At 45.7% G+C, this 113,512-nt stretch overlaps 8 protein-coding genes and 1 long non-coding RNA gene across 14 annotated transcripts in view; 6 read left to right on the plus strand and 3 right to left on the minus strand.

The window, feature by feature from the left end:
- LOC121180199 (heterogeneous nuclear ribonucleoprotein L-like) overlaps positions 1–8,563 on the plus strand; it is a 15,572-nt gene extending 7,009 nt beyond the window's left edge. The window contains exons 2-13 of the mRNA XM_041035408.1: positions 954–1,072; positions 2,221–2,458; positions 2,827–2,912; positions 3,276–3,372; positions 3,489–3,561; positions 4,037–4,096; positions 4,199–4,446; positions 4,865–4,986; positions 5,528–5,726; positions 6,195–6,252; positions 6,369–6,467; positions 6,816–8,563. Of these exons, the coding sequence (XP_040891342.1) occupies positions 954–1,072; positions 2,221–2,458; positions 2,827–2,912; positions 3,276–3,372; positions 3,489–3,561; positions 4,037–4,096; positions 4,199–4,446; positions 4,865–4,986; positions 5,528–5,726; positions 6,195–6,252; positions 6,369–6,467; positions 6,816–6,871 (1,455 nt within the window). The 3' untranslated portion in view covers positions 6,872–8,563. The remainder of the gene's footprint in view (positions 1–953; positions 1,073–2,220; positions 2,459–2,826; positions 2,913–3,275; positions 3,373–3,488; positions 3,562–4,036; positions 4,097–4,198; positions 4,447–4,864; positions 4,987–5,527; positions 5,727–6,194; positions 6,253–6,368; positions 6,468–6,815) is intronic.
- A 1,977-nt stretch (positions 8,564–10,540) lies between these two features.
- LOC121180197 (atlastin-2-like) lies at positions 10,541–24,655 on the plus strand. 3 transcript variants are annotated; one of them, XM_041035405.1, is made up of 12 exons: positions 10,541–10,648; positions 15,696–15,979; positions 17,821–17,952; positions 18,068–18,223; positions 18,585–18,641; positions 18,853–18,945; positions 19,112–19,250; positions 19,812–19,939; positions 20,105–20,161; positions 20,462–20,533; positions 20,622–21,053; positions 21,826–24,655. In XM_041035405.1, exons 2-12 carry the CDS (start codon positions 15,728–15,730, stop codon positions 21,934–21,936), a joined length of 1,629 nt encoding a protein of 542 aa, XP_040891339.1. In that variant the 5' UTR covers positions 10,541–10,648; positions 15,696–15,727; the 3' UTR covers positions 21,937–24,655. The 3 variants fall into 3 exon arrangements, with proteins under 3 accessions (XP_040891339.1, XP_040891338.1, XP_040891340.1); XM_041035404.1 differs by lacking the exon at positions 10,541–10,648 and adding an exon at positions 11,065–11,184; XM_041035406.1 differs by lacking the exons at positions 10,541–10,648; positions 15,696–15,979 and adding an exon at positions 11,122–11,184.
- Positions 24,656–26,014: 1,359 nt separating this feature from the next.
- On the plus strand, positions 26,015–37,632 carry mark1 (MAP/microtubule affinity-regulating kinase 1). Its single transcript, XM_041035398.1, has 18 exons — positions 26,015–26,425; positions 30,582–30,785; positions 31,965–32,018; positions 32,283–32,331; positions 32,408–32,473; positions 32,674–32,744; positions 33,667–33,723; positions 33,940–34,074; positions 34,519–34,620; positions 34,750–34,869; positions 35,118–35,217; positions 35,377–35,489; positions 35,638–35,779; positions 36,036–36,169; positions 36,283–36,368; positions 36,445–36,594; positions 36,680–36,946; positions 37,052–37,632. The coding sequence occupies exons 1-18, from the start codon at positions 26,375–26,377 to the stop codon at positions 37,392–37,394; spliced, it is 2,244 nt and encodes a 747-aa protein (XP_040891332.1). The 5' UTR covers positions 26,015–26,374; the 3' UTR covers positions 37,395–37,632.
- Positions 37,633–40,256: 2,624 nt separating this feature from the next.
- On the minus strand, positions 40,257–44,369 carry zgc:172076. The gene is made up of 9 exons (XM_041035439.1): positions 44,312–44,369; positions 43,711–43,757; positions 42,566–42,764; positions 42,308–42,465; positions 42,023–42,155; positions 41,773–41,929; positions 41,388–41,511; positions 40,843–41,032; positions 40,257–40,489 (listed from the first exon to the last, which is right to left on the minus strand). Exons 1-9 carry the CDS (start codon positions 44,325–44,327, stop codon positions 40,329–40,331), a joined length of 1,185 nt encoding a protein of 394 aa, XP_040891373.1. The 5' UTR covers positions 44,328–44,369; the 3' UTR covers positions 40,257–40,328.
- A 5,664-nt stretch (positions 44,370–50,033) lies between these two features.
- Positions 50,034–58,880, plus strand: LOC121180184 (NACHT, LRR and PYD domains-containing protein 12-like). 3 transcript variants are annotated; one of them, XM_041035379.1, is made up of 12 exons: positions 50,045–50,228; positions 51,634–51,774; positions 52,096–52,218; positions 52,331–52,375; positions 52,510–54,271; positions 54,385–54,579; positions 54,920–55,093; positions 55,776–55,949; positions 56,386–56,559; positions 56,972–57,145; positions 57,581–57,627; positions 57,821–58,869. In XM_041035379.1, the coding sequence occupies exons 1-12, from the start codon at positions 50,174–50,176 to the stop codon at positions 58,342–58,344; spliced, it is 3,588 nt and encodes a 1,195-aa protein (XP_040891313.1). In that variant the 5' UTR covers positions 50,045–50,173; the 3' UTR covers positions 58,345–58,869. The 3 variants fall into 3 exon arrangements, with proteins under 3 accessions (XP_040891315.1, XP_040891314.1, XP_040891313.1); XM_041035380.1 differs by lacking the exon at positions 55,776–55,949 and having other exon boundaries at positions 50,039–50,228; positions 57,821–58,874; XM_041035381.1 differs by lacking the exons at positions 55,776–55,949; positions 56,386–56,559 and having other exon boundaries at positions 50,034–50,228; positions 57,821–58,880.
- A 274-nt stretch (positions 58,881–59,154) lies between these two features.
- On the minus strand, positions 59,155–67,205 carry traf5 (Tnf receptor-associated factor 5). Its single transcript, XM_041035403.1, has 11 exons — positions 67,068–67,205; positions 64,397–64,711; positions 63,823–63,886; positions 63,139–63,240; positions 62,715–62,879; positions 62,339–62,416; positions 62,041–62,115; positions 61,846–61,938; positions 61,523–61,663; positions 60,951–61,113; positions 59,155–60,638 (listed from the first exon to the last, which is right to left on the minus strand). Exons 2-11 carry the CDS (start codon positions 64,705–64,707, stop codon positions 60,052–60,054), a joined length of 1,779 nt encoding a protein of 592 aa, XP_040891337.1. The 5' UTR covers positions 64,708–64,711; positions 67,068–67,205; the 3' UTR covers positions 59,155–60,051.
- A 997-nt stretch (positions 67,206–68,202) lies between these two features.
- Positions 68,203–77,006, minus strand: rcor3 (REST corepressor 3). The gene is made up of 12 exons (XM_041035407.1): positions 76,798–77,006; positions 76,637–76,693; positions 75,480–75,557; positions 75,335–75,387; positions 74,670–74,831; positions 74,277–74,401; positions 73,907–73,985; positions 73,054–73,269; positions 71,983–72,060; positions 71,684–71,741; positions 70,875–71,119; positions 68,203–70,573 (listed from the first exon to the last, which is right to left on the minus strand). Exons 1-12 carry the CDS (start codon positions 76,919–76,921, stop codon positions 70,190–70,192), a joined length of 1,659 nt encoding a protein of 552 aa, XP_040891341.1. The 5' UTR covers positions 76,922–77,006; the 3' UTR covers positions 68,203–70,189.
- Positions 71,684–74,798, plus strand: LOC121180236. Of its 2 annotated transcripts, none has more exons than XR_005893936.1 (5): positions 71,684–72,067; positions 72,204–72,406; positions 72,722–73,275; positions 73,938–74,480; positions 74,662–74,798. It is a non-coding gene; the product is annotated as an uncharacterized LOC121180236 (long non-coding RNA). The 2 variants fall into 2 exon arrangements; XR_005893937.1 differs by having other exon boundaries at positions 73,027–73,275.
- A 2,608-nt stretch (positions 77,007–79,614) lies between the features above and the next one.
- On the plus strand, positions 79,615–111,472 carry kcnh1b (potassium voltage-gated channel, subfamily H (eag-related), member 1b). The gene is made up of 11 exons (XM_041036569.1): positions 79,615–79,721; positions 84,398–84,521; positions 84,618–84,724; positions 85,331–85,459; positions 85,882–86,000; positions 89,122–89,514; positions 94,500–94,929; positions 100,649–100,848; positions 101,085–101,337; positions 102,986–103,182; positions 107,457–111,472. The coding sequence occupies exons 1-11, from the start codon at positions 79,649–79,651 to the stop codon at positions 108,300–108,302; spliced, it is 2,871 nt and encodes a 956-aa protein (XP_040892503.1). The 5' UTR covers positions 79,615–79,648; the 3' UTR covers positions 108,303–111,472.
- Positions 111,473–113,512: the final 2,040 nt, after the last annotated feature.

A 113,512-nucleotide genomic window follows, 5' to 3' on the forward strand; every position in this document is an offset into this window, starting at 1 on the left:
TAATGTGGTGCAGTTGTACTTCAGTCCAGTTCTTGTGTTGGATTCAGTTGCAGTAACTCACCATTTGCATGAGTCAGTAAAGAGAGTGCGTGTGCGTGCGTGCGTGCGTGCGTGTGTGTGTGTGTGTGTGTGTGTGTGTGCTGCAGAGCTGCAGTCCTAACGCAGCCAGTGATCCTTCCTCATTTTATTGCTTTTACTCTTCTTCTGCTGCAGCTATTGTCTTTATAACGTTAGTTCTGTGCAGCACTGTGTGTTACCTTTGTGTATGAAGTGTTCTTTATAAATAAATCTTCTTTGTCACACTTACACACAGCTGTGGCTGTTTATAGTGCAGGTTCTGTCATCACACGTTAACCACGGTGTCACTGTGCTCTGATGGAAACTGAATTATCAAAGGTGAGTTAGTGAAAATGAGGAAAGTCGTGAATCAGAATGAAGCTGATGAAGTGTCTTTGATATGTGGACGAAAAGAATCACACAAAACAACTGAATTTACTTAAAACTTAATAAATATGAAATCGTCAGAGTGAAGTCACTAAAGCGGGAAAACTAAAGAGGAAGTGCAAACACAGTGGGTTTTGTGGGAAACACAATGTCTGGATGAATAATGAGAGGAACTAATTAAACTGCATTTATTAACAGCAGCAGAGGCAGCAGGAGGTGGGTCGGTTGGACGGTGGACGGTTTGGTTAAGGTTCAGGAAAAGTGGTGGTTCAGGTTAAATGTAAGTAAACATCAGCTGCCTCCATCTTGGCTCCAGGTCCACGCTGTCAGGACATTTTGTGGTTTTTGAGCAGATCCATCTCTTCATCTGGCCCCTGGACCCCTGGCCGCTGGACCCCTGGCCCCTGGCCCCCACTCACGCTGCTGCGTTCCTCTGGTGTTTACAGTCCAAGCAGCTGGTCCGGTTCTTTCCAGACCAGCTCCTGAGATCAGTTCTTGTCTCTCTGCAGGACGGCGTGGAGGACAGTCATCGCATCCCCCCGTCCCCAGTTGTCCACGTCCGAGGGCTCTGCGACGCCGTGGTGGAGGCTGATCTGGTGGAGGCACTCGACAAGTTTGGCAACATCTGGTACATTTAGACACCACCTGCACGTTCCTTTACCTTTAAAGTTCCCGAACATGTTTAAGATAATCTAAAAATAAGTTTTAATTAAAAATTTAATTTAATTTAAAAAGTTTAATGACCTCATTTTAAAGGTTTTAAAATAACAAAACATCCAGGGTCAAACATCTGGGTCAGATCTAAACACGTTCCTTTAACCTCTCTTCATGTTTTCTCACACACAGCACAGAAATGACTGACATGGCAGATTAAGATGAAATAACAGACACTGTCTGTCTGTCTGTCTGTCTGTCTGCCTGTCTGTCTGTCTGTCTGCCTGTCTGTCTGTCTGTCTGTCTGTCTGTCTGTCTGTCTGTCTGTCTGTCTCTGTCTGTGGCTTTAATAATTCAAACTAAAGGCTGATTTCTGCTCTAACTGCAGCTGGTTATTTGGGTGTATCCTGTGGGTGCAGCCTGGTGCTCATTCACCACAACAAGCTTCCCATCAGCCACTGCTGCTGTGCCTGCGGCTAATTTCAGCACAGATTCAGCTGAGCTGTCCACAGGTCAAACTTTCATCAGTCAATGACACAAAACATTCACTTTCAAACTGTTTCTGTGGCTTCGTTTGTTGCTTTAATCCTGTCTGTCCGTTCAGCGAGTTCAGTTCAGCATTCACATCAAAATCAGTGTGTGTCAGTATCACTGCATCATTATCCTTTATTAGGTGTAATTAACAGGCTGTAGGTCAGCTGATATGTCAGTGCTGAGCTGTAGTGCAGGACTACACACGAACTAGCTGCATTTATTTTGAAAGGGCAGCAGTTTCCTGTGAGCTGTGAGAAAACATTGATGGATGAAAACGTGTGACAGAAGAAATGAGACTAGTTTTTCTCATATTTTCCACTGATAAACACAGAATCAGTTCTGTTCGTGTTTCTGATTGACATTGTTGTCATTCAGCCTTTGATTGATTGATGAATTAGTACAAACCCTGGTGTTTCTGATGACTCCAGAAACCTTCAGAACATTCCAGAACATTCACTGTCATTGTGAAAGAGGCTGAGCGGCGTCTCTGTCACCCAGACTCCTCTGGAGCTGATCAGAAAACCGAGACTTCTCTCTGAGAAGTGACTGACTAACATCCACACCTGTCTCCCTGTCACCTGTCGGCAGCTACGTGATGATGATGCCCTTTAAGCGTCAGGCGCTGGTGGAGTTCGACAGCGTGGAGAGCGCTGAGCGCTGCGTGTCGTGCGGAACCCGTGAGGTCGTCCACATCGCCGAGCAGCAGGCCTTCTTCAACTTCTCCACCAGCCAGAGGATCACCAGACCCACCAACGCAGACGACCCCAGCAGCGGAAACAAGGTCCTGCTGCTGTCCATCCAGAACCCACTGTACCCCATCACCACCGTGAGTCCGGCAGAACCTCCTCCATCAACTCTTCTCTAACACACTGAGCCATCTTTGTCTGTTTTACCTCTGCGGGAACAGAAGCGTCCTTTCACCCAAGCACTTGAGTTCCCTCTGTCCCACCATGGAACTCCCAGAACAACATCCACCCCATCTGCAGAGACCTGTGTCTCACCCAAACCTCCTCCAGCTTCAACCACCCAGAGCTTTTCTCTCCTTCCTGCCACCATTATCTGAACATTTCAGGTGTGATCACTGCTGTAGTGTGACATTCTGCCAGTCATCACTGTGCTCTCTCTCTCCCTCTCTCTCTCTCTCTCTCTCTCTCTCTCTCTCTCTCTCTCTCTCTCTCCCTCTCTCTCTCTCAGGATGTGTTGTACAGCGTCTGTAACCCTGTTGCTAACGTCCTGCGCATCGTCATCTTCAAACGCAACGGCATCCAGGCCATGGTGGAATATCCTGCCTGTGTGTGTGTGTGTGTGTGTGTGTGTGTGTGTGTGTGTGTGTGTGTGTGTGTGTGTGTGTGTGTGTAGTATTTCACAGATCAGTGGAGACTTGTTTCAGTTTACTTCCATTAAAGCTTAAGGTTGGCGCTTAATAGACTCTTTAACATCAGTTGTACCTCAGTAGATGCTGATGATGATGAGGATGAGCACAGGAGGATTAAAGCTAATTGGACGTGTTATGTTGAGACCAGATCTAGATTCACTAAAGCAGACAGTGAAGGCCCTTCAGGTGCCATGGTGGTGTTGTTCTGCTCCTGTGATTGGCTGGTTGCTTGTCATCCTGATGAGTCATCCTTAACGAGCTCGTTAACATTTGAGTCAGTGGAGGACGCTCAGAAGGCCAAACTGGCTCTGAACGGAGCCGACATCTACGCTGGCTGCTGCACGCTCAAGATCGAATACGCTCGGGTAAACACACACACACACACACACACACACACGCACGCACACACACACACGCATGCACACGCATGCACACACACACACACCCACCCAGAGGTGCTGTGCTCTGTCGCCCCCTGCAGCCCAACAGACTGAACGTCGTCCGCAATGACAACAGCAGCTGGGATTACACCAAACCTTTCCTCCTGCACCGAGGTAGGACGCCACCTTTAAGATCTTCTCACACACACGTCTCATGATCACAGACTAATGTAGATATAATTGTGGTTAAATGTGCTTTTGTGAGTAGAAAATGTAAAAGAATCCCTGGTCTACAAATACAAGAACAAGTCTAAGAACCACCCAGTCCTCTGTTCCTCAGACCCTCTGTTCATCAGCTGTTTCAGTAAATTCTGACATTTGTTTACATTCAAGTGACAAACTCTTCTACAGTTGGAGGAATTATGGCTCTGCACCGTTCTGGCTCTGACCAAGGTCCTCAGGTCACCTTCACCTTCATCTGCTCTGCCCTTATTTGGGTCAGACTCTGCTAACCCTGGCCATTACTCAAAGACTGCCACACTTGACTTGAGAGCGTGTGTGTGCGTGTGTGCGTGCGTGCATGGGTGTGTGTGTGTGACCTTCCTGTCAGCTCTTATTTGGCTAAAAATTCAGTTTGTGTGTGTTGCAGAGCGGGGGAAGGGGAGGCAGCGTCAGGCCATCCTGGGAGAGCATCCATCCAATGGCTACGGTACCGTCTGCCTGTCTGTCTGTCTGTCTCACTCTCTTCCTGTCTGTCTGTCTGTCTGTCTGTCTGTGTTTTGAATCCTGTATCCTGTCTCTGTCTCTGCAGGCCCACACTGCCCCCTGCTGCCTCTGCCTGCTAACAGCAGGTACAGGAGAAGCACAGAGGAGGTTCAGGACATGATCTCCTACCCGCTGCTCCTCCCTAAGACCGCCTCTTCCTCCTCCTCCTGCTCCTCCTCCTTCCTGGGTCATGCTGCCTCTAGCTCTGTCGCCATGGTGAGCGGCCTCCACCCTGCCAAGATGAACTGCAGCCGCATCTTCAACCTCTTCTGTCTCTATGGCAACGTGGAGAAGGTGTGTGTGCCCTCCCTCGTGACCTTCAGGTCGTATGTTGCAGTAAACAGGAGACTCTTGATGTTTAGTCCTGAAATTTCTGAGTGTGTTTGAATAAATGATGTGTGTGTGTGTTGGGTCACGGTCTGCCAGTCGTGTGGACATCCATGTTTCAGTAGCTGGTAACAGATCAGATGATATGAACTGGTATACACATGTCATTTATAGGACCAGTCATCAAATAAAGAGTGAAAAGTAACTCTATTATACCAGCTTCAAGTTCACACAGTAAAGAAATTATACTGGCTGCTCCTTTAAGTTAACATACTTCCAATAGATACTTCGGACATCAAGCCAACGTTTTATTTTTGTACTACAACAGAAGCAACATGAAGAACGTCCTCAGTAACAAAGCGTCTGTGGTTGGATGTGTTTGCAGGTGAAGTTCATGAAGAGCGTTCCCGGCACGGCACTGGTGGAGATGGGCGATGAGTATGCTGTGGACCGAGCCGTGTCTCACCTCAACAACATCAAGGTGTTCGGCAAAAAGCTCAATGTCTGGTGAGGACTGATGCTCCCTTTAACTTTGAGACAACATTCAGGAGACAGAGCATGACATCAGATGAGTGTGGAGCGATGAGGGGACCGGAACCTTCCTCACTTTAACACATGAACAACAACAGAAATGTCAGATCATCACCTGAGCTTTGACTGCATCTCTTTGAGTCACCTCATCTTCTTCTGCAGTGGTTTAATGGCAGCGACTGAGAATCAGCTCAGTAACAACAGTAGTGAATGGAAAAACACAGTAATTCTGATCTTCTTTAGCCAATTTTATGGAAATTTGGTTGAAATTTGCACTTCATTTAAAGAGAAACTCACTGAAAGTCACTGCCTCAGGCCACTCGGTTAATAGATTGCTCTATTTTATAACGTTTTATTTCAAAAGGCTGAACTTTGCCTCATGTAAAACTCGCGCAGCTTCACCGTTTTGTCCCACATAGATCACAGCCCCTCACCGGCCGCCTTCTTCCATCTGTTTGTTTGGTTTACGTGGCTTCGTTCATCATCCGTCCCCCTCCCCCCCTCCCTCCCCCCTCAGCGTGTCCAAGCAGCAGGCGGTGATTCCCAGTCAGGTGTTTGAGCTGGCCGACGGCAGCAGCAGCTACCAAGACTTCAGTCTGACCAGAAACAACCGCTTCAGCAGCGCACACAGCGGCAGGAATATCATCCAGCCGCCCGCCACTGTCCTGCACTTCTACAACGCCCCGCCCACACTCAGCCAACACCAGCTGCACAAGGTGAGGCCACACCTGCATGAGACTTTTTAATGCACAAACATTAGAATTAGTTTTAGCTGGGTTGGAAGGTGTTTGGTGATTTAAAGAGCTTTTGAAACAGGGGGCCAAATATGGAGCCCTGTGGGACACCGTGAGGGATAAGATGTGATTTTATTTCACACTTTTCCACATTATGTTGTAACTTTAAATCAAATCTTTGCCAAATGTTGATCAGCATTTTGCTTCAGCTAAATTTTCTTAATTCTTGATTCATTCTCTTGTGAATATGCAATTTGTAAAGATACAACACACCAGAAAAGATGATTCTAAGCTTGTTCAGGCAGATTTCACGTCTGCACTGGTCCCTGGTCTCTGGTTGTACTCTGTATGGCTCCTGGGTGGCGTGAAAAGGGCCCTGTAAAGGCTAAGTGCCTATTTTAGTTGATTTTTTTTAGTCCGACCTCTCTCCTCTCTCCTTCTCATCTAAAGCTTTGTACTGAACACAACGTTCCCACCTTCACCAAGTTCAAGGTCTTTGATGCCAAACGTGAGTTTAACCATTCACACACAAATCAGAAGCTGGTGCTTGGATGTGTCCTCTCTCTTCTTCATCATAATTTCCTTCTCTCCTCCTCCTCCTCCTCCTCCTCTTCCTCCCTGCAGCCACCTCAAAGACTCTGTCAGGTCTGTTGGAGTTTGACAGTAGAACTGAAGCTGTGGAAGCTCTGATCGTCCTCAACCACCATCAGATCAGAATACCCAGTAAGTACTCAACTGAACCTGACAAACTGAAAGTACAGTGTGAACTGTTTGCAATCAAGAAGCAGTCAGGTGGCGTGCAGGCGTGGCGATCAATCAATCAATAGACAGGTCCCTGCCTCCATTCACCACTAGGTGTCAGGCTTCACACAGACGTGGTATTAAAAACAAACAACAACAACATCAACAGACAGAGGCCGGAGCTTTTCACTGGCTGCTGATGTGAAGGTTCAGGGCAGGATTCTGTATTTTGATGATTGTGTTGATTATATTGGACAGAGATCCGTCACACAGACTGTCAGCGGTTTGTTTCAGTATTAACCGATCTTGTTCTCCTGCTCTGGCCTGCAGACAGCTCCAACCCCTTCACCCTGAAACTCTGTTTCTCCACCTCCTCCCATCTGTGACCCACAAACAAGATGGCTGCCACAGTATCTTCCTCCTCCAGGACGAAGCAGAGAGGAAATACGTTCGTTACAAAAAGAGAAAACAGTGAAGAGAAGATTGAAGTTTTTCTGATGGAGTCGTGACGAGGCAGTCTGAAGACGAAAAGCACCTTAATGACTTCACTGGTGACAGTTTGATGAGCAATGAGCCTGAATGATGTCAGTGGCCTGAGAGGAAACTTCTCCTCTTCCCTCCATGAGAACACGAGCCTTCTTCCAACTGAATTCATATCCTAATGATATCTACAAAGATGGAACTGTAATTATAAAAACCACCAGTAACGATCAAGCAGAGTTTCTGAGGGTGAAATATTCGTTGTTGTAACAAAACTCAGGGAGGAATCACTAAAAACTGTGAAGCAGTCAGAAATCAGCCAGATAGAGAGAGAGACAAGTAGACTAAAATATTTTTTATTGTTTTAAAATGCAATTTTATTTTATTTGTTTGGTTTGGCATGGTTTTGGTTTTACATTGTATTTTGTTTTTTTTTACAATTAGTCAAGTGTAGATGATCCTGAACAGGGAAGGACACCAACAGTATCATCAATGAAAAACTACTGAGGATCATTGCACAATATCAAACTTAAGACATGAAACAACCAGCTTTATGGGCCATCTCATAGTTTCCTAACTCTGTGTGTCTCTTCTAACAGTAAAGTAGCTTTAAACAGTTTCCACCTACATCCAAAACTGAGACCTAAGGCTAAAACCAGGCGACGGCTACAGACAACATCTCTGTAGAATCCCTCAACAACAGGTGCATGGAAGACAGTCTCAGCTGCCGCTCACAACAAAACCGGTTCCACAGTGAGTGTTTTTTTTTGTCTGATTTATAGATTGATTTTAAATTTTACTTTTAGTTAAAAGAGAAGTCAAAGGGACAGAAGGCAAAAAAGACATTTGTTCAGCTCGTGTATCTTTCAGCTGTTTGAAACAAGCGTTTGTGTTTACAGCTGTACATCTCCTGAATTACTTTTCTAAGGAGAGCAGGCTAAGTGTTGGTTTATTGAAGCAATGATCACAAATATTAACAGAGTTCACTGTTTTCTTTAGTCAGTCTGTACGTGAATGGACATAAAAGCACAACATTATCAAAGGCCAGATTTTGAGCCATGTTTACAGAATATTTCCGTTTTGAGGATTAAATCCTTTTTTTTGTTCTTGTTGTTTAAACTGTTACATTTTCAGCAGCAATACCTTTGTGTGGTTCTTTAGCTTTTTGTAGTTACACAGTGTGTTTGATTCTGAAACTGAGAGAACGATAGTCCACTGAGTGTCACTGCATCATAGTCAGCAGGTATCTGTAAATGAAAAACCACATTTGGCTGCAGCACAAACACACTGTAAACACAACACTGACATTTCATTACCCTTTCAATATATATCCTGAGCTTGGTAGCAGTTTCCTACTGTTACTTACTTCCACAACCGCTGCACACAAACAACACTCCACTGGGATGATCATGTTGCTCTGTGACTACTGAATGTTGAAGTAGGCAGTTAGTTGATGACATGTCAGGCACGACATGGTAAGGCAATAGTGTGTCAGATGTCGGCTTGTTCTGCTGCCAAGTGCAAAAAAATCAAGAAAAAAAAATCAACAAATGCAGCTTTAAATCAACCTGCAGGTCTTTGCCATGAAATCAGTGCATGTTACATGTATTGGTGAAAATCTTGGCCTTCACATGACTAACAATAATTACAACAGAGAAATATTTGCATAACTACTCGTGTCTTTGTAAAAAGCCCTTTGCTAATTTTAACATGTAAGCAGGCTAAATTTAGCAGCTTGGCAGGATAATCAACAGAGCACATTATCAACAGGTTTCAAAGGGACTATTTGTTCTGCACTTATTCAAAGTAACTGGGACATTGTTTGTAGAAAGTGTGTTGCTGCCGAAATTTTTTAAAAGTCATTTTTCAAAGCAACACAAAGTAAACTACGTTCATCTCCATTAGATTGTTGTGGAGGCATAAATCTGAGAGACAGGTGTATCCAGATCAAACTAAAACTATCTGCATGGACTGATGCCACCAGAGAGACGAGAGAAATGACTTAAAATACCTTGATTTTTTTTCAATTGTGGATAAACTGTGAAACCAGACACCTGACAGCCAATCACAAACCAATTTTCTGTACCAGTGGATGTTGTAACGTTGAGTCAGATGGACAGATGGACAGCAGTGATTGTCCTCTCTGTCTCTGTCTGTAGAGACCCAGCCTGTTATATTGCAGTGTTCACTGTCTGTCCATTAAAACGTTTGACAGTTTTTACTGGTTATTTGTCTGTGACATTCTCTGGCTCAGATGTCCTCAGTTCAAACTTTCAGCTGTCCCACCGGTGTGTCCAGGTGTACAATAATAATAATTCATAATTATTTTAAATTAATTTTTGTATGATAGTATCACATTGATTGATAATTCAAACAAGCCATAGTTTGACATTGAAAGACATCCACTGCTGCTACTCACATCTTCTAAACTCTCTGTTTCACAGCTTTCATTGTGGTTTAACTGTCAAACTGTTTACTTTAGTACGGTTTGTGGTAAAATGTGGGTCTGTACTTTGAACCAAATGCTAACATGCTGACAATGACAGTAATAACATTACAGTCTGGATTAGAATGTATAATATTTTGGCCTGAAATGTCAGACTTTGTCCTTCTCTTGTCTTGGTTTTTAGCAGTTGACAGTGCTGGATGTTGGGCTGTAGTAAGGTCCTGCTGTGGAGCAGGAAGCTCCAGGCTCCGACCCCTGACCTCTCTGTACAGTTTTAGGTTAGATACCACAACCACATTAAAGTGGTGAGCGTTCTCAGAGCTGAAAGCTGCTGCACAGTTTCAGAAAAGCAGTCAGGAACGTGATGTGCTACAAGTTTTCATCACTGATCGTCCAAGACTCTGCAGCTGGTTTAGTGTTTTCATCAATAATTCAGAGACTAAATGATTTCAGATCTGAATCCTCTGTGAGGACTCGAGCCTCTATCCTGCTGCACTCTGCAGCACAGCATCTGACCGTACACTGCAGGATACAGCCTCAACTATCACTGACTTATGTGAAATTTAATTTTTCTGCTTTGTGGCTGGAAAATAGAAGATAATTTCTGTTGTGGTGATGCTGTCAGCCAATCACAGGCCAGGCTGAGTCTGGTTTATGAATACACGAGGAGGAAAATGACAGTTGAAGGCTTTGTGGTCTGTTTCAGCTGCAAACATCGGCCTGTACGATAACTGCAGCTCATGTTATCAACCTGCTTCCACTTTTTTCCTGAAAGCAGAATACAGACAGCAGAGAGCCAGTCTGACTGGACTGCCATCAGATAACACTCAACCACACTCAACATCCAGGTGTGAAGACACATCGCAATCTGATCAAAGCAGCTGACACACAACACGGAGCAAACAAGGTCGAAGCTGAAGCCTGTAGCCTCCTCTGCAGAGTGTCTGAGGGAAGTGCTTCTCCTCTGTTTTAAAAAGTAAGAAAATGTGCTGAAATAACGTCATGCGCTGAGTGAGGATGGATTAATGATGGCACAGCCTTTTCTCTCTGACAGATAACATCCAGTGTGAGATAGGAGGCTGACATCAGCTGACTGTCTCTATTCAAATCCATTTTCAACATTAAAGTCACAAGGGTTCAAAAACAAGTTCTGACATTCAAGCTGAATTAGGTCTCGTTTGGAATTTGCAACCATTCACAGAACTGCAGAACTTGACTGAGCTCCTCTCAGAGACAGGTAAGAAAATTATAAAACCGTACTGTTCAGAGTTAACAACTAACCAGAAAGTCATCTAACTTTCCATTAACAGGTCTAGAGTATGTAATATACCACAATATTTTGTAATATAGGCGTGAGAAGTTTAATCTGCTTAAATGAGTCAGCATTTCTTATATTTGCCGTGAAGCTAAGTTAACACACGCGTTAACACACATACAAAAGGCAGGAAAAAACATTAAAGACGTTTGTAAATGAAACTTCAGACTTTTTAAACACCCTCTGAGTCTTTTTGTTTAGGGAAGTGAAGTCAGCGTTTTCTAAAAGCAGCAGCTGAACAGTGTAATTGTTCATAGCACAGCTTCCAGTTAGCTAAAGATGCTAGCAGCTAGCTAGGCAGGAGGCGGGGCTTCGCCTTCGTATTTAGGACCTCGCGGATACCGCCGCGGCTACTGTGACGTCAGAGCGGACTGCTGCTACGAGCAGGTCAGGAAAGATGGCGGCGGAGGAGAGCAGGTTGAAGCAACGGAATCACAAGAACAGCATCTTCAAAGAAGGTAATTAAACACGTATCGAGAGCTGAATGGTGTTATCGACGCGGCAGACGGCAGCGGAGAGGGTCTCCACCGCCTTGTGTTAGCGTGTGTTTCACAGAGGATAATCGTTATGAAATGACACTGCGGGCAGCTCTGCTCCGTCGAATAATCGCATCTTGTGTCGTTTCGCATCCCGCTGCCAGTCGGAGTGTCCCGCTGTGTCCGAGCGGTAAAACATCACCGAAAACATGGCACTTTATTTCTGGTAACAGTGACCGTGGGCAGTGTTTCGTCCGACATCGACTTATTCCCGCTGTGCGTGGTGTATTGTCCGGGAGCAGCCAGTGTTAGGCGTGTTGTTAAGCTCCTCACCTGCAGACGAATGTGTATTTGTTGTTAGCGGTCTGCTGACAACCGCTAGCCTCTTCGAGCTAGTTCTTCATTGTTCTGTTGTGCTTAACACCTGTAAAACTGTCAACAGCTTGCTAGTAGCCGCCCGATATCATAATTAACAGTTGGCAGCTAGCTAACTTCGGTTGCTGAATAATTTCAGCTCGGCTAGCGCACCTTGCAGAGGATAGTAGGATGTTTAAACAGAACCGGACACCGGCTTTTAACGTTACACATATTAGCCACCTTATATTGTACGAAACAAATAAAGTGTTATCTTCATAACAGAGCGAACCAATAAATTCTGTCCAGAAAGTGAGCCGGTTAAGCTAACTTTCCCGTCTTGTACCCCAGAAACCGTAAATCGAATCGATTTTTGAGTTACAGTTACAAGCCTTCATCTCGCTGCCCATGGTAACTAAAACGCTAAAACTACCAAACTAAGCATAACCGAGCTTTTCTGTTTTTTTGTTTGTTCTTTTGTGGTTCCTATTACGCTCTGTGGCCTTTTCGGTGGTACGAGAAGCGGTCCAGTCGGTTCTGATTCTTAATGGATTTTGTCATGCACTAATACATGTACATGTGTTTGTATGCAGAGTCAAAGATTGCCTTGAGAACCCGGGGGTGCAGTACAGTGTTTTGGGACAGACAGACTCCCTCTGTGGGCTGCCAACTAACTCCACATTATTCTGTTCCAGTTTCACTTACTCACCCTGCCCACAGATATCTGTTTGGTGACTATCTGAAACTGTTATCAAATTATAATCACGGCCAAGAGACTGGTGATCTTCACAAGGCTGCTAGGCTACTTGCAGTGGGTTGGTTTCTCTCAGCTACCTACTAACTGGATACCTGATTTGAAGTTATTTTACAAGCTGGCTGATGATGAAACATCCACCTTACTGTGCTTTGTCAACGTGACAACATGAAGTGTAATGTTGAAAAATGTTTGATGGGGTTTCAGCAGCAGTGTTGACGTGTTAAAGCTTAGCACAGGCTAATGAAGTTTTCCTGGATGAATTGTAAATGTGAATGTTTGGGCCACAAGAAGCTGGTGCTGCTTGTGTTGTTGCAGCTGCAGGGAGCTTCCCGTGACTTTGTGTGTGGAGGACTGCACACTGTGCTAAAGTGGGGCAATACCAGAGGCACTGGTGGTCATGTGACATATATGTAATTGCCCTGGTGTAGTTTTCCTCCTATTCCACATTCACATCTTGAAATCCTCAGCTCTCCAAACTACATATTCCTTCTACAGAATAAGGAAGACTTGCCAGTAGACATACACTGATGGTTATGGGTGTGGGTTTGTGAGTGAAATCAAAAAGGGAATTTGCAAGGCTTGAGAACTGTATTTGTCGTTCTCCGATAAGACAAGGGCTTTTCCAGAGAAGCACATCAACATTAAACTATTAGGTTTTGTAATGGATTTGTCTTCAGTATCTTTTCTTACACAAGAGCATTTTAAGACTGGCCATTAGACACTTTGGGCGGCAAGAAAGCTTTTCCTCAGAGTTATGAATACGTGTACTGTGAACATTGTTAGGAGAAATGTTGCTCACACTTGAACTGGTGTTTTAATCATGTCATTCATAGCCCTCATCATACTCATGAGTATCTCCTGAGTTCTGACACACATGACCCCAGGCCATGTAGGTCAGCAGTTCTGTGAGCACGTCTGTCTGTTGTGAGAGCAGCCAGACCACACACTGTTGTTAAAGTGTCTCAGCACTGAACAGGACTGTCCACAGAACTCGCAGCAGATTCCTGTGCTCTGCTGACGAGTGTAATGACAGAGTGACTGATGGAAGGGGGTGATTTGAGAGGAGAGCTCTGCTATGAGGAAGTTACAGCTTAAAATGAGAATACAGAAATCCACCGGCCAGCATGACCTGTTAGATAAGCAGGGAAATATGCTTATTCACCGCTGTTTTATCAGTGAACTAATAACGTAAGAAACTCACTGAGGTGTCACTGTGATAGGAAGGAATACAAGGCAACAGACAGGACCGGATGATCCACTGATCTGTCCAGTTTTTTATTTATAACTGCTGCTGAAGTTGCAGTGGGGAAGTTGCTCTGTGTTCAGGTTATTTTTGCCTAAGGTCTCCTTCCACAATAAAATACCTGAACAACAGGAGAACAGCTAACTCTCTCCTTCTTCCTGCTTTTTTTGGTCAGCAAACCACAAAACTGTTTATCACAGCCAACATGTGTTTAGCAGTGGGACAGACAGTCTGGTTACTTAGCTGCTCTGTCCCCTCCTGCTCTCTTTTATAAGCTGTGCTGTAATGGAGTTGTCAGACAACTGGGTGAGGATGAAATAGTTATTTGTTTGCAGCTCCTGAATATCAAATCACTGTTTTATGACCTGAAATCATCTGACAAAATAACACAAATGCAGCTTTATGTCAGCAGCTCTATGGTTTGGTCAGCTGCGTTAAATGGGTGATCACAGAGGCAGGTGTTGTTAGAAGAAACTTTTAGAGTGCAAAATTTAAGGGTGTATGGATCCAAAATATAAATACCCAATAATTATATTTAACTCTTTAAAGCATTTAACTGAAAGGCTGTTTTTGAAGTGACATCTGTGATATTATAAAAACAAAACACAGAGACTGATCTGGTCCCTAACTGTGGTCAAGTGACAACTCACCTGACGTCATCATGTCTCTTAAATCTACAAAGGTGTCCCCTCTGTGTTCCAACAGTGAAAGTACTATCTGATAGATAAAACTGGCAACAGTCGAGTGTTTAAGAGACTATAGTGTGTAATGTGTGTTTAAACAGTATAATGTCTGAAAATACTGAAAAATGCCCGTTGTTAAAAGTTCCCAGAGTTCACTGTGATGTATTCAAATTTTTTTATTTACCTTGATCAACTGTCCAAAACCCAAATTCACCGAGGGAAATGGATAAAATCCTCCCACTGGAGAAGCTTGAACAAGATCAGCTTTTCATGTTTTTGCTTGATTGAATAACTTAAAAGTTCAAGTGCTTTTCAGAGTCGACGGTTTTCTGTTGATTGACTGTTTCAGCTCTAAACTTCTGCTTTGTGCTGGAGAAGTATTTTCCCTCTGGCAGCTCATGTGCAGAACAGAGAGAACACTGGGACACTGAATTAACCGCATCACTGGTCTTCTCAGTTAAAGCTCTCATCGCGGTCCCAGAACAGTTTTTATGTCACACTGTACATTATTTACATCTTCATCTGGATGATGTGACTGTGATAGTTTATACGTTGATCTGTGAATGTTGTGATGAATGTGATGGCGGCAGATCGGTGTTGTGTTAGTGTTGTGTTGCCGCCTGCAGAGCTCTCACGTGGCCCGACCAGCTTTAACACCGACCTGAATGAAGACGCTGTGCATCTTCCCCTGAGACCGCAGGCTGCTCAGGCCTGTTCACTTAGCTGTGGCACCACGTGACGGCATCTGGGTGAGGGCCGTCACGTAACCGTAAGGTCACAGGTTCAGTCCCTGAAACTGATGCACAGTGGCTTCATCATTCTCCACAAATCTTTGTAGGTCATTTACAACCTCACGCTGACCTATGAGACGGAGAAGCACCCGAACACAGTCAGATATGTCTTTGTGAAACAGCCTGGTGCCGTGTACCCAGAGCTGTGGATCAGTGAAGTGTAACCGCTGCCATAAAAGGAGAGCTGAACGCTTTATTAGTTCACAGGTTAAAGCTGACTCTGGAGAACAACACTGAAGGCTCTGTCTATTTACTGTAAACCTCCAGCCAGCACTGCCATCCCATAATAACAGTGATTCCCCTTAGCTTTCCTCTTGGCTGAGCTCCTGTGAAGCTTCACTAACTGGAGGAGGTCAGGAAACTTTTTCCGTCCAGCAGCCGCTGTCACTTTTCAGCACGAGGGTTTATTGATCCCTGTGGACAAACTCGGCCTTCATGACTGCAGTCAGGCTGTAGATAAGAAGGAAGACCACATCCACACTAAAGAACCCTGGAGATTTTTCGAGATGGATTCATTTGAATATTCCAGTGTCATAATGCAGAGGTTTTCTTGCGTGTTTTTTTTTGGACAAATGTTTTCACTCACATGAAACATTTCGCCCCCTTGTGTTCTGAGCCTTCTGGTCAGATTTCAGTCGGACTTTAACCACACCCTTCCCTCTCAGGTGGCCACAGGTTTAAGTCGGACACATCCCAGATGAGGCGTGAGGAAGAGGAGGATGACCTGCTGGAGGAGGAGGAAGAGGAGGTGGGTGTGGCCAGGCCGGTGCAGATCGTGATGGCAGACGAGGAGGAGCACTCGTTCACACTGCACGAGGAGGCGCTGGAGAGGCTGCTGCTGCAGGAGGAGGTGCAGGACCTCCACGTGGTCGTCGTCTCTGTGGCCGGAGCTTTTCGCAAGGGCAAGTCCTTCCTGCTGGACTTCATGCTGCGCTACATGTACAAACAGGTACGCTGTCAGCTGAAGTCATGTGAAACCGTAGAATACTCAGGACTCATGTTGTGTTGGTGTTGTAATCATCTCCCCTGTCCATACTGACTCTGAGGTGACCCATTCCTGACATGACTGCATCTGTAAGACATAGAGGACAAAAGTTGACAGTTCAGCTGATGCTAACATGAGGCTAGCTGGGTATCTTCCAGAGTTAGCCTATTCTGTTCCCATACAGTGCTCCCCTGCTGAGCTTCAGTGGAGGCATAGCAACACAAACAGAGTTTATACTTTAAGCTGTGAACTGGTGGCCTCGAGGTTAAAGGCCTGACTATGAACCGCAGTGTCCCGGGTTCTGTCCACATCTCAGAAAATCCTCAGTTAATTCGTCTCACCCAGCAGGTTGAATATTAACTTCAGCTGAACTTTAGAAGTCGTTTCTCTGCAGAGTGAGGACTCTGGATTTTGTCCTCGTTCTCTTACCATGTAGTTAGCTTGAGGAGGGGACCACTCTGATGCCCACTGTGGACAGGAGGAATAATTACAACCAACAATAATGTGTTTGGACACATATTTGGGAAAGTGAGTGTTGTATTCAAACTCTCTTTAAACATTGTGAACCTGTTCTTCTAAAGTAGAAGTTCAATCCTCTGAAATTTGACAAAACAGAGTCTTTAAAGTTCTGTGGAAGAAATCGTCCGTCACTGAAATGGCACATCAGTCTCCATCTGCTGATGAGGACGCAGCTTTTAAAGACACCTGAGATGTTTTTTTTTTTTCTTTTTTTCTTAAACTTTCCTGACAGCCATGTATTTGGTACATGTTATGTGTCCACTTGGTTTCATTTGCACAGGAGTGGAGGTTTTTCTTTCTACACTACATGGAATCCTCCTCCTCCTCCTCCTCTCATTCATTCTCTTTTATGGTTTAATTCTGGAACTCTTTTACCTGGGAAACTGTGTGTGTGTGTGTGTGTGTGTGTGTGTGTGTGTGTGTGTGTGTGTGTGTGTGTGTGTGTGTGTGTGTGTGTGTGTGTGTGTGTGTGTGTGTGTGTGTGTGTGTGTGTGTGTGTGTGTGTGTGTGTGTGTGTGTGTGTGTGTGGATCTGTGACCTTTGGCCGTGTTAATCTACAGTATGTGCCGATGAACATTCTGGAGGGTTGTACGCTGTAAAGAGGATTTTAGGCCGACACAAAGTCTGCTCTGTGGCCGGGCCTCCTGCAGAACTCTCTGCTGCTTATTCCACACATAAAGGCCATCTTTATGCATAGAATAAGCCCCGCCCACGCCGGTCAGGCCATGGAGCATGTTCACGTTTTAGCTGATTAACTTCATGCATTACTAACTATAAGAGGTGGGCGACACTGATGGTTTGTACTGTGAAGCTGTTCCTTGTAAGCAGTGTTCCACGTTCTGCATCAGTGTGATAAAGTTGTTTGGTTGTAAACGTTCCTGCTGTCTCTGTACTGACTGTGAAATGATCCCATTCTAACCAGACTACACTGTCAGAGAAGGACCAGATCCTACCAGTAACAAACCAGTAAATAATAAACCAACTTTCTGCAACATGATTTTCACCAGGTATTAAAATAGAAGGGACACAGAGTATCTGGATGGACATTATACCATAACCTGTGGATCTGCTGTTCCTCTGTCTTTATACAGTAGTTCAGCTTCATTAGACCAAACACTGACCAGTGAAAACACTAAAACAGCCTTTTTTATTTTCCAGGTTCTTGTGTTTGTTAAAGAACCTTTCATTTCCCCAGTTTGAGGCATAATAAAAGTAATAAACTTAACTTAATAAATTGGAAGAAAAACCCAGTGTTATAAGCTCTCCACCCTCTTGTCTTCCTCCAGTCCGATTCCTGGGTTGGAGGTGAGGACGAGCCTTTGACGGGCTTCACCTGGCGGGGCGGCTGTGAGAGGGAGACCACGGGCATCTTGGCCTGGAGCGAGGTGTTTGTGGTGGAGAAACCAGACGGCTGCAAGGTCGGTCTCCACGGCTGCATTCACAGCCATCATGTTCGACACTTTATCTCCTCGTTTATGGGGAAAAAACTGTTGAGAGCTGTTGGAACGAAATTGTGTGCTGTTGTTTTTGCAGGTTGCAGTTCTACTAATTGACACACAGGGGGCGTTTGACAGCCAGTCTACCATCAAAGACTGTGCCACGCTGTTCGCCCTGAGCACCATGACCAGCTCTGTCCAGGTGTACAACCTGTCCCAGAACGTCCAGGAAGACGACCTTCAGCACCTTCAGGTCAGTATCTGCCTGCAGGACGGTTTTACTTAATACTAACAGCTTACCAGGGCATTGGTGGACCCTGTTACCCTGAGTCAAACATGCTCAGGGTAACAACGAGCATCAGTCAGGTCCAGTTCAACCCCGTTTTCTTCTGTTTTTATGTCAAACAAAAATGAGTCTTATCTCCTGCGTCTGAAGCAAAGAGCTTCTAGACGGCGAGCGCTCAGAGCAGCTAATGGAAAAGCTTTCTTGGACCGGATAATGCTGAATCACTGTAACAATCTGATATGCACATATTAGTTCCCATAGCAGTTGAGCTTTTATGACTGTTGTGTTTGATTGGATTTTAAACGGAGTGGCTGTGTCCTCTCCTCAGCTCTTCACAGAGTATGGACGACTGGCCATGGAGGAAGTCTATGAGAAACCTTTTCAGGTATGGTCTGCTTCAGAACAGAATGGCTGGATGAGACATCAGAAGCTGAGCAGTCAGGACAACTTTTGTCATGTCCCTTTTTTAGTTTGTTTATTAGATTTATATTTCAGAAACATCATACAAAGAGATGTGTGAGATTTAGTCACTGACTGCAGTTTCTGGAGTCTCAGACCATTTCTCTTCCTCACGCTGGACGTGTCCCTCGTTTCAGACTCTGATGTTCCTGATCAGAGACTGGAGTTACCCGTACGAACACCAGTATGGGCTGGAGGGCGGACGGAGCTTCCTGGAGAAACGACTGCAGGTGAGTTTCACCTGTCAGACTCTTCTCTGATTGGATCAGCCCTGGATTGGATCAGGGGGACCTCTGTTAGCCTGATGTATTCAAGTACTCACACCTTTCAGAGACATGGAGGAGGCCTCACATGCACAAAGCTGAATGATACTAATGTGTTAATGTCTGTGTCCAGGTGAAGCAGAACCAACATGAGGAGCTGCAGAACGTCAGGAAACACATCCACTCCTGTTTCTCCAACATCAGCTGCTTCCTGCTGCCTCACCCCGGCCTCAGGGTGGCCACTAACCCTCAGTTCGATGGCCGGCTCAGAGGTACAGCACTGACGGGTTTTTGTGGGTGACCTGGTGCAGGAGCCTGCAACCAGACAGAACAGCAGCTGGTCCAGCAGTGAAAACAACCAGTTCACTAAACACAACAGCAGCTCGTGTCACGACTGAAATGAAATCAACACCAATCAGTGAAACCAGACTTTGAAACCAGACTGTAAACGTAGATTAAACATCATAACATAACAGCAGGCTCATAAATTCAGGGTTAAAGGTTGGTTTCGTTATTATTCCAGATGTAATTAAATGTTGATTCATGTCACTTTTATCAAACATGACTCTGCAGTTTGAACAAATTAACCTCTGGAGCTTCTCGCTGGTTTAATTCACAGAAAACTGGACATCCTCAGGATATCAGTGTAAAATACTGAGCTGTATTTGGCTGATTGATAATAAGCTGCTCAGACTTACTCCTCACGCAGGCAGGTCGGAGCCGTTCACTGTTACCATGGTGAAACAGGAAGATGTGTGAGCTCAATACCTTCATATGAAGTCATTAGTGATTAAGCTCGTGTTGAAGCAGTCTGTGTTCGACTTGTGTCTCAGATATCGATGAGGAGTTTAAGAAGGAGCTGGTGAACCTGGTCCCGGTGCTGCTGTCCCCGGAGAACCTGGTGGAGAAAGAGATCGGAGGAGTCAAAATCACCTGCAGAGACCTGCTGCACTACTTCAAGGTGAGTTTATGTATCTGTGTCGCTTCAGCGGCTTCCAGTAAGACTGAAGTACGGAAGCCCGGAAGACAAGTGTGTGTGAGTTAGTTTCTTTCCATTGTTGTTGTTTGTTTGTTTTATGTCTTGTTGTCCTCCACATTAGTCGCCTGTTTGTTGTTGTGTTCTCAGGCCTACATGAAGATCTACCAGGGAGAGGAGCTTCCTCACCCCAAGTCAATGCTGCAGGTCAGTTCAGCTCACACACAGTCTCCTTCAGAAGATCTGTGGAACGGCTCCACAGCGTTCATCATGGTATCTAACACAGATAACATTCTCTTTAAGACGAGTTTAAAATGAGTGAGTGTGTTTCTCACGTTAAACGCTGATGAACGTCGCCTTTACACGTGTCGTGTTTCCTGTGTCTGCGGTAAATGTACAGTAACATGTATCGCATCCATCAGATCGGAAAAGACTCCATGTTTGTCTGTGATGATGTTACTGGATTATTCTCTACATTAAAGTTATGATCTGTCATCTGTTACCCAGGCAACAGCTGAAGCCAATAACCTTGCAGCTGTAGCAGGAGCCAAAGACGTGTACAACAAAAGCATGGAGCAGGTGACGCCTCCCTGTTCACTGGATATCGCAGGTTTTTCAGTCAGTTTATTTGTGCGCTGTTTTAACTTGTCGTGCGTCCTGGTCTCAGATCTGTGGCGGAGATAAACCCTACATTTCCCCGGCGGAGCTGGAGCGCCGTCACATGGAGCTGCGGCAGGTGTCGGTGCGGCACTTCCGCTCCGTGAAGAAGATGGGCGGCGAAGACTTCTGCCGACGCTACCAGGAGCAGCTGGAGGCGGAGCTCGATGAGGCCTACGCCAACTTCAGCAAGCACAACGACGGCAAGAACATCTTCTACGCCGCGCGGACGCCCGCCACCCTGTTCGCCGTCATGTTCGTCATGTACATGGTGTCGCTGGTCACCGGCTTCGTGGGCATCAACTCTGTGGCCACGCTGTGTAACCTTGTGATGGGCGTGGCTCTGACGGCGCTCTGTGTCTGGGCTTACGTCAAATACTCTGGAGAGTTTCGCGAGGTTGGAGGAGTCATCGACCAGGTGGCTGAAACCCTCTGGGAACAGGTGAGAGGACGAGCTGGTGCTCGTGGAGTGTTTTTGGTTGTTGTTGTCGTCTGTAGTGTTAACGCCTGCTGCAGTTACACAGCTGAGGTGCATCAGTCCGCGTCTTCATCACGTTAAACCGAGAGGCGGAACGATGCCGACTCCACTGTAACACAAACTTTTCTATCAGGAGTGGCCGTTCAGTGTTAGCAGAAAGTTTCTCTGCACGTATTTTATTCTTTACACAGTTTCTCAGTCGTTTCACGACGTGAAATGTTGCTTTATCAGCGTCACGATATGAAATGAGACGTACTGTGAGGATTTAATCCATACTGACCCCGGACATCACTGATGTCCTCCGATAGAAACATCTCTCTGACCGTAGATTCAGACTGAGCTCAGGCTCTAAAGCCACCATCCTCCTCCTCCTCCTCCTCCTCCTCCTCTAATCCATCCTCTTCATTTTCTCCCTCTATGCTTCCAGAGGACTCCACGAAAGGTGAGCACTTTACAGAGCCAATCAGATCAGGAGCACCTGTACAGGTTTATTTTGTTTGAAACAGGTGTGAGAGTAACAGCAGTGAGAACACACATGACAGAAAACCTGTAGCACATGTCATGAAACCATCAATCACAGGTTTAAAAAAACAACCTAAACCCTTGCACATGTGCCTCGTTCACTTCAGAGTTTGTTGAACTTTTTTTTTTTTAAATCAGTTTTTGTGTTTGTCTTATTTAGCTCCTCTTCCTCACCTCCTCCTCTTCCTCACCTCCTCCTCTTGTCTTCTTCTAGGTTTTCTCCAAACTCTTCGAGGTGGCTCGGAGTCGAATCCCGTTGGGAAGCCTGATCCCGGCGCCGAGGCCCCGGCTCGCCTCAAACAACAACGTCAAGAAGAAAAACTAGCGGCACGCCCTTTTCGGCCCTGCTGCGTTTATTTCCTCCCCCCTCCCTCACCCTCTGCTCGGTTGTGAAACGACGTTTTTAGGCCGGTTTGAGACGTTTAAATCCGTTTTTGTTCTCTGACTGTAGGTGACGGCTCCTCGCTGTGCCAGCTGTAGGTTTCAGGACTCGCTGTAGACCGGGACGAAGCAGTTCCATGTATTTTATCTGTCAGTGGGCGGGGTTAAGGTATTTATTGGCGGGAGGGGCCATTATTCCATCACTGAGTGTCATCCCAGGTGTGTGTTCACCTGTCGCACGATGACTCGACATTAATGATTCCCATTTATGTGAATGTATGAAGAGCATGACCACAGACCCTCGTCACGGTTTCCCTCCTCTCCTCTCCTCCCTCCTCCCCTCCTCTCCCCTCCCTCCTCTCCTCCTCTCCTCTCCTCCCTCCTCTCCTCCTCTCCTCTCCTCCCTCCTCTCCCCTCCTCTCCTCCCTCCTGTTGGTTCTGTCGCTGGGCGGCATCACGAGGAGGAGCCACAACCAAAGTTTACAGCTTTACTCGCAGACGCTCTCAGACTGAGCAGACTGACAAACGTGTTGGTCCTCGGGACTTCAGGGACAGTTTGACTTCTTATTTACCCAGAATCAGAAACTCGTGGACCGGTTTCTACTTGTCTGTGCAGTTTGGAGGTACGCTGATGGAACCGGAGCAGTCGCCGCCGCTCATTTAAACGTAGACCAACACGCCTGAGACTGAATGTCAGTCAAATGCTCTGACACGGGTCCTGAGACGTCTCCGTCTGTTGAATTGACCATGAATCTCTCAGGAGGTGGAAACACAGAGAGAAGCCTGAGTGAGAAGCTTCCTTTCCTGAAGCTTTCCGCAGCATCACACTCATGACTTCCTGTCATCACGGCATAGTTTCGTGACGCTGGCGCTCTGAGCGTCACTCTGTGATTCAGTAATGTGGCGTTCTCTATGCAAACATTATTTTGGTGCCTGTTATCCAGCAGGTTGGGTCTCAGATTTCTGCTGTGAGTCCAGAATGGGACAGAAACAACACGTAAGACCAGATTTCTGTCTCGCTCTGCTACAGTTAGTCAGATTACAGCTGCAGCTAACAGTTAATGCCACTATGGATTCATCTGCAGATCGTTTTCTCCACTGATCGATTAGTTCAGTCCATAAAATGTCCAGAGTAATGAAAAACTGTCAGGTTCCAGTGATGCATGATAAAGAAAAATCTTAAATCTGCACATTTACAGTAGTTTTAGCTTTTTAACAGAAACAGCAACATAAGACTCTGACTCTGGGTCCAGGCGACGTTCAGCGAACATCATCATCAGTTTGATTTCTCTCTGACAGACGGAGACTTGTCAGGTTTCAGTCTCCGTCCTCCTGCAGACAGTTACTGCTTCAGACCAGCGTCCGTCAGTTTCTGACTCTGGGAAAGTAGAAAGACTAAGTACGTGAAGCTCAGTTTCCCAGAAGCCCCTGGAAGTGTCCGGCTGAGTGGACGGACTGACTGACTGACTGATGAGCTGACAGATGAGCTGACCGTCAGAGGAGTCTTCAGACCAGTTCATCATGATTACAGCTCAGTGATTGTCTCAGTTTCAGATGATCTGCTTTGATCATGATTTTCAGTATTTACCTCCTTTTTTTTTCCTTTTACTTTAAAGGTTCAGCATCGAGTGAGAGCCACGCTGAGTCAGATGTTCAGGCGGATCATCAGGCTCTCGTCTGGCATCGAGCACAGAGCTGGAGTCCCAGGCCGTTGGGAACTACTTCTTGGCGAGTACAGGTTCATCCTTCCGCCACGGCTCCAGCTCCAAACAGACCTGAGACTGATCCTGATCCTCTGAGCTCTAAAAAAAAAAACGCTAAGATGCCAATTTACCAAAAATGTCTTTAGTTATGGTGTGAGATGTTTCTGGGACGTCAGGCTTCATCAACACTTCCACAGTCTGACTGCCCGTGTTTCAGAGCAGAAGCTTTTTACGTTCACCTGTAGATAATATTTAATGATTGAGCGTGAGTGTTGTTCCCTCTCTGTCGTTCCTGCTCTTCGTCCTGATGAAGGACTGAACCACCTTCCTCCTGTTTTTAAAGCACCGAGAAGCCGTTTAGTAAAACACTAAGAACAGAGCCAACACTCGTCTTCACTCATCGCCCTCGTCACCTGACGGCGTCAGTGTTTCAGTTTTTAAAGCCAAAGTCCGTCAGTAGGACGAACGAGAGGTTCATTCCCAACCCTGACCCCGGGCTGAGGGTCAGAGGTCACCGCGTTGTTTCACTGAATCATGTTTTCTTTATTTAATCATCATTCCATCCACCGCATCACCACTGTGTGCTTTTTGTTTTTGTACAGTTGAGTTTTTTACAGCCTCATCCACACATAGGGCATGTGTATGAAATATTATACATATATAAATATAAATTTTCTAGACCTTTTTGTAGCTGGAAGAACAACGGCTGGGCGGCAGACCAGGTTCAGCTCACTGGATGTAAAGGAATGCTTTCGTGATTTGTGGATATGTCTAATAAATTCCTTTTTTATAAATATATTTGTAAATTTAATCTTAGAGGAGCACTGCGATCCCACCCCCTGCTGGCAAAGAATGTTTATAATCTGGATTTTTTTTTTTTTTTTTTGTCTTCTGTTGCATTTTAAAGTTATTTTCGTTAATTTATTTTTCAATACAATATTAAACCAAACTCCTACAACACACAGAGCGGTGTCGGCCTCTTCTTACAGAGTTCACGCATTAACCTCCCTCTGACGCTTTCAACCACATCTCACAGGTGACGTCATGATCACGTGACGACTGAGCTTCGACAGGTGAAAGTGATGGAAAAAGTTTGTTTCTTTCCTGATCAGCTGAGTCTCTCGAAGAAAAGCATGCAGGTCAGTATAACCCTCCATCAGAACACTCTGGGTTTGTTGGTTTTTCACACACACACACACACTGTGTTGTGTGTGTGTGTGTGTGTATGTGTTGTGTGTGTGTGTGTGTGTGTGTGTGTGTGTGTGTGTGTGGTGTCTTTAACATCAGGTCTTTGTGTGTAGAGTTCAGTCCCTGTGGATTTAAACTGCTCGTGTTAATGTGCAGCTGGTTTCATTTTGTTGTAGAATATATGAATTTTTATGTGATGAATATGTGATTTTGTGTCACAGCCTGAGTGTCGGTGCTTCCTGCTGCAGGACACAGGGTTAAAACACCGTAACCTTCTCATGCTTTAAGAGTTACAGCTAAAACTCTTCTGCACATCAAAGTTAAAGTTGCAGACACAGACTGAGCCGAATCCAACAGAGCGGCGGAGCCACCAGATGGAAGCAAAACACAAACTGACAGCACAGAAAACTCCTGTCTCCTGTCTCCTGGGTCCTGTCTCCTGTCTCTGAATCCGTCCCCCACACTGTCACTGAAAGATCTGCGTTTGTACGTCCGTTTGCACTGAGCCTGTAGTTACCGTGTTCGGCCTCTGGGGGGCAGTGTGGTCTGTCATGATAACATGAGCTCAGAGTAATAACCTGAACCTGTGTTAACAGAAACCAGAGGCAACAGACTGACTGAGGTTTATGGACGGAAGGACAGACTCAGGGACAGAAGCTGTAAATTATTAATAGTTATGAAATATGGAATATCTGCTATCAGTCGCCTGTCCCACGGCCGTGGACAGACTCTGGGACAGAGGCCCTCCCCTCCACTGGTTTGGGGTTGTGGTCAGGACCTGTCCCACCTCTGGTCCCGTCCCTGTCACACAGCTCCACGGGAACAGGTGAGTCCAGGTGTCAGTGAGACTCAGAGCGGACTGAGCCACAGGTAAAGGTGACAGAGGGAGCACGTGTCTGTGACGGAGGAGAATAACTCTCACCTGTACCTGTTAACAGGTAAAAACAAACAACCTCCCATAAAGCGCTGTTAAAATCTTCCAAAATAAAAGACTTCCGTGGGGAGAACGGAATAACCCAGAGCGCGGTGACTCTGAGGAGGGCGTGTGTGTGAGTGGAGGCAGCTGAGGATCCTGGGATATTTTAGGATGATGACGATGATGAAGATGATGATGATGATGGTGGAGGAGGAGCTCTGACATTTGTTCGGCTCCGCAGTGCTGCTGTTTGACCTGATAAACCGCTGGAAGCTGAGGGAAGGATCGTTACTGTAACTCTTCTCCTCCTCCTCCTCCTCCTCCTCTTCCTCCTCTTCGTCCTCCTTTCTGTCTCTCTTTGTCTCCATGCGGGTCTCTGTCCCGCACAGACACAAACACCGGGCCTTCCTGTAGCCACCGCCCCGGCCTCCCTGTCCCTTCGGCCGGCGGAGCCTCCCAGCTGAGCCCCGCTGAGGTGGCCCGGTTCCCGGGGAGAGATGCTGTAGAGCAGCCGGCGGAGGAGATGCTTGTTCCGGACTGAAGAGAGCAGAAAGCAGCGGAGGGAAAGCAGGAAGATGTCCGGCAGGACGCCTCTGACACCGGTGAGCGAGTCCGAACAGGCACCGGTAAGTCTGCTCCAGTTCCTCCTCTGGTTCGATTATTGGTTATTGATGATGGAGTTTATTGAATTATGAGTGTATTTGTTTTTATTGTTATTTATTATTGATATAGTTCATTATTTAAGAAGTTTAATATTTTAATTTCTGATTAAGTTAAATAATATTTTATTGAAGTTTATTATCATTGTTTTATTAATGAAGGTTAATGACTTTATTATTGATGAGCTCATTGCTTTTATTATTGATCTTTTATTAGTTTTTTTTTAAATTAATGGAGTTTAAATATTTCATTATTGATGACGTTTATTTTATCAATGGATTTATTTGTTTTGTTATTGATAACGTTAAACTAATGTTATCACTACTAAAATATTATTTTTATCATTGAAACGTTTAACATTTTTTGTTGGAGATTTCTTGTTTTACAGTTGCAGATAGTTTCATAGTTTTGTTACTGATAAAGTTGTATTATTTATTTGATTATTGATTATTACTGAACACTGACAGTTTCCACAGGGACGAGCAGTTTGATTGATCCTTCAGCAGGTCAGGGCGTTGCTCAGTAGCAGTTTTTAAATGTCCAACTTTATTCTCATGTTTGCTCAGGACTGACAGTAAAGATGTTAAAAGGTCAGTTCACCCTGAAACTCACTGGTATAATCCAGCTCAGGAACTAAAACAAAACTTTAAAACAAAAAGAATGAAAATCGATGCAGCAGAACCACAGATGTCATCTTTTTTATTCCACACATTCCTCTTCACACCTGGACCTGGACCACCTGAGCCCTGGACCTGGACCCGAGCCCAGGGGAGAAAGGGCAGATTTCTGAGTATTTGAAAAAATAAAAAAAACGTCTTTCAGGAGCAGAGTCCCTGTAAAAACGGACTGGAGACTGTTTCCTGTGAGGAAATAGTCCCAGCTGAAAAGTGTTGACGGTGGATTTGATGGATTTAAAGATGTGGCAGAGTGTCTCTGATCAGTCCTCCTTTCCACGCGGGCAGTGCTGACTCAGAGTTCTCTGATCTCCCAGTCGCCCTGAACTACCCACTCAGGTGTGTTTGTGCACACCTGGGAGGACGTGTGTGCAGAATTCAAACGACTGACTCTGGACCAGCTTCAGAGCTGATGTGGAGCTGGTGTTGGACAGTTGGACAGGTTGACACCATTAGCCACGTAAACGAGCTGATGTCCGTCCTGTAGCGGAGGTGAAACTTCCTGGACATGGACCTGGACATGGACATAGAGGTTTTGCTCACCTGCAGCTCTGTCAGAAGTTCAGAGTTGTGTTTCTCGTGGTCGTCTATCAAACCCGTGGAATAACGTTGTGTTCATGTGCGTGTGAACAGGTGAACTGACTCAGGGTTGTGGGTGTTGGGATGCTGGCGAGGCTGATGGACCTTGAAGGAATGCTGGGTAAACACAGCCTCCATATTGTCATGCTAATGCAGGAATGCTAGCAGTGTGTTCTCAGGCTCCTCTGAGTTCCTCCTACAGGTCCCCACCGTGTCTCATTCATGTCTCATTCATGTCTCATTCACTAAAGTTTCTGAAGAAAACCAAGAACATCCAGTTTAAGTTCAAATCAATTTTTATTTTATTTCTGATTTCAGCTCCAGTTCAGAAGGTTTGAAGTGACAAACCTGAGGAGAGACGTTTGGACGGGTGCTTTGGTCTCGCCGTCCTGCAGCAAATTCAAACTGGCCTGTTAAAAAGATTCTTCATAGTATAACTGAACACAGTCTTTCTGCCCAGTCATGTCCTTGTCTCCTGCGTCTCAGCAGAGTTTAGATCTTTTCTCCTTCACTTCAGTCTGACGTTCAGCAGCTGCCTCTGGCTCCTACTGTCTGTTTACTATTGATTTTTCCCAAAATACACAGCAGGATGTGATATCAGGAGCCCAGCGATGCTCGTTCATCTCAGTCGTCTGGAAGTCAAACGATCAACGTCGATGTCACGACGGCTTTTTAAGATTCAGCTGTTCAGTTCTTCATCGAATCAGTCTGAGAACTCACGAACACAATCCGACCCTCGGGTGTGTTTCCATTCTCTGCACTGAACTGAAACGTTTTCCTGTCTGAGCTGAGACTGAAGCTCATCACAGCAGGAAACACGAATGACGAAGCCTCAGGGAGCCCAGTGTGTGTTTCAGCGTGTCTCCTGAGGACGGGGGGGTGTGTCGGGGGTCGGGGGGGTTGGGGCACAGTGACCCCGGTCACCGGGTCATGTGCCGTCCTCCACAGTGAGAGGATGAAACAGTCATTCTCCTCAGTGATGAATCACTCTGCTGTGTTTTTGGCTCAGCTGTGAAATCAGCTGCTGGAGGCTTTCTGTGTCACCATGGCAACGCATAGGTTTACTATGGGATTCCACCACTGGGGGAGGAACCGTCCTCCACCCCCCACACCCACCCGCCCCCGGTAATGAGACATGAAGTCACACAGGGACTGAAATCCTGACCTCTGACCTCCCTGTGGTTTGGTCCTCCTGACTCATCCTGGTTAGCACAGCGGCTAACTGATGCTAGCAGTAACCCGTCAGACATCAGAGCCCATGTTCAGGCCGCGTCTCCTGGGGGACGTTCGTCGTGTTGCACTCGGTCGTTTTCGTGATTAAAGCAGTTGTGTAACATAAGAAGAGCAGAGCGAGCGGTTCACACCCGTCTACTTTCACGCCTCCGCAGCTGACGAATCGCTGAGTAAAGCTGCTGTGAAGGTCACATCCTCTGTTCTCGAGCGTCGGCTCAGGGGGGTGAGGATCAGGAGGGTCAGGACTCCGGAACAGAACCTGGAAGTTCTGCTTTCACTTCAGCTCTCTGTTGCCGGGTCTCTTCCTTTCTTCTTCAGATCAGTTGTGTAACAGCCAAGAAAGGAAAAGACGCTATTTTTGTATTTTTCTTTCAATAACAAACCGTCTCTGTGGTTACATCAGACTCTGACTCCTCAACCACAAATAAAAAGCACTTCCTGTTTGAAGCTGCTGCTCGTCACCAGGACAAACTGGTCAAACTGAGACGGGACTGTGGCGGTGGTGGAAGCAGCTCTCTGATGCTTTTCTGTAACACCACAGCGAGCAAGTCAAGGGTGGAGAGTTATAAAAAAATATATATATATAGAATAGTTTATTCAATATTTATAATTTTTGTGGCCTCAAACAAACACCATTTCCCACAAACCCTAGATGTTCAGGTCAAAGGTCGACAGAAGAAGCGAGTCCACGAGTGAGTTGATCATCTGTGATTAGTTTTTATTCATCAGAGCAGAAGATTGAAAGAGTGAGACTCTGACTCTGACTCTGACTCTGACTGTAAGTGACCGTCCTCTGCAGCGGTGCACAGTGACTCATGGTGCTGTGGTGTAACAGTAGAGGTATTTGCCTGCTCACTGTCGACTCCTCCAGCTGCTTCAGACGCTGTCAGACTGGTTTCTGTCAGCTCCAGTTCCTCTGACAGCCGTCGGCCAGCAGCAGATAATACAGTTCACTCTGTTATTATTGTCCTGGACTGAAACCACAGGCAGTATAGACCTGCTTGTACACTCAGGTTTATGATGGGACGCTCTGAGCCTGGAGCTGGGGGTGGGGGGTGCGTTCATGTCAGTGGTGTGGTTGTGTGGTCTCTAAAGAGCCGTGCAGCTTTGCTGGTCTTTCGCTGGTGCACTTCCGTAGCGCTGGGGTTCAGACTGTGGAGGAGGACTCTTCTGTTTCCAAACTCCTCTGATCTACTTATCGCACCCAAAGCAGCGATAAATATTTTGATGATCTAATGCAGCTTCCACTGTGGGTAAGGATCCGGTATCACACCTAAGGACGTAAACAGGAAGACCTGCTCACAGATATTTACCCCATCACTGACTGCTCAGGAGTTTCTGGACAGTTTAACTCTAAACTACAAAACTCTTTCCTCTGTTTCCTCTGTTAGAGCGTGCTGACGTTCCTCTGTTATTTCCGCTGAGCAGTAAAGAAGTGTATCGTCTGCGTACAGGTGGATTATTCACTTTGTCAGCTTTGTTGAAAAGTCAGTTACATATTTGAAGAACACGCCACAGGGGGCGTGGCAGGATCATTACTCACAGATGATTCAAAGCCTTTCATTGGTACTGAGTCAAACCCAGTTCAGGATAAGTGAAAATGTGTGTAATAAACATGTTTGTGTGTCTCTCTTAGCCAAAGCGTTCAGACGGGCTCCCCGAACCGCCGACTCCACCCACCAAATCATCGAGCCGCCACAGTCTGCCGCCATGTCGCAGCTCTGTGGCGTCCCTCACAGACGAGCAGCCGCACGTTGGTAACTACCGTCTGCTGAAGACCATCGGCAAGGGCAACTTCGCCAAGGTGAAACTGGCCCGACACACGCTGACCGGCCGAGAGGTGAGAACACAACGCACTGGTTTCACTGGTCCATGAGATTACACTGTTTATTCTCTGCAGCAGAGGTTTCCAGCTGTTCACAGGCTCTGACAGTGCTGCTGAAGTTATTAAGCTGTGCATGAAACCGTGATGGAGACTGACACAAGAACGTGAGGAGCAGGTGCTAAACACCTTCTCCACTTCCATTATAATTAGCACCAAACCCTGTGTAACTAATTAACCGGGAGCAGCAGTGCCTCTGAACGTCAGGGAGTCAAAGGGTTAAATCGGTTTGACGCTGTGACATCATCAGCTGGAGGCGGCGGCTGCAGGATGAATTACTGATGCTGCAGACGTCGGCAGCTCGGAGCCGATTGGTCGGAACATGAAACAGAGCGTGTGACGCTTTCTGCTTATTTTAAGATCCATTTTCTGAGAGAGGTCAGAGTCGTCCAATCAGCTGCTGTGTTTCCGTCTCAGGAGACTGAGCTAACGTGAGCGGAGGACGTTTCCAGCTCTGACTTCATGATGGCTGTTGACTATTTTTGGCTCTGATGGTGAAAGTGAGGCCACGCCCCCTGAATCAGCTGATTCCCTGCGTTTTAACGTCTCCCTGCTGCAGTCGATTTTAATCCCATTGATTCACGTGTTAAGTGGTTTTTGGACTCGAGCCTGAATAAAACTCGGAGCTTTTATCCTGTTGGAGCTTCCTGCTGACTCAGCGTTTTCCTGTGTTTAACAGCTGTGACACACAACATCACACAGCGCTTTTCAGGACAGTCCAGTTCAGTGTTTCACTTAGATCTGTTTGTTTCCTGTTGTGAGGAGGAAAAAGGCAAAAACAGAACAGGAAACAGGAAACTGATACAGCTTCACAGGATTGATTGAAACATTTAGGTTTAATAGAAGATGAAGTTTATTTTGCACTTTATGTAAACAACATAAAGGCACAGGTGAAAGATGAGACAGGAGGAGTCACGAAGCTGGAAAATTCAAGAATCAAACAAAAAGAAAAAGCAGGAGTCAGCAGCGTTTCCGAGTGTAGTTATTAATTATTAAAGACCTGTGTCAGACCGTCTCACAGGAACTGGAGTGAACGGATCTTATGATGTCAAACTTCTGTTTCTAATGAAAAGAATGAAGATCGTTTGTTTCCTAAATGTTGAGTTAAACATACTAACATGTCTCTGTGGACCGCAGGTCGCCATCAAGATCATCGACAAAACTCAGCTGAACCCCACCAGCCTGCAGAAGGTACGCTCTCACCTCTCACCTGTAAAAACACCTGAAGTCTGTCGATGCAGCTCTGTCTGAGCCAATCAGGGCTACACGTCAAGGTCCAGGGGATCATGGGAGGAGACTGTTTATCCTCTGTCAGATGGATACCAGTTTCAGGACGTGGTTAGCCTAGCTTAGCACAAAGACTGGAAGCAGGGGGAAACTGCTAGCCTCTCAGAGTGGCTCTGATTTCTCACCGTGTTAAAGGTTCAGCTTCACTGATTCACATTATGTCTTCAGCTCTTCAGGGAAGTGAGCGTGATGAAGATCCTCAACCACCCAAACATCGGTGAGTCTGCTCCCCCACATCACAAACAAAAAGTCAGGATCAGCAGCAGTTTCATGCTGCGTCTGTTGTTTTTCAGTGAAACTGTTTGAGGTGATTGAGACGGAGAAGACTCTGTACCTGGTCATGGAGTACGCCAGCGGAGGTAAGACCAGCTCGTGACCAGGAAACGCCACGATAAAGTCATCCAGAGGTTTCTGTTTCCAGAAGGTAGAGATGGATCACAGCACACCTGTCTGACTGTCTGTCTGTCTGTCTGTCCGTCTCTGTCTGTCCGTCCGTCCGTCCGTCCGTCTGTCTGTCTGTCTGTCTGTCTGTCTGTCCGTCTGTCTGTCTGTGTTGTAGGTGAGGTCTTTGACTACCTGGTTGCTCATGGACGAATGAAGGAGAAGGAGGCCAGAGCCAAGTTCCGCCAGGTGAGCTCATAACAGCTGTGCCCTGGTCAGCGGATGAGTGTTGCATTCAGGGGAAGCTCAGCCACCCACAGGCCACTGTGATCACACACAGGTGAAATCACGCAGTCATGTGACCTACCAGGTGGTTCACCTGTCAGCTGGACTCCTGCCGTCAGATTTAATCACCTCTAACAAACACGCATTTATTATTTTGAAGACATGATATAAAGCGATAGTGGAGACGAAATGAGTGAGAGATGCGACGAGGGTTTCCTGTGCAGGGTCGGGGTCTTAACTCCGCCCCTTCACTCAGCAGGTGTGTTTCCATCCACCTGTTTTTACATCTTCAGTTTGCACATGAACAGACAGAAACGTCACGTTAGCATTAGATTACATGTTATTTTCCTGTCAGAGGCCGTGTCACGTCCCTGTGACCCACAGTCTGTGAGCTGCGTGAGTTTTTCATGTTTTCCCATGATGCTTTGAACAGTGTCCTCTGGTGTTCTGTCTTTATACACACACACACACACACACACACACACACACACACACACACACAGGATAACTCAGAGTACAGTAACCACTAATAAAATGAATCAGTCTCATTATTGGTCCATTAGCGCAGCAGCTCACGGAGCTGTGGTCAAACACAAACACTGCTGCTGGAGAAACAGAGCAGATGTTTGCTGCAGATGTTCGCTGCAGATGTTCGCTGCTCTCTGAGCTGTTCATAGAGCTCAAAGTCCAGTTGGACGGTGAAGATCTGAGCCTGACAATCTGCCTCTGAGATGTCCTCAGAAGGCCACCATAGCGAGGGTAAAACCCTTTGGTTGAGGGAGCAGTGTGTGCTTCCCTATGCTGCCACCCTCTGGACAAACTGTGAATGACACTGTGATGGGTCGTTAACGTCTCTTCCTCCTCCTGAATCACTTGTTTCTGTCAGATCGTGTCAGCAGTGCAGTACTGTCACCAGAAGAGGATCGTACACCGAGACCTCAAGGTACACACGCACACACACACATACACACTCACACACACATACACACAATAAAACCGGTGGTTCTGATCATTAATCTTTGAACGTCATCAGATTATTTTTCCGTCACACTGATCCTGTTTTCTGAAATGAATCGTCTCTTGTCTCTCACTCGAACAAACATTGAAAATCCTGAGTGTCTTTATTTTATGGTTAAATAAAGTTTTTTTTCGTCTTCAGGCAGAAAACCTCCTGCTGGACGCCGACATGAACATTAAGATCGCAGACTTTGGCTTCAGTAACGAGTTCACCGTGGGCAGCAAGTTGGACACGTTCTGCGGCTCTCCTCCGTATGCTGCACCCGAACTCTTCCAGGTGAACGCTCAGCCCCGCCCACCACACCTGGGGCCAGGTGTACAAAACTGTGTATGATAACTGTTGTGTTTGTGTGAGGAGGCACAGTTTTTAATAATCACACTGATTCTGTTTTCATTTTTCAACAGAAACCTTAACACATGTTACTCTACACTGAATTTCAACCCTAACACAAGTTCTTTTTAAAAAGCAACAGAAAAAACTTTAGAGACAATGAGACCAAACTTTGAAAACTTGTCCTGCAGGACTGTGTTTAATGAAAGTGTGTCCTGACGTATTGAGTCAGGAGATAAAACTGGACTGATTCAGTTGGAAATGAAACTTTATGAATTTAAAATGGCAGAATAATTGAATCAAAGGGTGAAAATTCAGCACCTGAAGACGGTGAACTGTGTGTTGTGAGAGCAGTGGGCTGCTGGGTAATGTAGTTCTGTAATCCTGCAGGGGAAGAAGTACGACGGGCCGGAGGTGGACGTCTGGAGCATGGGAGTGATTCTCTACACGCTGGTCAGCGGCTCGCTGCCCTTCGACGGACAGAACCTGAAGGTAGATTGAACAAATGATTTAAACAAGCCGCTGATTGTCAGAGTAGCTGCTGCTTCAGTTTCTGTTGATGGACGAAGCGACAGGATGCTAACACACAGTGTGTGTGTCTGTGTGTGTCTGGGTGTGTAGGAGCTGAGGGAGCGTGTTCTCAGAGGAAAGTACCGGATTCCCTTCTACATGTCGACTGACTGTGAAAATCTACTGAAGAAGCTGCTGGTCCTAAACCCCGGGAAACGAGGCAGCCTTCAGGTAAAACACAGGCTCAGGGAGTAGAACCAGCAACCTGCAACCAGCAACCTGCAACCAGCAACCAGCAATCAGAAACCTGCAATCAGAAACCTGCAATCAGAAACCCTTAAAAAGCATCTGTCAGCCACAAATACACAGATATGTCTGTTTCTTCAGAATTCAATAGAAATGCAGTGCACAGGACTTTGAGCTGGGAGTCAGTCTGTGAAGTTTAAAAGCTGCAGTGATTCCTGTCGTTTGTTTCTCAGCAAATCATGAAAGATCGATGGATGAACGTCGGACATGAGAACGAGGGGCTGAAACCTTACACCGAACCTGAGCAAGACTTCAGCGACCGGGAACGCATCGGTCTGACACACACACACACACACACACACCGTTCACACACTGAGCAGCTGATCAGGCACGACTTCTTCTTCTCGATTAATCGTTGAACTTTTTCCGTCTCAGCCAAGCTCCAAACTTTTTTTGTTACATTTTGAGATAATTTGTTCTCTGACCAATCAGAGCTGATGGCGACGATGGGCTTCCCTCAGGAGGAAGTGGTGAAGGCGCTGGACGGTCAGAAATACAACGAGGTGATGGCAACGTACCTGCTGCTGGGGAGGAAACCTGCTGAGGTGTGTTGCATTCACTGTTAGCCTAGCTTCGCTCAGCGCCACGGGGAAACTGTTAGCCTCGCTCCGCTAGAACAGGAAAAGCTGTCTCATCTGCTCAGTCTGAAAATGAGCCAGTTTTCTACCCAGAATCCTCTGTCCTCTCCACCAGTGTGAAGGCACAGAGTCTTTGTCCAGCAGTAACCTGGTTCAAAGGTCACGCCCCTGCAGCGACATCAACGGCTCCAGTCATTCCCCCGCCCACTCTCGCAACGCTCCGACCAGTCAGAAGCAGCGGCGCTTCAGCGACCACGGTGAGTTCACGTCCAATCAGAATCTGTCTGCTCCGTTGACGGATCAGCTGTTCACGGTTCAGCCGTTCACGGATCAGCCGTTCACGGTTCAGCCGTTCACGGATCAGCCGTTCATGGTTCAGCCGTTCACGGATCAGCCGTTCACAGATCAGAACCACAGGGTCTGTTCAGCTTTTCCGGGACCTTGTACTTACATTAGATTAAATTAACCACAGTTGTGCATCAGTGTTTGCGTTCTCTGTGTTTTGTGTCCCAGTGGCGCCCTCTATCCCTCCGCCCGTCTCCTACACCAAGCGTAGCCACGCCAACAGCGTAGAGAGCGACAGGAGGGAAGAGCCCGCCTCACCCATGGGAGCCCCAGACCGCAGGAAGTCAGCCACAGCTTCAGGGGTGAGAGGAAACAGACTCTGGTTTTAACCAACGAATACAAATACCAAGTTTAAAACAAGGTCAAAGGTCAGACAGGACGTTAAAGTAACCCCCCCACTGTCTTTGTGTTGTAGAGCATGACTCGGAGGAACACGTATGTTTATGAGAGGACGAGCGCTGAGCGTCACTCGGCGGCTGTTCCCAACGGGAAGGACAGCAGGTGAGATGGAATCTGTGGGTTGAGACTGATCACATGCTGATTTTCCAAATCAATAACTCATCTGTCTCTGTTTCAGTCTACCTGAGGTACCTGCAGCTTCCCCCTCCCCATCACCGGGGGCAGCCGTCTCTTCCACACGCCCCCGTCATGTCAAGTCCATGTCAGCGTCGGGGCATCCCATGAAGTCCTGCCTCCCTCCCATCGACGACAACGCAGAGTATCAGAGGTGAAAACACTTTTCGTGTCTCGTCACAGCGGTGAAACGTTTCAGTGAACTTGTCGTTTTTACATCGCTCTGCTCCCGCCCCCAGCTCCGCCCACCAGCCCCCGGCCTCGCCCTCAGCCTTCAGCGTCACCAGTAGCAGCAGCACCACGCCGGACCGGAGCCGCTTCCCCCGCGGCTCCTCCAGCCGCTCCACCTTCCACGGCGCTCAGCTCCGAGACCGACGACCCGCCACGTACAACGGTCCCCCGGCCTCACCCAGCCTGTCACAGCACGCCGCCGCATCGCTGGCCACGCCCCGCCGCGGCACCTCCTCCTCCCTCATCGGAAAGATCACCTCCAAGTTTGTCCGCAGGTCAGTGAGAGCGAGCGATCTGACTTTGTCTGCTCAGGGATGAAAATCCTGTGTCTTCGTGTCCTTTGGTCCGTTCATGCTGTCTGTTCGGTTTCCTTCCTTCAGGAGTTTCTCAGGCGAACCTAAAGAGGAAGCGCGGGACTCCAAGCCTCGTTCCCTGCGGTTCACCTGGAGCATGAAGACCACGTCTTCCATGGAGCCAGGGGACATGATGAAGGAGATCCGGAGGGTTCTGGACGCCAATAACTGTGACTACGAGCAGCGCGAGCGTTACTTGCTGTTCTGCGTCCACGGCGATGCTCGGCAGGACACTCTGGTCCAATGGGAGATGGAGGTGTGCAAACTGCCCCGCCTCTCGCTCAACGGCGTGCGGTTTAAAAGGATCTCCGGCACGTCCATCGCCTTCAAAAACATCGCCTCCAAAGTGGCCAACGAGCTCAGGCTGTGAACGACGCCCACTTTATCCTTCAACACTTCGAGGAGAATACCTCTGCTCCTCTTCTTCAAAGAGCGACGGCCCTCCAAGTGACGGCGGCCATCTTGTGATCAGCACTATTCCAGGCTAACTGCTGTATGACTCCCAGAGAATATACCTTATTATACTCAACACACTTGTTGTTTGATGTTATCACTAAATGTTGATGCCAGTGAAACCAAATATTAAAAGGAATGGCGGCTCAGACGTTCGGCAGGTTGTGGTTCGTCCCTCAGTGTTCCAGCCCGTTGATTGATCACTGTGTTTACATGCACTTAAGAAACCTGGTTTTTCCAAAAGCTGAAACTAAAATGAAACTCAGTCAGGTCAAAGGGATTAAAGCTGATTAACACCGGCAGATTTCTGCAGGAGAAACCTGACGAGTTTCCTGTGAGCGAGCAGTTTGCATGTCAGAGCCGGGACAGGAAACATCTGAGTTACAGTAATGTTGCAGCGCATGTCAACACATTATGCAGTTTCCAACCCGACTGCTCACAGTAATCTGGTGTCTGGAGTGCAGGTAAACCGTCAGGTGAAACATTACCTCTGCTCCACCTGTGCAGCTTCCCGTCATGTGACGTGTACAAAAGCAGAACAGTGGCTAAACATGGAGCAACAGTCTAAAGACGATTACCTGTCACCAGGTGCTCATTCTGAAGTCTTTTCATTTGTGGCCTCAGCCACGCTATGCTATGCTACGCATGCTAGAAGTTGCACAGTTGGCAGCAAAGGTAATGAGTCACGGGACGTGATGAACAATCAGGCTGTTGTATCACTGAGGAAATGTGACGTCCGTGACCTCTGACCTCCTGAAGCAGCACGCCCTTTTGCTCCCCTTCTGGATGATGTTCATACTATTGCAATAATATTGGAGCGTTGGACATGATCTCAGAGCTCAGCAGCGTTTCCTGGCGGTTCAGACACAAACTGTAAAGCTCCGTGAATCTTTTCCCACGTTGACCGAACAGAATGTGTTTTATTTTTTTGCTGAGTTATTGTTATGATGATAAATCGGTTTGTGTACATTCTGTTTTTACTCGGCCGACGCTGTCGTCTTCTTCTTCTATTTGTTTTCCACCTCTGAAAATGTTCCTTTAATCTTATTTTTCAGGGCTTTTATCCGTGAGATAAAACTGGCGGTCGAGTTTATGTTGCTGTTGAACGGGAGCATAAACCGGAAACTACGCCTCTGAGACGTTCAGTGCTCGTCAGGTTCAGCAAAGCAAATCCTGTTTTCCATTTACGTGTTCCCTGTTCAGACGCAGAGGATCAGTCTGGTGCTCTGTGTTTTTCTGTCATCAACAAATCTCGTGCAGAATCCAACCATCAACACGTGAGTCCGTCGGTTCCACCTGAACATTCAGATCTAACGGGCTTGTGTTTTACTGAGACTGTGACACACACACACAGTGAATGTTAACAGGAGACGGGCAGTGTTGCATTGTGGGTCTGCACGTGGAGTTTGTTGATGAGGAGGAAACACAGAATCGCACCAAAGCTGTATCTGTTCCACCACTTACTGCCTTCTGATTGTACAGCTTTGAGTTCCTGATGCATTCAGTTGTACTCGAGCGTCAGAGCAGTTTGTTTTTGTTTGTTTTTGTTTTGTATATCTTTAATTATTTTCCCGCTGATCGTTGGCTGTAAATCAACAGAGCCACTGATTCGCTGCGCTCTTCTCTCCTGAGGGTTCTCTGTCAATGGTTCTCCGTCGTCACTGAAGCTGGAGAACACTTCGTACTGTATGATGTAGCACTTAAACCCAGGAAGGGAACAAACAATGCAAATCTAAGGTCCCAGCCTGACGGGGACGAGAGAGGTTAAGATGTGCAGCGTCTGTATGTGATGTTTTTTTCATGTCGTGGGAAAAATCTGAGCCTCTTACTTGAAAATCGCCTTCACCTCAGCTGTCAGATAGTAGCGTGTACCTGGCGACTGCCTCTGATTGGTCAGGCTTGTCGCCGACAGGACAGTAGCGGAGTCCAGTGTAGCCATGATAGATTCATTTGAAATAAAAAGCACCTGAATGAAACGTTTTCACCGTGATTCATTTTGGGATCACAGCTGTTAAAATGCTGCTGAACGATGTTTATTCTGCAAGAAGACCTGACTGAGGACATGAGCCAGGGTTTGTACACTCTGTATTCATACTCACTGTACACAGTGACTTACATGTGTAATGTGACCTGTTCACGTACTAACCTCTCTCAGCTTTCAGCCTTACCCTCCAGCAGGAGACTCCAGACCGGGTTTTTCTGGTGGATCTCTGGACCAGTCACCGAACTCTCAGCAGAATCAGTCTGAAGTCCAGGAAGCAAAAACCTTTCGAAGCCACCAGGTGTGAAAATTCCTTAAAGTGTAGTTAAGGTTGTTCAGCTGAAGCTTTGTGGTCGAGCTCAGTCTGTGGTCAGTGTTTACAGGAGGTGGGAAAAGGCTGGAACACCACTCACCCACACCGCTGCTGAATCTTTGCCCCATTCATGTCGTGTTTTTCTGTTTTTCAGCTTCGGTCTGATCTGGATCGAAACATCAGAGGAGTGGAGGGCGGCAAAATGGCTGCACAGCTGAGAGTTACGTCTAAATAAAATCCAGACTCACACTAATACAATGAGGACACACTCTCTTTGTCTCACCTGTGAGACGGGGATGTCAGAGCTCCAGACAGGTTTCTTAAAAAATGTTTACTGGTTAAAGGACAGTTCAGATAATGTTGAAGTATTGTATTTCCTGTTTTATTTTGAAGTAAACGATGTTAAAAGAAGTCAGAGTGTAACCTCAGGTCTGAGCTCTGGTTATTTTAGCAACAGAAACATGAATAACATGATATGATCCTATAGTAACTCCAGTTACACACTTCCATCCTATTGGTCAACCAGCCATCTCATTCCAGCCAATCATCATCCAGATCTACTTCTGTGTAGGAACAAGCTCATCGATATCTCCGTTGGTCTCCAGCCTCTTCTCCATGGCGATGAGCAGCTTGACCCCGTCCACCACCAGCTGGGTCAGTGCCACCTCGCTCGGGCCGAAGGTCACCGCGTTGCTCACAAGATACAGCACAGAGGATTCTGGGAAAATAGGTAAGTTTGAGCTGTTGAGAGTTTGATCTCAACGAAAGCAAAGAGGATTCTGGGAAAATAGATAGGTAAAAGAGGCAAAGAGGGTCAGAGGAAATCAGAGAAATCAGACATCAAACTAAAATCTCTCTTTCATTTTCCCTAAAGATAAAAGATGAGATTGATTTCCTCTGACAGCAGTGGATGTATTCTTTAATTCACCCGAGGTGCCTCCGCCACCAAACCCTGTGTGAAACCCTGGATCTGTAACTTAGCAGCTATAGATTTTCAGCGCCTAACCCAGAACCGAACACGGATCACATACTGCCACCAAATCTCGAGCGACCTGGGCCTTCCCTCTGTACCTGTTTTGTCCATGCGGATCCTCAGTCTCCTCAGGATGTCCTGGAGGCGTCTGTGCTTGGGAAGGTGTTGCAGTTTGAGGCGGACGCTGATCCTCAGACCCGTCCCCACGTCGGCCGGAGAGCTCGTCACCCATCCCAGCTGCTGCTTCCAGATGAACGGGTGTCTGAGCCGTCTGTAGTACGCCTCCAGCTGGAGACACGGGACGAGGGAAGCAAACCATCAGAGACTGAAGGTCAAAGGTCAAGAGCTCAGAAACTCCTTTTCCCTCTGAAGGAACATCAAGGATTTTTTTTTTAGAACTAACTACAGGGAACGTTTCTGACGGGTTAAACTCTTCCAACAATCACAAACATTTTTTAAATTATACGTTACCTTCACAGATACAAGATTTCAAGGCGGAGAACTGAGACAATATTTTGACTGATGGTAACTTTTTAAACAGAAATAATCTTAGACACGGTTCAACTTGTATTGATGTTTACATTTAAAAACTTCAGTCTCAGTGAGATGTTGGCCCTTCCTGAGCACCAGACCCGCCGCTGACCTTCTGCAGGTGGATGCAGATGTGTTTAAACGCCTCTGCGATGTTGGCATCGTCTCGTGTAGACACCAGTCTGAGGTGGTCTTCCATGTTGACCCAGACCACAAGGCTGCCGTCTTTACTGACCCTGCAAAAATCAGGGAACAACACATGATATTTGGCATCTTGCACCAGGCTTTGAATCCCCGGTCTCTCAGGTTCAGGTCTGAGTGGATGGTGGTTTTGCTTTACTTTAATGCAGGGGTTAGGTTTTCCCCCACGTACACACACACACACACATCTGAAGCAATTTCCATCCTTTCATAAGAACAGTTTGATCCGTGGAGCTGGCTGACCTGCTCTACCACCTGAGCTATAGCGTTTCTCACACAGACTGTAGCAGACTGACCAGACAGCCCTGGCATCAGGCCAGTCGCGGGCCACGCCAGTCCGGAGCTGGGAGGATGACGGAGGGTTCAGGTTCAGCTCCCTCTGCTGCTCCTGGTTCAGCTCCTCCAATAAAAGGAGTCGACCCGGCAGCTCCTCCTCCTCCAGCTGCTGCAGAGCTGAGAAAGAGAGGAAACTCTGGTCGGCTGGTTCACGGCAGCTGAACCTGCTGGTGTAGGATCAGTTTGCAGAGGGTCACACGCTCGCAGTACCTCTCCTGGCCAGTGTGAGGAGCTGTCTGCGCTCTCCCCGGCTGCAGTGTGTCGGGAAGCAGAAGTCTTCAACGCCTCGAACAACGCTCACCTCACAGTGTTCAGCATACGACCTGTCCAAGTCATCACCCCCCTGCACACACACACACACACACACACACACTGTCAGTTACACTCTGCAGGTACAGTGGCGGCTTACAGCTGAAGCACTGTGAGCATCAGCCGTCACTTTCTGCCATTTCCTGTCAGACCTCTGTGACCTGACGAGTTCAAACCTGCTCAAACCTTCAGGTTATCGTGGTTGAAGTCGCTCTCTGGCGTCTGGCTGGTGATCTTGTGTTCGTGATACGCCTCGATGACTCGATCGAAGAAGTCACAGAACAGGATGTAGGACTGGGCGTCGCCCGCGACACACCCCACAGACACAGGACCTGACCACTCACCTTCACACACACGAACGTTACAGATTGATGGACAGATCAGCTGATTAACACTGACTGTCCTTCCAAATCCTCCTAAACCAAACAGAGACAGTGAAATCACCTGGATCCTCCAGGCCCGGGCGGATGACGTCGTCGAAGATGACTCCGCTGTGGGTGCAGCGGTTGAACTGTCGGCGGTACATGGCCGGGGTGAGGATCCGTCCCATCCAGGTGCAGTTTCTACACAGGTCAGGAAACTCCTCCTCGGGGGAACCCCTCTTCAGGTGGAACTGGGACATGGGATCAGGGGGAACCAAACTCTGAAGGCACAGAGCTGTTAATCAGGACGGTGCCACCGGGTTTCAGCAGTGTTTAACATCTTAGTTTATCCATGCGTCATGCAGAGTTAGATCTCACTGAGCTCTGGAAAAATAAGGAAGACAGGAGACACTTTGGGCTGTTGCTGCTTCGAATGATTCAAAGATGTGGGTTCTACCAAAAAGTACACTGAGGCAGAGGGTAAAAGCAGGTGGTAGGATTGAGATGGAAAGTTTCTTGGAAGCTGCCGTCTCTCCACAAAGCTCTATTCCTCTGGGTTTTGAAGGACTTCTCATCGATGTTGGCTTTAAAGTTCCGGTTGAAAGTTCTTTCTCAGCTTTGGAAACGACAGGAGATGAAACAATCTCACCGCTGGGTCCTTTCAGCAGCTGTTCTTCCACAGGGCCATCCGTGGAGAGCTCCATCACACTGGGACCCTGGGTCAGAGTCAGGGCCTTCAAGTGCTAAGAGGAATGGAAATGTGATCACCATCATCTGCTGCAGGGGATCGTGTCCCGGAGGAGAGACCAGATGGACCTTCAGGTGAGACTGTTTCACCTGGTGGTCAAGTTTTTAAATGCAGGTGTCACAAGCACAGAGTTTCCTTTCTTCCATTTCTTCAGCTAAATTATTCTGATGACATAAGATTTTATTTGTGGAAAAATAACAGTCCCGGTGAAAATGAGTTAAATCTGTTTTTGCTTTCTGCTCATTCATTCTGTTTCAGTGATCTCTGTTTATTTAACGATGAGAAAATTCAGAGGCGGTGAACAGGGAAGAAGGAGAACCCACCACGACCGGATTAATCAGTTAGTCAGAACCTCTCAGAGAACGGGAGCACTGTAATCCACACAGCTCTCAGTCATGTTGATTATAATCAGTTAATACACAGTTTAGCTTCAGGTTTCCGTTGTTATTGAAGGTGTTTCACACTCTCGCTATCATTACCTCTAAAATCGGCCGGTACCTCGTCTCCATAGGAAAAACAGCTGGAGCTGGAACAAAAGCAAAATGTTAAACACTGATGCTTTTTTTAAATGGGGCTCAGGGATTATCACTCTTCATCTCTTTGTTTTACAGATATAATCTATAATATGACAGATTCTTTAATTATACTTTTTTATTTTGGATGAATCAGTGAGTGAATCTCGTCTGATTTTGAAATAAACTGGAAAATTGTGATGTGAGCGAAGATAAAACCAATTATCACTTAAAACCAGTTAACTGAGCATGTGGTCAGAGAATCAGAGAAAATGAGGAGCTTATTCAACCTACACATCCTCCCAGTGTTTTCTAACCACACGTTTGTCGGTGGTGGTTAATCAGATTAAAGGCTCCACACTGAAACTGAACACGTGTGAAGAACATGAAGTTTATCTTGTATAAAGTCAAAAAGAGACATTCAGGAACCACAGGACAGAGTCCAGCACTTCACCTCTGTGTGGGTGGGACAAACCTTTCAACACTCAGGTATAAGAACCTGTAACAGCCAGTTAGTGCTGCGAGTGAAAAACTCAGAGGCATGCAGTGAAAACGATGGGACACTCACGTTTGACCTTCCACATGTCGTCAGTGCGATGGCAGACACACACACACACACACGGTCGTCAGCACAACAAAGGCTCTAAGAATAGTGGTGCTGGTCCAGAGCAGCTCGTCCTGCAGGGCTCCAGTTACAGTCCAAACAATGTCAGCCTGTATATTTATAACTGCACTGCTGCTGTGTGTGTGTCTGTGTGAGAGAGTGAGCGTTCATGCTCTCATCCATCAGTGCAATGTGTGACATCATGTTCTCCTCTGAAATTTAAAGCTGGCTAAGCATTTAAACATTCGTTCATTTGATCATGATGTGGGACACATTACTGCACGTGTGTTATTTCAGAGAGAGAGAACAAAAACTTTATCTGTGATTTCACTGAGGCGAGGGCAGTTTGTGAGTCAGGCCTCTTTAAACACAAATCAAACTTAGAAAAAGACTGAGATACATTTGTTATATGTTTCGTTCAGTGTAAACCTAAAAAGCACAATAGAGTAGGAAGGCTGCAGGAAGGTGAAACAAATACTAGTAAATATATGGGAAAGGTTTGGTTTGGTTTGGTTTAGGAATAAAAAGAACTTGGTTAGGGTTAGCATTAGTTAGGGTTAGCATTGGTTAGAGTTAGCATTGGTTAGAGTTAGCATTGGTTAGAGTTAGCACTGGTTAGAGTTAGCATTGGTTAGGGTAGGATCACCGGTTGAGTTAAAATTAGCACTTTGCTAAAGTAAGAGGAGCCTCATCATCCATAAAAAACTCGTGGCTCAGAGCGATCGTGGTCAAACAAACGGTGGCCTCCTGCATTTAAGTCCAGTGTTTTGTCACCTGACATCTTCCTCTGCTCCAGTCATGATGATAGCGGCTGATAGAGGGCGCTGTCACTCAACCATAAACACGTCGCTTTGGGACATTTTGCTGAAAAGACTGATGCTGTCTCATTTCTATGCTTCTGAACTTAAAACGGTGTCAGTGGAACTCACACTGCACTGATCGCGTCTGTCACTTCTCCTCGTCTGTTTCTTTTTTGCATGAATGGCTCTGAATGTTCTTGTATTATATAAAGATAAAGGCGCCGTGCCACAGAGTGTTTGGCTTATCACCCAAAATTCAAACTGCACAAGTTCAGATATGTCCAAAGCTACTTTACATTTTCAGCCTGTTCAGATTATCGCCACGTTATGGCTCCACACACAGTGTCCACCTCTAGAAGTTATACTAGTTACATAAAACCGAAACTCTGGGGCTTCCCCCAGACACAGACCTGAAAAATCCACCATGAACTACGTCATGAAAGGCTCATTTTTTAGTGTCTGTTTGCTGCAGGAGGTGGATCAAACCGAGAGAATATGTTCTCCAGGAACTCACCTGGTTAAAATAAACTTATCGAATGAACGACTGAAGTGTAAATTTGTCGTTGTTAAGTTCAGTGGATATTTTTGGCTTAAACTTTAAACACAGTTTTGAAAGTATCTGTATTTCTCTGATCACAAACACCTACAGAAATTAAACTCTGCTGATGTGTCGGTCTAAACTTTCAAACTCAGGCTTCACTGATAACATCTTTATCTTCTCTCACTCTTTATCTTCAGTTTTTGAATAAACTCAACAGAAAGAATTTGAATGTCCAAATAAGGGTATGGTGCCACTCAGTCTCTCCTTCTTCTCTATAAAAGTGTGTCTTCTGTCTGACTGTGCTCACTGCAGCAGCATCTTCCCCCTGAACGCTCAGAATAAAACCAGAGACGTGGACAGCTTCAGAGCCTCCATCTGACAACTCTCTCTGCAGGTAAGACACACTTTGAAGAACGGATGGATTTTGGTAGAAAAACGACAGAGGAAAGGTTCAAACTGTTTAATTACAGGATGAATAACCAGGAAACAGGAAAATGATTTTTATTCTGGGGTCAGAAGGAAAAACATGTTCTCTATAACATGAGAATGAATAGAAATACACAGTGATGCAGCGTCGCAACACAACAACTTCAGACTGTTGAAAACATCACAGGTGTGAATGTTTGTTTTTCAGGGCATTTTGTGTAAAGACTTTTCAAAGACCTTGTAAGAGTTTAGCTTTGTTTCAGAGATCCAGCTGTGTTCTGCTATTTATTAGGCGTTTATGTGTTGTTAAACTTTTTTAAAAAGCTGTTATCAATGTATTTTATATGTATTTTGTAGTTTTATGTGTATTTTCACTTTGTGCCCTCTGCTCTCAGTTCTTGTTATTTGTCATTTACTATTTTGCTATTGCACTTTTTCTCTTCCTCTTTTTTACTTTCTGCAGTAACTTACATAGGGAACCACTTTACTCATCATTTTGTGTGTGTGTGTTTTCTGTTCTAGTGTTCTGGGACAAACAGACTTTGGAGGAAACAACGATGAAGGTGAGATCTCACATTGTGAGCATTTCGAACATGTTTGGAGTGTGTTCAGTTCATCAGTGTTTTCCTTAAAGTGAACAAAGCTAATGTAACAGACTCATAAAGCTTCTCTCTGTTTGGCTAAATATGTAGATTTATTTGTTTTCGTCCCCTATGACCCTGTTTACCCTGTCATCTGATGGTGTGCTCTGATATTTAACTTTGTACAGACAGCACACCTGTGGTGGATCACTGGGACGCTGGCCTTCCTTCTGCCTGCTCCAAGTTTGGCTGACGTGGACCAGAACAAGTTGGCAAAACTTGTACAAGACATACTGGGAATCCAACGAGAGTGAGTCAGCGTCCTCCACAGAGTCTGAAAAATAATGTTGTGACAGTTTCTGGTTTTAATAAGTTTTTATGTTGTGTACAGCCAGAAGAGCAGGAGGTGAGCTATGTGAAGGCTTTACACGGCCTGACACATGATTATAGGGGGAGTCAGTGAATGGTGCCTCACCTTTTACATTCAGCTGGGACGTTGTTTTAACTGATGTTATCACTGCGACAGTGATCCGTTGTGTTAACAACTGTATTTAGCTTTTTGGCTGAGGATGATCATCAACTCTTATTTTTATATGTTATCAATGTATTTTGTATGTATTTTGTAGTTTTATGTGTATTTTCACTTTGTGCCCTCTGCTCTCAGTTCTTGTTATTTTCAAGAAATTTTTGTCATTTACTATTTTGCTATTGCACTTTTTCTCTTCCTCTTTTTTACTTTTTGCAGTAACGTACACAGGGAACCACTTTACTCATCATTTTGTGTGTGTGTGTGTGTGTGTTTTGACAGGCACGACATACATGGTATGTACAGTGTGGCTGTAAGTATTCCAAAGGACTCGTACGACCTGAAGAACGTGGAGAAACCGACAAAAGAACAAGGAAAAGATATTAACAATGGGGTCGTGTTCCGCAGCAAGAGACTAGTTATTGCCACAAAAATAAAAGATGAACCTGAACATGCAGAGTTGAGAGTTCTGAACGGTTTAAAACTTGAAAGCGGTGAAGGTGATTTGTTGGTCATCTTCTCTTACGCCTCTGCATGTCCCGAAAATTGTGCAAACCCAAAAAGTAAGTTCAATATCATTGACAAGATTAAAGATGTCATTAAAAACGGGAAATGGGGGGATCGTGTGTTCGTGTTTGAAAAAGTATTTCGGCCTGGTGGAGAAGAAATTAAGGAAGATGAATTAAAAACAGCTCTCAGAAATCTTTCGAGAGACATTGGTCTGAAAAACATATTTCGCTGTTACCATTCACAAGTTAAAAAGAATTTCCTTTGCACCAGCTGCTCCAGTGGTGGAGATGTTACAAAAGAATGTGTTGATTACGATGCATAAACTTCTTCCTCTCACAACAAAGAGCTGAGGTCAATGAGGATTATGTAAACTATTCAATGCAAGCTGAACTCTCCTGTGTGTCTCTCCACTGATCCACTTCCTGCCTTTGAGTACTTGTTAAATCTAACTAATGAGTAATGATGCAGAAGCTCAGAAGCATATGAAAAGACTTCAGACATCTTGAAAATGTCCACTGCTCCAAAACATGGTCTAACATCAGAGATCCCCACGTAAACACGGTGCCATGTGATGGTTTGTGCTGAGGTTCTGCTTCTTATGAAACAGACACGTCTGAGTGAAGATGAATTATTATTTTGAAATTTGTGAGAACTGGGTCTCAGAACAACAACCTCACAGTGGTGCACACAGTTTGCTCTGTGCCATCGACCGTCGCCTCCTGTTTTCATTTGCAGTTCTGAATTTAAAACAAACTCTCTGAATAGAAAATGTGTGTAATTTGATGACACCATTGATTTTTTTCTGTTCTTTAACAACGATGATTCATCATAACCAATATACAATAAAAGAAACATGGAGTGAATATGGTGAGTGAATATGTAACTGGATCAGTTCAAACTCGACAGCAGTGGAAATATTTGTTGGTCATCTGCTCCGAAGCTTCTTTGTCATTAATAAACAAAAAGGTAAAAGAAAACTAATTTAACTTTCTGTCTTTAATAACTGTTTTCATTGTGACGTGACTTTTCCATGCCATGTTAAAATAAACACGGAGCACAGGAAGTAAACTGAAGAGGCGTGGCAGAGCCCAGAAATGCATTATGTCAGTGAGTGTCCTCATAACTATAGCAAGTCAAGAATGTGTATGAGCACGATAATAAACTCCAGGTCTGGGAGGAGAAGAAGAAGAAGTGAAACTTATCTACAAAGGAAAAACCTCGACTCCGTGACTGACGGTCCACAGCGGCACCTGCAGCGACAGGTACCTGAACCTGTCAGTACCTGTCATGTTTAGTTGTTCTTTAAACAGATATTTGAGATCAAAGTCACAGTCATGTTAACTTTATGTTAACTTTAATTCATATGTTAACTTTAGACTCATGTGTTCATATGTTTGGGTCATTCATCAGCACTGAGGGAAGAATTAAGGTTTTTAACCAACTAACTTTTTTAGGAGCTTTGCTGGAACTTTTTTGTTGAACTCTGATTTGGATTTATGTGGTGAACTGGACTGAGTTTGACTTGTGATCAGCTCTGCGTAACTTTTGAGCTCTTTCTGGTTTGGTTAAACTCCTTTGGTTCCTTCTTTGGCTGGTTCTGTAATTCCTGGGTTTGTAATCATGTTACTGTTGTTTTTGGATCTTGAGTTTTTTTATATTTCTGGTTTTAGATGGAAATCCTGCTCTTGGTTTTTGTTAGTTGTTCCTGCCTTTTTGACTGTCTGCCTGCTGTAATGTGATTCACCTGTTGTCCGTTACCTCTGTCTACCTCTGTCTGTGTCCCCGCCCCCATGTCCTGTGGTCTCTGTTCCTGTCCTGGAGTCTGTGTTAGACAGTTGTCCAACCCGTTTCTCTGCCTGTTACCTCCTGGATTTGTCTTCTGTTTCCCTTTGGATTTCCTCTGTTGCTTTGTTCACCCACAGGTATTCTCAGGTTCTGCTTTTTAGTTGTTTTAGTTTTGTTTCCTGGCCTCAGACTCTGTGCCAGTGACTTTGAGTTTAATTATCACATTATCAGTATCCGTCCATCTTGTATGTGTGCACTTGTGTCCTCTCCCTCGTGTCTAGCTTACAGCAGTTACAACACAACACTGAGGCTTTTGTGAAGGTTGGCAAAGTGCTGTATGCGTTTGTGGTCGACTTCATGTACCTGAACTAAATCCTTTATAGTCAAAGTTTACTGGTTGTCTCAGATTCAAGTTTAGTCATTTTTGTTAAAGTGGAGCACCCCGGTGGTTTGAGGTGACTGTGCTGGCACTTCCTGCGGTGTGAGTCTTGGCAGCTCCTGCAGCTCAAACAGACGAGTAGCAACGCGTCAGGTTTACTTTCATTTCAGTTCCATTGAAAGTGGGAAAGCAGGGAAATGCAGGAGGAAGCTCTGTGATATAAATGTGCAGTGTTTATTCTTTCCTCTGAAGTCAGGAGCTGGGTGAAGGAGTGCAGAATGGGAAACCTTATTGGGACCAACCGGGCTGTGGATCCAGCTTCAGGACAGTCTGGTAAGACCGTGGCTTTTCCTTCTTCATGAAGTAGAAGTGTTTATGGGAACTCCGACTTCAAAACAACCAGTAACAAAAAAAAAAAAAGCTGTTTCTGCTGCTGAAGCCAAGATTGTTCAGACTATGACTGTGAGCTGTAAGACAGCTGAGTCGACGGGTGAAGGGAAGTGACCAAAACTCAGCCTCTAAATATTCTGTCCTCAGACTCTGACATGGAATAAAATGCTCTGTTTGGAATAACGTTTTTCTTCTGTTAATGTTAAACACAGTGTTTGTGTCGTCACACATCACAGTGTAAATGGTGTTAAACTGAGTTTTAAGGTGAACTCAGAGACACAGCAGATGAATGTGAACTCAGACCCTGCACCTACATCACTCTGCACCACGACCACACCAGACTTACAGTTTCTACACTGTCTCTGACAACAACATTTGATCGGCCGAATAAGAATTTACTGTAATTTACTGTAGTATAAACAAATATTTATCAGATCATCATTGGGTTTGTTATTAGCAGCCTTCTCATTCAGGGCTGACTCAGCAGTGAGTTTCCTGTCTGTGGTTTACCTAAAGCCTCTTCTTCAACAGCATCAACGCCCAGTTCGTCAGTCATTAACACAGATGCATCGTTAGATTAAAAAGCATTGACGAGCACTCGTGAGAAACTTCTGAACATAACAACAAACACATTGAGTTTAACAAACGTATTTATTATGTCACTGTTAAACTTTTACTGAGCTTTATTGTTGCACTATTAAGATTATTATATATTTTATTATGCATTTATTAGCACTTATTAACAGTTAACTATGCACCTCCATCTGGAGTGAGCACTTCACATTGTCAAGGTTGTCAGGTAAAATGTGAATTTAAAAAAAACAACATATAAATACGATATTTCAGGAGTGAAGCACAAAGACACTTCTTTTAAAACCACAAAGAGAAAGTTCTACAAAACACAGCCTCAAACAGGCCTTTGGAAAAAAAGCATGACAGAATTACTTCAACAAGAAGAAACAGCTATTTCTTCACAGCTGATTCATTCTTGATCAGTGTGATCAGTGATGTTTGACGGGCAGTCTGATAAATAATATGTGTGTTAGCACACAGCATAACCACTTCCTGCTGGGAGAGTCTTGGCAGCTTGCAGCTCGAAACGACGAAACAAAACGTCAGTTATAAAATGAATATAATATGGAGATAAACTGTGTTTTATAAAAGACATTTATTCTGAAAATGCTCAAACATCACTGATCACATCAGCAATGAGGAAACAGTGCAGTGACAGCTGTTTGTTTTTTTTGTTGTTGAAATAATTCTGTCACTTTAAGGTCAGCTTATCGCTCCGGACACTCTGCCTGTGTTGTGTGATTACAGAACGCCTTGTTTTTTTTCATGTTAACAGGCCACAGCATCTGTGAGACACACGTCACAGTCATATCACCATCATATCAGCAGCATCACATAAAACTGGTACCTTTCGCTATAGTTTCAGTATCTAGCCTGGGCCCGGCTGGCAGTGCACCCAACCCTTACATCCTGTCCTGTGAGTGCTGGGCCCACGAGGCACCTCATGTAAGCCCCTCAGGCTGAGTCTACACAACACAACCCCCTTCCAGCCCTAGTTCCAGGGCTCTAGCCTCCCATTTATTGGCCTTAGGTGACCCCAGCAGGAGCCACTGTCCCCAACAACGCGGCTACCAGGGATATGGGGGTCACCTTCTTAGTTCTGTAGGTCAAGAAATGTCCAACCAATGTCAGGTCCATCTAAACAGAATCTCTGAACTGCTTGTACACAGGTCAGTTGTTGACAAAAGGAAACTGAGCTTTGGTTCCTGATCGTTATGTATCATATCTTCTCATTCAGTTATAACGCAGAGGGAAACTGGAAACATTACGGCCACCGCTCAGGATGGGAGTGTTGTCAGCATGCCTCAGTTTACTGGTGTTCGTGCAAAGAAGATAACTTTCAATATCAACAACACAAATGGTAAATGTTTCCTGTTGAATTAAAAAATCAAATTATACTGTTTAATTGTGTAACTGCCTAAAATTGAACTAAATGCATCTGATCAACTGTGTTTCTTATCTTTGTCATTCAGGCCTACGGACAGATGAGACTGTTGCTGTTCCTCCCAGAACCAAAGGTATCAAGCTTTTCACAATCAAATGAAAAGAAAAAACATTGAGACAAGACTTATAACAATTTAAATGACAGATGGAAAAACTGAGCTGCTGTAAAACTTTTAACTGGTAGTGTTTACTTTTATTCACCTTTCAGAAAGAATCCAGAGGTGCCAAGCTGAACTAAAATCTTACCTTCAAAATACAACAAAGAATCTGTGTCAAGGAACAATGGAGGATGGATCGACTCCCTTAAACAAGATCTACACGGAGCTTTACATCACAGAGGGAGGCAGTGGGGAGGTTAATAATGAACACGAAGTGATCGAATCAGAATGTGACAGGGGCACAGGTGAGGAGAAGAAAATTCTCCTCAAAGACACTTTTGAACCTTTTTCAAACGAAGAGCAGCGTCCTCAGAGGGTCCTGACGAAGGGAATCGCTGGAATTGGAAAAACAGTCGCTGTGCAGAAATTCATTTATGACTGGGCACAAGAAAAAACCAACCAAACCATCCAGTTCATAGTTCCATTCACATTCAGAGACTTGAATTTGATCAAAGACAAGCGTTTCAGTCTCATGGACTTAATAGGTTACTATTTTAAGGAAATGAAGGATTTGGAAACATCAGACATCAGTTCCAGCATTTTGTTCATCTTTGACGGCCTGGACGAAAGCAGATTCCCTCTGGACTTCAAGAACAATGAGCTATGCCGCAGTGTCAGTCAGGCTGCAACAGTCGACACACTACTAACCAATTTAATCGAAGGGAAACTGCTGCACCAAGCCTTGGTCTGGATCACAAGTAGACCAGCCGCAGCCAATAAGATTCCCCCCGAGTTCATCGACAGAGTGACTGAGGTACGAGGCTTTAATGATGAGCACAAGAAGGAGTACTTTCAGAAGACAATTGGTGACGAGGAGATGGCTCAGAAGATCTTCAGTCATCTTCAGTCAAAGCCTTTGAGAAGCCTGTACATCATGTGCCACATGCCCTTGTTCTGTTGGATTTCAGCCACAGCTCTCCAGAGCCTCCTCACAGATACTCAGGAAAATGAGCTGCCCAAGACGCTGACTGAAATGTACACACACTTCCTGATCATCCAGACAAAGCGGAAACAGCAGAAGGATTATCAGGAAGGTGAAACAGACAAAGAAGCGATCATGAAATTGGGAAAGCTGGCATTTGAACAGCTACAGAAGGGCAACATGATCTTCCACGAAGATGAACTGAACGAACGTCAGATTGATCTGAAACAAGCTGCAGTTTATTCAGGGGTTTGTACGCAGATCATCAGAAAAGAATGTGGCCTTCACAGACGGGAGAGTTACTCTTTTGTACATTTAAGTGTTCAGGAGTATCTTGCAGCTCTGTATGTGTTGGAGACCTTCATCAATAGAGGAGAGAGTCTGCTTCCCAGCCAGCGAAGCAAGAAAGCGGCGTCAGTGAAAGGAGAAATCGCCATCACTGTCCTCCACACAGATGTGATAAAGAAGGCTTTGGACAGTGATTATGGACAATGGGACTTGTTTCTGCGCTTCCTGCTCGGTCTGTCACAGGAAAAAAATCAGAAACTTCTTCAGCGGCGGTTCGGATTTGAAGGAAAACGTCTGGAGGACAGCCAGAAGACAATTCAGTTCATTCACAACAAGATCAAGAGGCTGTCTTACACCGACCAGAGTATCAATCTGTTCCACTGCTTAAATGAGTTGGGTGACCAGTCTCTGGTAGACCAAGTCCAAAAGTACTATAGCTCAGGAGATGTTGGAAAAATTTCTCCTGCACATTGGTCAGCTTTGGCCTATGTGCTGCTCATCTCTAATGAAGACCTGACCGTCTTTGACCTGAAGAAATACTACAGGTCAGATGAAGTTCTGGAGAGGCTGGTACCAGTGCTCAATGCATCAACGACAGCTTTGTAAGTGGTTTGCTATAAGAAATCCAACCACTCTGATGCTCTCAGGTTGTGTTTAAGTATTGAAGGATTAGAGGAAAATGTTTCCAAAAATGTCATTTTGTTTTTCTCTTTAGGTTAAGTGACTGTAACCTCACTGGCAGATGCTGCAATTATATTTCATCAGTCCTCAGCGTGAAGTCTTCTGGTCTTGAAGAGTTAGACCTGAGCAGAAATGACCTGCAGGATTCTGGAATGGACCTGCAGGACTCTGGAATGGACCTGCTCTCTGCCGGCCTAAAAAGTCCCAACTGCAAACTCCAAAGACTCAGGTAAGAAGACTGGTACGCTTCCTGGCAAAGTTCTAATACATGTAACTGTCTCTCACATGTAGTGATCATGTAAGCCTCCTGTCTTCCAAACACACTTAAGATGAATCCATTGTTTAGTGAAATCTCTGGTAGTCGTCTTCTGCAGAGTCAGTTTCATCTCTGTACGTCCGGTAAAGAGAGAGATTCGGCATGTTTAGCTTACCTTAGCATAAAAGACAGACAGACAGACAGACAGACAGACAGACCATCATTCAGTCACTTTACCAAAATGTACTTATAACTTACTCCCATTAAATATAGACCAGTGTTTTCACCCATGTTATATTCATCTTTTTTTAAGGCTGAATTACTGCAACCTGTCAGAGAGAAGCTGTGAAGCTCTGGCCTCAGTCCTCAGCTCTCAGTCCTGTTCTCTGAGAGAGCTGGATCTGAGAAACAATGACCTGAAGGATTCAGGGGTGAAGTTGCTGTCTGCTGGACTGCAGAGTCTGCACTGTGCACTGGAAACTCTCAGGTCAGGAGAGATTTGTTCTGTTAGTTACTATTTAAATGCTGCTTTACAGAAGACGGAACATCTGAGTAGATATGAAAATCTGTAGGATTTCACCCTTAAGATTACTCTTGAATGCGTGTTGCCAATGTAGTCCCATCATTGTTGATAGTACTTGAACTTGCCACTTTTCGTTTTTCATTTTCCATGATTCTTAATTGATTCTCAGATTCCAGAGATAGATTTCATTATTAAAATTAACAAAAACAAAAAACGTTGACAACAAAAAAAGACAGAACCCAACCATGAGGGCACAGTCCAGGATACCGACAGTGCAGAACACACAGAGTTATCTTCTATAAAATATGTAGGCCTTTGGGTGGACTTTGGATTTATAAACTTGAAAACAAGCTTTGTAAGATGGTACTTTATTAATATCTTACTGTCACCCAAAGCAGAGTACCAAATTTGCATCACGACTGAATCACGAAACTAAACTTCAGCCAACTCTGTTCAGGTGAAGAAAATAAGTCACTTCACAATATGTTTTATTTCAAAAGACCTGCATCTATATATCATTGTTAATAGTTTCTCTTTTATTAATATTAAGTGGAGAGAGTGTTTTCCCCTGCTGGAGACACTGATGATGTTAGTAGTACAACACTGTGTTTGTACGGCTACAGTGTGTGTCTGTGTGTGTCTCCAGGTTGTCGGGCTGTCAGGTCACAGAGGCAGGTTGTGCTTCTCTGGCCTCAGCTTTGAGCTCCAACCCCTCTCATCTGAGAGAGCTGGACCTGGGCTACAACCATCCAGGAGACTCAGGGGTGAAGCTGCTGTCTGCTGGACTGAAGGATACACACTGCGGACTGGACACTCTCAGGTATGAACAGAATCACATCTTTTTCTCTGTCTCGCTGACAACCTGGGGACTGTCCACAGTCTGTGCCAGCAGCACTGCTGTTTTCCTCACAGGCTCAAACCCGTAACTGCTGCCAATATTCAGTACTGAATTAAAGGTGCAGTGTGTGGATCCCTTTGTATGTAGTTGCTTTGTGAGTGTATTGTGTACTTCATGGAGGTAATTTTGAATTTTATCAGTATGAATTTGTCAACTTATGAAGAGTGAGCTATAGTTGCCACGTTTGTCATTTAGAAGCATTTTCTTATGTCATTCTGTCACTTCTGTTTTCAGACATATATATATATAAAAGTCGTAAGAAATTAATGTTGTCATATATGTACCACAGAGATTAATATTCACATATGTAATAAAGATATTAATGTTTTACAAAGCTGCTGTGCATGTTTTTTTAAAGACTGAATGGCTGCAACCTGTCAGAGAGAAGCTGTGAAGCCCTGGCCTCAGTCCTCAGCTCTCAGTCCTGTTCTCTGAGAGAGCTGGATCTGAGAAACAATGACCTGAAAGATTCAGGGGTGAAGCTGCTGTCTGCTGGACTGCAGAGTCCACACTGTGAACTGCAAACTCTCAGGTCAGGAGAGATTCGTTCTGTTGATGTTAACATCTGTATTTGCATCATTGTAGATTACGAGATTTAGTCCCAGAGAACTGGCTTTACTTTACCAAAGGAAAAGGATTTTCTTTCATTCTGCCTTCATTTTTGGGTATGGGAGTAATGGAACATTAGAATTCAGTTCAAATGCATAGTGTTAGAGTAGAACTCATCACTGCCCCTGTGGATCCAGTGAAGTCTCCTGGTTTATTATTCCACTTCAAGCACAAAAACCAAAAAGCAGATCATTAAATGACAATTACACTTTCTGTTGGTATGGCAGTATTATTTTTTAATAATTAAATCATTTCTTAAAACACTTGTTAACTTGCAATAATTTGTGTGTGTGTGTGTCCGTCTGTCCATTCGTCTGTCCCACTCCCCGCTCCAGGTTGTCGGGTTGTCAGGTCACAGAGGCAGGTTGGGCTTTTCTGGCTTCAGCTCTGAGATCCAACCCCTCCCATCTGAGAGAGCTGGACCTGAGCTACAACCATCCAGGAGACTCAGGGGTGATGCTGCTGTCCACTGGACTGGAGGATCCGCACTTCGGACTGGACACTCTCAGGTATGAACAGACTGCAAGAGCTCACACATCTTTTTCTCTGTCTCACTGACAACCTGGGGACTGTCCACAGTCTGTGCCAGCAGCACTGCTGTTTTCCTCACAGGCTTAAACCTGTAACTGCTGCCAACATTCAATACTCCAACTCAAGGATCCACGCTGCAAACTCTGCAGCCTGGCTTCATTTGAGGATGCAGCGTAACTGGTCAATAGAGGGGGTGATTTGAATCCAGGCAGTGTGTGAGCAATGCCACAAATACTACATGCCCATGTTCAGAGTTGTCCCCAACAGCCGTGCTCAAAGGTGGGATGAAAAAACCTGCTTTCACAGAGATTTGAGAGATGATTATTCCCTAGGGTTAATCCATGCAGTGTTTTACAAAGATCAGTGATGATGAAGCTTCTGAAGGTTCATTCTGATTTTGTTTCTTCCTCCAGGGTGGAACATGGTGGAGAGCAGAGGCTGAGACCTGGTCTGAGGAAGTGTAAGTGTGTGTTCCCTCCTCTCCTCCAGTGGAGCTTCTGAAGGAGTGCTGAAGGGAGGGGTGTATTTGCTGTTGAGTTCGAACAGCAACAATCTTTCTCCAGAATCACTTATTCCACCTCTAATAACCAACAAACAAACCCAGCGGTTGTGTTAGATGATAAACTGCTGCTGTGTCTTCTTCTCTCCATCAGATGCCTGTGAACTCACGCTGGATAGAAACTCAGCTCACAGAAACCTCATGTTGTCTGTCGACAACAGAAAGGTGGCGCCAGTGAGACAGAAGCAGCCATGTCTTTATCACCCACAGAGGTTTGAGCACTGGCATCAGCTGCTGTGTGTGTGTAATGGTCTGACTGGTCACGGTTACTGGGAGGTCGAGTGGGAAGGTAAAGTTAACATAGCAGTGACTTACGGAGGAATCAAAAGGAAAGGGCGCCGTTTTGACAGCAAGTTTGGCGAGACGGATCAGTCCTGGATTCTGAGCTGCTCAGATAAGGATTGCTTCGTCTTGCACAATAAGAAAACAAGAGTCCTCCCTCCCTCCTCTGTCTCTCACAGAGTAGCAGTGTCTGTGGACTGTCCTGCCGGCACTCTGTCCTTCTACAGTGTCTCCTCTGACTCACTGACCCACCTCCACACCTTCCACACCGAATTCACTGAACCTCTTTACCCCGGGTTCTGGCTTGGACCTGACTCCTCAGTGTCTCTGTGCTAAAGTCCTATTGCAGATTTTATTTAGATTTAATAGATTGTGATATTGGCTGCTGAGCCACCTTTGCTTTGGACTCAATCTGTAATCCGGATACTGCACTATATTGTTTTATTTCCTCCATCACTGGCTCTGCCCAGCAGTCTGCCTCCACCCTGGCCAAGCACACTCTGCAACACCACCCTGACTGATAACTAGTGGTAGGGTAAAGCTTTCTGAAGCACTGAAATGCTACGAGGCAATCCGTCAAAATGGTGACATCTGCTGTCAGATCTGTGGTACTGCATTTGTATGGATGAAACGGATTTTTGCTTTTGTTATTTTTACTTTGTTCAGTAAAACTTGAATTGTGAAAATAACACCTGTCTGATACGAGTGCCATGTAACTTCTGCTTTGAAAGGTCGATGCTGCATCAGGTGGTCTGCTTCGAACGTTTACCCCCACCCCCCCAACTTTTCAGACAAGCTCAGATCAGAGACGGTGCAGCTGGACGTGATGGATGCCTCTGAACATGACACTTCTTTTTAAATGTACCACCCTCTAAGAAAGTAGAGAGCTTCTGTGAGGAACCAGTAATAATATTTACAAAAATAATTAACTAGACTATGTATAATAATCTAAATTTATTCTGGGTGGACAGGTGAAGTGAACCCTGTCGTGGGTCTGAAACACATTTCTGTTCACATTCTTCTTGAGTTTGTCAGAACAGTAAGTCTGATGCTGTCGGCACAAAACTTAAGGACCAAAGAGGACAAGAAAAGAACTCCTCCACAGAGTCGGACAGACATTAGTTAAACAGATGTAAGGAAAAAGAATGAAGGGACCGCTTTTATCACACTTTATTTAATAAAAGAAAACTTTATTCTAATCATTTCTTCCTGCTCAGGGGCCTGATAAAACCCTGAACTGTCTCTTTCACAGAAAGGTTAAGTACCTCGTTGTTGATGGTGTCTACAGTGCATCCTTTTCTTTAGAGCAACAATTAAATGACAAACACGTGTAGAAAGACACGAACTGTAGAATGTGGTCATTTATCTTATTCTGCCTCAAACCTGAGGGAAGATCACTCTGTGAAACCCTGCTTACCTGGAACTCTATGAGGTCCGACCCGGACCTGTATGAGTTCTGACCCGGACCTGTTTGAGATCTGAAACTATCTGAAATCCATCAACTTTTTAGTGATTAGCAGCCTTTCCAACTTTACCAACTCACACAACTTTGTTGTTACTGGGTATTTTGGAGTGAGGCAGGATCATAATCACAGACTGAAGTGATGGTGGCCTATGTAGCCTTTACAAGCTATAGAATTAAGACACCTTGAACAATAAAGAAGTCTGGGATCAGTAGTACGGTACAGTGTTACAGTAGCTGCCACTTTAACATGTAGAAATAACTTCCTGCGAGTTCCCTGAAGAACTGACTGTGTTTCAGCCCTCGATGTTTTCAACCTGTCTGTCTTATGATCACAGCTTCAGCTCCTCAGTTATTTGAGGTAAGAAACTGTTTCCTTTTTGGTGCAAATACGTTTTCCTGTCTCCAACAACAATGACTTCATAATGTTCACATAACAAAATTGTGATCTTGAGACATTAAATCCTGCTGGTATTTTGTGATGAAAAACAACACAATCACGTTGAATGCAGTGTTGCATTGTCTACCACTGTGTCATTCCTCCATCGACCGCCAGGTGACACCAAAGGCTCCAAGAAGTGTCACAGGTGCTCTAACCCTGACATGTCCACCTTCGCTTTGACAAACAGTGTGTCGTCTTTGACATACACAGCGTTCTGTGGAGTTTCCAGCTTGTCAAGAGGAATGAAGCACGAAAATCCAACGGCGACGTTGCTCACGGGCTCGGCGGCAGGTTGCTGGAAGCTTTTGGACGCCGGGTCGGGTCTGAAGCCGAGACTCCGGTGGTTACCGGCACCGCTTTGATCCAGAACAGACAGAGACACGGTCTGTCTGAAAGGCCACGGCAGCAGAGCGTCGAAGTCTCCCGGCATCAAGACCACATAGAGGGACAGGTGAGTCCCTCTTCCCTCGCCGTCCCCGTTCAGGTAGACTTTGACGGCCATTTTGTAGCCGCAGCGTCCGGTGTGGAATGGTACGCTGCTCAGGCACGGCGGCTGACCTTTGACCTCGGCGTCCCTCCTTTTCCTGAAGTCTTGGATCTTCCAGATCAGTTTGCCGTCGTAGGACGTGGCCTCAAGCTCCTGCAGGTGCTGCTTGTTGCGACTGAGCTGAGCAGCGTGGAGGTCCAGGAGACCCGAGTGACGCTGCAGGTTCTGCTCCAAAGTTCCTGGAAGAAGAAAATACAAAGAGTTCTTCCTCAGATGTTGTACCAGTCTCCTCAGCAGGTGTTCAATAGGCAAATAAAGGTTCACATACTGGTCTCATTTTCAGTTTCAGGTTAGAAAAATGATTCAGCTTCAGTGATGGGGTTAAAGCTCTAAGCCTCAAAACATACTGGACTGTAAATGACATCTTCTTGTAACAGGAAACACCAGCGTTGGAGTGTGTGGACATAAAGTCCTGCAGGAAACCAGGTTTAATCGACCTGCTCCTTACTGTCAGCGCTGGTTTCTAAAGGTAGATCTTGTGTTTTTGTTACCCAGGTGTTCTCTGAGGGCCTCTGCTGCCGACACCTCCTGCATCACAGCATCCAGAGACTTTCTGAGCTGCTCCAGCTCCTCCAGGCCAGGGAGTCCACGAGAGACCTGCTGGATGTCCAGCTGGACGGTGGACAGGACGTCCTCCTGCCTGCTCAGACTCCTCTGATCACACACAGACAGAGGTAACACGGTTTAATGCTGCTGCTCTGACCCTGACGACTGCAGGATCCCAGTCCGTCCTGATTGTGTGGACATGTGATTACATTTCCCTCCTGAGATGCAGTGAAGTAAAAGTACAGCGTAAAGTACAACTACCTCAAACTGCACATAAATACAGAACATGAGTAAATGGACTGAGTTTCTTTCTACCTTTCTCTTTATCTTCATGGTTAATGAGACTTAGCTTAACATAATTATCTAAATGACATTAATGTAACAGAAACTTGTTCTTTGCAAACCAACTGTAAGAGTTCAGATCCACTGGTGCAGATAAATTTAACCACATGATCGTGACACAGATCGTAGAAAGACAGGAGGAGCAGAGACGAGCAGAGGGGGGACAGCGATTAACCTGAGCTGTAGACACAAAGTGTTCAAGCTGGCTGCTCTGCTGCAGTAATGGACTGATTTTCTTCTGCAGACCAGCGAGCTCGAAACCGTCAGTCTGGACCTGCTGCTGCCTCAGAAGAGCCTCCTCCTGGAGAACCCCCACCTGATGGAGGAGACGGGTCTCAGGTTAATGCTTTGTTTTCAGAACATTAACACAGTTTAGAGCTGTGCTACACTTCAGGTTCAATCTAACACACTCTGCTGTCATTAGGTAAATAACTAAACCTAATGTAGTCCGATGAAACAGTCCTGCTGTAAACCTTTAGAGGTGCTGATGTGACGGACCTGTTGCTCCAGGCTGGTGTTGCTCCTCAGGACCAGCAGCATGTGATGATTGACAGCAGCAGCTTCATGCAGTTTCACGTTGCCTCTTTTATCCTGCGGGACATGAAACTTGTTGTCAGGTGACAGAAAAACGCAGAACTGACTTCATCAGAAGTGTTGATGTCGGCTCTCAGGTGCGTCGTCAGGTGAACACACCTGCACAGAGCAGCCAAACTTCTTATAGGAGCAGTCGACGTGAACCTCGGGACACGCCTCTCTGTGCTCCGTCAGCTGAAAGAGAAACACACACACAACATGTGTATAATATATAATGTATAATACTCGACTCTGATTGGTCAGTTATGACTTTCTCAGGTCACAGACGTTCACAGTAACGTCGTCCTGTGATGATGCTGATGGTTTCTGCAACCTTAAATAAAATAAAGCTGCTTAGAAACCACAGAACTGGCTGGTCACTGTATCTGCAGGCTCATGGGGTGAAGGACAAGCTCACCTTGTGTCTGGGAACCTTCTGAGAGCAGCTGTCGGGACAGTCCACCTCCACATCTGGACACAAGCTCTGCACGTGATCCTACACAACACAGAGTCACCACAAACGCATCATGGATTCATGGCGGTCACGCGTGTTTTATTTGTAGTGGAAAGTCTCAGTTAAAGTCTTGTCAAAGAGCAACATCGCTGCAGTTTCACTTCATTTCCCGCATTAACTCTGGTTCAGAGCTGCAAGGTGGAAATCCTCTCCTGAAAGAAAGTCCTCGAACCTGCCGTGAGAAAGCTGGACCAAGACGGGAACGCACTGGAACACCGGCTGGGTTCTATCAGAACAGACCAAACCCACCTGGTTCCACACTGTTTGGACATGACTTTACCTGGAGGAGGCTGAGTTGTTGTGGTAGCCTGCAGTGTGGGCAGGGCTCCGTGCGGTGAGGACAGGCGTTGGTCAGGTGTTTCTGCAGGTGTCTCCTCTGTAGCACCTCCCTGCAGCCTGGGTTGGTGCACTGCAGCTGCTCATACTGACACGACCTCAGATGGTCCTGCAGAAGACGAAATGATTTAAGAAAAAAAGACTGTGTGTGTTCATCAGGTGAACGGCTGAGTTTAGATTTATCCATCTGTTAGGATGTCGTGTGTTCTGTGTGTGTTCCAGCCGCCTGCTGGTGCTGCTGCTGTGACACGTTGTGTCCACCCGAGTTGCAGTTTGTGTGTCATTTGTGTTTGGAAGGTGTGCCTCATTACACCTGCGTTTAAGGGCGGATCATGCAAATACTGGTCAGCTCTGTACATGAAGTCTACCTGCAGGTGGTGTAACGTGATGACGGAGGCGCATGCCGGGGAGTTGGTGCAGAACACTTCCAAGCTGGAGATTTCTCGTTTGCAGCAGTTGTCCTGGAAAACCTGCAGGGACAAAAGTCTTAGTCAGCGTCTTTTTAAAGGTCAACAAATCCCCTGAGCGGAGTTGGACCAACGCTGGACTTCTCCAGCTAAGAAGTACTGTGTCCGTGTCCACAGCCTGATGTCTCTGATCCCTCTGAGCCACAGACCTCCGTTAAAACACATCAGTAAACCACACTGTTACACCGGGTCACATGTTCCTTCATCACCATCAAAACACACACACACACACACTAGTTTATTCTGACTCAGTCACACACACACACACACCATCCTGGATTAATCCGCTGCTGTAAATAGTCCCCAGATGAATTATTTCCTCCTGTTTGTCTGTTTTAGGAAAAATCACTGAGCCTTTTTAAAAATGAGACTAAATATCTGTGAGGTGTTTTTAAAGACATACGTTAGTGGTTTGGGTCTGAACATTTGTTGTCAATAAGAAAATAATTCAGTTTTATTTATACAGCTGCTTCCACAATCAGAATGGTATCAAAGCGCTTTACAGAGACCCAGAGTCTGACCCCAGATCAGCACTTATGCCGGTGGTGATGATGTGTTGCTGTATGTTGTGTGAGCGGTTCTGACCTCAGCTGGTGTGATCACAGCTCCATCCACTGGACAAACTGGGCTGGACGGTGATGAAGTCTCCCTGAAACACAAAGCAGACTGGAGTTCCTACCACGAACCCACAGAGCACGTTGGTTGTCACTAACAACACAACTGTGACACTGGACACGTGTCCAAACCACTCTGGAGACGAACCCAGTCGGCTGCTGTGCTGTTCTACTACGTTTCGTCTTCTTCATCAAGAAGAACAGATGGTTAATATTACATTACATACAACACCTGGACAGGTGTGGAGCAGTACACTGTGGTGAATTGTGGGATACACTCTGATTACCGCGGTGCAGCAGGTTTGGGTTAAGTGACATGGGACACACCTGCTGTCAACCGGTCTATGACTACCTGTCTGCTCATGAACATGCATTGGACTGTGTCACTGTGCAGTGTGTTTAAGGTGGACTGTGTCACTGTGAGGTGTGTTTAAGGTGGACTGTGTCAGTAAAGGTGTGTTTTATGGTGGTCTGTTTGAGTATGAATGTGTTTTTAAGGTGGACTGAGTTAGTGTGAGTGTGTTTTAAGGTGGCATGGCTCTTACAGCAGTCCTTGGAGGCAGTGGAAGCAGTAGATGTGTCCACAGGAGTTCTGCTGGGGGTTGAGCACGACTCCTTTGCAGATGGGACAAACAAACTCCTCCTTCAGCTTCACCACAAACTTCAGGGAATGCTGGATGGAGGTCAGCTCCGACTCCCAGGAGCCCACGGGGCCCGTCGACCTCATCCTGGACTCCTCTGACCCTAGCCTGGACTCCTCTGACCGCAGCCTCGACTCCTCGGACCCCCTCACCGACTCGTCAGACTGCAAACTGGACTCATCAGATGCTCCCAGCTTTGTGTCTGCTGTGGCCATCAGTCTGCAGGAGGACAGGTCAGACAGGATTTAACAAACTTCATTCTGGTTCTGTTTTTTGTTGTTGTTGTTGTTTGTGTGAGTGTTGGTTAAATTGGTTTGTTGTGTTCCTTCGTGTTCTCCTGTTCCCTTTAGGAACATATCATGATACATATTGGGACCTATAATCACTTATGGTGCTTTCTAAGGATCTGAGCCATAACTCTGCTTTAAGTGCGTCCTGTCCAGGTTTGTCCAGCACTTGACAGGCTCCACCAATCAAATGGTTTCGTTAGGTTTCCTCATTGGTTGACATTTAACTCAGTGGCGCAGAACTCAGGGCCTAAGATCTGATTATAAACCATAATAGTTTAAGGATTATCCACATTGCCTTGTGATGTTCGGCCAAAACCAGTAGTTTCATTTAGGTCTTTCGTCTCTAAAGTCAGTGTCCTCTGACAGTCCAGCTGCTTAAACCAGGACAACGGGTGAAGGACCTGATCCACATTTTGCTTCTCAGACTATGAAGAGGCTTCAGCCCCACCCTCTGATTGGAGGTTGTACCTGTAGCTGGAGAGCACAGGCCAGACCAACCGTGAGGGGGCGCCACTGAGGCCGCACACACCTGTGTGCTGTGCCCAAGGGGGGAGTTGTTGGTTTCAGCAGTGAGGATCACTTCCGCGTTCAAAAAGCTGCAGTTCTTCGGCTGCCTCCAGAAGCGAGCAATTCTCCACTGACCCCCATGTTAAAATAGCCAACTTTACAGCCTAAAAAACGTATTTACAGCCTGGTACATATTTTGTTTTTGGTTTGTTGTAGTGTAGACTGTACTAACCGACCGTCGAAGGAGTCTGTGCTGCAGTTTTTCGGTAAGTAAATTTCTCGCTATTTTACCTGGATGTTTGCACTAATTAGCATGTATTAGCATATTTTGCCGCTAGCTTATGACTTAATTGCCGATTTCTGGTCGCTGCTGATACAGATAGAGGACCGGAGCAGCTAATGGTAGGAACGCTGTTTATTGCGGGAATACTAGGCTACAATTTTATTTCGTCTCATTTTTCTGCTTAAAAAGTCCGACACTGCATAGACAGAGCAGCTCCGTCACCTGAAACCTCTCTATCTGAAACAGTCATGTTTAAAACACAGCAGCATTATGATCTCTGTTGTATGCTGTGTGTCGCGGTTACACGGGGTCACGTTAGTCGGGTCGGACTCGGGGATGTGGTGTGGTGGATGTAGCTGCGTGTAGCTGCCGCTTAGCTTGTTAGCCTAGCTGATTAGCTGATTAGCCTTAGGCTAGCTCGGTTGCTCCGAGCTAAGTGGCCGGGTTCTCGGCCGGCTGACCCGTAGAGTAAAACCGCATCTTCGCCAAATATGGAAAGTACACTCCCACTAAAATCCAAGATGGCGCAGGTCTAATGTCCATGGTTTGGTCATAAAACCGAGTCCCCGAAACCAATGGGTGACGTCACAGGTGCAACGTCCATGTTTTCAGTGGCTGTGCCTCGAGCTGTCAAATGTACTGTGGTAATAAATAAAATCCCTCTGAAATGTTGTGGAGACAAATTTTAAAGTACCTCATATGTATTATTATCTTAAAATCTTGACATCACCTGTCACTCAACAGTCATCCTTACCTGTGTGACGTCATCCCCGTGGGAGTGGCTGAAAGTGAAACGGAGACTGTGTGCTGTGTGTATGGTAACTCAGTGTCCCCGCTAAACCCAGAGACCCTGGACGAAGACAGAGCGGGTCCCGGTGGGTCTGAGGCTCTGCCGGGCTCAGACGGGCTCAGGCGGGCGGATTGTGCCTGAGTGTTCCTGGGTCAGCTTTCCCTGATGCACCGTCCTCCGCTCAGCAGGCTCCTCTGAGACGCTCATCCTGAAACCAAAACCGCGAATAACTCCGAGTAAAACCTAATCTAACCGATGAAAACCCGCGTGAGCTGACACCGGACGTTACGGCTGTGCGCGCCGCCGCACGTGCTGATGATCGGCGCCGGCACACGTGCGCAAACACACACGGCGACGTTTCTCTCCGGTGATAATAATGAGCATCGTTTATTAACATCGTGCCGCGAACAGATCCGGTAAAACGGGTCTAAAAGAGACGGAGGTCCGTTAGGTGATCTGTGAGGAGGAGAGGCTGCGGGGAATCCCCGCTGCCGGTGTCGCTGGGCTCGGTCTCAGCAAACCGAAGCCTCTGATGGAGGTTTCACCGAATTTAAATCAATTAAAACAACATCTGAAACACTCGGACTTTCTCTGATCAGGTTTCAGCTCCTCATGCTCCCGCGGAGCACCGGAGCTCCTTTACTTTCAGTTTGCGCGGACAGTCGGTGCATCGGTCAGAGTTCAGCTTTCAGGGGATATTCTTACCTCAGTCAGAGAAATCCCGGCGAAATCCCCGAAAACAGCTCCACCCTGCTGCAGCCAGCTGTCCCAGCTGATCGGTGTTATTGATCAGGATCGATTATCTGTGTTCGGCAGAGCAGCCGCAGCAGCAGAGGAGGAAATTCTAACTGCAGGAAGTGACTTAACATCAACAACCTGCCGCTGCCGCTGTTATAAACGCTGCGTGGAAACAGGTCAGTGAAACAGGAATAAAGAAAATAAGCAGCTGGAAGATCAGATCCGTTCAAAGCATCAGAGTTTTATTATAAACCATCAAAATGTTATTCAAAGTACTTATGCAGAAAGTAGGATTAAATTATTAGGGTGTAATTATTGATGCATCAGTGTTTTCATCACTGAATGTTGCAGGGGATCAGTACAGTCTCATCTTAACCTATAATAATTAAATCATAATTACTAATAATAATGATGAAAATCATGACGAAGCAAAAAAAAAGTACCTCAATATTGTACTTCAGTACAGTACTACTTTACAGAGTAAATGTACTTAGTTACTTTCCAACACCAGACTGTCCTGGACCATCGTCTGGTTTGTCTTTCAGAGGAAAACTGACCGTGAGCAGAGGTGGAGGACGTCCTCTACATGATCAGACTGTGAATCCATCTCAAACTGAAAAGTAACTAGAAGCTAGTTTACACGTTTTCAAATATTCAGCTTTTTACTCCAGACAGCACATGGAGTTATTTCACACATTAAGGTGAAACAAACACAACCAGTGGTGGAACGTAACGACGCGCATTTTCTCATGTCGGCTGCTGCACTGTACTTTCACTCCACTACATCTGAAAACTTTAGTTACTTTTAAGATTCAGATGAATTCAGAATATAATCATCAAATAAATGACGGCGTGTTATTGTAGCTTAAGATCGGACAAAACTTTATTGAGGGAAACTCACAAGCAACAAGTGATTTGAAAGAGCCCAGCTGTACCAACTGCAGCGTTACAGTGATGGACACCTCAGTCTTTACTGTTACTTCAGTAGTTTCTTTACACCGTGGTACTTTGTGGTGCTTTTACCTAAGAAGAGGTTATGAGTTCCTCTGCCACCACAACATATGATGCATTTATAAAATGTGAGAACAGACTGAAACAGTCAGATGGTACAAATGTAGTTTTTAATGAGAACGACCAACAACCTCAGAGTGAGACATCTCAGCAGCTTCATCGAAAAACATCAATATTTTACAAGTTCTACGGAAACTCAAAGGACTCTATGTATGACTCTATGATTCCAGTTACATTTAATGCCGTGATACATGTTTGTCCAAAAAGCATTAAGAGCACTTTCACAATGACTTTTTCACATCAAGTCCAAACTGGTAGCACCAGGTATAAGAAGAATAAATAATAAAAAGACAGACTGACAGACAGCATATCTGAAGCTCGGAGTCCAGGGGACGGTGAAACGGTTTTCAGTTTTCACATGAATCTTCAACATGTAGAAAAAAACAACAGCTACTCTGAGAACATTTACCCCAACAACAAAACAATGACAAGAAAAGTGAGGGACATTTTTCATTTAGCTGACAGAGACGTTTCCACAGATCCTGAAGGACATCTGAGTGAAACTTTAGTGTTTTAAAAAGCATCAAATCAACTATAAAACCAAATGTACAGCAGCTGTTCGTCAGTTACCAAACAATTTATGGACCGTGGGTTAAAAACGATTCAAATAAACACCAAACTGTACAAACTGATGTCTGATGCTACTGTACACAACACTGAGGCCTTCAGTTTAATCTCCATCTGTCACCATCTGTACAACACTGCTGACAGTCTTTTCTTCTTGTCAACAAATCCCACGTGCAGAACCAAAGACACTGAAACGCTCCTACAAACAGGAAGTGTGTCAAAGCCCGATCAGCCTCATTCCTCTGAGCCAGAGATCACATTAAAAATATGTCACATGTGCAATGTCCAGCCCACCACAACCACAATTCTCACTTGAGCACAAAATGTGGATTAATCCACAGCTGAAAATAGTCCTCGGAAAATGAACCATTCCTCCCACAGAAAGCAGCTGTTTTAGGAAACTCATCAAACTTTAAAAAAAAAAAAGAAACTTTATATTTGTGAGATGTTTTTAAGGATTTACGTCTGCACATGGGATTAGCTGACAATAAAAAAGATAATGTCACCAAACTGATCCTTTAAACACTACGCTAACAGTTTACAGTCTTGCTTGCGTTTCCAAGAGGCTGCAGAGTTCACTACAGTCGCTAAATAAACGAGCAACATCCTGATGATTAATTGTTTCTTAGAGTCTCACCACAAAATGTTCTAAAAATGTTAAGTGGACAAACTTAACATTAAACTGTCATTCTCACAGCAGGGATGTGACGTCACTGGTTCAAGTTCCAGTACTGTTTTTGTGCTGATTAGCAAATGCTGCCATGCTACCATGTTAAACTACGATAGTGAACATGGTAAACATTACACCTGCTAAACAACAGAAGTTAGAACCAGTCATTGTGTACATTAGCATGCTGACATTAGCATTCAGCTTGAAGCACAGCTGTGCCTAAGTAAGGCTGCTAGCACGGCTGTAGACTCTTAGTCTTGTAGTCAAAAGGCAGTTTATGAAACTGACTAAATCACTGGCTTAGAAAGGTTTTACAGGTACACCTGTTTTACAGGTTTTAAAGGTTTTACAGGTACAGCTGTGTCGTCTTAGTTTGTGTGAACCCTGTGGGATGCCACATGTCTGTTGAGGATTAGTTGATGACTGGAAGGACATCATTTAATAATCTGTTTAAAGACTGAATGAGGTCAAAACAAAGATTTTGGAATCAGTTTCCCATCAGCCAGCAGGTATGCTACATATAAGACCTGTAGGAAAGACAAACTTCAACCTCTAATACATTGTTCAGCGAATTAAAAACTCAGATTAGAATTTTTGTTTTGTGTAAATGTGTCGAGCTTATGTTAACGTGTGGTGAGGATGGAAAAGCTGATCACAAGCAGTGAAGATCTCTGTCGCTTTTCTGAAGCAGAAAGTCCTGATTTTCACACAGGACCTGAACGCAGCAGCTTCAGACTGACACTGAACTTTTTCTTTCTCAAGTCTCTTCAACAGAAGTTCGTTAATGGAGGGAGGAAGATGAAGCCGTCTCTGATTGGTGGATGACCAGGCCCGAGGACTGCTGGGTGGAGCTCGGACCTGACCCCCCAGGGTTACCGCCGAGGGTCATGGGAGTGGGAGGGCGGGGGTTGAGACGGGGGGGCAGGGGGTTGGAGGGGCGAATGAGAGGTGGGGGCTGCTGCAGGGTGGGGCGGGGCTGCAGGAAGCGGGCCTGCTGTTGGAGGGGTGGGGGCTGGCGGTGCAGGGAGGGCGTGGCCGGGAGGGACGGCCGCAGGAGGGGAGGGGGCTGGTGGAGGGAAGAGGAGGAGGTGCTGGACGTCACCAGAGTCTGAGCTGCAGAAGAAGAGGAGGCAGCAGGAGATGCACCTGAGGAGGTCACCTGACCCTGCAGAGAGGAGAGGGCGGGGCCCAGAGTTACCTCAGTGCAAGTCTGTCTGAACATTTAATTCATCAATTAGAACTTAGTGTGACCTTTAACGTGGTTTAAGAGTCAGTCACGGGATGATTAAACAAACCTTATGAATAATAACCAAACACTGCTACACAAATTAATTACTAACATTTTTCTGACGCTCACAGCTCACAGACGTTTAACTACGGGGCAGTTTCCACACGACGTGGAAGATGAGCAGCAGCGAAGGCTTAGAAACATTCACACAGCACAGAATATAAATCAGATCTCTGACCTCTTCATCTTCCTCGTCGGTGCTCTTCCCTGATGGAGTGGTGGAGCTGTTCTTTCCCTCCTCTCCAGAGGTGGCGCTGTCCCCGTTGGGAGCTCGTGTTCCCTGCTCCGCCTCCCACTCCTGCAGCACCTCCTCCAGGTTGAACCGCCGCCGGTAGTTCACAAAGAAGTTCTTCACCTGGCCCACCGTCTTGTTACCGATGACGTCTGCGATGGCCTGGAAGTCTTTTCCGTATTTCCTGACACCTGGAGAGCAGATGTGTTATAGTGATGTAATCAAATCTCAAGCTACCACTAAAATGAACAGCAGAAGAACTGAAGCCATGGAGAGACAGATTTTTGGCTTGGTGTTTCTGTGGAGCAGCTGAGGGAAGTTACAGTCACAGGTTTCACTACAGCAGCTGCTCTGAGTCTGTCTGCAGTTTGCTGCCGAGCAGGTAGAGGACAGAGGCTTTTTACAGCTGTTCCTCTGAAAACATCTGCTGCTGCGGCCGAAAACGCCGCAATGAGAGCGGAGAGAGTAAACAACGAGCTGAAACTCGGTGCAAAGCTCTGTACAGCCGAGGCTGAGCTACAGATTGAACCGATAATGCTCTGTAGGCTCATCACTACCTGAGACACCTTTCTCACTGTCATTTGATGTTATTGTAAAAATATTAACAACTGACAGAGCGTTCACCTACATGAGAAGCTCTCATAACATCTGTGAAGGTCTTCGTTATGTATGTGGTTGCTGGATTTCACATCCCTGCACCTTTCAAACTTTTCACCAGGCCACCTGCTGGTTTTACAAACAGCAGTGAGACTCACCTTGAACGGCCAGCAGCTGCTCGTCTGTGGTCCAACGAGCATTCACCTTCTGGTTACACTGCAAGATTCAACATCAGAGCCTCAGTGACGGACCAGTAAAAACTCTCAGTTTGTCTGAAGAACTAAAACGTATGAGAGTCACATTTCATTTGCACACACAGGTGCTGATTTAACCTTTCTTTGACTTACAGACAATCCATTACCACGAAGGAGAAAACTTTCCTACCACTGTCCAAAATGGTTTACACTGAAGAACAGAGCTTGTGATGAACTTCGTGTGAGTTTCAGTGCGTCTGTACCTCAGGCAGCCTGAATTCTTCGATCCCAGACTCCAGCATGTGTTTCAGCCCACTGTTCATCTGTTTGGCGTTTTGGACCTGAAGGGTAAGACAGAAACACTCAGGTGACCTTCAACAAAACTTTCACTGCAGTAAAATGTAACTAGCATCCTCCTGCCTCTGAATAAACACTGTATTTATTCAGCAGCAAACCTGCTTGAAACAGTGTTGAACCCCTGCAGGTCTCACCACCAGGTGTCAGCAGAGCCCTGGCAGATCAGACAGGCATCCGACTGGACGACTCAGGACACTGGTTGGGGTCTTTTACCTGTGCTCAAACATTTTTCCCACCTGTGCTCAAACATATCGAGCTAGCCAGTCAGAACGCAGCTGATAAGTTTTCTGTTCAAGAGCCATGTTTCCTGCGGTGTCCTCTGAGAGGCTGGTGAGTCACTTTGTTTAATATACACAAACAAACACAACTGTCTTTGCACTTATGCCAACATGCTAACGTTAGCATGCTAATGATAAGCCCAGCTAATGAGATGGTTTCTCGGTTTTCTTGCATTGAGTCGTGTTCGTAACTACGTCACATTTCATCTTAGCGTTTTCTTTGTCTCCAATCTGAGTCCTTTAACCCTGAATATCAGATTGTATTTCTGTAAGCTTTTAATAGAATTAGCGAAGCAGTATGAATATTTCTGAGCTCTGTAGTGAGGAAACAGCCAAAGTCACAACTTTCCTTTGCTGATTTCCTCAGATATTCTCTGTGCTGGTGTATCGCAGGGGTTTTTAAAGTCAGACACTGTGGCAGTTCCCGATGGCCATCAGGGACAAACCAGTGACCAGACCACAGCATGCAGCTGTCCTTTTCTAGTGTTTCGTATAACCTCTGTAAAGATGAGAGTCAGTGTGGATCTGCTGTGGCAGGAAGGTTTCACCTGACTCTTCATCTCCAGCATGAATAAAATCTGTCATTTGGCTCTGGAACCTGTGAGGTGTGGACATGCTGCTGAAACAGATGCTAAAGGATCTTTTATTAATTTTTTTTTAATCCCTGAGCAGGACAAAGGTTACTGTCGCGTCTCCAACCTGTCTCTTGAGGGACACTAGCTCCATGTCCAGCTGACGAAGCAGGGTGTTGGCGGCAGAGGCGCTGCAGGACACGGCCACCACGTCTTCCTGGGTCAGGTACATGCCTTTGGGGGGGCGGCAGCGGGAGCGCTGGTGGTGTCGGTGCTGCAGGGTCTGGTGCTCCCGTCGACCCAGAGCCACCTTAGAGCCTGGTACCGTCACCTCCACCTGGTTCTGAAGGTGAGAGAATGTAGAGACAGGTGTGAGCTGAGTAATGGAGAATGATTTATTTGGATTTAATGTTTTCATAATGTTTTCACTATTTTTACTTTCCATGTACAGATAGATTGATTTAAAGCCATGCAAAAACGTATGTATGAACCCTGAATTAATCAGTTAGCTTAATGACAATGAATTCTGGCAGTTTTGTTAAATTATTTGTGATTCACATTGTTAGAAGGTAGAAATGATTCCAAACAATATCAGGATCCAGATCTGATTTAGTTCATGTTCACTCCTTATAAACTAAAAACTAAAATTTTCCAGTTGTTCAGAAAAAATATGCAGCTCTGCGTCACTCTGAGCTTTGGAAATGTTGTGCTTTTTTTCTTGATATTTTGTTCATTAAGAAGTTGAATGAAAAAATATTCATTTGTCAGTGGTGGAAAAAAAAAAAAAAACCTAAAATAAAACTAAACATCGGATGAATCCCCACTGACAGGAAGTTCTACAGAAATGATTCTGTCCATTCTGGTTTAAGAAGAATGATTCATAAATCTTAGATTTCAGAGATTTTTGACAGGAACCATGTGTAAGGAGGCCTCAGGTGACTGATCGCCATGGCAACAGCAGCTCAGGTGTGTCCACTTACCTCTTTCTTGGCTTCTTTGTTGGGGTCATAGTCGCTGTCGTTGGCTTCGATGGGATTGGCATCCTCCATCTCTTCATCACTACGGCAACAATAAGCCAAAATTCAGTTGCTACATGTCGTCACACAACCACCGCCACCGCACAGAAACCAAAGCCACACGGTGTCAAAGCCACAGGAAGTATCTGATGATCAAGTCTCGATCGTTTTTCAAGCTAAAAGGACAAAAACTCTCAGGTGTCTGCTTCTGCAGTGTGAAGACCTGTTGGCTTTCTCTGTTTTATCTCCTTATGAACATGGTGTGTTTGAGTTTGCTGCCGCCTCTGCGTGACAGTGTGTGTGTCAGGGGTCGGCGCCGATCCGTGAGCCGTACCTGTCGTCCTGGTTGCTCCTGTTGGCCAGTTTGCGAGCCTGTCGGTCCATGAGACTGGTTCTGGAGCGAGTCTTCTTCCACGAGTAGTAGTACTTCACCAGACTGGAGATGGACTTGTCCGGTAACTGAACGAAACACCGTAAAATTCAACTGTTACAACCAACAAGTTCTGAGCCACATGGAGTCTTCTGGATGAAAACACAGGTGAGTGTGAGTCACTGTGAGTGTTATTCAATGATGCTCTGGGGCTTTAAAAGGTTCAATAAGCAAACCTGATGTAGTGGAGTAGAAGTTTATGTCAGAAGTCTCTGACACTGATGTACTAACACTGTACATAAGCGACTGTCCTGGACTGACACACTAACGCTGTTGTTGTTTTGTGTAGGTGTTTACCATCTGCTGGATGCGGTGGAAGCTCTTCCCGTGGAAGCTGAAGGCCTGTTCAAACAGCACCTTGTCCTCCACCGTCCACTCGTCCGGAAACGGAGTGAAGTTCGGCAGGTCAGCCAGAGACTTCTCTATGTTGTGTTTGTGCCAGAAAAGCATGCCGAGAGCCTGGAAACACACACACACACTGTTAATCCAGATGCTCCCCTACAACACCAACAGTGTGTAACACTATCTTACGTTAGCTTAGCAATGGAATCAGCTAACATCAACCCGTCTCACCCGGTCTAACACTGCTCGTCCTGCTCCGGCCATCTGATTACGACTGACGTTAGTTTAGATTTATCACCTGAACCCACAGCCTGACCTGCTCAGTGCAGCAGCGTCACCTGACAGTAAGAAAGATCCGTTCTGCTATGCTGAAACACTAACGCAGCAATTTAGCAAAAGACGACTTTAGATGGAAACTATCACTGAAACGTGGCAGCAGGTTTTTTCTGTTTTTCGCTGTGGATTGCTGCCTGTGTGATGAACGACGGAGAGAAAAACAAGAAAAGAAAAACACTTTTAGCTCTGACAGAGAACTGGAGCCGAGAGAAAAAGAAAACTTTAACAGTCTGTTTGATGAGGACACGCTGAGTCTGCAGCACTGGGGACATGAAGGGACCCACCTGCTCCACGTTGTATCCATGCTTCTCTTTGGCTATAGCGATGTATTCATCCACTGAGGAGGGAAACACAGCGTTAGCTCAGTCTGCTCTGAGATGCTGAAAGACGACTGAAGCAGGAAATATAAACTCAGATGGTTTCACTCACGTTTGGAGTCTACGATGGTGTGATACGGGGACCAGACCAGCATCCCTCCGCTGTCTTTATCCGTGTACTTGGTGGAACCTGGACGAGGACAAACGAACAACGTCAGCTGCAGCTGGATTATAATTAAAATTAGAACGAACACCTCCACGTCTGTCTCTCACCAGTCCAGCTGCTTTGTGTATGTGAAATACTAAATCCCTGGATTTGTGAACACAAACACATTTAATGTTATTACAGTTGTTTCATGATATTACCATTTAATATCTGTTTCAGTCAAAGTAAATTACCAGTTCATTTAAATTAGTAGTGTTTATTATCAATGGTTAATCAGTGATTGTGCCTTTTTAAAAAGTTGCGTCTTGAATCACACACACACACACACACACACACACACACACACACTAGTTTATTAACTGGTTATCGTCTAACGCTTGTTAAACTGATAAGGCATCAGATTTCATCCGGTATCAGCTGACTGATCAGACACAGGACACTTCAGTGCAGAAATGTCAAACTAATCTTTAAACAGAGTCTCTGTTACTGAGTTTGTAAAAGGCTCCACTCAGTGAGAACTCTGGTCAGTTTATCTAAAAAAAAACAACTTTTTCATACATTTTACCAATTTTACGACATTTTAAAGACAAAAGTAAAATTACCCATAGCATTGATGTTATCTAAGCAACAGTCCACGTAATATATGGTAAATGTATATCAGATAAATCAATGATAGCTGATCATATTTACTGGTCTAAAAGTTGTTTTTGACAGTTTATCGTTCATGTTCTCTCCTCTCAGTGTTACACACGGTTTCTGCAGAGGAAGCATGGAAGGGAGCGCTGACAACAAACTCCATTAATCTGCATTAGATAAAAATTCATTCATGTCACAAGTTGTCAGTGAGAAGTTGAGGTAGCCTCGGCTCGTGCGCCTCCCTGCAGCTCTGCTCCTCGGTTCGTGACAGCGAAGCTCCTGATTTCCAGCAGCCTCTGAGAGAAACCCTGCGGTAAACGGTTCCCTAACAGCGCACTTTTAATCGCGGGTTTAATCCACAGACACATTCACACGAAGCTCCGAGCGCAGTTACAGTCCGCGGTGCTGTACGTGCGCCGAGGCTACCACCGTCCGTCACTCAGGCAGAAAGCAGTGTAAAACCTCACCGGGCTCGAACTCGGGAATGCTGGCCTGGTAATCCGCTCCGACCCGCATCCCGACATCTGGAAAACACGAGCAGAGGACACGGGACCCGTTTGGCTTCATGTGTTCACGTTCAAAACGCGGACATGGGGAGCGATAAGACGCTGTTCGAGGCTATACTCACCGTGCTCGTCGTCGCTGCCGCTTTCGTCAGAAAAATGTCCGTTGGAGGCGTTGGACGGACTCTTGGTGCCGTTCGAGCGACCTTTCCCCAAATACTCCGAGCCTTTGTCCATCATGCCCGGCATCTCAGCGCTCAGATTCACCGTTTTTAATCCGCTGTGTCGGAATATAAAATGTCAGCAGGAGCGGGAGCTTCTTCTGCTGCTGTTCGCTCAGCCGCCGCAGCTCCGTCCGTGTCGCTGTGCCGCTCCTCTCCTCTGTCCCGCCACGTTTTACACGGTCACTTCAGGCTATAGACCAGCACCGGTAACAACACCAGAGCCCCCTCTGGATTCTGGGTAGTTTTAATTTGTAAAATGTTTCCTGTGACGGGGAATTTTCCCGCTTTAAAGCGGTGACCGCACCGGGTCTAACCAGCTCGGCGGAAGGCTTTTTACGCACCATCGAGCGGCAGTGCGGCGACTGCTGCTGCGGAGCCTGTGACGGTAGATCCTTCCGCCGGCACAAACTCATAAAGTAAAATAAAAATAAATAGAAAACAAAAAGGAAAACTGAGATTTAACAGCAGCAAAACTTATATTAAAATAAATGAAATTAAAGCTGAGTCTAAATGATCCGGAAATCAGGAAAATTAAATCGTAAAATTCACAATTTCACAAGTTATTCATCTATTAAATATAACTTTAGTACATTAAATGTTCTAAAGCTGATTAAATGTTTCTCAGTAAATAATTGAGCCTATTATTTTAGTTTTTTTTCTCCGTGTTTGTCAGTCAGTGTTCCTGCGCTGAGTCGGTGGCACCAGCAGGGGGAGACACAGCACAACAATCTGACTCCTCACAGCAGAACCACTGCATTTCACTTTTAATTTTCTTTAATTTGAATCACTTTATTGATCCCTCCCGGGAAATGATTCTGCATTTTACCCACACCGAGTGAACGAAGCACACACACAAGCATGCACATGCACTAGAGACGCCGGGGCAGGGGGCTGCCTAGTGAGGCGGCCGGGGCGCTGGGGTGGATCGGTGCCTTGCTCAGGGGCCCCACAGCCATGGGTGCAGAGGCAGGAGAGGCGCGTCTCCTTCACCACCACCGTGTCCGGTTTTTTGCGGCTGCCCCGATTTCTGCATTTAAACGTAACCGCACTTTAACTTCACTGCACTCAACCTTTGGTCTCTCTAACCAGTTTCATGCCTTTAAATTTACAGTGTACTCAGAGATGAATTATTCTGTATGGAGTGACTGTTATTATTTGATTGAATGTCAGAGAATTCAGTTCAAGATGCAAAATGACCTGAAACAGACAAACATCACCTGCAAAGAGACAAAAAAAAAGCCTCCGTCCATGATCTCAGTTCAGTTCAGATCATCTTTACTGGCACAGCTCTTAAAATACACACTACTGAAGCAGTGCAGCCATTTTCATTCTGTTGTATTTACTGTAAATATACATAAAGTTATACAATTTTTAGTAGTATATAACACAAGTATGGGTAACACAGGGAAACCTTGGATCAGATTTTAAATGAATCACAGTGTTAGAAACAGAACATTCGATGCATAAAGGACCAGTTTACCCAAAACATCTTTAAAAGGACTTTATTAATTTGCAGGTAGATTTCTGTGTCACCGCGGTGGCGCCTGCTGCCTCAGCACAGTGGAGATGGATAACGTGGTCCAACATGTGGGGACTGGGTGCAGGCGGAGATGCCAGTTGGAGTCTATCCGGTGAGCTAACTCAATAAAGCTCTCTCTTCGTTAGCTTGGTCGCTAAAGGGACAATAAGTTCCAGGTGTTTGTTGAAGACTTGTATTTGTAGCGTTAACTTCTGTCTCTAACCGCCCGTTAGCCAGTTTTAGCTAAGCTAAGATCACTTTCTCATTGATCTTAGCTTAGCTTAACCCATGTCTTCGTTCACTCCTTCACCCTCCCTCACTCCTTCACCCTCCCTGAACCATGGACACTAAACAGTTCACTCAGCAGTGAGTGATGGGTACTACAGGGTGGATTAAAGTACACTGTCAGAAATCAGACACGGAGCTGGACACTGTCCGAAGTCTCACCTTACTGCTCAGTAGTTTAATGTCCTTCATACAGAGACGAGGGAGAGAGGGAACAAGGGAGCGAGGGAACAAGGGAGCAAGGGAACGAGGGAACAAGGGAGGGATTTCAGAAAATTTGTCACAAAAACAAGGTAGGTAACAAAGTAATTAAAGGATAAATCATCTAATATCATAAATCAAATATAAAATAAACAGGAATGACAGAGAAGCTTCAAATTTATCTCACAGACATTAGAACATCATGTTCTCATCAAGACAGCAAACAAGCTAATTTTCCCAAAATGCTGAGATTTCCCCTTCACTGAAAAAGCCCCAGGTGTTCGGCCTGTTCTGCCTCCTGAGCTCAGGTGTGCAGCTCCTCACCTGCAGACAGAGGGAGATACGCGAAGGTCATTTGTAGAAATTTGGGATGAACTGAGCCTTTAACGACAGTGACCTGGTGATGTAATGATGTACGGTGTGTACCAGCTACCCCCCCCCCCCCCCCCCACCCATCACCCCCACCGTCTGTAGGTGTCTCTTTACCGCCCTCGCTCTCTCCCAGTCTCCTCTAAGCTCTCTCTCCCACAGTCAGACTCACTGCCATCTCCGGGCTCGTGCTGCAGCCATCTGCCAATAACGAGCCTGCTGAGAGAGAGAGAGGGGGAGAGAGAGAGAGAGAGAGAGAGAGAGAGCACGAGCGCACGAGCTCACGAGCGCCTACAATACAGCGCGCGAGGCTCGTGCAGCATCAGATATGTGAGCGGCGGGAAGCAGCTCTGCCTCGCGCTGCAGGTGGACGGCAGGATGGCGGGAGGACGGCGGGGTCTCGTGGCCCCTCAGAACACATTCCTGGAGAACATCGTCCGCCGGTCCAACGGTAGGATCCGGTCCGGTCCGGTTCTGTCCGGTTTATACACCTGAATCTGAGGGACGGTCTGTTCGTGGCGTGCAGCGCGTCGTGGTTCGGTTCGGTTCGGTTGTTCGACCGTCAGGTAGCTCCGCGATGATTGGCTCCAGCATTTGTCGGGCTCATTACCTGGGTGCCTCTCTGTGGAGTGGTCCCCGGTTTACAGGGTCGTTTATCTGTATTAACTGGGCACCAGTAAAATACTGACTGGTTCTTAATGGTCCTACAGGGGGAGGGAAACAACAGGGCGTTTTAGAGGCGAGGATAAATAAACTGAACACAAAGTATTTGGGCCCCAGACCCTGAGGCACAGCCAGAGTAATGTCCTCAGGGGCCGCAGGGCAAAAATGTTGTCCTCCAATGTCTGTGGCCAGGGACCAGTCAGTACTCTACAGAAATAATTACTGAATTAGTCAATTAACTGACAGAAAATTAGTCAGTGATAATGGTTACAGTAATGTATTAAAGCTAAAGTGAAAATAATTTACTGGTCGCACTTCTGTGTGAATATTTTTTGGTTATATTTGAGAATAAACTAAAACATTTTGGATTTTTTTTTTACCGTTGGTCAGATAAAAAACAAGGTGAGAAGCTGTTTGGGCTTCAGGGAATGATTCTGAGCACGGTGCACTATTTACTGATATTTCAGAGATTGATCAGTCAATCGAATGTTAAAGAAAACGCCAGGCAAGTGTCACAATCGGTTTCTAGCAAGTGGTCAAATTTCAGAAGCAGAGGAAACCTGGGGCTTCTGGGTCCTTCAGGGTCTGGGGCTATTGCCCACTTTGCCCCTTTGGTTAAATTAGTTTACCCATCTTACCTGCACTGGATTCAGCTTTATGTAGCTAAGCAATGTTCAGTTTCTTTCTCCTTTAAAAACTACCAGTAACTATATGTATTTTCATATTTACCTTCATTTTCTTCCTCCTTATTACAGGCCCCGTCTTCACTCCACAAAAAGAGGAACATAAATGTGTAATAACAGACTTCACCACAGCTTTACAGCTGTATGAAAGCGCACATAGGGTCGTATTCTTCAGAAATTCTGTTTTTGTGTTTTTAAAGAGCGAGCGTTAGACAGTATGAAAAGTCTGAAGGTGAAACTTTAAATTACCAACAGAAACATTACTGTGATATTTCTCCATCAGATAGTTTTGGTTTTATTTGTCCAGGTCCACATGAAGATTAATAGAATTCAGGTTTGTGCAGTTTTTCCTATTCAGGCTGACGAAGGTCAGATAAAATTAGCTGTAAATTCATAGTAAGATTTATCTCTTTGAAAACAATGAGGAGAGTCACACACAGCTCAGAGTCTGTACACTGTAAAAAGTGACGTCCTGACATCAGCAGCAGAGTCAGCTGACAGGCTGACCCTCAGGACGCAGCAGCTTCAGCTCAGCTCTGTTCTCACTGCTTCCACGGTTTCTGCTCCTTTAACCACTTTTCTTTTCACCTTTTCAGTTTGGACATTATCACATAGACACACAGGTACAGACCAGTGTTTCCACATGCTGTCGTGTTCATGTGTCCCTCCCCATCCTGTGTTATGTACACACACACACACACACACACACACACACCAGGTCTAATCAGCGCTCTGGTTAAATGCTGTACCTGTGTGTATGATCCTTGCTGTTGTGTGAAACCTTGTGTCTCTCTCACTTTTCAGCCTCTTATTGTGGATTATTTTCATGCCGTCTTTGAGGAGTTCATGAAGCTGGACGCTCATTTTTCTGTCCTTATCCTTTAAACTCTAACACCTGCCCAGAGTTTCTCCACCTTCTCTGGTTTGTGAGGTTTTAGAATCTGTCAGATTTTATGTGATGAAAATTTACATTCAGGCCACTAAACCAGATCTGGGTGAACTGATGCTCGACCTTCAGAAGAGTTACCAGTTTGTTCTAATATAATGCATTATATATTATATTACTAACTAACTACTAACTATATTACTATATTATACTATTACTACTGTATTATTTTCATACATGACACAGACAGAATATTGTGAGATCACAAACTTCTGCCTCAAAATGACCATAAAGCTGAATGAACTCCTCTCTGACACAAACACTGTGAACTGCAGTTTATCAGAGTCAGGAAAACTTTATTAATCCCTGCAGGGAAATTCTTTTGTTACGGACAAGCTCCCAACTGAAAATGAAGAAAACTGCACAAAGTGTGTACACAAGAGAAAAACTGTTTCTAAAATAAAGTGAAAAAATAAAAAATCTAAATCAAAAGTAAAATGAAAATAAAAATAGAAATTGAATAAAAGTAAAAAATATTGCAATACCCCCTTAGAATATACATATACTCCAATATCAAAAAACACTGAAATAAAAAGTCTGTTAATGTCAAACCCATGTAATTCAGGTATCTGCGGGTCTTAAACAGCACTGCTGCACTGTGCCTAAACAAAGGTCTTAGAATGAATTTCCTCTGCTGTTTTGCTGCTGCAGGCAGTGATGTTAGTTATAAAAGGAGATGTCACACGCCTCCAAACTGAAAGTGTGATTGTTGTGACAATGGACTGAGCTTCAGTATTAAAACGTGAAACCTGCAGAAACTCTGTTTCATGTGTGGTTTTAGTTAAAATACATCAAACAAATAAAAATGTTATCGCTCTTAGAAGTTTCCCTTAAACCAGTCTGCAAATCAAAGAACAGAAAACAAACCTCCTGCATGTCTGTCGGACACAGGGCCCCAGCAGAACAACGCAGGGTTGTTTACCTGTACCTGAAACAACACACCCCCTCTGAGGCGGACGTGTTTGTACAGTATGTGTGTGTATCCTGTAGACACACACACACACACTCAGCCCAGCTGATCACCTTTGTAAATCAAAATGTAGAAGCATATTTTCCGTGTTAAACTCGTGCCGTGGTGAAAATGACCGGCAGTGTCATAGGTGCTGGATGGTGCTGGATGAGTTCAGGCTCCTGTTTAATTCACTGTGATGATAAACTGCAGTCCAACAATTAATTAACTCGACATTCTGCTGCTGAGCCCAATTCACCCCAATTAATTAAATCACAAAGGATGAAATCAGGCCTTAAATTGTGAAGAGCCGCCAGCGGCTGCACCGTTCACCACACTGCACAGAAAGAAAAACGTTAAACGTGTCCTGATGGTGGCGCTAGAGGGAAGGTCATGGGCTCACAGAAGTTGTTAAGAATCATTTGTAATACTGATTAAAATAAGCCACTCTTTAAAATCTGAAACCAACTTAATTTTATTTGGCTTTTTCAAACGTCACCATGCATCTGTTTATCTGTTGTGACTGTGTCGTTCTCCATCCTGAGCTCTGACTTCACTTCCTGTCATGTGTTTTGCATCGGAGCGGTCGTGCAGTGAAAGTCCTCGGAGGTTTTTTCATGTTAAAGCCTGCAGGCTGCACTGCACACATCATCATCATCATCCTCCTCCTCCCTGCTCAGCCTTTACTTTGAAAAATGAACGTAGCAGCGTGAAATATTCAGGAAGTCACACCTGAGAGTGGGAGTGTCAGCTGTTTGATGTTACAGTAAAAACTGAGACCACTTCAGGAACACCTGTGCTGCGTCATGAAATGAATAATGTTTACAAGCTGTTGAACGGGAGGCAAAGATGCTGCATGAGGAGAATGTGAGCGACTCGTGCTCCTCTTCCTTCTCCTCTTCCTCCTCCTCCTCCTCTTCCTCGTCCTCCTCCTCCTCCTCCTCTTCCTCCTCCTCCTCCTCCTCCTCGTCCTCCTCCTCCTCCTCCTCCTCTTCCTCCTCCTCCTCCTCCTCCTCCTCCTCCTCTTCCTCCTCCTCCTCCTCTTCCTCGTCCTCCTCCTCCTCCTCCTCCTCCTCCTCCTCCTCAGATCTGAACAGAGACGTGACGCTTTCAGTCAGAAGCAAAAACAGTTTGAGATCCAGCTGTTACGAATGTGTTATAAACACTTACACACAGAGTCAGACAAAGCTTCCTGTGCTGCTGTAAGCTGGTGTGTTTGTGTCTGTGGGCTGTGATCGGCCTTTAGCTGTTTGTTCTGTTGTGTCCAGACTGAATATTAATAACAAACTCAGTATGTGCCCAAAATATGAAATGCTCTTACCCTGGTGCCAGTCTGAGTGCTGGTTCACACAGTGACATGGAACAAACACAGGCTCAGCGGAAACTCAGCGGCAGCCTAAAGACAATCCGCTGTGATTGGTCCGTTTACCTGTAGCTCAGATGCACCTGAAGCAGCAGCGTGTTTGACTTAGTGTTAGCTGATGAGTTAATTATCATGGTTCTTACTCTGTGAGTGGTAGAGCTGCAACAGCTGGGCCATTAGTTGATCTGTCTTTCATCAGAAAAATTAATTGGCAATAGTTTTACAATAATTGATGAGTAATTTCAGTAATGTTTAAGCATAAATGCCAAAAAAAAAAATCACTGCTTTCAAACAAACATGTTTGTATGATCTGCGTTGGGTTCAGGATGGTTCATGGGCTCTGGGTTTTCTGACTTTTTATATTTATATTTATTTTGAACCAGCTGATTAACTGTGAAAATAATTGGTAGACTGACTGATAGTAAAAATGTTAGTTGCATCCCTCTGCTGTATAAAACACGGTTCATGTTTCTGCCGTGTAATCCACTGCAGATCGTTCTAACCTCCCGGTCTCTCTGCGCAGATACCAACTTCGTGCTGGGGAACGCGCAGATCGTGGACTGGCCGATCGTCTACAGCAATGATGGTTTCTGCAAGCTGTCTGGTTACCATCGAGCCGAGGTCATGCAGAAGAGCAGCACCTGCAGGTACAACAACCGACCCACACACGCTGATGCTGAGTCAGTGAGAGCCACTGATTGTCCTGAGGGTCTGTGTACTGAGCACCCTGTTTTCTCCGGCAGCTTCATGTACGGAGAGCTGACAGACAAGGAGATGAGCGAGAAGGTTCGACAGACCTTTGAGAACTACGAGATGAACTCTTTTGAGATTCTGATGTACAAGAAAAACCGTAAGTACTTCTGTTTTTGACGGTGCCGCATATGTCACGCACTTGCGAGGTGTTTCGTCTGACCTGAATCCCCCAAATCCTAGAAGCTCGAGAATCTCAAGACCTGGAGACCCAGTTTATGTCCTAAACTGGGACACGCCATGCTGACAGCTGGCGGCCTTTCAGCCCTTTGAGCTTGTCAAATTTAGCGACAGAGGCAGTCAGTGGAGAGAACTGTCTGACTTAATGAATCAGCAGATCCACTCATTTAGTGCAGCTTTTCCTTATTTTTCCTCTGTTTTCATAACAGAATCTTTAACTAATCCATCATGCTTGGTTTGGTTTCTTCTCTGCTCTGGATTATGTGGAAGAAAATTATATAAATGATTTAATTAGAACAGAATTCATCTCACCTGGATGACGACTTCATTCTGTCTGTTATTTGAAACCATGGACTCAGTTTAAATAATCAGAGTAAAACTCAAGGTTCCGTTTTTGTCATTGGAGTAAAGTGAACTGTCAGACTCACTTCCTGTGTGTGTGTGTGTGTGTGTGTGTGTGTGTGTGTGTGTGTGTGTGTGTGTGTGTGTGTGTGTGTGTGTGTGTGTGTGTGTGTGTGCGCTGCAGGGATGCCGGTTTGGTTTTTTGTGAAGATCGCTCCGATCAGGAACGAGCAGGACAAAGTCGTCCTGTTTCTCTGCACCTTCAGCGACATCACCGCCTTCAAGCAACCAATCGAGGACGACTCTTCTAAAGGTGGGTGGCGGACGGATGAATTATGAAACACGCAGCTCTGAAACGCAGGGTAGAGCAGTCAGGTCACAGTCAGTGACGCTGGCACAGAGTCATTGACTGTATTGAACATATTCTTTTCTGAGATGAACTTTTCAACATTTGGCTCCAGGACAGACGAGAAGTCGTCTTCTTATTATGGACATGATGATAAGAGCAGTACAGCAGAGTCATGTGTTTGCATCTGATGGTTCACAAAGGGTTTGACCTGAAAATCACCAAAACGCTGAAGGTGAAAAACATCATCATCTGTTTTGGATGATGCAGAGCATCTTAGTCACTGGAGGCAGACGCAGCGTGTCCTGTTTGCTGCTCTGTCACTTTGATGTGAAACAGTTTTTCACTCATGTCTCATTGGGGTCTCTGTTGTTCGGTGTTATTGGCAGGTTGGGGTAAATTCGCCCGTCTGACTCGTGCGTTAACCAGCAGTCGAGGAGTTCTTCAGCAGCTCGCTCCGGCTGTCCATAAAGGAGAGAATGTCCACAAACACTCCCGGCTGGCAGAGGTAAGGTCACTTCACCTCCTGCGACAGCGAGGACGTGATGGAAACTGACGTCCTTCCTGGTTATGTTCAGACCTTCTCCTGCTGAAAATGGGTTGTACCTTTACATAAGACCTGTCAAAAGCCGGACGTGAGATTATCTGTACTGTCCTTCAACGCTCCATCTTATGAGCTCTAAACCATGAGTTTTAAACCATGAGGTTTAAGTCCAGTTCCTGCCGGTGGGTGTAATCAGAGAGCTATGGGGAGGGTTTAGACAGTGAGCGTCACAGGTTTCAGTGATGCCTTGCTCTGCAGCGTTATGGTGCATTTCATTTCTTTCTGTGCCGACAGAAAAAACTTTGTAGTGGCTGAGTGTCTCTCTCCCGTCATGTAGAGTTTGTAGCCGACTCATCCAGATCATAGGACTGGCACGACTGGTAGAAGAACTTTGTTTCTGTGATGTGATTGGTTTGTAGTAAACTGTCAAGCAATATAAGTTTCTATTTTTTTAGTGGAGACATCGTGATCAGATTAGAGTTGTTTAAATTAAACTCAGCCCTGATTCCAGTTTTAGTTTTTGGATTCGAAGCTGCATCTCTACCTTTAATGATCCTTTCATCCCGCTGCTCTGCCGTCACAGTGACACTTCATCTGTGTGAAGTCTCTGTGCTGCACATGCTCACGTGTTAAACTGCTGTTAGAAGCGTGGTTTTGTGCAAACATGGCTTATTTAAATGATCTTTCTCCTGCAGAAGTCTTTAATCCCACACTCTGACTGTGTAGGTTTACGTGGCTAAGAAATCAGATTAATGCAGAAAAGCAGCTGTAACTCTGTTGCTTCACTTCGGAGTGAGTAGAGTACATTTTGTGATTTTGAAATAAAGTCTTCTCTCCTTTCAAAGACCTTTGGACTGATACAGATAGAGCCTTACTAAATCCCAGACATCCTGAGTGAAACTCCGTGCAGGTGGCCTCACCTGTGTCCTGTGATATCTTAGTGCCATCTGAAAAGCTTTCCATTCATCTTAAGACTTTATAACAGATGTTCCGCTGCAGCTGCCAGGAGCTGAGCACAGGCCTGTCCCTGATGTATTATAAATGACTGCACTTTCTCCTCAGACAACTGGAGAGATCAACTGACCAGTAAAAGTGATGGTGTTTAATACAGTATGACACAGGACAGAACTGTACAGACAGCCTGAGCTGAGCGATGATCTTTCTTCCATGGGATGTGAAGTACTTTTGATTGTTCTCCTTCAGATTGATCTGAAACACAGCCAACAGCGTCCACAGCTTAAAGTGCCTCTGACAGCCTCTGTCTTCCTGTTATTTGGCAGAGCAGAGCGTTCAGATGGGCTGATGGATGGAAGCAGTTCCTGTTGTTTACTGAAACCTGCTTTCAGAGCGAGCCAGCCACCCTGTTATTAAAAATGAATACTGGCCCTGTTTCTTCCTGAGCTCTCCTCAGTCACCCGCGGGTCAGCAGAGCTCCTGTGGGTCCTTAAAAGCTCTGGAACATTTCACCCTTTCATTGATTTGAGGTTCAGAAACATCTTAACATCTGGAAAAAAAAATATGAGAGAAATTAATAAATACCTGCAGCCATGACAGTCCTGGAAATGTGATTTTTTCTTTTATTTTGCCAAATGACGTCCAGATGAACACCTCTGTTAACTGCTGCGACCCATCAGCCAGTGTGTTTGTTGTCCTGTTAGGGACACTGAGCTGTGTCCTGTCCTCCTGTCTCCTGTGTTGATGTGGACGACACATCAACACAGGAGACACACCCTCGCACTAATGAATCTGAGGGAAAACGCTCTGATAAAGACTGTAATAAATGTAATAAAGATATTAGACAGTAATTTATATTGAATGGATCTGTAAATGCAGACTCTGATTTGTTAGAATTTATGTTTTTGAAAGTCAGAAACATTTGAACATTATTGCATTCGAATCACTTTGTCAAATCTCAGTAAAGGTAAAATGCTTATGAAACACTGTGTTTCTAACCTTAGAGAGTTTCATCATATTAATAAAGTCCAGCTGATCACCGTCTCACAGTTCCAGCAGATGAGTTAGCGAGGCTAACCTTTATGGAGTGGTCTGTCAAGAGCTTCACGGTTTTTGGTTCAGTTGCTCTTCACTCCTTGTTCTGTTCTGTTCTGCTTTAAACAATCCAGTTCAGTGAGCAGCTCCACCATCACACTGAGCTGTGCTGAGATGGTGGCCCCTCACTTTGTGTAGCTGTGATTCACTTTTTAACCACAAAAAAAAGAAAAGAAAGAAAACTTGTCTGTTCCCAGCCTCAGAGCTAGCAGCTAGCAGGCTAACAAGCTAACAAGCTAATGTTTTCTCCCTTTATTTCTCTTCTCTGCTTGTGTTGGTTTTATGTTGCTTTGTGTAAAATACGTTTCTATAGTTTATGAATGGACCACATAATAAAAATAAGATTTGTTAACTGTACTTTATCAGTGTTGCCCAAACATCAGCACGTTGCTGCCGACAGGCTTCACGTCGCTGATAAGTTCTTCAGCTGTAATTAGCTGTGACTAATCTCCATTAACTGCAGCGAGATAATTAGTGTTGGGACTAATGAATTAGTTCAGTGTTGGGGCAGTTCACTGGGGGGATGCTATTTGTACTCTACACCATGGTCATATTAAAAAAAATTAATTTACAGTACATTATACAAAGAAAACAAGTTTATTTACTGAATTCACACACAGGGCAGTTTGATGTTCCTGACAGTTTCTAAAGGGGAATGACAGAACTTTAAGAAAAGAAACAGTTCAGTTTCAATTAGTTTAATTTAACGTAATTTTATTTTTTGTGACCAAACACCTGTGAAACTAATGACATTCCCATCAGCCTCAGCTGTACCTGTGTTTGGTGCTAATTAATAAACGTTAGCATGCTAACATTTGGAACCTTCCTCAGACGTTTTTTTCTGTCATGCGTTGTTTGGAGAAGACACGGACAGAACACCTGTGTTGTTGTTGTTGTTGTTTAGGACTGAGGACATATTGAATAATTCAGATCTCAGGCTGTGAAGTACTTCATCTCCACGAGGATGTGGTCACATCCTGCCAATATGATAACTTACTTACTAACTATATATTTTTTTTATTGTTGTGTGTCTCAGGTTCTTCAGCTGGGTTCAGACATCTTGCCTCAGTACAAACAGGAAACCCCGAAGACGCCACCACACATCATCCTGCACTATTGCCTTTTCAAGACAACGTGGGACTGGGTCATCCTCATCCTCACTTTTTACACTGCCATCATGGTGCCCTACAACGTCTCCTTCAAAACCAAGCAGAACAACGTCACCTGGCTGGTGGTGGACAGCATTGTGGACGTCATCTTCCTCGTCGACATCGTCCTGAACTTCCACACCACCTTCGTCGGCCCGGCCGGAGAGGTCATCTCTGACCCAAAACTCATCCGCATGAACTACGTCAAGACCTGGTTTGTCATCGACCTGCTGTCGTGTTTGCCTTACGATGTTATCAACGCCTTCGAGAACGTCGACGAGGTCAGTGGATTTTTTTTCAAACGTGCCACAGAACGGCTAACACACACATGCAGAGTATCGAGACATCCGATGTGCATAGGCTGATACCCATAGCTCACACCGTAGTTCATTCTGTCTCACACACACTGACCTGCTGGCCCAAATACTCACTACAGCACGAAATGTGGATTAATCCGCCGCTGAAAATAGTCCTTAACAAATTAATTATTTCCTCCTGTTTGTTTGATAAAAACTTCAGCGAGTTTCTGTTTTCTGTTTTCTGTTTTCTGTTTTCCCTTTTTTTTTTTTAAATTAAACTATATATTTGTGATATGTTTGTAAAGATTTCTGTCTTCAGTGGTCACGGGTCGGAGAGACACACTAACATGATGTACATTTTGTGTCGAGAACCACAGCCTCACTATTCCCAGCTGCCTCGGTCGTGTTCTGAGGTCAAATTCAGAGATTTGTGTTTGTCTCTGGTTAAATCCACAAATGAGATCAGCTGCTTGTTAATTATTTGTCCATTAGACACAGCTTGGTGATTTCTCCTCTATAATCAGGGGATTCACATTTACTCACAGCTGACTCTTTGAATCAAGTCATTTCACATCCGCAATAATTAGAGTTCAGAGATGAAAGGTCACTGTGTTGTTGCTCTCTCTCTGAGTTCTGACCTGACGTGAACCAGACGTGTGTGTGTGTGTGTGTGTGTGTGTGTGTGTGTGTGTGTGTGTGCGTGCGTGTCCGTGTGTGTGTGTGTGTGTGTGTGTGTTGTTATCTGTGGTTTGAAAGAGGCAAACAGAAATTCTTTCCTTAAACCAAACGGTGAAACCTGTTTTCATCATCTGAGGTGAGTCAGCTAAAGCGTTGGAGATTCATTCTGCTGGTCAGCTGCAGAGTGTTTGTGAAGGAGCTATCAGGGCTGATGTTAGCCTGTTAGCAGCTACCACACACACACACACACACACGTCCTCTGTTTGACTGATGTTAGGAAGGTCAAACATTCCCTCTGCCAGATAATCACGGTTCCACCTGCGGCCGCCGAACAAAAATAACATCTGTGTGCGTTTTAGTTTGTCTCTGAGCAAAACGATCAGTTTTAATGGAGGAATCAGGGATATGGAAAAGTTTGTTTTATTTTATTTTCATGAAATTATTATTATGCATGAAAACCAGACCACAGTTTGGAAAATTGTGTGACTGTGTACACATTAACCACAGTCCTGTGTGCAGCTGTGTGTGGTCTGTTTTTCTTTAAATCTGCTTTAAATTACTTTGCATGTTCAGCATTAGCTGAGGAGCATTGTCCACACTGTGTCTAACACTGTGAAGGGTTTTAGATTTCTGAATGTGTTTGTGAAGGGAAAGATGTGAGTGTGGAAGAGGCTGATTCTAAATCGCTTATTAGATTAGATTCATATTGTCAGTGCACACTGAAAGTAGGATGAAATGCAGCTTAGCATCCTGTCAGATAATGCACAGTAAAACAGCAGCAAAGTGCAAAGAGCTGACAGCGTTATTTAACTGTAGGGAGCAGAGTGGATCCAGATCGTGGTTCGGAAATACGTTTATCGGTTCCTTCAACCAGTATTTCACCTGAGACGTGTTATAAGGCCTTAGTTAGCTGAATTTAAATTCACTGCAGTGGGTCATCATCAAAATTAGAAAACGTATTTACAGGCTGACGAACACGCGGCGTTCATTTTGGTTTGGCTCAGTAAATCTGCCCCTAAACGTCGGCTGTGATAGATGATCTCACTGCAGCAAGTCTCCCGTCTCTGCAGTTTGATTTTCAGCTGCCTGTGGCAAACGTACATCAGACTGCGTGCTGCGTTTTGTCCACGAACAGTGATGTGAATCACAGAACACGGAGACCTGGGCTCTGTGTATATCTGGTGCAGTCACATGTGACCCACAGCAGCCGCGTTCCATCCAGCTGAGGTGTGAAATTAAAGGTGATGCAGTGTGACTGCAGGATGTGGCCTCTGTGAGTCTAATCAACATGATGGAGTGGACTGTTTTCCATTCATCCACTGACTCCGCAGCATGTAATCACTTCCTGTAGGAGCAGAGAGAAAAGTCATGACTGAGCGACGCAGAACTGCTGATTGGTCAAAAATGAAAATCTCCAGTTTACAAGAAGAAATATCTTTTAAATCAGTCCAAACAGATGAGTTTCCACGGCCTGGTCGCATGTTTTATTCAGAGGAGACGGCAGGAAAGGCAGCGCGGAGGGGGAATCCTCTTTGAACACAATAATCCAGTTTATCTTAAGCTGCTGTGAGAAGAGCTCAGAGCACAGGAGTCTGTTACAGATCTGTTTAAAGATGGCCGACGTGATCCCGAATCACTCAGCTCATCCGCCCACAACATGAAGAGCACTACACGCTCTCAAGTGGGCTAACCTCACGTGTGAATGACAGTAAAGGGTCAGTTCACCTAAATCACACACTAAAATCAATCAATCAATAAAATCAATCACCTCGGGTCTTTTTCATTTTGTAAAATGTTCCGTTGGTCTTCAGGAGAGATCAAACACCCTGAAGTTGTCTTCTTCTCTTTGAGACCAACAAGGTGATCTACTGGATCCGGACCTGAAGGCAGGGAGGCTGTGTGAGTGCAGTGTTTACGTCCATGTTAGCTTCCTTTGTGTCTCCTGCGTCTCTGCTGTCGCTGGCTCATTAACGCCAACTGTAGATCAGTGGACCAGCGTGAAAGTCAGAGGAATGCGTAATGTATGATAATCAATATTACTGCACATCGTAATGAATCCGTTTAATATGCAGCATACGGCGCCGAGCTGACAGGAAATGACAGGGCGGGGTGAAGTGTGTTTTGAAGGACATGTGATTGAGACCGGATTGTTGTTAGTGTGCGTACAACATCCACCTGTGGACTCCAGCATCTTTAAACTGGTTCTGGTTCTGTTCAGACTCAGAACCTGGTTCAGGTCAGGGAAAGATCGTGGTCTGGTTTCACAGTGAACCCTGGCACCAGCCACAGACCATAAAGTTACCATCAGTTAGTTCAGTGGTTAGTTTGATATGTGAGATGAGAACAGAAGGTGATGAGATCATTATGTTGGAATAAATAATTCTGAGACTATCAAACCTAATTTGTGATCTTAAGGTGTTTTTATAAAGCAGTCGTGATCCCTGCGTGAAGAGTTAGCCGAACACGACGCCTCTCAGCTTCTTTTCAGGATGTTTCTTTCATTATCACAGAATAATTATTTTTGTCATATCAGGAAAACAAAGCTTGTTATGTCACGAGCATTAAATAATTATTCTGTGATCACAGGAAAACAAAAAGTCCTGTGTGGGCTTCCGTAGAGAGGAGGAAAACAAAGTTGTTGAGTGAAGGGAGATGAAGTGTCGGGGGATTTAACCCCTCGCTTCAGCCCATCAGGGTGAAATCAACCTTTTCATTCTTCCCTCAGTCACGGCGTAGACACTCAGTGTCTCTCAGCGCCGGCGGTGAGGGCTGCTAATGGAGGAGCGGTGCATTCTGGGTGTTTCCCCGGTGAGGAAACAGTGTTGTTGATGAGAGGAGCTAGAGAGGCGGCTGAGTGCTCTGATGAGAGGCTGCATTAATGTGACAGACGAGTCAAACATGAAGAGGATGAGTGACTGTAGGTGGCAGAGCTGCTGCAGCTGCTGCATGTTTCATACATGTTCCATACATGTTTCATACAGACTGTTTGAATCCTGACTTTAAAAGCACCGATGGAAGGTTGAGAGGACGATTTAAGAGTCTGTGGAAGATGCAACCACTGACCTCAGTCAGGAATCAGCTTTTACTGTGATTGGCTGGAGGTGTGCATCATTTTCAGACGATCATACATAATCACACGTCCACCTTTTCTCACCTAAAATCCAACACTGGACGTTTTATTTAAATCAGTGGCTTTGAACAGGAAGGAGGAAGCTGAACCTTTATTCTGAAAAAAAAAAACCATGAAGAGCAGGAATCAGAGAAAGAAAAGATCTCTCCCTCACATGACTCAGAACACGGATCCAGTTAGAGATCTCCTCCAGTCAATAGATCAACCAAATGACCAGTCAGAAGGAGTCAATCAATTAATCAATGAATCTGTTAACTGAGCCTCGGGTCGTGCAGCTGTCCGTGCAGTGTCCAGTGTTCATGATGCAGAGTTTAGTCATGAAGTGAGAGTTTAGAAATCAGCAGCACTTTACAGTCAGTCAGCAGGAGAGGGACAGTACAGCTGTGTGGAATCTGACGTGCAGATGTTCAGTGTGTTTCTGGCTCAGTGCGGCATTTTCAATCAATAACGGCGTCCACAAAATAAAAGCATCAATAAAAGTTTCCACTCTGCGCAAAAATAGCTTCCAATCTAAAAGAGATCTGTGACACTGTTTGGGTTAGCATCACTGTGGCAGCGCAGGAGGAGTGGAGGATCTACTGACCGCACTCACGCAGAACTGTCCCCGTCCCACGTTGTCATGGTGACGTTTCCTAAAAAATGGAGCTTTTGCAAGGTCGTGGGGGGAAAGTGGTCCGTCGTTCTTCATTATTAAAAGTTCAAAAGGTGCTCGACGTACACACAGAGGTGTAATAGTTCCCTCCTTGATCTGGGTTCTGTTCCAGGTTTCTACCTGTTAGAAGAGTTTTTCCTCTCCTCTGTCTCAGTGCTGCTCTCGGGGCTCTGTAGATAACATAATAAAGACTATGTTCTAAACCTGCCCTATATGAAACGCACCTTGAGATAACTTCTATATATAAATAAAACTGACTTGACACAGTCATGGCCACAGCCCCGTGAGCACCCAGTCCTTAATTTGGAACCACCTCTGCCGCCGAAATCTAACTCCTCAGACTTGTCAGCGCAGGTGGAGCAGAGCGGAAACTAGCAGAACCAGAGACGACAGCTACAGGTTCAGTTCTAACTTCCCATAGTGGAAAAAATGGTCTGAATGTTTCAGGAAGAAACCTCTGGTGGTCATGTTCTTTAAAAAACTCTTCTTCCTTGTTTTCCTCTCCAGGGGATCAGCAGTCTCTTCAGCTCTCTCAAAGTGGTCCGTCTGCTGCGTCTGGGTCGGGTTGCCAGGAAGCTGGACCACTACATTGAGTACGGCGCTGCTGTACTGGTTTTACTGGTGTGTGTGTTCGGCCTGGCGGCCCATTGGTTGGCCTGTATCTGGTACAGCATCGGAGACTACGAGGTGATCGACAAGGACACCAACGCCGTGAGGATGGACAGCTGGCTGTACCTGCTGGGAGAGACGGTGGGGACGCCGTACAAGTTCAACGTCACAGGCTCCGGCGGCTGGGAGGGCGGGCCCAGCAAAGACTCGGTCTACATCACCTCGCTGTACTTCACCATGACCAGTCTGACCAGCATCGGCTTCGGAAACATCGCACCAAACACAGACGGAGAGAAGATCTTTGCTGTGGCCATGATGATGATTGGATGTAAGTCGCTCTCATTTGTTTTTCTAGTTATTGATCTCGGCCAGATGTTCGAAACATCTGTTTTCAGACGTCAGCAGAGAACGACCGGTTGCTAGAATTCAGTTACTGTCACGTGCAAGTTAAATGTAAAAGTTTTCCGTTTTTTTTTCAAAATAAACAGCGACATAAAACCAGGTAACAGAAGGAAAACCTCCTTCAGTCAGAGTCATCAGCTTTTTCTCTCTGCTTTGGTCTCCACCATTTAAAATCTGTGGCTCTTCAGCTGCTGAAAGTTCCACTTTCCTCAGTGTCGAGTTGCTAAAGCTGGAGTCCCGTCATAGGTCATAGGTCACAGGTCACAGGTCACAGGTAGGTGTTCATGTCACACCTGTTTGTAGCTAAACCGATGATAAGGCCACAGGATGAAATATATCACAGTCACTGTGTCTTTGTTCTTTCATTCACGCTGTGACATTTGGACTCGTCTCACTCCTGGACAGGAGACAGTGATTGATCGATGGCTGCAGTAATCGCACATATATTGTTTAACTGACTGTGATACAGACCTTTGGTCACGGTGAGCGGACGGTTCATGGTGGACACGTCTTTCTTCAACCTGCTTCATGTCATCATCATCATTATCATCATCTTCAATCGCTTACCCAGGGCCGGGTCGCAGGGGCAGTAGTCTAAGCGGGGACGTCCAGATGTCCCCTCTCCCTGGACACTTCCTCTAGCTCTGAATCCTGAGGTGTTCCCAGGCCAGTCGAGAGACACAATCCCTCATGTTGTCTTCACTTTCAACAATCTCTCACAACCTCAGAAACTTTATTTCAAAGTTCTTTACTCGCACCTACCAACCCTCCCTCACCCCCCGCCCCCAGCTCCCTCCCCTCCCTCCCACGCTGTCACCGGGTTTGTGTTACTGTCAGCTTACATCACATGTCAGTCTGCCGTGCTGCACAAATACAACAGTCCCCACACAGGAAGTGTTAAAATGAAAAACATCCTGCCGGAGTCAGACAGTGATGTAAAACAGGATTCCTTCATAAACCGATTAACCAACCAGGATTCCAGGTTTCTTTAAACGTACGTAAAAGCAGGAACTGTCACTGACCGCACAGCTCAGTGTCTGAAACTAGACTGGGCGAGTCTCTGGGTTTCTCACTGAGTTTATACTAAACGACCCTGTTAGACCTCCAGACGGCGGGGACTGTGTCCTCCGTCTGTCTTTTCCTGGCAAAATGAACACGACATCCCACAATCCCTTTGTACAAAAACAGGGGAGGAAGAGTCAGAGTCAGACGGGCCTGTCAATAATTTATTGACGGTTGAGTCAGTGGTGTGACTCACATTCAGAGCTCAGACGAAGCTCGCTCTGCAGATAAGGACTGTCACTTTTTATCTGACAGTAGAACCATGGGAAAAATTCAACATTCGATCTGTGATCTTCTGTTCAAATGTAAAATTCAGAACAGGATGTTCCTTCTTCTCCAGCTGCAGATAAAGGGAACAGGGTCAAAACCAGATCGGACTGGAGAAACTTCTTCACCAAACGTGACCAGCTGTCAGAGGAATCACCACAGATCCATACGTTTTCTTTAAGAATGCTATTTACAGAATAATTAATTGATATGTACAAAAATAAATGGAACAACTCGACCGACCCCATTGGCTGTTGCTCTTTCAAAATCAGTCAATGCCCATTTGAAAAATTCCTCTGAATCTCTTGGGTCTCGGTGTCTTTTCAGACGGGTCTCCTCAGGTGTGGTTCACCTGGGTATTAAACTTTCACGCGACATTAGGAAAGCCATCTTCATCTCGTTTTTCTGATTTATATTTATGGAAAGTTGTTTTCTTTAACACCAAATCAGCGGATAACGTCTCAGAGACAGACAGAGACGACAGAGGCACGGGGATGTTTTTCCATCACAGTGACCTTGATCCATTGAAGAGGTAATTTAGTTCTTTCCAGCTGCGTCTGTTGAGTAATTTGAAGTCTCATAATAACGTCAGTCACATCGGAGCGGAGAGCAGAGTCTGTATCAGCTGTCTGATGATGTAAAATACTGTCATCATCTTTCAGCTGGGACATTTTCTGTTTTTAACATTTTCTGTTGAAATGTTAAAAATATTGTTGGTTTTGTGAAACAACATAAAAAAAAAACAAGGTCAAGAATGAAGTTGAAGTTATGAAGTGAATGAAGTTGTGTCAGTCCAGTACAATATTGTAGATGTCTCCTGCATCAGTTTCAACACATTCCCCCAGAATTCAGCTGGTTTATTTAGCGTCTTTTAAAACTGTGCCGTGTAAATGGATTCATAAAGTGACTCAGATGCATCTGTTCTCCGGCGTCTGTCAGTCAGCGTGAGGCTGATGTGAGGATGCGGCCGTTTTGTTTTTCGTGGTTTCTTCTGTTTGTCGCCTGAGCCCGGCGAGCTCCTCCTCTTCTGTGGGACTGGTTCTCTGTTTCGCCTCCAGCCTTTAGTTTGGGGGATGTGGTGTCGTTTTCTCCCAGTTCCACAAACACTCCTCGTCCAGTGTGAGACGCGGCGATCAAACGCTGACCCTCAGGCTCCAGGCTCAGCTGAACTTCCTCTCTCTGATGTGGAGCCTCGTTAGACTCTGTCTGTGAATGGATGAAATGACTCACTGTGGCAGCAGTGTGAGCACTGTTTGCTGGTACCTGCTGCTGTCCCGTGCTGGTCTCTCCTGGAAACCTGGTCCTGCAGAGTCTCATCGTGAAACTGGAGGTTGAGCGTGTTCGTTGACGAGCTGCTTTCTGCAGTTTGAACCCAGCGAGGCTCGTCAGCGTTTTACGGATCTGCGATGTGATCCGAACAGACGCACTGACGGCCTCTCCGTTAGCAGTTGTTCCTCAGCGATGTGATGAGGCCTGACACGCTGAGGGCCGGTGTGGTGGAGTTCCTCGCTGAAATATTAACTGTACTGTCAGATCAGCTGGACTCGTGTCCTCCCTGCTGTCTGCGACAGTCTGCACACATCCAGCTGCTCAGCAGGAAGATGATTCTGCCTGAAAGCTGGAGGGGAGCGCACTGATCCTGCAGCTCTGCACACTAATATTTTAACACCTCAGACAATAAGGCGTGTAGTGACTGTGTTAAACAGTCACTGGATTAAAATCACTCCGTTGACCGAGTTTGTTAAAGATTCACCTGCAGCAGCTTTTCTGAGGGAAATCCCCCAAAATCTCAGTACAAACACAAAGTCAACACATTTCTTATCAACTTAATATGTGATTCATTTCTTCTCCAGCTTTGTTTCAGAGGACCGGCCGGGGACATTTACGTCCCATGAGGGTGTTGGATCCTCACGGTTGAATTTCTCCTTTAACGTTGACCCTGCAGAAAAATATCAGAGGAATCTGCGGGTCAGGTGGTTGTGAAATGTCCTGATCTTTAGATTTTAATTAGCTCATGATCTTTTCTCTAGCGCCACCATCAGGACAGACATGACATTTTTTTTGCTTTGTTACTGTTGAAACTGTAAGAACAGACCAATCATTTGTTCATGTTGTGGCTGCAATGAACACGGCAGCCTGTAGGGGGCGTTAGCAGTTGTTGCTGATGAATTATTTCAGCTGTAATACAGATGTGATACAGATGTATTAGCAGCTAAATTCACTCCAGTAAAACGACTTAGCTCCTGTTACTGATCTATGATATTTTACACTGTTAATACCGATGCATCAGTGTTGTAGCTGCTATAGGTGGAGCTGGTTTTAGCTACTTTGCATACAGCTAGCTAGTACAGTCCTGTGGTTCCCAACCTAGGGGTCGGGCCCCTTCAAAGGGTCATTGGATGAATCTGATTCACTCGTCTGTTTTCAGGTTTTAGACTTTTCTTTAATCGTTTTGGTAAAATATTGGATCATGACAAGGAGACACACTGGTTTTATACAAGAGACACAACTACACACACACAGGTGTTGAATAAGAGGTCGCACACCTGGAAGGTTGGGAACCACTGGTTTAACCTCAGGATCTTCAGATGGCTCTCAGGTGCAGTGAAAGTATCTGTGCATTAACAGTTTGGTTTGTGGAGGTTTTCCAGAGCAGAGGAGACGTCTGCAGGTAGAAGCTTTTCCTCGCTCAGCTGAAGGATGAAGAGCTTTAATGTTGACACTTTGTCGCCTTCATTGGAAGCTGCTGTCGTCTCGCGTCGCGTCAGGAATTCGAGTCTTTTAGTCTTGATCGCAGCCTCACTCTCAGCCTTCCTCTGACGGTTTTCCTGTTCTGTCCGTCGGTGTGTGTGTGATTTCTGACTGACATCGATCAGCAGCAGTGAAATGCTCCTGAAATTAGATCAAGAGGTCACAGAGTGTCCAGAAAGTAAACTTGTAACCCAGTTTCACTTCCTGTTGGTTCCTGTTGGCGAGGTTTGAGCTCTGCAGTGCGGGGAGTCATCCTGCTCTGACAGAGTGTCCCTCTGGAGCTCCTGTACAGAAACTGTACTTAGACTGTACTGGAGCTGCAGTGCAGGCTGGGTAAAACCTTTCGCTTTTCTATTTAAAATCCCGAGGAGCACTAAAGAAAGCTAAGTGCTGGAGTGACCCACCCCCACCCGCCGGCCCCCTCCTGTCAGCTTCCTGGCCCACAGAGGGTCTGTGAGCCGCTGGGGGCTGATGGAAAGCGTTGCTATGGCAGCCAGCATCCTGGATCCAGGATGAGAGTTTGGGTCATTAGCATAGCGAGTGTGAGTGTTGTAATGCTTACTGTGACACCAGGATGGGATCTGAGAGGAAGGACAGAAATAGCTGGTCCAGTTTCTTTCCAGAACATCCTTCATGTCTCTGTGCTCTCAGACAGACTGGACCAAACTCCCGTCCACCGCCTCTGTGGGGACATCAGGACATTTATCACCGTCATCATTTATTATTTTCTGCACTGAATCAAAGTTAGAGTAGGTGTTAGTTTGGTTTGGACCTCAGCAGACTTTATGCTGAGGTCCGACATGGCTTTGTGTCTCAGAGAGTAAACAACCTACACAAACATTCCCAGCAGCGTGTGAAGATCTGATATTTAAAGCTGCATTAACTGATTTTGTGGCCACGTGTTTGTGAGCACGTCGTTGACATATCATCGTCTTTTAATCTGATAAAGGAAGAATGAGGTTCCACGCTCGGCTTTACTGAGGTTTAATTTTTCCTGTCTTTTGTCCTGCACGTCCTGTGTCCTGCTGCATTCAGCTCCTCAGCAGTGAAACTTCCAGACCTGGCTCTGGTTCTGCACCTGCTGTTGCTGTTTCAGCGTTAGCTCGGCTGCACCGCTGCACCGAGGCTGCACCGTAACCTTTGTGAAGGTCACCGCGGGTCCTGTGGCCACAGCTCCTCTGAGCTGCTGTCAGTCTGTTCAGAGTGGATGGCGGCAGCTTTCTGCTGCTGCTGCTGGTGGACGGGGTCGGCATTGATTCGGTGACGCCGGGTCCATACTGCTGACAGGCGGTGAGGGAGGGGGGGGCTGAGTCAGGGAAGCACTGCAGCAGTTTGTACTGATGAGCTGTGGCTTCGAGGTGACACAACAGTTAATCTGTCGACGGACACAGACGCCGCAGGACGAAAGTAAAAATCCTTCACTTTTACTCACAAACTTAAGAATAAAAGTGATTTATCAAACATCTTTGGACTTAAATGTCAGAACGCTGCAGAGGTCAGCTGAGTTGGTTCAGAGTAGATTGTATTCACAAACAAACAAACGTTCTTTCCCTTCCTGTCTGCAGCGCTGCTCTATGCCACCATCTTCGGTAACGTCACCACCATCTTCCAGCAGATGTACGCCAACACCAACCGCTACCACGAGATGCTCAACAGCGTAAGAGACTTCCTCAAACTCTACCAGGTCCCCAAAGGCCTCAGTGAGCGGGTGATGGACTACATCGTGTCCACCTGGTCCATGTCCAGAGGCATCGACACAGACAAGGTAACGCGTATCGTGACTGTATCTCAATGCTACAGCAGAAGCAGGAAGAAGTGAATGTTTTATTCTAAAAAAATCATCACAGATTTAACCGTCGCTAACATTCAGCCATATCTGATAGCCAAACACGTTATAACCAAAACCACGGCGTTAGCGTTAGCATGGGCTGCAGAGAACTAAGCTCCCGGTGTCCTGGTCTGCCTCTGTGTAACCTCAGTTTGACCTGACTGTGTCTGCAGGTGCTGCAGATTTGTCCGAAGGACATGCGAGCGGATATCTGCGTCCACCTCAACAGGAAGGTGTTCAAGGAACACCCGGCGTTTCGGCTGGCCAGCGACGGCTGCCTGCGAGCCCTCGCCATGGAGTTCCAGACCATCCACAGCGCGCCGGGCGACCTCCTCTACCACGCCGGAGAGAGCGTGGACAGCCTCTGCTTCGTGGTCTCGGGGTCACTGGAGGTCATCCAGGACGACGAGGTGGTGGCCATTTTAGGTGAGGAGCCGGCCGAAAATCTCTGTTTGTGAGAGCGAGTGGGAACTGAACTCTGAAAGCTCAGAGGTTAAAGACCGGGGAAAAGTTTATGTATCCTTGTTGCTTAGAACAGAAATTAGCACAACGTCATTCCTGATGGCGTCGAGTGAGGAGCGATCAAACAGGAGATCTGGCATGTATCCATGGTGATGATGAGGGGTCTCGACTAAAATGAAGGAGACTTCTTCTCAGAAAGTTCAGTTCAGTTCTGCAGAACCTTCTGGACTTTGTCCCGGTCAGACTCATGCATCAACACGTCTTCTCTGAGCTTCTTAAAAGCTCCTTCATGAACCAAATCTCCCCGTGTTCCAGTCTGGAGGTAAAAATGGAGAACTGAAAGTGTGTTTAGTTGCTGCCAGCTGGCGTCGCCGCGGCCACCGCCTCAGTCCGGAAGAAACACCTGAGCTCTGAAACAAACACTGAACCCTGCAGAGTCACCTGCCACACAGAGAAACACTGAGCAGAACAAAGAGACGCTCCGCTGCTTCCTCCGCTCGTCAGAAACCAAACGTTTGCTGTTTCTGTCGGTGTGTGTAGGAATTATGCTCCAGGGCCCTCATTAGCAAAATATCATTTTATGCATGGCGTGTTTTTCTTTCTGAAACACGCTGCCTGGTTTTTGGGGCTGATGGAGGGAAAGTGTTCACCGGTTCAGAAACACACAGAGTGAAAGACGACGGAGGAAGCTGTTGAGGCGGAGCACAGCTGAGCAAACAGCTGTCAGTCATTATGCAGTTCACTCTGGGTGTCACCGAACCTCTCAGCTCTTTAACCGCTCCCGTGTGCAGGCGGCGTCAGAAACTCTGCTTCCTGTTTGCAAATAACATCTCAGTCTTCGCCCAACTCGCTCTGAGGGTCAGAGATTCAGTTCAGATGTTCGTGTTCCCCAGAGGATGAATCCCACTAACTCTGGTGATCCTCTGGACGCGAGCTACCGTAATAAACATTATACAGTAAAAAGTAAAATACCTACCAGCAGTAGTTACCAGCAGATACTGTATCTGTCAGGACAGGAGAGACATCACTTCAGCAGGAGGCTGGCAGCTTTCTGTTTTTTCATCTTTGCTGTGACTGAGATGCTGAGAAAGAAGACGAGCTGACTGCAGGTGTTTGGCTTCGCTCTCAGATAATTACCGGGAGAGATGAATCACCAGCGGACTGAATCGGCTTCGGTTCCTCTCTGGATAAATATTTAGATTTTCACTGCAGATCTCTCAGAAACACACGGAGCCGTGCTCCGCTGCCTCTGTAGTCTCACATCACATCAGAGTCTATTTAAAGTCTGTGTGTTCACCTCAGTTTCACTTCCTCTTTTCACATGAAGACACCTGTTTTCTCAGAGCCGCCTCAGTCTGAACCAGAACCTGAGGTTTGTTCTAATAATTTTCTCGAACCGTGTGTAAGTTCATTTCAGCCCCACGGTCACGTTAACAGTGACAGACACACAGAAGCAGGTGTTTAGTGGCTTTATCAGTCCTCAGCTCGCTCCACATGATGATGTTTACAGATGTTCAGTGGAGACGTGACACAGCGCTGACTCCTCAGGTCTAAAAGCAGGAGGGTTGCTGTGGAGGTGAGACAGATGTGTGACCTGTCTGTCTGCCTGCAGGTAAAGGCGACGTGTTCGGCGACGTCTTCTGGAAGGAGATGACGCTGGCTCAGTCCTGCGCTAACGTCCGAGCGCTGACCTACTGCGACCTCCACATCATCAAACGGGACGCGCTGCAGAAAGTCCTGGAGTTTTATTCCAACTTCGCAAACCACTTTGCCAGAAACCTGGTCCTCACCTACAACTTGAGGAAGAGGGTGAGTCAGTCTCCGTCCCCCGCCCACAGGCTCATTTAACTGGCTAACACTTTATAATGCAGCCCACAGGTTACCGTGTCGTTTAGGCACATGAATCAGTTTCACTCGTTGACAGGTTTTGTGTTTTGTGTAAGAGAAAATACAACATGAAAAAGTGGTGCTCAGTCTGCAGGTGTAGCGTCAGCAGACAGTTCACTGCAGCAGCGCGTGACAGGTACAGGTACGCTGGAGAAGAAAACAAACACACCTTTGTCAGATGCATCGCCAGATGGTTGCTGTTGTCATCTGAGCAGGAGGCCGTAGCATGTGATGTGAGTGAATGATAAAGAACCTGGTGATGATTATTGATCCCACAGAAAGACTGAGGTCTGTGTCTATGCCCAGTATTTACACAGAGTCTGTGGGTACCTTGGGTATTTGTGTCCCAGTAGGAAGCAGTAAGTGTTTATCAGCGAGCGTTACCCTGGACTGAACAGGATCTACCTCAGGCCTTTTGTTATTTTACTGTATTTAGAGATGACATCGTCCCTCAGAGACTTTAAATGCACAACTGGGACTGAACGAAGCGACGTGAGGCTCCTAACATCAGACCAGAGGGAGAAAAACAGCACAGAGCGGTGGCAGAGAGAGTCACGTGACCTCGGCTCGGCGATGGGATCGGTCTGTTGTCGTCTGAAGACTTTACATAAGCCGCTTTGTTCTCGGCTCGTCCTCCTCCACACAGCAGGTGCGGTGTCAGTGAAGCCAGCAGTGTGGAGGTGGATGATGACAGACCGCTGTGTTCACACCTCAACTGCTGCTGCAGCTCAAACACACTCTGCTCAGTCTGACACACAAACATTTAACCAGAGACGCACTATAAAAGATTCACTGCTCTTTAAACAGGAACCGGCCGCACGACAGTTACCTGCTCGGCTCCTGAGCGAGGCAGCTGTTTCCACGGTGTAGGAGCAGGACTCATCTCCACTCTGGACACATGGTCCCATCACAGAAACAAACAAACAAAACAAAACAAAACAGACTGAAAGGAAAAGGATTTAAATCCTTAAACTACAGAAGTCACAGAGAAACAGTCTGATATTAAAAGTACTTAAAAAAGAAAAGTTAAACATTTAAAAATGACCAAAAAATAATTGAAAAAAATGTTGCAGGTTTGTTAGCCAAATGCTAATTTAGCTTAGCTCAGAACCATGCTGGTATAAACCAGCAGTTTGTTTGTGTCAGTGTCTTTGTCTCGTCCTCTTCTTCTCTGGTTATCAGCTGCAGGAGTTAACGAGTCCTTGAGCCCCGAAAAGGTCAATTTAATAAGACCTTCTATTGATCGAAACAACAGCAATCAATGCACTGATTTACAGATTTCATCAGTGATCCATTAACTCGTATCCAGACCAACTGTCACTAATCCCGTCCTTTCACTGTCTCTCCTTCTCATTTAAATCCAGACCGAATGTGGAGCGTCTCAGAAAAACATTTAACTTGACTGTGATGAAGTGAAACTAAGATTTACTTTAAAACCGCAGTAACTAAAATAACGTCTAGTTTCCCTGTGAAGAGGAAACACCTGAAACATCTCTCATGTCTGCTTTCACTCAGCGTCTTTGTTCCTCCAACATCTCAGAGGCAAGAAAGTCCTTTCACCAGTAAACGGACCAGTATGTGACCAGTATGTGACCAGATGTGGACGCCGCAGCTTTTAACCCTTCATCACCCCCGACCCTCTGATATGGATCAGTCAGTATCTGTCCATTTCAGAGCCTTATTTCCCAAAACAAGTAAAACGTGTTGCAGCGTCAGTGAAACAAAAAGAAACTGATTTATTTCTATGAATATTTAGCTGAATATTTAATAAACCCGACTGAGACTAAACAGCTGTTCAGAGAAACTGCATCTTCACGGGGTTTAAATATGGACAAAACTGGGTGAGATCATTTTATTGAATTGTCTGTGTGGAATTTTTCCTGCGGACTCTCTTGCCATAAATTGAGAACAACACTTTGAACTGAGTGTATTTTTATAAGAATCTGATGAAAGCAAACACAGAGCAGAGCAGGGAATTAAGACGGGCTATAAAACACTGGTGTTGTCCATGAGCTGCTCTCACTCTCTCTCTGCTGTGAATCGATGTGAAAGCCATCGTGTCCTGTTCTGCTTGGCTGTGCAATAATGGCGCTGGCGAAGAGAAACGACCTGCCGGGGCAGCTCTCACCTCCAAACCCTCAGACTGCAGCTTCCACGCAGCTGAGAGCCTCATCTCAACCCACTCAGCAGCAGCTGCACGGAAAACAGCGTTTTCACGTTTCGTGTTCAGCCTGAGGGATGATGGGTTTTTTTAAAATGAAAAAAAAATCAGGATGTAGGGGATCCTGTAGATTTTAGTCTCTCCATGATCCAGGTGGTGGTTCACAGAAACCACAGTCAAAGTCTGCTGCTCCTTCCAGTTCACTCCTCTTTCTTTGTTTGTGCTGTTCATCACAGAATAAGTCCTGATGTTGTTGTTGTTGAAGAATCACACTGATAAAGTTCCACTAACGTGGTGATAAACACATTGCACTTCCTGTTGCTGCTACCTCACAATAAAAGCCTCCTGAAAAGCTCGGTGAGTACAGAGGAACAGAGCTTTCTCTCAGGTGTGCAGCACAGACACACCTGTGTTTGCACAGACACAGTTTGTTTGAAGGTGAAGGCCGTCACAGGTGGACCACGCTGACTCTGAGCCGCCACAGTACGTTTTCTGAAATCTAAATGAAGAGCAGCTGAAAGGTTTCTGTGGTGATGAAGAACCTACAGGGAATAAACAGCTGGATCTTCAGCTCTTTTTTCCTGTAAAGGTTCAGGACTGAGGATCCTGCCTGATGCTGCTGTGTGTTACACACACTCTGATATAAACAGCAGCAGTGGATGAACATCAGCAGTTCTCTCACGTTCTGCGTTCCGCTCTGATAGAACCGTCCACCCGATCCAATTTCAGCAGGTCAGGAGCTCACCGATTGGCTCTGGGTTCAACATACTGATGACATGGCTGAGGGGAGAGCCTCGCCGCCGTCGCCGCCCTGCGCTGTCACTGCAGAATAAAGACGCGCTCAGGCGGTCGTCAGCCTCAGCAGAGGTCACGTGAAGCAAACAGTCCCTCGATACTGTTCGTTAAAATTAATTTATCTGACGGGAGGTTGGACATAATCTTCACTTCCTGCATCAGCTGCAACAGAAGCAGCCTGGAGTGATGTGGAAACACCTGGATGACTGACACAGATTAAAGGACCATACCACGATTTTTGTATGCAAACGACACCTTAACCCGTCAGCACCTTTACCTTCCTCAAACTTTATGAAAGTTTAACTATGACATTGAGTTACAGGACTTATTAGTTTACTGGGAAAAAGACTGAGTTAATCTTTGTGGCCTCAGTTTCTTCAGATCAGGTTTTTTGTCTGAAGTGGAGGTGTTTGTTGTTACACACCAAAGTAAGGATATTTGGATAAACGTCTTTAATCCTGAACTATCTATGGATTACGTAATTTCTCCGGTTCTGTCAGAGCTCTGTGCCCAGAGGTGTCTCCTTAATAATGAATGAGCTTGTTTCAACAGCAGAAGCAGTAGCTGCTCCATCCACACTGTCAGAAGTGAACTCTGCCTTTGGCACCGTTGAACATGCAGTTTTAATTGATGGCCTGAAGCTCTGAGTGCGACTCTGGCTCAGATCTGGTCTTGGATTTTTCTGAGTCACAGCAGGAAACAGGAAACATTTCCTCAGCACGCGTCAGCCGCTGCGTCCCTCACGGATAAATTAACAGCACTCACCTGCCAAGCTAATGCTAGCCTGGTCAGTGATGGGACAGTGAGTGTCCACACTTTATTGGGGGCAGCCGTGGTGCAGCAAGTTAAGAGCGTTGGACTTTGGACCGGCCTGAGATCGGAGGGTCGTGGGTTTGATCCCTCGACCAAGCGCAAAAAAAAATGGATGACGTGACGTGGTGAAGGAGACGCCCCCCTGTGTTTCGTTCACTTGGTGTGGTTAAAATGCAGAGAGTAATTTCCCCAGGAGGGATCAATAAAGTAAAATTAAAAATTAAAAAGCTGTATTATGGAAGTGTCCATTTTGGGTTTGGGAAAGAGCAGTCACCTTTTCAGGTCACCTACAGTTTTGTGGACCTGTGTGGTTTCTATCCTGCGGCTAGTCTGTGATTTTTTGCCTTGTATTATTCTCAGGGTGAAGTTAAAATACTTGATAAAGTGAAACTGTTTTGATCTTTCTCTGGTTTCCTGTTTTTAACAGATTGTCTTTCGGAAGATCAGCGATGTGAAACGTGAGGAGGAGGAGATGCTGAAGAGGAAGAACGAGGCTCCTCTGAATCTCCCTCCGGACCACCCGGTCCGACGACTCTTCCAGCGTTTCCGACAGCAGAAGGAGGCCCGACTTGCCGCTGAGCGGGTCTGTCAGGGTGCCGGCGATGTGGAAAAAGGTGTTGTCCAACTAGAGCAGCCCAGAGGTCCCGAGGTCTTGGCCTCCACAAGTATTACAATGGTGACAGAGAGCCCAGCCACACCCACCACCTGCTCAACATCCACCACGTCCACATCCAGGACCTCCAGCCGTGTCATGCTTCACACTCCCACCACCCAAAACGGAAACCTGACTGGCTGCAAATCTGCAGAGCCACCCAAAGCGAAAGGCTGGGGACGATTCAAGGAGTCAGTCGTAAAGGCAGAGTCGTGGAGCAGCGTCTCCAAGGCTGAGTCCATGGAGACACTGCCTGATAGAACTAAGTCTCATGATGAGGTGTCCCTCAAGAAAACGGACTCCTGCGACAGCGGCATCACAAAGAGCGACCTCCGTCTGGACAATGCTGGGGACGCCAGAACGCCACAGGAAAGGAGTCCAGTCCAGTCTGACGAGAAGAGGGTCTTCTGTCCGATACCGGAGCAGAGCATGCAAGCTTCTTTCCTTGAGCTGAAACAAGAATTACGGGGAGACATCAGATCTCTGAACAGTCGCATGGCAGCGCTGGAGTCCCAGTTAGCTGAGATGCTTCGACTTCTCAAATCCAGGAAGTCGTCGGGCTCCTTCTTCGAGATCTCACGGCCGCCCTCCCCTGACTCCGACAAGGACAGTTTCTCTTAGATTGGACGTGGAATCAGTCCGTGGGATTCAAACCTGAACCCTTCAGCCTCCAGATGTCAGAGAAGAGCTTCTGACTGCAGCGTGAAGCTGCGCTGATGGTGGTAAATGACGATATCACACAGATGACAAGAGCACTTTGTTACGTTGGAATCATCACTCTGCTGTTCGAGACGTTACAGACTGAACGGACGTCAAACTGAAACGAGGGTAAATCTGATTCTTTAATCTGAGATTACAGAAAGAGTCAGGACAGTCACACTGGCACCTTTGGTCCTCAGGAGGGTTTGGAGCCTGCAGACCTTCACGATATCGGCAATAATAACAGATGGCTTTAACTTTGGCACTGTGCGTTTGGTGACTTTGACCCTGTCTCGTTAAGTCTGGTCCACAACGTTTGTTTAGCTGCTCAGAGCCTCCAGGTACTGAAGGGTCTGCTCTCATTGGCTATCTGCACTGTCAATCAAAATGACAGTGCGCCACTGTAACAGGCCAGTTTGATGACAAACCTTTAAAATGGTCAAAAACATGAAGATGTCCATGATTTCACTAGTTTCACTGACTGTACTTTGTTTTTCTGCGTTGCACCGTTTGGGATTGGACCGCTGCATACCATCATATCAAATCCACGCGATGTGATTGGTTGTTAAGAGCGTCAGTCAAAAGGCTGCCTTTCAGTCAGGAGGCTGTTGAACTGGTTAAAGATCTTTGTGGACCAGACTTCGAGCTGATGGTCGGTGGTTTTGCTCGATGAGACCTGCGAACTGACCGGAGCAGCTGACATCAGCTCCGTGTTCCTCGGAGAACTCTGGGATTTATCGCAGAACAGGCGACGGAGTGTCACCACCTTTATGCAGACTGAAACACTGTGTGACTTCTGTACGAAGTCTCTGATGGCTGGGATCAGCAGCGTTTGTTTATCCTGAGTGAATGTGAAAGATTGAACGCAGCAGAGTGAAGGTGAGGCCCTAAATGTTCCGATGTTGATGTTTAACTCCTGCTCAGAGCTGGAAGTTTGACGGGTTAGTCCAGATTTTTAACTTTGCTCTAATAAATTTGCATGTTTCGCAGTGAATGAGTCTCCAGCTGTGGATGGAGATCATGTCTAACTTCACCACAGTGAGATTTCTTCAGTTTAATCGAACAGACATATTGGATGCGTGTAACTCTGATGTCTGTGGCTGCCTTTGGACTTACAGTGCACACATTCTTTAATTCAGGTGTTTTAAAGAAATGGTTCCTGTTGTTTAAAAATATTTAGTATTTCGACCACTGTCTAAATATTTCCCCTGAGTAATAAGCGGGGATCTGTATGTTTATATGTTATCATGACATGTGATCACAGGCCTATTGCGTAACATTCTGTGTGATTTGATTTCAGTATGTAAATTAGTGACACGTGGAAACATGGCACGTCACGGGTCGAAGGAAGTGATTCTAACATGTAAGGTGAGGGTCATGTGACAGACGCAGGCAGCTAAAAGCTAACTGGGCTTACCTGAAGCTTTGCTGCTGCGCGCTCATTTTTCCTTTGCTGAGCAGGGACTCACCTGCAGCTTTTATTTTGACAAGCAACTTGAGGTAACAGGGTGGAATCATGTGTCCAAACTGTACAGATCATTTACGCCAGACTGAGACCGTTTCCAGATGTGGTTCGACCTCAGTCTATCAGTCCAACCCTCAGTCCATCAGTCCAACCATCAGTCCAACTCTCAGTCCAACCATCAGTCCAACCATCAGTCCATCAGTCCAGCCATCAGTCCAACCATCAGTCCATCAGTCCAACCATCAGTCCAACTCTCAGTCCAACTCTCAGTCCAACCATCAGTCCAACCCTCAGTCCATCAGTCCAACCATCAGTCCATCAGTCCAACCATCAGTCCAACCCTCAGTCCAACCCTCACCAGATCACCGTTAACAGTATTGTTACTGTCCAGCCCAAACACCTAAGACATGTTGGATTTGGCGTCCTTCTTCTCTCATTCGTCTCATCTGCTTATAATTTATTTAAAGGAACTCAGATTTTTACCCAGTAGCAGAGAAGTTGTGATTTAAGGCACATTGACTAACATTTCACCACTAGAGGTGCAGAAAGTCTCCAAAGCGAACTAAACAGTGTGTGTTTTGTGTGGTTTCGAGGTGCGTGTCAGTCAGTGCCTCCTCTGGGAGAGGTGTCGTGCCTCTTCTCAGTCCTTCGCCTCTTCGTAGTGATTTTATGAGTCTGCTTCGTTAGAGTTCACTGGCGGAGGACGCCGTGTCCTCTCGGGACGTCACTGGTTTGGTTTCTGAACAGCGACGACTTGTAGCAACTAAACCACCTGCTGTGGTGAAACGATGAAAAAACAAGCTACTGCGTGATTTCACCTCATGTCCACAGACCAGCGACAGCACTCTGCCGTCAGGTTGACAGATTGTGTTTAATCAGACTGTAATGGAGCAGAGCTGATCCTCCATGTTGTTTTTGAAGTCTACCAGATGTTCACGGCTCGCCAGTTTTTCCTTTGGCTTCAGCTTTGACGTCTTCATCGTGCCTCCATCAAAGTTCCAGCGCAGCAAACCTTAATGATTTTATATGCAACGTTAGTCGGCTGGTCAGGTTCGCACCCAACACATCTCGTCAGTCGTCCTGACGATATGCAGATTATTCTGAGCCCGGACACAAGAGCAAAACTTCAGTTCTTTAAACTTTGGTGAACTTTGTAGCCCACGCACTTCCTGCTGTGTGGTCACTTCCTGCTGTGTGGCTTCTAGCTTCACCTTGATCACTGCGACACCTGCTGGCCACCACAGTCTGTGCAGCCTTTTCTGTAGAGTCTCTGAGGTCGTCCACAATTTCTGAAGGACGCTTTGAATCCTGGAGCTTCACTGAGGGGTGACGTGTGCGTGGAGCTGAGACGAGCAGAGACATTCACAGCTGACACACCTGTTAATCCAGGTACAAACACCCACCCAACATTCTCCGATCTTTAATCTTAATGTCTCCTTCATGGAACATTATTATTATTATATTAACTATTTACTGAGAGCTGAGCTTTGTGTTTTCCAGCTCAGTTCAGTACAGTCAGAGTTTTCATGGTGCTTCATCTAGATGATGATGATCCAGTGGCGGCACCTGAATGCAATGACGGTGGGAAGATGCTTTACGTGTCCACATGCCTGAGGCATCCGTGTGATGTGAAAGTCGCAGACAGGACAACATCCGTGTTGATTTATACACGTCTGACGCTTTATTTCTGCTAATCAGAGGAAACGTAACCGGACATTTAAACATGTACTCACCTGAAATGTCTACATGATAATCTGAGATGTATGTTTGTCTTGACTTCGGTATCTCGTGTATCCTGTGTAGGTGTGATATATATCGTAATAATATGCAATTAATGCCATGTATGCCGTTTGTACTGAGAGGCCGGTTGTTGTTTGTGGCACCACCGGTATCGACACTGATGCACTTTGGTCGTCTGTCGTCTCTGCATGACGCCGGTGTCTGAAACTTTTTTTTTTTTTTAAAGGACAGACTGAAACCGAGCTGACTTTGCCTTGCTTCTTAAATATCTCGGAGGACTTTGAGGTTTCGTTCTCTCTAAACTTTACTACCTTCTGCTGTCAGTCACATGTATGTAACGACCGCCGTCTGTGCATGAAGAGCACCTCAGTGTTAAAATGGTACAAAGTCTTTATCAATCTCACGATGCACTGCTTTGGAAATTCACAACTTGGAGGAAAAGCTTGAGAGAAACTTGTAATAACCACAGATATATATTCTTAATTTGTTCTTCACTTATTGTCAGGAATGAAAACTGTATCAGCACAAAGAGTATTTATAAAAAAAATCACATCAAATGTCAATAAATTATTTTCTACTTTGTACTTTTTGTAGTGAAATTAGTTTTTCTTTTTCTGTTTGACTGGTTTTCATTAACGTCTTCAGTTCAGTTTTATTCATACAGCTTCCAGAGTCAAAATAATCTCAAAGCGCTTTACAGAGACCCAGAGTCTGACCCCAGATCAGCACCCAGAAACTGCTCCCTTTGAACAGGAAGAAGCCTCGAGCAGAACCCGGCTCATACGGGGACCCTCCTGCTGATGGCCGGGCCGGGAGACAGGAGGAAATGAACTGTGAATGAACTCTGACAACAAATCTCTGATTCTAAAGAAACAGCTGATGGAAGAAAACGGAAAACGTCCTCGTGTCTGTGCCGTACGTCCTGCATCGAGACGTCCCTTTGGCTGTAGTGTCGATTTTTCTCTGAAAAATCAGATTATTGAATATTTATTCGCTGACGATGAAAAATTTTCATCAGTTTTCACTGACAAAACTTCTCCTGCTCTTTAAGAGGTTTTGTTGCAGAACGACATGCTGCTGCTGCGTCGTCCTCTGCTCGTGGGACCAGGTGTGGACGAGGCCTCAGGTATGTTGTGGTTTTCCCAGTGAGGATGATTCTCAGGCGTCTTCATACAGAGATAGAATGAGTTTATGTATCAGGATGTTCTGGGTCTGGATGTTGTTCACATTGTGTGTTTGTTCTTCTCTCGATTTTTAAAAATCTGAAATCTTCGTATCGTGTTTGTCGTCACAACGTGAACGAGGTGATTTGCGGTGAATGATGCACAGAAGTAACAGACCAGGTGAAAACACCTAGGAGTCTTTTGTCTTGGTTAGTTTCACCAGCCAGTTAATTAGTCAACACTGTTGCTATGGTTACCTGCAATTTAACTTCTCATGAAACAGTTTTTGATTTGCCTTCCTGTCAGCCAATCAGAAGCCAGTACTGCGCGTGGTCTTGGTATAATTAGCATGTATTGTTTGTAATGTGAGTATTTAATGATAAATCATGATTTTCTTTTCTTGTCTGTGTCTCACGTCGGTGAGAACGTCTTTCTCCTCCGATCATTAACGTCTTTGTTCTAAATTTGAACCACTCCTTTAAATCCTGGCTTTTAAAGCTGCCTCCGCACGTCTCCGTGCTCCTGAGCTGAACTCGCCTCGCTGCTTCTCCTCCTGCTGGATCTTTTCCAAACCAACAGGGAATCCCTGAACCTCCCCCTCGGAAAAAAAAATCTCCTTTCTGCAGAGCCGGCAGCCCCCCCCCCCACCCACCCACCCCCCCCCCCCCCCCCCCCCTCCCCCTCTCCCTCTCCTTCCTCCTTGATGATCTGCATTGCAGTGCCAGCCGTTCTCCCCCATCCTCCCCCCTCCTCTCTCCCTCCAG

The sequence above is a fragment of the Toxotes jaculatrix genome, chromosome 4 (genome assembly GCF_017976425.1).
Source record: "Toxotes jaculatrix isolate fToxJac2 chromosome 4, fToxJac2.pri, whole genome shotgun sequence".
Lineage (NCBI taxonomy): Eukaryota > Metazoa > Chordata > Actinopteri > Toxotidae > Toxotes > Toxotes jaculatrix.

Coding starts and splice junctions, on each gene's coding strand:
- LOC121180197 (XM_041035404.1), top strand. CDS start 11,124: ATGGCGGCGGAGGAGAGCAGGTTGAAGCAACGGAATCACAAGAACAGC. Junction 15,980..17,820: donor TGCGCTACATGTACAAACAG/GTACGCTGTCAG, acceptor GTCTTCCTCCAG/TCCGATTCCTGGGTTGGAGG. Junction 18,224..18,584: donor ACGACCTTCAGCACCTTCAG/GTCAGTATCTGC, acceptor TCCTCTCCTCAG/CTCTTCACAGAGTATGGACG.
- mark1 (XM_041035398.1), top strand. CDS start 26,375: ATGTCCGGCAGGACGCCTCTGACACCGGTGAGCGAGTCCGAACAGGCA. Junction 36,369..36,444: donor CCCAACGGGAAGGACAGCAG/GTGAGATGGAAT, acceptor TCTCTGTTTCAG/TCTACCTGAGGTACCTGCAG. Junction 36,595..36,679: donor GACAACGCAGAGTATCAGAG/GTGAAAACACTT, acceptor TCCCGCCCCCAG/CTCCGCCCACCAGCCCCCGG.
- zgc:172076 (XM_041035439.1), bottom strand. Junction 41,930..42,022: donor CCTCACACTGGCCAGGAGAG/GTACTGCGAGCG, acceptor TCTCTTTCTCAG/CTCTGCAGCAGCTGGAGGAG. Junction 41,033..41,387: donor TCTGCATCCACCTGCAGAAG/GTCAGCGGCGGG, acceptor CCGTGTCTCCAG/CTGGAGGCGTACTACAGACG.
- LOC121180184 (XM_041035379.1), top strand. CDS start 50,174: ATGGGAAACCTTATTGGGACCAACCGGGCTGTGGATCCAGCTTCAGGA. Junction 50,229..51,633: donor TCCAGCTTCAGGACAGTCTG/GTAAGACCGTGG, acceptor TCATGTTAACAG/GCCACAGCATCTGTGAGACA. Junction 57,628..57,820: donor GAGACCTGGTCTGAGGAAGT/GTAAGTGTGTGT, acceptor TCTCTCCATCAG/ATGCCTGTGAACTCACGCTG.
- traf5 (XM_041035403.1), bottom strand. CDS start 64,707: ATGGCCACAGCAGACACAAAGCTGGGAGCATCTGATGAGTCCAGTTTG. Junction 63,241..63,822: donor CTGTGATCACACCAGCTGAG/GTCAGAACCGCT, acceptor TTGTCCCTGCAG/GTTTTCCAGGACAACTGCTG. Junction 62,116..62,338: donor AGAAGGTTCCCAGACACAAG/GTGAGCTTGTCC, acceptor TTTCTCTTTCAG/CTGACGGAGCACAGAGAGGC.
- rcor3 (XM_041035407.1), bottom strand. CDS start 76,921: ATGCCGGGCATGATGGACAAAGGCTCGGAGTATTTGGGGAAAGGTCGC. Junction 71,742..71,982: donor AAGAATTCAGGCTGCCTGAG/GTACAGACGCAC, acceptor TGAATCTTGCAG/TGTAACCAGAAGGTGAATGC. Junction 70,574..70,874: donor CCGACGAGGAAGATGAAGAG/GTCAGAGATCTG, acceptor TCCTCTCTGCAG/GGTCAGGTGACCTCCTCAGG.
- kcnh1b (XM_041036569.1), top strand. CDS start 79,649: ATGGCGGGAGGACGGCGGGGTCTCGTGGCCCCTCAGAACACATTCCTG. Junction 84,725..85,330: donor TCTGATGTACAAGAAAAACC/GTAAGTACTTCT, acceptor TGTGCGCTGCAG/GGATGCCGGTTTGGTTTTTT. Junction 100,849..101,084: donor GAGGCATCGACACAGACAAG/GTAACGCGTATC, acceptor CTGTGTCTGCAG/GTGCTGCAGATTTGTCCGAA.